Source organism: Pithys albifrons, chromosome 9, assembly GCF_047495875.1.
Source record: "Pithys albifrons albifrons isolate INPA30051 chromosome 9, PitAlb_v1, whole genome shotgun sequence".
Lineage (NCBI taxonomy): Eukaryota > Metazoa > Chordata > Aves > Passeriformes > Thamnophilidae > Pithys > Pithys albifrons.
This window is the reverse complement of record NC_092466.1, coordinates 9,303,621-9,447,799: the sequence shown is the minus strand read 5'-3', so window position 1 is coordinate 9,447,799 and position 144,179 is coordinate 9,303,621. Positions and strand designations below refer to the sequence as shown.

The window sequence follows — 144,179 nt, the reverse complement described above, 5'->3', positions numbered from 1 at the left end:
TTGGAGGTGAATTGCCTAAAGGAGGGATGTGGTGGCATGCCAACACTGCTATTGATTAATGCTAATTATCATTTAATTTAACCTCCAGTTAGTTTTAATCAATTGTCACATTTCCCTCAAGTATTATTGTGAGGATGATGTACAGTAAGGAGGATAATTGTCTTTAGCTTTTCCTTGCTTCCCATATGGCTCTTTTCTATCCCTTTCTTTTGCTTTTAATAGAGCTGGGTGAATAATTTATTTGCCAAATTTAGCTGCTTCTTCTTGTGCCTTGGAACTGTCTGTAAGCATAGTTTGAGTCTTATGCTTGGTCCAGAATTTCTCTTCACAGAATACTGGTTCTTGTTCTGTACAATGTGTTGCAGCCAGTTGATCCTGGAAAATCAAGCAGGGCAGTTTCACTTTAATCAGGCATATGGTGGAGTCACATGGCACTGGCCCCACTGTTGCTGTCAGTCGTAACTCTGGGGATCCAGTTTTGCATGAATTTTCCATGACTGTTTCCTTAAAAAATGGTCACAGTCATGTTTCAGTCACTCAGAGCATTTCCCTTCAAATGGGGAAAGCAGAGAGAAAGAGCAGTTATACCCGTCCATCTGGATCACCATCTCCAGGTCTCAAATATAGACTGTAGCAATCAGCGAACACCAATTCAACTTCTTCTCCCAAGGGACTAACTCGTCTCTGTTACAGCACCAACCCTCTTAACACTCTCCTATGTGGTCTTTGCACTGAAGCTGGAGAGTCTGGTTTTATCTGAATATCACTATGGCAGCCTGGCCTTTCCATATTGCATTTGAATGGATGGTTGCAGAATATATTCAGAGGTACTTGCTAATAATAGCTCTGTCTGTGCAAGGGAATTTCAAAAAAGTATCAATGCACTAATCACCCCTACTGTTTTTGTATACATTGTTGATGAAACATCAGGCAGTGTTCCCTGAAGGTCAATAAACTAGGGCAGTTATCCAAAATTACCTTCTGAGATCTCTCTGAAAGCTAAGGGAAAAGTGAGCAGAGCATAGTCCCATCTATTCTTGCCGAGGATCAAAAGCAGCTCAACAATACCTCAGGGCATCAAAGACAGCTGATAGATCTAACAATAACATCTTGGAGCCCTGATATTCATCTGTAACCTGGACTGCCCGTGCAGTGCAGTCTCTGTGCTCTACTCTGTCTGTACCCAGACCAACACGGGTCAAGAAAGGCTGAGACACGCAGCTACTCAGGGAATTCGCTTCCCTTCACAACTTTCTCATTAACCATGCCCACACTTGAAGAATAGAAACAACACAGCCAGATCACCAGCATCCAGTAATAGCTTGTTTGGGCACCTTCTCTGCACTCTTCAGAGGTATCCTGCACCTGCCGTCTGTCATGATGTCAGGTGGAGTGGTTTCTTTTCCCCCCAGTCCTGCCATCAGGTATTTGTGGTGCTGATTAAAAACCATGGTGAATAATGCAGGTTCAGTTCAGCTGGTGGGCAGGTCACATTGCCACCACCAGTGTCGCTGCCCAGCTTTGAGCTTTCACCACGACCTGGAGTGAGGAAGCAGTGGTGCAGGAAGGTGGATGTGGCCCTGGCTTCTGTGCTGGCTGCTGACTGCTGGCAAGGCTCTCAGCATGCGCACCTCATCTCTGGGCCATTTCCTCCCTTTCCTGTAGGAGATATGAAGAACCTCTTTGATGGAGGACTGAGAATCTCCCTTGCAATAGAAATGGGAGGGAATTCAGGTGCTTTGTAGGAAATATATAGTTCATTACAGGACTATGTCTCGATTTACTTTCTTTTTAGTTTTATTTTAGAAAATAAATGATCAGCTTATGTGTACAACTGAACTCTTCTTCTTCCTACCCAGCCTATTCTGTCCACAATGGGTCAAGTTATGTGGGCTTGCATGTCCCCGGGAGATAGTTATGACCTGGTTCAATGCTATTTTATTATAACTATTTAAGCTACAGAAGAACTTTAGTGAAAAATAAAACCATAGTAAAGCAAATCCATCACTCCATAGAAACGAAAGCTGACCCCTTGCTTGCCTTTGTGCATGGGCTGGATAACAAACCCATTGTTAAGATTAAAATGAAAAAAGAAGGAAAGCCAAAGCTTGTTTTGTTTGTAAAAACATGGGACTTTCGATTTACTTTTCACAAACTGGACAACAGAAGAAATGTGAGCTATCTCACAATGTTCCCTTGGCATAACATGGTGCTTTCAGTCTCATTATTATTGCATTATATGTAGCACATCTGTTACTGGTCAGGAGCCAAACTATTTAATTCTATTAGATACATCTATACAGCTAAGTGATAATCTGCACCAGGTTTATGGAACAAGCACTTAATTCTTGGCAGGGAGCAGCTCAAGGCTTGATACAAGAGTAACAGAATATATGCAATGTAGTTGTAGATCAGTGTCAGAAACTGGCCAGAAATAATTTCTGCATTCTTCAGCATGCAGGCATTCCAGTGTGGGAAACTATTCATTCAATTTATTGTTCAACATCTGTAAGTTATTGGGCAAGGGGGAGGGGAGATGGAGAAAAGGAAAATGCTCAGAGGGAAAAACGTTTACCTAACAAAATACTAACTCTTTCAGGGGGTTTCATGTCAGCACTCTGTAAATAATGGCAGCCTTTTAATGCACATATGGTAGTATTTACTTTGTGGAGAGGTACACAGAATCCAGTCTTGTTCGGAAAGTTTTGTGTGCTGGTGCTGCTCAGGCATATAGTTTTTGTTGAACGTATTTTGTCTTAATCCATCTTTTATCTTGCTGAACACAACTACCAAACCCAAAATCAAGTTACGTTGCCTCTGCTCACAAGCACACCCAGAGCAGACTGAACATCAGGACATGGGGTTGAAAGAAAGAGCTCAGCTGGTATTAGATGGCTCTGCTCCCCTTGCTGGGCACATAGCAGCTCCTGCATTTTCTGGCTGGCAGTTTGGATCCCGGTGCTTTTTCCTCTCCCCTCTCCACAAGACCACTCCAAACTTTGGAAGGGAGAAGCGTCAGGCCATGTGTCCTTCCCAGAAACAAGTAAACATGGTTTTAACCCAGGAGGAAGGGCACTGAGAGTTGATGGCTTGCTGAGGGTTGCACAGGATGTCTGCAGGAGAGCTGGAACAGCGGCCAACTCTCTGAACTGTCAAGAGTGCCTCTACCTTTATCCACCAGGCCATCCTTCCTTCCTCTGTGCTGAAGAATTGAAACAACTCTGAAAAGGAAAAAAAAAAAAAAAGAAAGACAAGGTCTCCACCTGCAGAGATTTCTGACCTTCCACTTGACAGGACTTTTCGTTTCCTTCCTCCTTTTCCCCCTATCATTTTTTTCATCTCTCAGTGGAAGTAATTGGATCTATTTCTCAAGGAAGTGATGTCAGGAGACCTGGGTGATCCAGGAATAGTTATTTCCATATGATTTGAACAGATTCTTACATAGTGTGACACGTACATTGTTGTAATTTAAACAGATCTGGTTCTTCAGACTGAAGACCATTTATAAGAATCTCCAGCTGGAGATGAATTATTTACTCATGCCATTTGGGAAGCAGCAGCATCCTTAATTCTGCTGTCTCCCCCAGCACATGACACCTGAAATTTCCCTCAACTATCCTATCCTAAACCTGAACCTACACAGATAAGAATATCTATTGATTTCAGAGGTCCCGTGGTTGTGCTGTGGGTGAACGTGTCCGAGCTCTACTGCATATTGCAGTCAGCAGGCTGGTAATACTAGAGAAATCATTCCCGGTCATCATGGGTGGTACTTCAGTTCTTTCAAGAAAAACAAGGTTCTTGCACCTGAATTTACAAGAGGAATTCAGGGAGATAAAAACAAGGCTCTGAATGAAGGCAAAAGGCTGTAATGTCATACTATATTTAGGCTGTGAGTTTTAGGGATGAGTGCCTTTCTTCCCATGGAGTTGTACAGCATCTAATCCAGTAGGGTTCTGGTTCATAACAGATGTCTGACATGCAACTGTAGTGCCAAAATAATAGTGTTAAATACCACTAATAACATTATGAGGTGATATATACCAATTAGACCTCAGAGGAAGGCCAACTAGAAGGATCTTCAAAGGATGCCCTGTCCCCTACTACTCTTGATCCTGAATTGTACATGGTCTAACTGAAGTGGGGAGGTGTCAAAGAAACAAGTCTCATGCTTAATGTAGGGTCACAGCACCCAGGGATGGGTTGAGGAGGGAGAAAGATCTGTGCCTTGGTTACCCCCTACATCTTCTCCTCTGCCCTGTACAATGTCCTTCTGACCATCCAGAGCAATGCCAGATCTTGTCACTGGTCTGGAGGCTTTGAGAGATCATTTTAAAATCACCTAATGATTCAGCATTATACTTGCAATTTCCAACTGCTGCCCACATCAAGGGTGCCTGAAGCAAAGCCAGTGACTGGCTTAGTCTTATTAGGTCTCAAACACATCCCTGACCTGTCTTCTACCTCCAGTCAAAGGCCTTGGGTAGAGCCAGTCAGGAGGAACTGAACACTGATGACAACAGCAATTTGCACCACATTTGTCGATGTATGGACTCTTAAAAGTTAATTTCTAAGCACATGGGTTTCTCTTTATTAAACAAATAGCTCATACCTCTGCATGGCCTGGATACATCCTTCAGGGGGGCTGACTGAAGGAAGGAGTCACCACTGGCTGAACCTCTGGCTTCCAACCAGGTTCTTCAGGGTGAGCTTTGCTCTCTGGGGAGTGGGGAGCAGGAAGCAGAGCAAGTTCATCCTTTATATTGACCAGCCTGCTCCCACCACTGACTCCTTGAGTCACTGTGGGAAGGGATTTATGAAGACTTCAGATACTTTCCTGAAAATGGGGAAAGAAAAAAGACCAAACTCACATGGCAAGAAGAGTCACATATACTTTTTACTGTTTGTTTTCTGTTAGCTTTTCTAATTGCTCCAGAATGCTGTACTCTTGTGACAGTGTCCAGTGGAGTTACTGGTGCCCTTACTGAACATATACACTATTATCCAGAGGTTTAGTTATGCAGCAGCAGCTCTGGCATCACACAAATTAGCAGTAGTAGTGAAACTCATGTTCAAAACTTTGAAGGCATTGCCAGCTATGCCAACAGAATCACTCTGTTGCTTTTTATGGCACCATTTCTCTCCTTCCTCCTCACAGCTCCTCAGCTATACCAGTGAAGTATCCTTGAAACCCTGAAAGCTGGGGTTTTGCAATTAGCAACTTTAAACTTTCAAAAATGATGTTTGTTTGTTTGTTTGTTTGTTTGTTTTGGGTTGATTTGGTTTGGGTTTTGGTTCACATAATTTCATCAAACCTTGTGCAATACCGATAGCACGGGGTTTGCTTACTAAAGTGAGGTGATTTCTGGAGTTTGGGTAAATCTTAAATTTATTACAAAAAATAATATTCACAATGTCCTAAAAGTCAGTAGCTCGCCACTTAAAAACTACTGACGTGATAATACTAATTCCTGATGCAAGCTTCAAACAAAGGACTCTTACCCACCCTTCTGTGCATCTTTCTTTTGCATGTTATTTGCATATACTCTTGATAAGCAACTGCTATCCCTAGAAAGTGCTGGCACACAAAAATATTTGGTCTACTATTTTCTTGCCATTGTCAGATCTTGCCATTGTCTGAAGAGGAGGACCCGGAACATGATATCAGAACACTACTGTTGAAAGATGAGTAACAGGCATTTAAATAATGCTGCTCTTAGATATTTTTTCTTGGTCTCTTCCCATGAGAGAGAAAATTATGTCAGTGTAACACCTCAAGGGAAGGAGTTTGTTTATAATTTAGATTAAATCTGAAAAATGGATGAGGATTCTAAGTTACAGGTACTTACCTACCAGAGCACACCAGGTCCTGGAGCCATAGATGGCATCTTGGCTGGCCTTGAAGCCTTGGCTTTGGTACCATCACAAACCCACCTCTGAGGAAGTAAGGTGTTTCTGTCATCCACTGTTGTCAGTTATAATCCACTGGGACTCCTTCATTTGTAGGAGTACATCCAGCCACTGAAAGGAAAGTTCATCTATTCATCTACAGATGCAGGATTCAATTCACCTCTACGAAATCAGCACGAGACAGTGGAGGGAGCACCAGCACTGAAAAAGCACGGCAGAATAGCCCCTGGGGCTAGTGTAGATCTGCTGACAGTTCACACTGCTTGCTGCTAGTGATAGCTCATTGGTCATGGTGTTGAGCCAGGTTTTGAGAGGTCTGAGTTTGTTTCCTGTTTTCCATAATATTTCTGTGCCCTAATTCGCCACTTCTGAAAACAAAGTTGATAGGGGAATGCACATCCTTCTTGAATGTTGTGAGGGCAATGGCCCTATAAATCCCACACAGTTACAGACTCAGTCACATTGTGCTGCTTTCTAGAGCTTTCTACAAGTTCTTTCTACAAGCTTTCTTGCTTTCTACAAGTTCTTCACATGCAGTATAAAATAAACATTAAATCATCTGTAATGAAGCCAACTTAACTGTAATTCCATAAGGTGTGAATTGAGGACATGTAACTAACAGAGCTGGTTAGAAAATGTGAGAAACTTATCAAGGGAGAATTTAAAATAATTTTTTTCCTGAATTTGCTTATTTGCTCTTAGTTAAGTGAACTTTAGTTTCTTGCTTTAAGCAGTTTTCATTATCTCCTTTTCTCTTTCTCATTCTGTCATTAGAAAAAGTGAAGGAAGGGAAGAAAGGGATAAAAATCAAAAGGGAAAAGTAAAAACCTGAAAATCTTCAAACTTTGCTAGTTATTTTTTTGAGATCATTTGGTTGCAGGGGTTTTTGTTTCAAAAATGAAAATTTATGTCAACTGCAGACATTTCTATTTTATTAAATGGGTTGTTTACCATTGGAAATTATGGCTGAATTGAAGAGGCCAAGGCTTTGTCTTCTCCATTTGCATATGGGGAAACTGAAGTGAAACACCAAAGTGATAACACTGAGGCCACATAATGGGGGTCAGTGTAAGAAAAGATACTTAGACCGCAGAAAACTCTGGGTCCTGTCCCAGGTTGAGACCACAGCTTCTCACAAGGCAGCTACATGAGGTCTTTGCTGTAACACAAACATGCTGTGCACAAGGAGAGCCCAGAGATCTTCCCTGCCCCCTCTTCACAAAAAAAGTGCAGAAGGCAGGATGCTGGTGCTGGGACAGGTGGCAGGTGGAGGGACAGGCGACCGATGCAAGACATAGCCAGGAACATGGGGAAGGGCTGTGCATATAGATCTACAGATGCCTGAATTAATTGCCTGCTGTTTACAGCTTGGGTTTATTGCTCAGCTTTTAATTAACTGTTTCCGGATTTAATCTCACAAATGTTCTGTCTTCGTCCTTGTTTAATCCAGCAGTCTAATGGCAAGCTTATTTATGCAGATCAATACTGTTTACAAACATGAAAGCCACCAGTCTGTGTTTGAACTTTAGGCGTGATGGCATTGGTTATCAATAGCTGAAGCAGCCTCAGCAGGTGGCATGTCAATATGCAGCCAGTCAATATGCATGGAGCAGCCAAGATTAAAACTTTTTTTAGCAGGAGTGGGAGGGAGCTGCCTAAACTCCTCATCGTATTCGTATACTGACGATTTACTACTCACTCCCGCCCCTGCTTTCTTTTATTTATTTGCAGCCATCTGAATGCAGCACTAATGAGAATAATCAGGTTATTTGAGAACATGCTTGGTGGTGGGGAAAATAACTGTTCCCACAATCTGCTCTGGACTTCTACTCTCCCTGAGCCAGCTCACTTGCAAAGGTGTTTTCCTCTATTAAACTATTTTAAATAGCAGCAAGGGACACTTGCTTGCTCTCTGCACCTAGTTTACCACTGATTTAAATGGAAATTACTGAAGGTATCAGATTATTTTTCCTTACTCTATTGACTTCAGTAGGCATGGGAGAACTATTCAGAAAATGTGTCCTTGAAAACAAAGAATGAAAACCCAATGGTTGGCAATTTTTGGTGAGGGGATGCATGGAGTGAGCAGCTCTTGATGTGACCCTGCTTCTGCAGCCTTGTCTCTCCTTGGATCTGTTCTTCTGCTTGTACTTTGGGTAGCTGTTGGCATAGTTATGAAGGGAAAAAAGGGTATTTTCCATCTGAGTTGCACAGGTATGAATAACACAGAGTCAAAGCCCTTCAGGGACTGACATGTGCTTCTCTTGTTGCTGTTGCCCCTGTTAAAGCCAGTGGCCCTGTTTTTAACATGCCAGGTTAATCATGTGCAAATCTCTGAAAAAGCAGAGCCGAATGTGTTTAGTCGGTCACTAGTCAGGGCTAGTGGGAGCTTTTCTTGGGAAGAATTACAAGTATAAACATGGATCACAGAGCTTTAGCCTGATTTTATGTGATACAGCCTTAACCTACCAAGGTAAATGAGATCAAGCTTACCTGTGCCTACTATTTATTTGTGCAGTACTCCCAACACCAGCTGCATTCAGGGACTAAGGCCCTGCTGTGCCAGGAATGGTAAAAGCATAGCTAATTGTATGTTTGCTATAAACGTGGCTCTTACACAGTTGTTACACCTTCCATAAATACATTTCTAATAATCAGCACACAATAGTACAGGCAAGCCAGAAGCTTAACACAAAGCATAAGAATAAATTGCATTTAATTACAAGGAAAATCTAATTAAGCCTGATTTTCTTAGACCAGTGTTAGACTGGGAGTAACTTCATGCACATTAAGTGAGTTGTAACACATGTGACCCGTGGCATAATGACAATGACTACTCAGGGGTGGATTGTCAGATTGATGCACGGCATGACATGAACGCCATTCCCTAATTTCAAAGGTATGGAGTGTATCATTTCTATGCAGAACATAAGGGCTCCGATCCTCATGTTACCTTTGTGCCTTGGCTTTATGCTTTTGGCCATTTGCAGCATTTGCCAACATTTTCCAATCTGTTCTAAAATTCACTGTCGACTGTGTACCCAGGACCAAGCCTCTTGGGACAACAGCCACAGAGTTTGCACTGGGATCCTGTGGCTGCCTCAGATCGAACACCCTCCACAGCCTCCCAGGATGGATATTTTGCTCTCTGTGTTCAGAGATAATGTCTTGATGGTTTAATTTTGACCCTTCCCAAATGATTCACAAAAGGGAGAAAATAGGACATCGGGAAGTGGGAAATGTGGGGACATCGTGGGAATGCCAGGCCTGCACCAGGCTTTGCAAATCCAAGCTGGGTTTCAAAGTGACGCACCCTTGTATACAGACGGACTGGTTAGAAGCTGCTGATCTGTTCTCTAGCAACTTGTGGCACACCGCAGGCTTTGTAAGGCTGGCAAAGTCGGAGCAGCTAATCAATTCTGCTTTATTCTCCTCGCCACAGACCTTCGCCTGCAAAGCACAGTGCCGGTTTTAATAGTGACATCTTGAGCGCCTTTCAGAGTCTGCTTGAAAGCAAATATAGGCCTTTTAATAGGTTATTTTAATGCATTAAACTATGGAGAGGAGGAAGAGAAGAGGAAAAAAAAATCCCTGGCACATACATCTCTGCAAAAGTTTCAGAGTCTGGAAGAATCTGATCCAGAAACAAAAGCCCTTTGAATCTCTCCCCTTCCCTGCTCCCCCATGCCTGGCTCCCCCTCCCCTTCCTTCCTTCACTTCTCCCTCCTCCTGCTGAGCAGTAACAGTGCCAACTTATCAGATACTTTTAGCTGCCAGCTTCCCAGATACTTTCCTTTGAATGTGACCTGGCAGCAGCTCGCTGCAACTTTTGAACTGCTATGTATGTCATATGCTAAGAAGAAGAAGAAGAAGCTGAAGTATAATGACTACTGGAATACGCGATTCAAGACAAAGTCAAAATGCTTTCAGTGGGGAGCATGAGGCAATTTATTTTAACTCGTAAGGCAACTTTGCTATCTGACAGAAAGGGGGGTGGGGAGGCAAGCAGGATAATCGTTGTATTTTATCTTCACCTGAGGGCTGCAAGTCCATTGCCAGCATTCACAAATTGCCCCTCTTGACAGTCCTAAGGTGACGGTAAGATTTTGAGGTGAGGAGAGAGAAGGTGAGTAAGGGCATGTGCCCAGCTGACCAAGGAGGCAGCCTGGGGGCACTGTGCAGCCCTGACCAAAGAGACAAAGCGGAAACTGAGGCAAACACACTCATGCTGCTGTTACAGGTCTGCACAAGAAATAAAGCAGGGATCAGCCACCTGGGTTTTCCTTTTCTGAGTCAATGGGATCTTTCTGTAATATGCAGGAAGAAAAATTCCCATAAATGCAAAATACACATGGAAACAAGCAAGCAGCTAAGCCTCCTATGTCAGTACCAGCTCAGGAAGAGACCATTGTAGGAGCTATCATCATTCAATGTTAATTGAACCTTATTTCCTTTTCTTTAGAAATGTATGGATTTTGGCATGTTGCTTTAGAATTACACAAACTGGTTGTGGGGGAAAGCATAAATTAAAACAAGACAAAATAAATACCATTAACAAAAATACCCTAATTTCTTTCAAAAGAAATAGCTTTAACTTTTGAAACAAAATAAATTTTCTATTAGGAGGTGAAAATGAATGCAGAAGTTTGCAATGCTGAGACAGTGCAAAGTGGTGTGGTTTATGAAAAAGATGTTTCAAGTAATTGGGCATTTGTTTTTCAGCTTTTGCCTGGAAAGAAATGGTTGAGTTTCCAAGCTTTTTTTCTTTCAGAACAAAGTGGATGCAGTTTTCATGGTCTGTGGGGTATTCTGCATGGTGAAAAAGCTGGTCCCTGAACAGCTCTGGCTATAATACTTTTAATGCCTTCAATGCCAGAGATCTTTCTGCCTGTAGCTGCCAGTTGAGGCTAATAAAGAAGGAGTGAGAATGCTGAGACTAGAGGAAGCTGGTTCAAGATGTTCCCTCCAGCTCCAGGTTGTATTGCTCTAGGAAGCCCCCAAGTGCTCCCTGAGCCTCTGTTTACTCCTCCCTGAAACAGGTAGACTAGTAATTATTTGTTATAAAGTTTATTAGTGTCCTTGGCACATTTCAGCAGACGCAGATTAAGACCACCTTGGCCCCAAGGAGTTTGCTGGTACACTGCCACCCTCACCGGGGCTTGGCAGGAGACTTAATACAATAATTTCACAAAGCACTTTGAGATCAGGGGATGAAAGCTGCTACAGAAGTGCAAAATATAATGATTAATTGCCTTTTCTTGGTGGGAAGTTGCTATCATCTCTTCACTTTCTATGGCTGGCAAACCAGAGGGAGTATTTAACTTTTAAAAAAACCAACATCTTTACAAAGTAACAAATTAAGATGCAAATCTGGAGGGGTTTTTTCCCTCTTCTCTATTTTTTCCCCCTCTCTCTCTCTCTTTTTCTTTTTGCTAATTGGCAGAAAATTAATGACTGTGTTTCTGACTGAGCAGATGCTCTCGTCAAAAAAGGCAGATTTGGAATTTCTCTAACCCTCCTTTTAAAAACACATCAAGAAGGCAGTAGCATGTGGCAGGTCAGAAATTAAGTGAAGGTAGCTGTACAGATTGTAAAGAACACAAAGGAGGTTTTGTGTGTGGGGGTGAGTGAGTGAGTGGGGGGTGCTATTTTTCCCCCATCACTCCCTTTTGTTTTAACTTCCTTGCATTGGATTTTATGGGGGGGTTGTTTTTTTTGTTGTTGTGGCATTTTTTTAAAACTCATATTCCACTGCAGCTCACAATTAGCAGCCAGGCCTCTGGGACCTAATTAACCAATTCAATTAACAAAAAAAGCATACAAGTCACCCTGACATTTGTCAGCCATTAGGAGGGATGTCAGGCTGGCAGGTTCTACCGACACATTAATGATGATTAGCTCATTTGCAGCTCACTTTTACCCCAGGTGTCCACCTGGAGAGACTGGCACGAAACACTCAGCAGACAGGGAGAGAGGCTGGGGCTGGAAAGAGCTTTACCACAACTATGGTGACCCTCAAAGGGAGTTTTGACCTTTCATTGAACGTATAATCAATAAGTTTTCTGCCTCAGTTAAGAGGAGCTGCTGTCCCCTCATCTGGCTCCTATGCTTGCTAACCTTCAGAGGAGCGCTCGCCCAAAGAACCAGGGGACTGGTGCTTGCCCCAGGGGCTGAAAACCCATGTTTTTCAACTCCTTTAGTGGGAGAGAGGTCTTTATAAACATTTTCCTTGTCGATAGCACTGTTTGCTTGCTTACCGCAGCAGGGCTCCTTCACTTGGCTGGGGCTGTTCCTTAGTTCAAGCCAAGCTCTTTGTTCTCAGGATTGATTAACTACAGTACTCTATATAATATAGGCAGATATTTATATAGAAGTCGCTTCCGTTCCTGCCTCTGATCTCCCTTAATTTAACTCCATTTCCCCAGCAGCTCTGATTTAATAATAAGTGGCTGGTTGTTACGGAAATGAAACCAAGAGAAGCACCAGCAAATATCACTTCCAGGATGGAGAGGTGTTTCATCCTTTCGGGTTTTTCCTTTTTTTTTAAATTTTTCTAAGCACCTGAAAACACCTTTCCTTTCCTGCCCAGGGTTGACTCTGGGTCACCTGAGAACGCATCTGGCTCTTGCCATCTAGGGGAGAGCCGGATGCAGCTCCCATCAAGGGCACTAAGATTTGCTCCTGAAAGGGACATTTATGGGGCTGGCCAAGCTTCCTGGAGTTTCCTTACCCCATGGAGGCTATTTCAGGTGTGAGGGTATTTCAGGTGAGTGAAGAAGGGCACAGTGAAATGAACACACCTCCAACATTGTGCAGAAGTCAGTCACCCCCATGATGGACCCACAGGGATTGCTGCCATCATTGTTTCACCCTGCCCAGCCCTCCTGTCTCCACCATCCTCCTCCAGCCCAGCAGGTGGGCTGAGTCCTTGTGGTGTTGTATGACATAAAAAGAGAATAAATGACATGCACAGGAGTCATCAGGAGCCTCTGTGGGGGCACTCACAGCTTCCCTCTTATTCAGACCTGTCTGACAGCGCTTTTCCTGGAGGACAGAGCATATCAGTTTCTTTCTTTTTGCCTCTTCCTCTTGTCCATAGTACTGTTGGCCAGCCTTAGCCAAGAACAAAGTGCTATCAAGGAACAGATTTCTTCCTTGATTTTGGCGTTTTGCAAGTTTCCTGCCTGCAGGGTGAACTCCTCACTTCCAGAGGCAGTGACAGCAAAGTGTGAAACCCAGGTGCACCACAACTGAGCAGGAGAGAAAGCCAAGACAGTAGTTTAAAGGCAACTGTGTGCTTTCCTTAATTTCAATTAAACTCTAACTGCCCCTTCATGTCAACTAATCACTGAGGGGCTGATTCAGCTCCTTCTGCAAAACAGGACATGTATCAGTAGCCAGAGCCAAACACTCCTTCCTGGAAATCTGCAGTGCACAATAGTAAATACAGAGAACCGGGACTATTCATGTATTAACAATGCAGCGGCAGCAGCCCTTTATTGTCACACACATTGTTAAACCCACAAAGAGCAACTGGTAGGTTAAATCTATTTTAGCTGGGAAAGCTTGACAAAAATCCTTGCCACCAAGCATTTGATACCGATCACAGTGTCACATCAGGGAACAGCAAGCTCAAAAGAACGAGTCATTTTTTTTTATTTCTGAACTTTAGAGGCAACGGCCTCTCCTCTTCGCTGGCTCCCCAGGTCTTAGTCCTCTTAGTAGGAGGTGGGCTATTTTTTTATTTTTATTTTTCTTCTTGCCACTCAATGAGAGCAAATTCACAGGGGTGGGGAGGGGAGGGGAAAAAAAGCAGGAAACATACAATGCTGTATTGAGGCAACACAGGTGGATGGGGAATGTGAACACAAGCTTCTTTCTCAAGGGAAATCAAATCCAAACCTCGGGATGGCAGCAAAGGGTGTGGCTTATGAGGCAGCAGGAGTGCTGGTGGCAAAATATCACGGCATAAATCAGCTGTCTCATACAGAGGCAGCCAACCTAGAGCATCTCTCTGAAATAAACACCTTGGAATTAACACAAAAGGCTCGACTGAGATGGACCTGTTTGAGTTACAAACATTATAACAACCTATTCATTTTTCCTAGGAGTTTCCTATGCAATGGGGCCAATTAATTTTCTGCCTGTAACAGACCCACATCTGAAATTATGCTAATTTTCATGGCCTCACAGGCAGTCTCCATAAAAGTCTCTTTAAAAACCAAAACTTTGGGTCTTGAGAAGGACAAATATCCCATAAAGAAGATGGGAAAAAATTCTTACATAGCACCCTGTGTCCCCATTGCAGGAGTCACGGAATACTGCCGGGAAAGTCCTGTGGGACTAAAGGACATTAGTGCTATCCAGCTAGTAGAGTCTATTAGTTGCCTATTAGGATATTATTCTTCTTATTTAGATGATGACAGTGAGTGTCTCCCTGAAAAAGGTAATTCAAATCTTCCACAGTAGGATCTCACATTGATTTTATAACGCATGCATTGGTTTTATAGCGAGGTTGTGGAGAGCCCTAAATGTAGATAGCTTTGATGTTAAGGTGCTCCTCTTAAAATTTACACGTGGACTTCTAACATTAATAGGAATAACAAGTCACTGAGAGGATAAGGCCCAGGACTCTCAACACAGACCTTCACCATTTTTTATAAAAGTGATTCAGAGTAGCAGAGTGAGCAGTGGATAGGTAATGCATATTCTGCATTTTTTGGGAGGAGTGGATGACCTTGAGTCCCTTAAAATCCTTCTATGTACATATGGGTGAAAAGGGATCTGGATTAAGGTCTTTGGATGTAAAAGGAACCTGGAAAATACCAATAGACAGGATATTGAACTATACATGACAAGTCATTGTGGCTGGTGTGCTGTGCAGGAAAACCTGGAATTAAGGAATTTACCAGCTAAAAGAAGCTTCTCATCCCAGAGAACTCCAAAATTTTTCATGGGCGGGGTGGGGGGGGGGAGTGGGGGGTGGATGGGGAGGAAAAAAAGGAAAGATCTGGTTCCAAACCAGGGCTACAGAAGCCCTAATACATTAGCTCCAAGACCTGCTTGAGCACCATCTTGCTAAGTAATAACACATTAAGAGTCTCAGCCGCTTCCTTTCCCATCTGCTTAATTTCTGTTCATTGATAGAAGCAAGTCAGTTGCTGAAGCAGTATCTCTCTGTCACACTGCCAGCATGGGAAGTTTGTGACAAGACCATGGCTAGTCTCTAGAATCCTCACAAAAGGGCAGTCCTGTGTGTGTGTGGCTCAGCTTCGCGAACGAAGATTTGGGAAGGGCTCTCCCCACGTGGGTGTGCCCTTCCAGCCTGTGCAGTGCATTTTTTAGGTGAGGCACAGCGTGACACACACACACACACACACACACACATACGCAGTCCTGTAGCACATGTCAAACCACGCATAGAAAGACAAATTTGTTTGCCTCTTTGCTACCTTTCCTCCTCTTGGTTCACCCTGCTGCATTTATGCTCTGAGGATTTCAGTGTCATCACCAACCTCCTAAGAAGCATCATCCACCTCAACTCAAGCACCCAGGTGCCTTACAGCTACCCCAGGGACAAGGGTAAACTGTAACTGTACCTTGATCCCACTGTCAGAGCCTGATGTGGTCCCTACGCCAAGTTTCTTTGTGGTATCGCCACTCTGCTGAGAACCTTATGGCTCAATTTTATGGATGAATTTTAAGCCATTGAAAGTCAGCCAGGCAGTGCAGAGAGGCTGTTTGCTCAGCCATAGCGGGAGTATCTGAAAACACTGACATCTTGTGACAGTTTGGAGTGAGATGACAACAGAAAAGAGCTGGAGAGCTGGCAGGGTGTCCATGCCTCTTTAAGGACTGGAGATTTTAAAGTGGCTTTTATATATTATTGCCATTTTTCACATGCCTTCTGCACCACAGCCAATTTGAGGACCCAGCTGCCGCCAGTGTGATCAGGTTCACCTGGACATTTAAGGCATTTAAACCCTGAGTTTCTGCCCACCTTACTGTTGATCCATACTCTTCAAACAAAAGTTTGAGAGCCTAAGGTTTGAGATAGTGTTTCTTGCCCTGCCATGGGGACAGTCCCACTGCCACACTCTCCTACAACCTACAGCCTCTTCTGTCCCCCACAGACCTATTTCCATCTGGAGATGACTCCCAGCAGTGCCAAGACTTTGTGGGCACACCCTGCACTCCCCAACACCCACATGAGAACATGCAGGAGCAGTGAAGGGAACCAACCTCATGCCCAAAACCTGCATGAGACCTTGGCAGCAGCCCCACATGGATAAAACATTCTGTGTCACAGAAAACTGATTTTAGCCTCTTTAAGGCCACTGGTGCAGGAAACATCTGACTGATGCTGAAGCAAATCTTTACTCCAGTGGTGCAGGAATGGGGGAAGCACCACGGTGGGTTACTGCATCCTCACCCAAATAGTCATTACAGTTCCAAGGGCCAATGGAATGGCTGCCCTCCAAACCACTACAGAGAGAAAGGTGTTGTTGGGAGAAGCCACACAAAGTCCCTGGTCTGGACCAGACCACCAGCATCTCCAAAGTTTCATCTTGTGTTCAGGTCTTTGCTTTTTCCATGAATTTTGAGTGCTTATTTTTGAAAAATAAGGATTTTTAACCCTCTACCAACATCAGTTAAACCAAGGTGGCCCTTTCTACCCCAGACAGCTTTTCCTTCTTCATGGGAGAAGTTAAGTCACTATACACCGGGGAACTGACAACCTCCAATGTTTAAATTCCAGAATCAGGGGATTTGCTTAAAAATTATAAGAAGAAAAAAGAAATGGAGGTGTTTATTTATTTAACTCTTTGCTTGGGTCTTTTGAGGAGTGACTATCACATTTTCAAACCTTACTGGCAACCACTGGATTGATTTTTTTTGGAAAAGAAATGTCCAAAATTTCTTATATTCACATGACTCCTGGACCTGGCAATTTAAGGAAAATTATCTGAGTCTCAAGATAAAACTGTGAATGCTGGTATTGTTGGGACTTGGTTTAAAAGCTGTTTCATAACTTAGCTATACAGTAGAAAAGCAATGAAAATAATATGATTATAACACATTATTTATTCCCAATTTAGCAGCTAAATACATGCTATTCAAAATAGAAATCTTACCTAATTAGTTTATTTCCTTTTCATTTGCAGGAATATGACATAGAGAGGATCAAATAAATAGATGCTTATAATTATGATAAACAATGTAAAAGGCCTTCTGTGAAAATTTAAAATAAATTTGTTATAGTTTGAAAAGAAATAGCTGTATGCTGGTTGAGAAACCAGTCTGCCGTTTCCAACTGCTTTTATTAAAGAGAACTAGACTGTTTTTAAATTTTTCTTTGAAAGAACCTGAGGTGATAGGAATACTCGTCTAAGCAGAGTCCAGGTAAGGCTGATGAACTGCTTTAACCAGCTTCTGTTTCCAAAATTAAAGTTCTGTGGGCAGAAGAGGTCGTCAGGGTGGCTTGCTTTTTCCTTATTGAAGTCGTGTTTGGGCTTCACAGATTTTAAAGCCAGAAGGGACTATTATGATTCCCTTGCCTGACCTCCTGCATAACACAGACTGCAGAACCTCACCCAATAATTTTCGCATCAAACCCATAACTTCTGTTTGATCTAGAGCATATCTTTTACATCAAGACTGGATATCTTCTTAAAGACTTCAAAAGTGATGGGGAATCTACCAAGTTCCTAGATAAGATAGTTTGAATTTGTCTAACTTCAGCTTTCAATCACTGGATCTCATTATGCCTTTTTCTGCTAGATTAAAGACTCTTCTTCCATCAGAAATCTCTTCCTCATGTAGGTACTTGAAGACCTTGAGGGGGTGATAAGAGAGGATGGTATTTCTTGAATGGGTGAAGAGAATGTGTCATCCTAACAAAGATAAAAACTTACCCATGGATATTCTTTATTTTCCCCCCAGTTTAAAGCTGGTAAAAGGTGAAAATAGTAGACTGCTCTGGTGAGTAAAGATTACTGCCAAGAATAAGGGCTAAAGCATCAGGATCTGACTTACCCCTTGTAAGGTATATTATTGTGGATTTGAACATATCTGTCAATTAAATTGCACTTATTTTTCCAAATAGAGACATCCTTATATAGCAGGATGCACCATCTGCCCATATGATCAGAGACTGTGTTTTTAACAGGCATTTACAGTTTTAATCCACTCAGGAATTACTAATTTCACAATTTTTTTATCCTTTCCTTTCTAAACATAAACACAAGAATAGCTTCACCTCAGGCTACGTCTGTTTTAAAAATGTTTACTACAGTCCCGGCAAAAACAGTCTATTTTTTTGTGTGTGAATCTACATGAAGGGCTAATTTTTGCTGTAGGCTAATTGTGAAATTACATAGACATTTCTTAAAAAAACCCAACCAAAACCACAACAAAATGCAACACCTCCATTCCCAAACAACTTCTGTCATGGCCATCTAGAACAATCTTATTGTAAGAAAATGGGAGAGGAAAAAGGAAGCAGAAGAAACAAATAGTTGTGTGAAGGTCAGCATCTCCTAATTCTCTTCATGGGAGACCTTTCTGCCCCTCTTCAGACCATTGACAAGAATCACAGTAATTATTTGGCCAAGGAGTTTACAGGAACATTACATTCCCTATTGTTTATCCAAGGTGGATATTGCCACAAAGTATATTCAGCTGGAATGTTCCACACCTTTGTGTGGATGAACAAGGCAGATTATTAATGAACAGTGGTTATTAATAAACTGTGGGTTCCTGGATTTATGTTATAAACTCTGTCCTGCATCCTTTTTTATAGGACACATCACTCATTTCCATACACACTGGCTGACTTGAACAGAGTAATGTTACCAGGCATTTAAAACACTGTCATTGACTTTTCTTGGCTTGTCCTTCTCATCTCCAGCTCTGCACATTGTTGTCTTTCTTTCTCTCCTCATTCTCATGTCAGTGGAATTCTGTGTGCTTTTAATACTGAGGAGCACACGTGGACTCATCTCTGCAACACAACTAGAAAGCTAGAGGTGGTTACACTGCTGAAGGTGCAGCTGCTCTAGGTCATGCTGGTAGTCACCAATACCAGACAGAACAGCTCAAACCACTCTGTGGCCGCCTGGGAAATGCTGCCTGTGGTGGTGCAATGTTCTCCCCTTCCCTGGCAGGGCACAAAGGCAGAGAGGTAGAACACTATGGCCATGGCCCACTGGGATTCTGGACCAGAGCTGGAGCTTCCAAGCTCATCTTGGTGCCATTCTAGTGCTATGTGTTTCCAAAGGGAATGTCTAACTGCATGTTATCAATTACTTTAAGGTTAAGGACAAATCAAAATTCTTTCTCTCCTTTAATCATATAATTTAAACTTGACAGTCAAAGGTGGAGGCAAGCATGAGCCTGGAGATGGGTGTGACAACGAGAATGAGCCTTTCCCAGCCTTTCCCATGTATTTTCTTACATCTGAAAAAAAATTCCTCTTTTAACATCACATTTCACTTCTTTTCATTGTGTGAATATTAGGGATAGGGATGGAAATAGCTAATGGTATTTTTGGCCCAGCTCTGTGATGTTTTGGGTAAAGATAAAATTCTGACTACTTCAGCAGAATTTGCTTTATCAACACCATGAGGTGCTCCAGCCTCTCCTGTGGATTTAATCACATGCTTGTTGGGCAGTGGAGGTCTGGCATCCAGCCAATGTCATCCAAAGAACTGAAAGGCTCTGAAGAAGCTGGAAGGGTTACATGCATACAGACAGGTCTGTTTTATTAAAGCAGGCAGGGCACATAGTTTACTTTTTGGAGCCACCATCTGCCAATACAAACTAAACTTTCCAGTGCTCAGCTGGGATTTAGCCCACAGAGCCCAGTTTCAAAAGCACTGCTGGATCAGGAGCTAAATGAGCCCCAGTTTAGTCTGCAAGCATGGAGCAGAAGAAGGGGCTGTTGGCTCCTTAACACACTGCCTGCTCCATGCTGGCTGGCCACGTTGTACTTTGCTCCAGTCCCAAGTATGTTTATACAGCTCTTTAGCCTGATTAAACACCACTGTCCATGGTGATACCTAGGCTCTATTAAGCAATGAATGTTAAAGTGAGAGTGGTAAATAATTTTTTTAAGTAAAGGCTCTTGTAAAGTATCCCAAGATGGTTCATCATCTACCCAGGGACACAGCAGCCCACCTTCTCACAACAGGTGACAGCTAATGTTGCTTAAAGAGATGAAAAATCTATTTGAAAACAGACTTCTTCACATCTACTAGAGGGGTGTTTTGTTGAACAAGTTCATGTATGAGTTTTCTTCCTCTCTTTTTACAAAGAAAATGTTTGCAATACACCCTCACTTCACCTGACTGAACACACCTGTTGGGGCTGCAGGGTACATATATAACATCTCCTTACATTGCCGCTACTGCCTCCATTTCTTAACAGGAAGGAAAACATTGATTTCCATCAGTAAGTAAAAGCATTCAGTGTAGCTCTCTTCCCCTTGTGCTCCACAATTTCCCAGTCTCTACATTATTAATCTTCACAGACCTTATATCATACAATACTCACCCAAAATTCAATGTGCTATTCTGTGAAGCTTAGTACCCCCAGAGCTTTATAACAAATGAGAGATCGCCAGATATTGACTCTGCTGGATAATGCTTCAGTAGCTACCAGAAATCTGCATAATGACCTCTCATCATCAGAAATACTGAACCGGAACCAGACTGAATGTTGGCTTTAGGACAGACCCATATACTGCATTAAAGAGCAGCCAATATGCACATCGTCCCCTAATTAATGCTTTTATTCAACCTTTTACTTAAGGCCATCCTGCATGTTTCCAACTCTTTATCCAGTCTCTTCCATGGTATTTATGAAGTTATTTCTCTGCTGAGGCTGTCCTCCAGTGTCATGGAAAGAGAATTCTTGAAGATAACAGAGCCGCCCTTGAGTTTGAAAATTAGATGAAAATCTTCCACACAAGAAATGGGATAATTTTTTTTCTCCCTCTAGGCTATCAGAGCTTCTGTTTGGCAATGAAATAGAAAACTGAAATATTTTAGCCAAAATTTAAAGAATTTGTAATCAGACACCATCTATCCTGCAGCCCATTATTACATTGGCATCCTGGCTCAGGCCCATGTCCTTTCCAGTGGGTGGCTCTTGACAGGAGTGCCTCACTGTGATCCCCACATCAGGTTAACACAAACCTTCTCCATTATACCACAATGGGGTTTACAGCTACAGAAATGGGTAGAGAGGAAACAATAAGCAATGCAGTGGTTTAATTTGTTCCAACTGGCATGGTAGCATCCTCAGCACAGTGAGGAAGGTGGCACATATGTGCTTCTTCACACAAAAGCCTCCCCCAAAGTGCTAGACTCCTTACCATGTCCTGATGGCCCCTTGGAGACACCTAAAGCTGTTTCTCACCTTGGTTTAGCTCTATATGAAATGTAACGAGCAGAAGTAGCAACCCACTTCACAGGCAAGCTGTGAGATCTCCTTAATGAACGTACATGAAGGACTCTGGGTGGATAAATGCAAAACAACAAATAAATAAAATCATGGAGTCTCAGAGCACTGCTAAAGGAAGCCAAGCATATGATGAAAACAGGTTTTAATAGATCCTGACCAAATCTCCCTGTGTTGCAGGCCTGTGAGCAAAATGCAGCCTGCCTCATGCCATGTGTGAGGAGACTTAGAAAGCCAATTAAAACTGTAAGCAGAGTCTGAAAATTTTAACTTTTTTTTTTTAAACATGAAGTTTTTTAGGCTGTCTAATCCTAGGCACATCTGAGCTGTACTGCTGTACACCTGTGCTGCACTGAGGCTTGGTGATCTAGTGCTGATATCCTGGGTGGTAACCTAAAATATTCACGAAGACAAATGTGAACTGAAGATGCTACAGGCTCCCTCTACCAGCTGTGTCGACCAAAAATAAATAAAAATAAATAAAGAAAACCCACCCAGTTAAACAAAATGTGGCAAGCAAGCAGAAGTACCTCCATCTGAGCCTGTGCGTATGTGAGTTATTCTGTGTCATTTAAGAGCCAGATTAGCAGGGTTTTGTGAAGAATGTTCTCCTGACAAGACAGGTGAATTTTTTTCCTTGCTTTCAGCTACTCCAGTGAATTTTATGCAGCTCTCCAGAGAGGTTCAAGCTTGGAGAGCTTCTTTCAAAACTGTCAACTTTGAATAAATTGGAAGGATGGGTCCATGGAAGGCTGGTGCTCTAGGTATCCATGGTTAAGATGTCCCTCCAGACATGTTTCCTTCACAGTGCCTCTGGTGGATGTGGCGTGATTTCCTATAATATGTAGGGTTTGAACATCAGTGGAAGAACAAGTAGCAGTGAAGAGAAGGTGTAAGGATTTTTTTGGGGGGATGGGAGGGTTCTTGTTGTTTTTGTTCCCCGTGACCCATAACATGTAGGATTTCAGCCCCAACATAGAGGCTGAAGGAGCAGGAGTCTTCTTGAAGAGTCTGTCTTTCTTTAGATGTGTAGCTGGATGTGCACCTGACCAAAGTAGGCATAGCAGTGGCTCAGTGGTCTGTCTCTCAACACACTCACCCTTCCAGGGCAGGTTTGTTTCCCACTGTTCTGGCTCCTCCAGAGAACCATGGCATTAATTGATGCCACATGTAGGGCTGGGGACACCTGCTGACCTGGTCCACAGGGGCCCAGTGTCCCTGCAGTGGCAGGAGGCGGCTGGTGAGTGCTCCAGCCCTGGAAGGATTTGGATAACTGACCCAGCAGCAAGCAGCTTAGTATCCTATTACTAATCCAGTCATCCAGCTAGATCCCCATTTCTTCTCCCTTATTTTTTTCCCCTCAAAGGGCATTTACTGCAGCAGCTGCCAGAGATCTCAATTGCATTATGTCAGCAGATCCATCTCAGCATAGTGTTTTATACTAGGAAAGGTTGGGCTTAACTCTTCTGTTAAACAATTAAAGCCATGCTCACCAAACTCAAAACAGGCTCTGCTGTAAGGGAACATGAAATATTGATGACTTGAGGCAAGTCTGGCTTTTATGACGTTTGATGACAACTGGTATCACTTACAAAAATTACATCATAAAGAAAAAGCAATGAAATTGCATGTCATCAGACAACACTAAATGTCAGAAGAAATATGTTTATCCTTTGTTTTCAGATCCAAATTCAGTTTTAACTTTTAAATGAAATCTAGAACCATTTTGATATTTATCAGGCACCATTGCAAAAGTCCTGGTGTATTTTTTTTTGCTAATTTGCTGATTGCCAAGGGTGGTTTGCTGTTTACGTTCCTGTTCTTTCAAGCCAATTTGTGCTTAGTAGAGCATTCTCTGAATTGAAACATCCCCTTCCTCTTTACCCCACCCAGTTATTTTTGTCTGTTCTCATCCTTTGGAGGTTTCATGGGCTGCCAGCTTGTTTAAAACCTCAGGGTAATCAATAGCAATACTGGGTCTGTGGATGAGATTCACAAAGATCTGGTATTAGCAATAAACCATGGGTTTATTGAAGATACTTGGTGATGTAAACACTTTGTCTCCTGTTTTTTTCCCAAGCTAAATAAAATTAGAACGGTCTACACCACTGCACCACAGTTCTGTGGTTCAAACAAAACAAACCCTCCCTCTGGACGTTAACCTCAAGATCCTATATATAACCAAGGATGTTAAAATAAATGCTATTATTAAGAATGTTAGAATTTTCAGCTATTCTGAGTGCTTCAGTATCTATTGCTACATACATTTAAAAAAAAAAGGCCACACAGATCTTAAAATACATGTCTTAGTATTAAGGTCCTTTTGCTGGTCAAGTTCTAAAAGTCCTTCCTTATCTTTGCACAAAGTGGTAGATCACATGCGAAATCTGGCTCAGGGTTCATTACAATGTTTGGCAAGTTTCACTTTTGATAATTGAGACAAAAGTAAAAAAGTTACAATTCAGGGAGGAATCAGTAGACGAAAGTAGAAGTGGCACTCAGCAAGCATCTGTGAGGGATTGTCATTTCTCTTTGAAAAAGCACACAACAGCATTCAGCACCTTTTACAGCAACCTACATCTCCACAGTGTCTGAAACAAGTGAGCTGTTTCAGCAGAAGAGCCTTGCTATTGCTTTCATTGTTAACAAAATCCCCTGATGTTGAATGTAGGGAGAAAAAAACCCACTCAAGTTTTTTGACTCAACTATACCAGGTGAATGTGTTCCCCATTCTCCTGTATCCTATACACAAAAGATGCAGCTGTCCAATGTGCATCTCCAAGGTAAATTCCACAGAACTTCAATGACTTCTCAAACATCAGCCAGAACTTTGGATTTCAGTACTTGGAAGACTGGGTAAAGCCTGTTCTGTACCTTTATTAGGCCCACAGAAGATTTCTGTTTTTCTTTTAGATATCTGCTAGAAGGGGTTGTGGGAGTTGGTTTTGACTCTGGGGGATCTAAACCCAGATAATTAAACTATGCAAAAAGTGTATCTCTGGAACAATTCTGCAGCAAAAGTTTCAGTCAGGGTTTTACTTGTTGAGTTTTTGGTTCATCCCTGATGAACCAAAAGAGGAAGGGGGAAATGTATTATTTTTTTTTTCTTCTGAATGACACACAGACTGTCAGTTCATGCAAGCTACATAATCATTGCTGGGTGTTAGGTCTCAGATTTTCTGATGATTTTAAGGCAAGACAGGGGCAGCTGCAGTTGTTTTACACTAAGGAATTTCAAAGAATCATCATATGCTTTTTCTTGTAGTTGAAATGCTTAAAATATTCCTGTTCCTAAAGTAAGCTGAATTTACACACATCTATATGTATATATAAACAAACACATACTAAGGCTCCAAGTCTGCTGGGGAAAAAATGTAGCAGTTGAAGTAGGAATACATCTAAGTTATTCTGGGAGACTATGAAAGCATCAAAAGGCAAATACAACCTATGAAGAAAAACAAACCACAAAAACAGAGAAAAAACCACCCCGAAATCAAGCATAAGGACTGGAAGATATTCCATTGGCTTTGCTTATTTGCATGTCAATGCCACAATGCCATGCCAGCACAGAGTTGCTTCATAGCAGCACTGGTGTCTGAGCCCAAGGGAACAATGTAAGAGGTCAGAGCAGCACATTTGTGGGTTCACTGATTTCTTTTCTGTGTGCTCAGGAAAACAAAATTGAAGTGGAGAGACAGGATCCATATCCTATGTTGTGATTTTTCACTGACCTTTCAGGTCTTCAGCACAAGCACAGTGGCTGGTTTTCCTTTCCACTGCACAATGTGGTGAAAGGAGAAATCCTTGAATTCCACTGTTGGCTCTGCTGTATCTTCATGGTTAGTGCAGCACCTATCTAGGTATGCTCTATCAGCTTTTCCATGCCTGAACTTAAGGTCAGAGTGTCTCCAGCTGAAATAGGAGCAGCCAGCTTTAATTACGACTCTGTCAATTTATTTAAAGCCTTTTATCTGAATGTTCCAGAGCATTTTATGAATGTTAAGGGGTATATTTGGCTCTGTTACACATGCACACCTTTCTTAAAGGATGCTGTATTTGTGACTCTGATTTGAACCAATTAATGAAATTTCATACTATCACATCAGCAAATGCTCTTAGGCGGAGCAGCCTACCACCTCTGTGTGACATGGAAAGCAAACTACACATGGGATGTGGGATAAAAATAGGAAAGGTAATGAGTCTGGGAAGGGTAAACAAGCCTGACAAGAAGTTCCTGTTTTGGTGGTTCACAGGTGAAGTATTCTCCTGAGATGCTTGCTGCACCTTATTGGTATTACACAGGACTCCTATATCTTTCCTTAGTACTTGCCCCTGGTTTGTGATCACATCCCTTGATTTTGTGTTCACTGCTTTCAGGTGGTTAGTGTTCACTGCAGGCTTAACTCTGGGCTACTGCCTTCTTTAGATGGTCAAGAATTTAGAAGTTGTAGGTCCAGGACTCAATTTTCTTTGTGGAACTAGCTCCAAGTTGTCTCACCACACTTAAGATGACTGCTTAAAGAAGTCCAGCTGTTGTCACATGATAAATACAAATAGCTACTTTGAATTAGACCTCCTGCTACAGCTACAACTATTTTATTTATTCATTTCTTAAATGCCTGGGAATTTACTCTGGGACCCCACCAGGATGTAGTAAGAAAGCAAGAACAGGAGACTGGGGGAGGAATCCAAAATCTCTAAACAAACTAAAAAAGAATTCAGCAGCTGGGGGATACCAAGAGGAAAAGGAAGAGCTGCCAATATATGCAGAATTTTTCAGCCTATCATTATGTGCCAATTTTAGCTTGTCAGCCACTTCTGGCAGTGGGCAGAGAATGTGAGTGATTTTCATTAATTACCATTTCCCTGCCAATGTAGATAACCAGAACTTTCTTCCACCTCATTGATGTGCAATGTGACTTTTCTTTCTTTTTTTATCAATTGCAAAACTTCCAATTATATTTTGAGGCAGGAACTTTCACCAGGCCTTAAGCCTGTAATTTTTTCCCTTGATTGAAGTAGTCTCATTGATGTAAGTTCTGTTCTACACTTGCAAACACCTTCTTGGACAGAGAATGCTGGACAGCCTTTGTGTAGATACATGTGTCCTTAGATGATGGTAAAATCTTCTCTTCCCTGCACAGAAATGTTTTGTTGTTGTTTGTTTGTTTGTTTGTTTGTTTTTGTGGATGGTTATTTGTTTATTTGGGGGTTTGTTGTGTGTGTGTTTGTTTGGGGTTGTTTTGGTTCTGTTGATTTGGGTTAGTTGGGTTTTTTTTGCATTTATGGACAATGATAAACCCTAAACTTTCCTTCCTTTGCTTTGGCCCTGGGACATGTGTCCAGAAAGCTGGATGGAAAGGGAGCAAAACTACCCATTTGGGGACGATTACATTGTGTTAGTAATGAGGCACATTTTGTGGGAGTAACTAAAACTTTTTAATTCACCAGCTCAAAATCAATATTGTTATTAGTCTATCTCATTTTTGGTAGACACCTGTTTAAATGGTGAACTAAATCTTCCACTCTCTGGCCACAGCTGTCTAAGCTTGTAAGGAAGGGCTACAATGACAGGCAAGGCCATTTGGCATAATATAAGGTAACTTCTGCTGTCTTGCTTGCATTTTTAGACTAGCAGGATTGCAATGATGCTGATCCTGTGTCATTAACAAGACTCTAATTATTTTGTTCATGAACTAGACAGTGATTTTGAAGGCTACAGGGTTTTTTTTCCAGATTTGCTCCAATATTCAGTGGTTGATTTCTTACTACCTAATCAGAATATTTATTCATGGTTGAACAAATAATGGATAAGCAAGTCTGAGAAAAGTGAGAGCTAATTTAAACCATTGATTCAAGACTGTTGGTATATTCAGAACACTTTGTTTAATGTTTTTGTTAACCTAAGCAATTGTATTTTCAACACAACAGCACAAATTATGTAGTCTTCCACAGAGACATGCTCAGCTAACCCATCACTTTCTGTGAGGCCAAGTTAATAGCTTTCCTCTCTTTAAAGGATAGCACCTCCTCTACCCACTGCCTTAAGGCTCACTTTCTGAAATAATCCCTGCAGTTCTGTGTCTTAGGGTCTGACTAACAATATTCCTTTCACCTTCTCTGTTGGCACAAAAGATCAACCTTTGTTTCACACCTTTCATCAATCTGTCACTGAAATCAGAAAAAATGTTCAGAACCAAACTGTGGTTTACCCTAATGGTAGGTAGACAGTGTTTAGAGAAAAAGTTTTTGATGGAAAAACAGTGCCATTATCTAACTTTCCTTCAATTATTCTAAAGATACCTAGTTTTTTCGAGGCCCAGAAGCTGTCAGTGGTCTAGTTTGATTTCTTTTCTTATCTTAATCACCTAGGCATTGGCATTTAAGAAAATAAAATCTTTCAGATTGGATGTAGTGAAAATACAATACAAAAAATGTAATAGATTTGCCATGTTTCTCATGTCTCCATGTAGTTCAAGGCAGTTCTTCAGCTTTGATTGGGTATCCTGCAGCTTTGCCCTTCTAGTTTGTTATAAGTAAAATCTGATTCATACAAGAAGTATTTATGTCTTAGTCATGACACCATGGAACATGCATGCAAGCTCCTGATTAACTTTGTACCTGATGAGATGCCCAGACTGACCATTTCAAACCTGTTGAGATCCAAAATACCATTTCCATTTTTCACTTTATACTCCTGTTTCTGAATCAAGATCTGGTCATCCCTTCAGGTCAGTTTTGTAGGCAGATTGAATCTCTGCTCTTATCCTTTCATCCTGAAGGAGCTGAATCTTTACTAGTTCTGCCATGAGACCCCAGAGCATTTTGTTTTCCTCTCCTTCAGGCTGTACTACAAAGAAATCTTGCCTGGCTTGTTCTTGTAACTCACTATTAACATTTCTGAAAGTCTATGAAGAACTCTGCTAATTGTGCCTAGGTGTTTGCTTCCTCATGATTATGTTCAGCTGTTTAGCTGAACTCTAGAACTGTCAAGCCTCATTAACTAATCATACCTTCAGTGAAGAAATTGGGTCTGACATCTTCCTGGACATAAATGCCCTCTAGTGACTGGTGATCACTGTAAGGAGCTGTACTTTGGGTACAGCCTATGTATTCTTTGGTAAACATCTCGTATGTCTGTCTTGAAGTGTAACTTAGCTGAACCATTGACCACTTATGGTACTGGTCTGTCATGAGAAACTTTAATGAAGTTTGTTTTTTCAGAAAACACTCACAGTTTATTCTTTCCTTTCAGCTCCGCACTTACACTGAAGGTACGGTATGTGAGAAACCCCTCTGACACTGCTGTGTATGCTCAGCTTTTCCTTCCCTCCTTTATTTCAGATAACAGGAGCAGATAATAGCTGTCACATTTCCCTGACAAACCCCAATGCCATGCTTTTACCTGATCTGGAGTAGCCCATTTGCAACCAGTGTTACTTGGTCTAATTGTATTTCTCCACAGCTGGAGTAACTTTGCTCTCTTTAACGATCAGGAGAACAGGGAACAAGAGGATTGGAACTGCTTGGTTGTGTTCCCAGCTCTCACTGTGAGTTCTCTTTTACAAGAAGATCTTTAAGTTATTGTTTTTTTAATCATGTGGATCCCTAATTCCTGATTTCTGTTTCTCTTATCTGGGGTTCAGAGGTCCAAGAAGCAGTCTTACAGAGAAAGTACAAGACGCCAGTTGCCTTGGGAACCCTTTGCCCTTTAGCATGATAGTGCCAAGCCCTTTGGAGAAGACCCTAAAACTGCTGCTCATTGACTCCTGCGTGCATGGGTCTACTCTCAGTCTATGCTCTCACTAGTGTACACAAAGCCCTCTGAAGATGCACTTAACCAGAGCTTTGAATCTAGACCTCATCCAAGCTGTCATCAGACCAAGAGAAGTCTTTCATCCACTCGAATGGGAGATACAGGTCTTGCCATTGGCAGAAGGTGTTAAGGCCACAGAGTGGCACAATTTGTTGCAGACTTGAACCAAGCATCCTGCATACTTGCAGTGTTGGCAGTCCTCTTCATGGCTATTGATCACTCAGGTTGGACCTGCTATGGTTGCTACAAACCCTCTCTCCTGTTCACCTGAAAGTCCTCCTTCCCCACCCCTCGGCATCCATCCTTATCTTTATGTCTTCCTGGAGCTGCTGGCTCTGTGCTGCTGGCAGCCCTGCCGAGGTCCCATGCATGCAGACGCTCCTGATTTGCATTCGTGTGCATCGCTGCCAACAAGCTGCTGCTCGGCCGCCTGCGCTGACCCTTCTTGATTTGCTTCAGATTTTGTTTCTTTTAATGCTGCTAATCCCCAAATCTTGCGTAGGACGAATACAGGACAGCTAAAGAATGACTTCTTTTTTTGGCAAGAAAGCCTTGCAAACCCCAAAGTCATCATGTGAATGCTATCTGGAGAGGGGAAAAAACAGCTGATCTTGGCTGTGTCTCAGGGTGACTGAAGGTTTCACATTAGTCTAGGCTGACTCGTTTGGAGCTATTTTGCACTCGGGTTCTTGCAATATTTGCTATACAAACATCTCCTCTGTGCTTTTATGCACGTGTATTACTTTCCATGGTGCTCTTAAAAGGATTTCCCATTGCAATTCATATGCCTGTCCCTTTTGGGTGTCATTGCCTTCTGCCATGCTAATTAAACCAAAAAGGGGGGAGGGGGCAAACAGCCATAAAAATGAAAAATACAGGCTTGTCATATTTGACAAAGGCATCAATGTTAAAACAGAGGTTTTCAACACCATGACTGCTTCCTTGTTGCATCTAGCTAAGGGAAAATGCAACTGATGTTGTGTTTTATAGTGATTAAGTGGTTAATGATTTAATGAACTAAAAAAAATCTCATTTGTTGCATCCCTTGGACTCAGAACAAACCTCAAAGAGCTGATTTTCTGTGTACCTCAGTCCAATATTGCTACCTGCTGGGATATGAACACAATCTCTAAATAAATTGCAAGTGGCCTTGGGCAAATGGAAGAGTTTCACTTTGATCTTGCTAGAGAGAATGAACTCAAATGTTCAATCAATCAAATTCATAACTTCTAGCTACAATCGGCCTGACAACAGCCTATTATTTATTTTTAAAATCATATATTTCATTATTGCAAAACACACAGTCTCTCGTGGGGGGAAAAGACTAAATTATTGATAAGCCTTGTATGTGACTGAGTTTGTTGGTTTTGACATGCTTGTCACTAACTATTGTCAGGAAGAATTTACTAAGATGTTTAGTCTGAAAAGTTGGCCAGGAATGCGTGTTGTGCCACATTTAAACTGGGTAGAGGAAACTTTAATAGCTTCTTTCTTCTTGAATTCCTAGTTGGTAAAGACAGCTGAAGGCAGACTGGGCTTTCTAGTGTGAAAACAATGCATTAGAACAAGCGCCCTTTGTTTTAATTGCTGCAAACCAAGTGATTCAGCCTCTGAAAATTACCCATGAGTTGGGGATATGAAAGTTTTACTTGATTTGTACATTTCTGAAAGTAGCAATTCTCAGTCTGCAGAATATTTATGTATATAGAAAAGGGATAACAATTAACCCCACACCTCAAGAGTCTGTTTTCACTAGCATTTGTCATAAGCCTCTTAAGAGTGAGCAAGAGAAGAAGGTATTGAAGAAGTCTGTGGGGAGATTTACTTGTTGTAGTCATCCTATTGTACAAAAACATTTATAGACATGTTACGAGTAGTTTTTCCAACCCGACTGGGGTTTGTGAGGAATCTGTGCAGACACTTGGATGCAGCTCCCATATGGTTCAGGGGACACCATGATGGGCCTATTGCCATGTGCCTGGTAATGCATAGAGTATTTTTAGGAAAGCCATGATCTTTTCACTCCCCTGTTGCTATTTATGTGATTCTTATGGGTGTTACATGTCTGTAAATAAAACAGCTACTAGTACTCGACACCTGGGTCCCTAGTGAGGTCTGAAAGCACTTGTAGCATTACCTGAGCACCACAGAAAGAAATCCTGGCCCTTTTGAAGTCAATGGATGGGGTTTTTTTATAATGGACTTCTTAAAGTCAGGATTTTGTCTGTCTGTGCCTTTTGTGGTTATTGAGCAGAGCAAGGAACCAAGGTATGCTGTAACCCCCAACCCATTTAAGATCCAGCAGCTTGTGTCTTTAATGCAGCATGAGCAACTCGTGTAGAAGAACTGAGGAATGAAGAATATAATTACTATTAAAAACATCCACATATATATTATGTGTATATACATATATATTATTGGTGCACTGCTTGTCTGTATCCAAACCCAAGTCATAATAAGTCTTAAGCATGTAAGTGATTACTATGTAAAGCATTCAAAGCCTTACAAAGATGCTGCATCTCTGTCAATACACAAGAGATGCAGCTTCCACTGTACCCTGCATAAACAATTAATGAAAATACAGATGTCTGAATTTTTTCCAAAACAGCTATTGTTATTAACTTTTGCCTTGCAGATTGCCTGAACACAGAAAAGTTTGTTTGTTCCTTCTTGCTGATACAACTCTGCGGCAGATTGAGGAAGGGAGATTAGTAATACTGCCCTGCTTTTGCTGTAGAGGAAGTCAGGAATGGCTCCTCCAACTCTTCAGCCTGAGTTCAAACCCACAATCTGATGCTCTGTTCTTTACTGTGGTGGTTTTCCATCATCCTAAGCAATGCAGGCTGAAATTGTCTCACCTGATCTCCAACAAGCATCCTTTGGATCAGATGCTTACTCTGTACTAGTTCCTCAAGTAGGAGTCTGGTACATAAAAATGGTGCAGAATACAGAGAAAAGCATAAAAATGGCAAATGAGACCTGTTGTTGTATGCCCAATTCCTGCACTCTTAAGTCCTAAATAAGTAAGTGCCAATTATTATATTCTTCTCTGTTATTATGTCTTTGTATTTATAATAATATAAATACAAAGACATAATAACAGAGAAGAATATAATAATTATATTTTTAGCTCAGTAAAATGGAGTCTGTATTTGTAACAGGACTTTTTTAAAACAAACAAACAAACAAAACAAAAAAGAGCTGATGTTAAGGTGGGCTACTGAAATACTTGCAGGTACTTCATTTTGTGTGGGACATCAGGGTTAAATTCTGATCCAGAATTGTCTAAAACTGGCATCTCACTGAGTTATAGGGCTTGATACAGAATTCTGGAGATCATTTTAATGGGAAGTTGATGCTGTTACAAAACCAAAGTGACTGGAATAAAACTTACTTTCCTTCTAAATGCTGGTCTCTCTGCAGAGTCTAAATAAGCAATTTTATTTCAGCTTAGTACAACGATCTATTTTTGTTTTGGTCTTGGCATGTCTTGATTCAAAATGAAATATTTCAGGTCACTGAAATAAGAAAAGTTAAATGTTTTCATAATCCCCAAAATGTTCTTTTAGTCAGATATTGAAATTATTATTTTAGTACTTTTGGCTGAGCTTGTTCCTAAACAATTTTTTCCATGACCTTTTGGATGATATTTCATCATTTTCTATTGATTTCACAACAGTGGAGTATTCCATGGGTTAGAAATTCCATGCAAAGGTAATAGAAAAGCTGAGCAAGAGGACTGATTTAACCAAACTTTAATGATCTGAAAGCAGAGAATCTCACCCAGGTCTTCTAGGGTGCCTCTACAGGCACTGCAAAGAGAGGCCCTTCCAGGAGATAGTTTGTCCTGTGCTGAAGCAGTTTCTCCACAGGAACTGAGATTACTATTAAAAGTGCAATTTTTATTTTTGACATCTTTCTTAATTTCCTTGTTTTAGCTGCCATTGTTTCTCAGTTTGTCAGAAGCAACAGTGCAAAAATCTCCAAGACTTTCCAGGTCCTTCTATTCACACCTACTGAAAACATCACCATAGCTGCAACAGGCAGCTCCAATAAATCTAGGTGGCTTTGGGAGCATCCCTTTCTGATGCTTGCTTGGCAACTCTGAGCATGAACTCATATTATTTGCCTGGTTTATGTCACATACGATAGTCTTACTTGCACCTAGGCTTGGGTCCAGATTGTGAGTGCCTTTTAGGCCTCAGACCAATTCAAGCTTGTTGCAAAACCTGAAAAATTAAGCCTTTCCTGAGCTTTACTCCTATGGCATCATTACACCATGTAATTATAGACTGTGATGTTATTTTATTATGAAGGTTTAGCAAGAGGAGCAGTTTGGGACACACTTAATGCCTAACGTGCAGTTCAACTTGGCTTTGATTTCTGCTATGAGATTTATTATCACAGGGAATACACATTGCACTTGACACTGCCATGTGCCTGTCTAAACTGAGTACATAGATTTTTTTTTTAAGGCTAGAAAGATTTATTTGTTCTTTTTAATGTCTGGGACTAAATTTTTTCATAGAATGGATGTGTTGCCCAAATATGCTCTGATGCTTTCAGATACAAGAGTGGGATAGAATAATTGACTTTATTTCTCTTTTTCTCAGCCATCTGAGAAATATTTCAAAGATCTCTCCTACCCAGGTTTCCACTGGGCTACAAGCAACTGTTGTCTGTTTTCAGAAGTTCACAGGTATATCAAAATGTACAAATGGTATCTCTTCCCTCTTAGAACACACTCAGGCTCAGATCATTGTGGGAGGACAGTGCCTGTGTCATATACTTTGCCAGATGCTTAGCTGCTGGGATAATGAGGGCTATTAAGGAAACAGGGATATTAGCTGCTGCAATCTATGATAGTAGGGGACTGTGCTTGATGACTCAGAAAGGTCTCCTCGGCTGCTGTGTTCCTGTGTTTAAGGGAGATGGTGTTTGTTACCTGTCAAGCAGCCTCTGATTTACAATCTCAAAGCACCAAATTAGTTTTTTGTGTGTCGTTTGTGATCTCAGACAGTCCCTTCTGATACCTGGTTGTTGTGAAAGTGTGGTAAATTCATCTCTGAAGTTGTTTTGGTGTTTTGGCTCAAGTGAATGTCAGAAGAAGCTCTTCCCTTTTTACTCAACTGCACTATTGAGAAGAGCAGGGAAATGGCCCAGCTATGTAGCAAGAGTCAGTTGGAAGTGTTTTCAAAAGAAAAATAGCACTTGTAAACTGGATTGTCCTGTGATTTCTCTTAACTGGGTATATTTTGCTGTTAACTATAACCATGTAATCCCAAGCAAGCCACATGCTGTCTGATTACCAACGTTCCCATTTGGCAATGAACAAACAGCAGGCGATTCTGGTGCTGTGGGTGGATCAGCCATGAGACATCCAGAGACGATAATTATCAATGGCTTCTGTCTGAATTAAGATACCTTCTGCATCAGTTCCCAACAAGAGCAGATGCTGAAAGTCAAGCACACATTGCTGCACAGGGGACCATCAACACAGGTTTATCACAATGGACAGGATCCTTTTGCCATTACATGTGTCACTTCAGCAGCCACAGGGTTTCAGCCATGGCTTAGAATGCGGGTAGCAAGGATTTGTTTATGATAGCACAGCATACCTACTGCCTCTGGGTTTGGGGAATGCTACAGCTGGACATTTCCAATGAACTCGTGCATGCTACTGCCTCACCTATGTTAGTTCTGCTTTCCCATTCTAATAATTTATTGCGCTATTTCATGACTTTGAAACCTGAAGTTCAAGGACATCTTTTTGCTCAGACAAGCCATTATGTACCTTACACATATATTGTATTTGGGCACTTCTGAAAGAACCAGAAGTGACATCTGGCTGGTTGCTTATGGATTTTGCATGAGAGGCTTCCCATTTGTAAGCCGGCACTTTAACATGCCAAAAAAAGTGTCTTCAGAAAGGAAAAAACGTGTAGACAACCTTACACCTTCTGTATGTGAAAAATGGAAGTAAACAAACCAGGCAGTGTAGGATGGCTCAGTTCCTTTGTCTTTAGCAATGTCCTGGCTATGAAGACTTTTCTGATCTAATTTCCTCAGGTTCTTGGAATGCTGCTTACCCACATCTTGTGTTTATCAACATGCAATTATAGGCAATTATCTGTTTCCTCAAAAATATAATTATTGCTGGAATTAATATTCACCCGTGTAAGAGGCTGGCCACAACAAACTAGAGATGTAGAGCTTTATCCCTAAAGAGAAGCTGATTCATTCTAGGACTGTAGTTGCAATGGGACTCTGTGAACAAGGGACAAAAAGGAAGCAAGAGGATAATCAGTGCACACAAGCTGGAAGAAAGTCCCATGGTTCAGGTTTGGATGCCAGTTGGCCCAGGTTGGCATGAAGCAGTGAGTGCTACAGGGTGTCCAGCTTCCCAGCAGAGCTCCAGGTATGCCTGCCAGTGACAGCAGCACTGAGTGTGCAGGTACAGGATGTACTGGCACAGGCAGTGCTGGGCTCCAGAGTCTGCCTGGTCAGAGTATTGCCAACTCTGACACTGACCCTTATTCTTGTTTTTGGTGCACACATTAATTCAGGTGTGATATCCCATGCTGGCCCATGAAGCTCCCCAGGAAACTTTATTATCCAGCACCATTGTATATGCTGGTGGGTTTCCCACTGGAAAGTGGAAGACCTTGAGTTTTGCTATGCTATGGTGTTGCTTGGATCTGTTCTGTTCCCAGGGAGAGCAGAGTCTGAGCACAGCACCACTCAGCTTAGTGTCTATCCACCAGTTTTAGATTCACTGTATTGGTGAGGGACATGATTTCACAAGGGCAGTGGAAAAGATTTAACTTCATGCTTGACTTTCCTTGAATGATACTGACAGTGGTTGATGGCCAATTTCTGTTAGTATCACTGTGTTATTTTAGTTGAACTTCTTAAATCATAAAGTGCTTATATCCCCATTTTTATCCTCATGGTAGCACAAACTGCAACTCATCTTCTGGATATAAGATGTGGTTATCTATAAATGCATGGAGAGAGTGGATTATGCAAATATGCTTGTTACTCTGTTATGGTGCTGGTAGTGGTTTGTTTATGTTTGTTTTGCTTTTTATTTTAATTTGAGCTCATTAACACTTGAGGCAACATGTATTTTTCCCTGCAGTCTGAAGACAAAATCATAGCAAAAAAAAAAAATTGTTGCCACCTCTATTTTGTCTGGGCTGAGACATAACAAAAAATAAGAGGCTGCAAATTGTTGACGAAGTGTCTCTTAAATTCCCCCAGCTTCCCCTCCTATCAATCCTTGTTTTCTCACTGCTGAGCTGAAAGTATCAACCAGGAGCAAACATACAAGGTTTTTGTAGTTGTTTCCATAGAAATTAGGCAGTTCTTCTGCTACTGCTGCACCTTAATTTCATATGTTGCAGATCACGTCATAAGTCATTCTGACAAAAAGGCCAGGGAACCTTAATATTTTTGTTTACAGTATGTTAAACAGATGTTTTTTTCAGTGTAGAGATAAGACTACATTAAATATGATTTTATAAATAGAGGCTCTCACAGCTCAGCTCCTCTAGGGACTGCTCTGATTTGCTTGTTGGATGATTATAATGGGTTTTTAATTACACCTGTTAGCCAAGGTATATATCAGAACTAAATTACAAAGCACCTTATAGTCAAGATTTTTCCAATGTACAATGAGTTGAAAAAGGCTTTTTGTCCATAAGGACAAAGAAATTATTTTTCACATTATTAAATTCTGGGCAAACATAGTGATAACATGGAAGATTAAGACAGAAAAAATTTTTATTTGTTTATTTTAAGTATTTATTTATTTTGGAGGGTGCTTAGCAATTTCTCCCAGGCAAGTTTAACTCCTTGTGAGCAGCTGACTAAGCCTCTGATGGTTTTCATATTTGGTGAAGCTTGAAGCAGGTTCTTTTGTCTTTGTTTTGTTTCTAAGATTTTTTCCTCATAAGGATGAGAAGGTCAATTGTGCTACTAAAAAACCCAAACAAAAAAACCCCACCCAAAACTAAAAGTCTTGTGTTTAGAAGAATAATTTTCATCCTTGAAGGAAAAACATTTAAAATAGTTCAGTATTTTCTGAGTCATCTGCAGCTGTTCCTCAGGTTTAAAGTTATCTCAAGCCACTGCATGGAGCTGGACAGCTCGAATGGTAAAGGAGTGGCTATTTCAGTCATATGTGGATGCTCAGTGAAGTAACAGGAGCCCAATAATTCCTTATAAACACAATTGAGGTAATATTTAGAGCAGACTCACAGCTCTCAAATACTTTATTTCAAACATAAATGCCAGCTTGATCCAAGTCCTGCTGAGGCTACTGGAAATAGGCCCAGTGTCAAAGTTTTGGTTTTGATTATGACTAGATCCAGTATCTTCTGAATTTACCCAAAACATGGGGTGAAATTCTTGAAGCTATAAATGTGAATTAGGCTTCCAGCTGCAGAAGGCTATTAAAATGTTGTTGAACATTTTATCCGTGTTATGGTGGAAAGCATATGGCCGTGCTCACCCTGCCTTGGGAGCCTTCCCTGTTGAGTTTACTGCCGTAAATGTGCACATGCACTAAGCGGGCAGTATCGCTATTCTTGCCTCATATTCTTTCAGAGAATGAATTTGCTGTGTTTCTGAAGGTATTACTTAATGGTCCAGGGGTGAATGGACCACTTGAGATAAGCCATATCTGAAGGAGCCTGTAGTTTTAGTTTTTCCCTGAATGCAACTGGAAGAGAATAAGCTCAATGTTGAAAGGCTGTGGTGGAAAAGTAACTCAAAAGCAAAGAATAGAAGGAAGAGCAGGGCATGAGAGAATAAGAAGAGATGAGTAGGTGGGAAGATGGCAGAAATGGAGATGAAGAGAGAAAGACACATAGTGAGGTAGCTGGCACTAAGTGATTGGTCTCAGGATGTGCTTCCAGAGGAGATTTTATTACCTGTTGTGCTCTAATGATGCAGAGAGCAACTGACTGTAGCTGTTGGCTTGAACGCTGTTTTCAGACACTGGTTTCACCCAACACAAGTGTTAATGCTAATTTGAATGAAGTACTTTATCATTTCATGGAGGAAAATGGAATGTGATCTCACTGGACTCTAATCTGACAGTGAACAGTGGTGTTGTCCATCATACTGACTTTGGTTCAAGTGAAATTTAGAGGATTCACTCATTGGGGGTGTCATCAGGCTTCAGTAGAAGCTCCTTTTAGTACCAGGTCAAAGGCTTACAAAGAGAGAGGCCAGCTATGTTTCCAAGGTAATCTTCTCTCTTGAAAGTTCCTAAATAGTGGCTGAATCCTCTTTGCTTTAGACGTGGCACATTAGAGCTGGCATGGTTGCAAATGTCAATCTAGTTGAGTTGGGGAGTAACACTTATCATTCATTATATACAGTTCTCAATAAGACTGTGAACTCAGAGTGTAGAAGGCCAGATCTGTAACAGGTATGCATTTCCTATCTATAGATCTTTTCTATTTCATTGAACCAAATAATTCTTTCTAACTTGGTGTCTACTACTTCTTGTTGGATGTTGACAGTCACGATTCTTCCCAAATGTTCTCCCCATTGCTCTGATGGCTTTGGCCAGTGTGTGATGGCTTAGAGAGCCTCTTTTGGGTGAACACAGCAGGACTGCCAGTTTCTGGCTTTTTTTTCTTATTTTCATAGGGGAAGCATCAGTGCAGTAACTGCATAACTTCTCTGATGTTGCTGACTGGAAACAAACCCAGGCAGCATGTTTATCACAGATAGCTTTCTTTCAGAAATCAAATTACCTTTGATCTCCAAATCCTCCATTTATTATCTTTCAAGACCAGACAGATTGATTCATAAAAACAAAGATACAACCATGTTCAAGAAGATGGCCATGGACTCTGCTTCTCCTCCCTTTCTGACATGTTTGAACCCGTATGAGGGGATTCACATGATTTAAAGGCCTCAATGACAAGACAGTGCTCTTGCAGTAAACAGAGACATACCATAGGGCTATGGCTACTGCAGTACATAGCATTATAACAAGAAACTCTCCAGTTGCTGTCAACCTTGACAAGTGCCCTGTTAAAATGCAGATGCCTCCTTCTTGCACCCAACACAAGAAATGGTTCAGCCAGAGTAGGTTCCTCTGGCTCTAATGAGAAAGGGAAAGGGATGTGCTTTTGATAATACATAATCATCTCGAGTTGTCTGTGCCTTGAAATAGGGCCACATCATGCAGGTGCTCTGCATATTATTCTGTTACAAAATTTAATATTTGGCTTATCCTACACACAGCCCAGCCAGGAAGATGCAGGGCTATTTGAGGCTAAGATTTGTTTCCTGGTTTTTGACTTTGTGGAGTTAAGTGGGAATGACCTCAGTCTTGACAGAAGATGAAATTTTATAAGCTTTTACCTGTAGGTGGAAGATGTTAATAACTATTTCTGGCATTCTAATATCCTTCCACTTAAGCATTATTAATAAAATCTCCCTTCTTGCTTTAATCACCGGAGCTAGACATTTCTGAGCTTTGTCGTCATTTGAAAAGAGACAAACACGCAACAAATCGCGCTTGACTAATTTTGTTAAATTCTACAGAAAAGCAAATGTGAAGTCAAGTCTCTAGAGGTCGAGTCTTTGGCAAGAGGAATTTATAAGCGGAGAACTATTTGTTCTCTGATTATTTGCTCCGCTGACAGTAGATGAAGAAAAGGCGAAACAGAAGATTTGTGCTAATTTAGAAAAATGTTTGAAAATGTTTGCCTTGCAAATCCAAATATATCAGCTAAATGTTATTGAATAATAATGAAAATGGGCCTTTATTGACCAAAGGACTTTGGAACTATGCAAAATTAATTTGTATTTATTTAACACTGCCTCTCAATGGATCTGTGTTCGTGTTTTGGCAGCTTGGATTTCCTTGCAAGAGCTGATCTCTTTTTATAACACTTTTTTATTTTAGTAACCAGCATAAGTGCCTTGGTTCCCTAACAAAGCTTGAACAAGAAACGAAGTAAATATACAAAGCAAGGGCTTGCTTCTCAGAGGTGCTATTGTTTGTACAATGGTAAAGCGCCGGCATCTCTGCTGAGGCCTGGGCCACCTCTTGCTGGATGTGCAGTAACCCCAAATCTTCCCAGACAAATGGCTGAAAGAAAAGAACTCTGTTATCTCTGACTTGCAAGCAGTGAGCTGAAGTGAGGAGCAAGCAGGAGACCTGTCCAAGTCTCTAGTAGCAGTGATCGGGGCTTCCCTGAGCTGCAACCCCTTACCCCGAGCATGTTTCCCTCCTCTCATCCTATAAGAAGCTCTCCACCTGACACATTTTTCTTATAAAAAGAGAAATGTTTCATCAGATTAAAATGAAGAAGGAAGAGAGTAATAGGTAAGGAGATCTGAAAAGGACTTGCCAGTAAAGAGTAGCTATTAAAAGTGAAAAATCAGGATCTCGCCAGATCTCTGTTGCAAAGATAACCTCCTTGTCCAGGCCATGCCCACGAACACCAGGCAGGAGATGAATGAGTTTGACTGCATCATCTTCCTCACTCTACCAGCACCCTGGATGCCTTCCTGGTGTTTATGCATTCCATTCAGCTGTGCCCTCAAGCACAGCAGTGGCCAGCCCTGCATGGTAACTGCTCCCTGCTGAAGGAGTGCCTGAATGTTGTTCTCCTGCAGGCCAGCATGAAGCATGGCCAGGTGTTGTTTTACAGACTGCAGAGACACCCACCTCTCCTTTTGCACCCCATATAAAGAGCAGCTGGACTTATTTCATCCCTGCACATGCTCTGGGTGCTCTTAGGAGACTGGTTAGTCCTTATCCCTCAAGGGGATGGGATCAAGCAACTCCAAGTTCCTTTCTGATCTCTTTCTTTACAGCTCCATCAAGGGCATCCTACAGCTTCCTGCTGCTCCAGGGGGCTGGTGGCCCAGACTCAACATATCTTTGCCTCTCTGCAGAATGCAGGGGATTTTTAATCATTTATCTTTCATAAAAGCTATTGACATGTGGAAGATTTTGCTCCATCTGCCTTTTTGTTTAGTGCTAGACTAACCAAACCCATGTTTTTATGCCTCTGGTGTATGTGGAGTGTCTCTGAGCTCAAGTGCTGCCACTTGCCATCCCTCCATCGCTACAGATCCAGTATGTCCTTCCTGTACCCTGCAAAGATGTTAGGAACCCCATCATCCTTCCCATTTTGGGAAATGCTCCCAAGGACCCTTGGAGTTGTCAGTGAAAATGTTTCCCAGCTGCTGCACAGTTGAAAATCAGAGATTAGACCGCATTTGTCACAATGAACAGAGAAGGTGGAATGTCATGTTCCTTTTCTTTACAGACATGGAAGCATTAAAGGCTTTTACGCTTTGCTGAGGACAACTTAAATGTTAAGTCCTCAGCATATCTGTAATGGTTGCACCATTGCCTGCAAGTACATGCATTATCTGTAGCAACTCAATACTTTTGCAGAGGGCTTTGGGAAGTGTTAGAATGAAACAGACTCTTTTTAATCTGATTTATTTCCTCAGGCCATCTGGATTTAGTAAACACTCAAGACAACTGACAGGACAAAGTTGAACCTTAGCACTAACAGGTTCATATGTGCATTAAGAGCCAGGACTGCCTGCACTCTGAGTGCTGGCTCCAGCATTGGCTCACTATGAAGCTTAATAGCTTTTCTGCAGCTTATGTATCTTAAAGTAGGGGCAGCTATGACTTCTTGCCTCATGGGGTGTTGTGAATATTTATTACTTATTGCTGAGAATGGAGAGCTTTTCTGGAAAAAAAGCTAATGATCTTATCCAAGGCTCATTAAAATCTTGCAAATTTGGCTTGTACAAAGTCATCCTCAGGAATTACCTGTTGAATTTGTTTTACACCTTCTTGTGAAAGACTGACAGAGCTATGCCTTCTAAATGCTTTCCAAATTAATCTGCTCACAATGTGGTCAGGAGAATCTTAAGACTGGCTTCAGTGGGAGCATGGGATGTGGTCCAAAGTAAAAGAATCAGCACTCTGGGAGTTTGAATGAAAACTAGTAACAAATAAATGAAAAGTACTTTTGTTTATCCATGCTGGCAAGCAGCCTGTCTGTAGTGGGAACACCAGTGCCCAAGTATGTTCTTTATCCATTTGGATTTATACGATGCTAAAATGGGAGCCTGGCCAAAGCATGAGGTGCCCCTGCCACAAAAAGCAAGCTTAGCTCTGAGAGCCGTTTGTGAAATCTATGTGAAACAGAACTCCTAACTCCATGAAATCTTTCCCTTTGCTTGTTCCTGTTCATGTCTGTCTAGCACAGACTTCCATTAAAGATGCTGCTACTTTGCTGACTTCTGTGCAATGCGGAGAGTGTGATGGGTGTATTTGGATGTAAACTGTAAAAAACATGAATTAGAGGTCTGGTTGTTTTATGCTGTCATAGTCCTTAAAGTTCTTCCACTGAGAGGACTCTCAGATGGTTTAGTCATCTTAGCCCTTTTGCAGGCTTCAAGTAGCACCTAGTGTCCAACCCAGCAGCACTTGTGTGATCCAGTGCCTGCCTCTCTACTCGTGTCAGAAAAGGGATGAGTAAAACATAAGTCATGTTTCTGGAGTTTAAAAGTAAAGGTTTTAAACCTTGATTTATTTTGATGTGAAGGTAGGAGAAGGAAGGTTAAAGTGGTATTTTTCCAGTATTGCCAAGTTATCTGATGCTTATCCTTATCTATAGCTCTGCTGTGAGTCTTCTATAGTTGTCTTAAAATTTGTGTTGATACTAAGTGTCTCTGAGAAGGGAGTACTCCTCTTTACTGTTCCTGATCCAGAAAACTAAGGATGAAAATATTCTACTTAGACTTCATAATATATTTTTACATTAGAGAGTGGAGTGGGAAATAGCTGTTTGATATTAATTGCAAACCACTCCACAGCTAAAACTTGTGTAAGACATTTTATTCCAGGCAGGAATATATTAATCAGTGAAACAGCGTAACAGAATGTAACAATGAAGCAATCTGTAGCTGCATCTTCACGGAGGGGTTTTTTAAATCCCAGACCAAATATTCCCACCTATCACAAGGCATCTTGGTCAGCTGCTTCATGTCTTCCACTGGAGAGGGAGTGTGTGGTTTCATCCAGACTGGTAAACCTGAAGCCTGGTTTGACACCACCTCACTCTGAGGTTGAGCCATTTGAATTTCACCTGTATGCAAAGTGAATGGGATGGAAGGTGTGGGGGGAAGAGTCTTTCAGCTAGTTAGAGCCTTGCACTGTTCTTGGTATGATGCCTCCTGATGGGAAGCAGTCTAATAAAGCTTCCATTTTCAAGTTGAGATAAAAGAATTACCTATCCAATAGATCTGTGTGTAGAGACTAATGCCTCTCTGCTTTGTTTTCACGTATTAGAGGTAAAACTGGCATTAATTGTTACATTTTCCTTATGTTTTTCCAGTATGTTTTTAATCTCTGCAGGCTGTATTGATTTTTTTCCTGTGTTGCTTCTACACTTGCCACCAGGACCTCCTTGTAGATAAGGTGTTTCAATTCAGTGTGTGATATTTCTTGGGAAAACACTCTAAAACACTTTTTTTTTTAATGTGTTTTTTCTTCTCATCCCCCTTTTGCGATGTATTAAAAGGAAGATGTTGGAAAAGAATTCAGAGCACAAAGCAGGGACTTGCAATGCCCTTTCTCTTTCAGCAAACTCTTTTATTCTACTGTGAGGAATGAAACGCTTCTGTTACAGCAACCACAGACTTGTGTTTTACAGCAAAAGCTGTTTAAAAGGTTATACAGACTGTACACAGAGTTGAGCTTGGTAACGAGAGTGTTTCTGTGTTGTTAATATTGAGAAGAAGAGACCACTTATTCTGAAGTCATAGTTGTTACAAACAGAACCTTCTTTTTAATGTTTCTATCATCTCTTTAAGTCAGAGCCAAGGATATTCAGGCTGGAGACCTAAGAGTTAAGGCAAAATGTTAGGCTGCCCCTGAACAGGCTTGGGGACTAAGAAGAGGGTGTCCTTGGCCATTCCTCTTGCATGATGGATGATGACAGGGAATAACAAAGTTTGATATGGGATGGGTAAATCCAGTGACCTCAGACAAATAAATTACAGTATTTTCTAGGTTAAGGTTTATGATGCATTCCTTTAAAAAACTAAATATTACATTATCTCAGCACATACACACAGCAGTCATGAAACAGTCTGAAAATACTGTGGAGGTGGACTCAGCTGCCATCTCCAGGCAAGAAGTGCTACCAGAGAAGACTTGGGGTATATCATGATCACCAGGGTTGTGCAGACGTGATTTATATCCCTGTCACGCATCTCCCACCATCCCACCCCACCAGGCAATCTGAGTGGTTCTGTCAGAAGGCAGCTTTGCTCCCCAGTATGTTGCCTGTCTGCTGCTAGGCCCCACCTATGCCCTCACCTCCCTAAGCATCAGCTGAACTGTTAAAACTTGATATGATCCCAATTCACCTTGGCACAGCACATCTAAAAAAATATGTCATAAATTCTAGCCAGCAACAACCTAGCTATGAAGGTCACACAGAAGAGCAGAGGTGTTCCTGCCCCCCATCCTGGCTTTGGCAGTCAGCTGCTGTGGCAGCCCTGGTCCAAGAGAATGGGAGCCACACTGTTCAGTGACAGGTCCTGAGGAATCTGAAGCCAAATCACTGTTGAGCCCTCTTCATTTACTCATAAACTGAGGTTTTTTACTTGGCTTGCTAAGAAGGGCCTTTTTCTGCCCTATGCGTGCCCCTGGACACACTTGCTGCCCTCTCTCTTTTCCTGGTGTGGCCTGTGTGAGTCTGTTGCCCTGCCTGCTGCCTGAACAGCATTCTGCTGGTTCCTGTATATGGTATAAACATGCCAACCCACATTTAGCGGTTATAAAACTGCTTGGAGCATCATGCTGTGCACTTCCCACAAACTGTGTGCATGATGTGCAAGCCAGCAGCTATCTGGGCCCTTCATATCCACCACTGTTCATTAGGTATCTTTCTTTAGCACAGCCGTGTCCACTTGGGCAACCCCAAAATGTCAGGGACCCTCCTGGCTGATGCTGCCATAGTGATGACAAACACACACAAAACCAGTACTCATCAGAGATGATTTTGGCAAACCACTAGCTGCTAGTTCAGCCCCAGCTTGATGCTGCTCTTGGGATTGGAGGAGAGGTAAACACAAACTCTTCATGTTACCAGGTACACTAAAGGTTCACACTTGTTTATCTCCTCTGTCCCCTCTTATGTATTGTCTGTGTTTGTGTGAGTTTGGCTTCTTCTGAACCCCCCACAATGTGTGCTGGGCATGATTGCACTGTATCCTTCACTCTTTCCAGTAGTTAAGTCACAAGACCACTATTCTGGCTCAGTTCTCAGAGCAAGATAGAGCAGAAGAAACTTCCCTTCAAAGCTCAGGTTTCAAAACCAGACCAGTATCTCCCATAGCACTTTGTCGCCTGGCAAGCCCCATCTCAGCTGTGGCTCATGTACCACCAGCCTGGGATGCTCCAGCATCCAGGCTCCAATAGGCAGAGAGAAGTAGAGGAGATGAACTTCCCGCCAAGCATCAGGACAAGGGAAAGAGCAGCAGGCTGAGCATGTCCCAGTGATGCTCATTCTTTCACATGCAGTGAAAGAAAATGCCACGAGTAGGTCAAAGAGTCTTGGCTCTGTTGTCACAGGCGATACCTCAGGCAAAACACAGCTGAAGGAAAAATCAGAAATCTTCCAACCCCATTAACTTGGATCATAAGCAGAGTGAACAGTGTTAGAGCAGAACTATCCATTTCTATCTGATGTCCCTAAATACAACAGTGATCAATTTAGAAAAGAATTTAATATTAAAAATTCAGCCACCTTAATCAGAAATAAGCCCTGATTTAACACAGATGTACAAAAAATGTTTTGAATTTTTAGGTCTACACCCCAACCCCAGAGAGCTAAACTCTGAATCATCACTGCTCTGAAATGCATTCTTGGAAAGTTCTGCAAAAGGTGAAATGTGCTGTGGTTTGTTTTGCTTCCAGACTGATTTAACTAACTGTTCAAACTTTCAAAGAAACTTTGTAGGAGTCTGACATTTAAAAGAGTGGGGGGAAAAAAGAACATGGGGGAGGAAGTCAAATCATCCTGGTGAATTTGAAAAGAGATTTTTCTGCCCCCTCCCCAAAGGAGAGTGTGTCTGGAGCACTGCTGGGCTGGTGTTTGCTCCCAGTGGGCAGAATATTGTTCAGCGTGTTTCCCAGTAGTGCAAGAGAGAAGTGTGTGTAGATGGGAGTGCTGATGTCAGGTTCGCTTTGTTGGATAATTCAGTGGAAGGAAATTGCTCCAGAGATCAACTCTACCTGCATGGCAAGATATTGCAGTTAACAATAAGAAATATTTCCAAAGATTTTATGGGCCATGTGAGATACAAAGCTGGAAAATACTGAATGTGCTACAGACCGGTCATCTGTCCAGAAGCCAGGCAAATCTTGTACTCTCCTTAATCAATGTAACCAGGAGTGTACCAGACTAAACTGGGATGCATTTCCAGTGTGTTGTTCCCCCTCCCTAGTGTGCAGAATTTCCATGCATGCATACATGTACAGTTATATAATAGAATCATATAGAATATATACTGCTCTGGTATGTGCAAGTATTTTCCCTATCTGTTTATGTATCTCCTCCATATTTTCAGACACATTGTGAAAGCAAATCAGTTGTTTGGAAGCACAATAAAAAATTTTCCAGAGCCTGTTGAAGCCACAAAAACGTGTTCCTGATGTGTTTTTACTTTGGTATGAGTTTTCTGAAATATAGCACAAGACAGGACAAAAACTGTTTTTTCCTTAGAAAACCATCACCAGCCAATACATATTCTCAAAGAAAGTTTTTTTTCCCCCTACCATACCAGCACAGACACACTCACATAAGTGATCTGGACTTAGATGTATAAAAACTCGTGAGGTCTAAAGGTTTCACAAATGAATGACAAAGTTCCCTGTAATTCTGCTGAGTGCCTGACCATGGGTTATTCAGTATTGCTTCGATACCAGAGCCCTCACAGCTGCTAATGGAAGGTGCAGGTCCACACTGAGTGCCAGAATGATGCTGTTACAACCGGCAAGAATTTAGCTCTCAGAAAATGAAATAAATGCCTCTTTCAGGCTGAATGTGGTGGATGTTACTCAGGCTCGATGTAGTGAGATGTGGAAACAAGTTATTAAGTCCTCTTTGGATGTGGACTGTTGTCCTGCAAAACCATATTCACACTAATTCTTCTCACTTATGTGATGCTTCCTACTGAAGTAAAAACAAACTCTGGTGCTTTTCCTTCCTCTGATCTTCCCTCTGTATCCCGTCTCTTTTATTTCTAACTGAGGTTAGGAGTGCCAGCTGTTCAGGATTGGTGTTTTCGGTACTAAGATTTATATTTCAATTGTAAATAGTGCCATACCAGTGAGGTGAGAGACAATGAATATCAAATAGAGATTAAAAATACATTTCCAGGAGTTTCAGTAAAAAATGCGATCCTAAGAGAGTATTAATTAATATACCTATCTGCAGAAATTATTTTTTAACAAAGTTAATATTTGGCTTTATTGGACAAATGTGACTCAAAATATTTCTTCTTCAAATATCAATTTTAACCTTTTTACTTCGTACAAGAAACATGTGCATCTCCTAGTTTCTTTTTCCTTTTTTTTCTAATACAAGATGAGCTAAGATTGCTTACAAATTTTTAAAAGGAACTTAATTTACATGAAGTAAAATAAAATGTGTTGTGTAAAAAAAAGACAGGCTGTCTTTTCATTCTTTTTTCTATGAGGTTGTCTTCTGGAAAATTTTAAGGGTATATTTTATTAAAATTATTTTAGTACTTACATCTTACATATTTGTGTTACATTTTTAAATATTTCATATTATCTTAGTGACATATATTCTGCTATCAAGAATGATAGTCATTCAGTTCTGCATGTTTTTAATGCTCTGGTTTCTTACATCTGGTTTATAGTTTTTTTTAAAAAAAAAGGTGTGAACTGATTTGCACCAAATTCCATCATAACAGCCAGAGTTCATAATAAAAAGAGATTGTGAAAGTGAGGGGGAATTAGGGAAGAATTAAAAATAATGGCAGAATAATTCTTCTAATCACTCAGGATAGGATAAGCATGAAATACAGCTATAATATGAATGATAATCTGAAGGAGGAAGTAACAGCTGAAAGACTGAAAGAATTTCAATTAAAATATACTAAGCTTAACTGATTGAGCAGATGAAGCCCACCGATACCGCGATGATGGGCACCACATATATGCCAATGCAGATTCCCAGAGCTCACGGAGCAGTTTAATTAAAAATGAATTTCGATACAATTATTATTGCAGCCTGACAAACAACCGCAACAGAAAGTCCTATTTCATCTTACGAGCTCCCAATGCACGAAGCGTTTCATTGTCAGGTATTTACCAATCCCGGTTTTGTTTCAGACCTGGTAAGGGACAGCTGAAACACTCCGCAATAAGCACATCCTGGTGTTGATCCTTTGTTCTGGAATTTTATCTAAAGATATAATGAGAGGGAAGGCGGTGGCACAGCCGGAGACCCCGCTTTGGCGCAGGAGCCGAGCGCGGTTCATCACTTGGGTTATGTTTCAGTGCCCTCTCGTGGCTCGCACGCCGCGGGAACGCGGGGACAGGCGGCCCCACGCGGGGACACTGCCACCCAGGGATGCCCCACGCAGCACCCCACGCTGGGAACCCCTCTCACCCCACGTCGCCTTCCAGTGCTTTAGGCTCCACCAGCACCCTACGGGAACCCTGCGTGGGCATTGCCGCTTCCGAGTGTCCCCGTGGGGCCACACAGGCTGAGCCGGCACCCTACGCAGGTCGATGTGCCCTGAGTCACACCCCTACGGAGCCAGCGCCACCCACGCCGGAGGGCACAAGCCTTGCCGGGAAGAAGCACAGTCCGTCATCGCTGTCGGTGAGGCTGCTCGGCGCTGACCCCTTTTCGGGACTGGATCTGCTCCGTCCAGTCTCTCGCCGCGCGATGACTCATGCTCTTGTCATGTACCTGGACATCAAAGGATGCTGCAGCCCGAGCGGTACCTGCCTGCGTGGGGTTTCTGTAACAGTCAGGGGTTATGGACTGTGTGATGGTTACTTCAATACTTAATCGTGCATTTCAAAGTTCCCCTGTGATCTATACATACATGCCATTTAAAACATCTTTCATGTCTGTTTTGTTCTTATAACAATTTTTTTTCCCACCAGCTGCTTCTGTCTGCCCGTTCTTCTCCTCCCAAACCCAGCAGTGCCTCTCACAAACCGCAGCGCCTGGAGCTGGTACAGAGACTGCAGGCTCAGGAGCAGGCAGCTGCCCAGGGAGCATCCCACACTCATCACTGTCTAAAACTTGCTTTCAGAAATTTTCTTGGTTCCCTCCTAGTCCCAAGTGTGCTGCCAGTCACACTGATTTGTACCAAACCATGCAGTACACGTGCTCTGATATAGAAAATCACACCTAATTCTAAATCGAAGTCACTTATCTAAGACTGGTTAGGAGTCAAGCTGTGACCATTACATTCAGATCGCTTATGACACAAACTAGATTTAAACATGTATCTCAAGAAGCATAAACCTGTGTCTTCTGACTTTACTACAGTTTTAGATGATGGTAAAAGTCAAAACCACCACCATAATTACCCATCTATTTCTCATTGTGTTTTCTGTAGTGCCCATCACTGTAAATCCTAGGATATGATGTTTGAAAGTTAAATAAATGATGTAGAACTTAGATCTTTGTTTCAGCTAGGCATTTTTTACAGCATCAGAGCTTGAGTGCAGGCTGTAAGCCTTGTCTGTGCACCATGTCTTTTATTGCTTCCTTGCTTGTACAGTGCAGCTTGGGAATTTAAAGACATAGGAGGGTGTATAAATTGCATAGCTCTGTACTGCAGATGGAACTGATCCCTGTTGTAATGCTGCTAAAGGTAGGAGAGCTGTAAATGAGACAGGGTTTTGCTCAATGTTTAGTATAACCATTTCACCAAGCAGTACATTGCCCAGCCCCTGAAGCCCTGTGCTGAAAAAGAGACAGCAGGCAGAGAGCACTTGTAGGCTTTTAGAAAAATTTAACTGAGCAAGAGTCATCTTTCCTTCTTCATTTTTCAGGTCTCTGTGAGACTATGTAGATATCACTTTTCATTTTGAGGGACACCGCAAATCAAAGCCATACCAGGTCTGGGTAGAGTTTTTCCTCTGTTACTGATGTCCTCCAAAGGTGTGGTAATTTCCCAGTAAGATGCTGTTCAATCACTAGTTTTATGTTCTGCTGATACTGAACTGATGTTCCTAGTGTGGGAAGGTTTCTTATAAAGGTGTTTTTGCAAAAAAGAGGAGGAGAGGCACTGAGACTCTCTATGCCTGTGTGGGTTCTTAGTGGTTAGGAACTATAACATGTCAGTGGAAGTGAGACATCCTTAGGTGATGCCCTGACAGCAGCAGTGACTTGCAGGTAGCTGCTACTTCTGCCTATTTTCCCAACTTCTCCAGCCATGTTAAAAAGAAATGTATTTGGCCTTTGAAGAGGGTGGAGGGGAGCAGAAGGGGCCACAGGAGCAGGCAAAACTTCTAATGGGACCATCCAACCAGTCTGGTCAGACAGCTCTGCTGCATTATTAATATAACAGTGTGCACACACAGTTCTCAATCCGGTATTCTGTGAATCACAAAACAGAGGTACGTACTTTCAGGTACGTACTGGGATACCTTCTTATCAGACTTCAATATTTCAAATACCTCTAGTGTTGAGTCTGAAGCAGATGTGGCTGGGGAGAGGAGTTATTCCTCTGTTTTGTGAATAAAATTCCAAAGGACTGAGACCTAAAAGATGCTGAGCACCCACTGCAGAGCAGACAAACTTGCAGTTTATGCCACCCAGCTGTCGAGTGTGTGCCCAGCAGTGGTAAGAGCTGAGGGACTTTGTGGTCACAGCCTATTCCTGTGACTGAGGTGAAGTGCAGCTCAAGCCAGTGAGATAGAATTTTTTTATTTGCCCAGATTGGGCTGAATTATGTGTTTCCATGACTTTGCTTTTCTGTCACTCCTGTCCTATCTTTTTGCTCACTGACATTTCCTTGAATGCAACTGTTTTATACAGAACAAGAGGTGAATGCTCAGAAAAGTTTTCGGAAGCCAGCTGCAAAGGCCAGGTTAATGGTTACTTGTGTGCTAACATAGACTCTGACCCACACAGCTCAGCCACAGCCAGAGCACTGCTATCAGCTGCTCACACAGCACAGGATGGCACAACACAGAGACAACCTGGAGTAGTGCTGTCTCCTCACTTTGCCTCATCTCTCATTAGCAGCAGCCTCTATAGCAAGAGGCACTTCTTTCAAAACTTAAAAAGTAAGCGTGAATGCTGTTCAAAAGCCTGCTTGTTAGAAGACTAGAAAATAGTGGCAGCCTGAGCTGTAGAGATATAGAAGACTTAAAATACATATATATGAGTCATATATGCTGATCTATACGCCAGGGTATATAGAAACTGACCTTTCTGTTTCATCACCACAGAGTAAACAAACTGTATAATTTGCTCCATCCTATGAGTACTTGACCCCTCCATGCTGTCTGTCCCACAGTCATGCACTGGAGCTGCATTTGGCAGCTTCACTCCCTCTCTCTTCCTTCTATTCCTTCTGTTGTTCTCTTTCAGCCAGTGCAGCAGGACACCCTTTCTTCTATCTTCCCTGTTTCTTCACCAAAAATATAGTCCACTTCATTCGAGTGCAGGGTTGAGCCCTGAGCAGTGGGCAAAGGCAGTGTACATGGAAAAAAATAGGAGTACCTCGTGGTAGAACAGTCAAAACAGTCCCAGTTTTCCTGTGTGTCTGTCTTAGACACAGAGGTTTACACGGCTGGTTGCTTATCTGAAAAGGCAGAGGTCCTGCTACTTGTGGAGGAGAACAAAACTGTGTCCAAGGACAGAGAGAAGAACACAAAGACCTAACATGCAAAAAGTCAGTGAGAATGGAGCTCTCAGACCTGGGCTAATACATGTTCAAGTACTAAGATTTGAGTTCAGACTCAATGTCATCATATTTTCATTGTCTTTTTTGAGGATGTATCTACTCCAGCTTTAAGAAAGTCTTCAAGAGTAGATATGGTTTTACATTTGGATTCCCCAACACTTGAGACTTTTAAGATTCAGCTGGACAGGAACCTGAGGCATGTTGCCTAGACAATGTTTTTGTGAAGCAAGGTTGGACCAGATCTTTGAGGTTCCCTTCCAACCTGGTATTTATGATTCTGTGATTTGCTAGCTAAATTGCACAAAAAGTTAATGTTCTTCAAGCTGAAGATCAACATTTAGTTTGTCCCTGAGGTAAGCAATCTCTGTCAGAAAATACATGTTCTTCATTCACAGAAGCAAACAATTATTCTACATGAAACTGATGCATAAAATAAGCTAAGAAAGCACCCTCCTATGAGTACAGCAGCCTGCTAGAAGTCCTGAGTAAGCAGAGCTAAAAATCTATTACTTCATGGAGGCCGGAAAAAATTTGCTTAATATTTTTAGCCCAGTTGACAGTTTTGCTAACCTCTCTCCCTTTTGAACATTTTTCATGTAAATATTTTTCAACAGTAAGTATATAGAAACAGTGTGGTAAAGGAGCAGGGAAATTTAAGAGGAGCACACGAAACTGACAATGCAGGAACTGAGACCTATCATAAAATACCAGCTCCGCAGCCTGATCTCCATCTGCTCTCTAGTGAGCTCCCATGCAGAAAGATTTTGAAGTTCCCCTTCTACAAATAAATTTGATCTCCTCTGGGGTGTACACACATACTTCGCATGTAATGACAACACACAGCCCATCTCAATGCATTTAGCCAGGAGCCCTGACCCCTAAACATGACTAAGAGTGGGCTTACGTGCTGCAGACACGCACATGGTGCCTCTGAGCACCAACCCCACGGTGCCTTTCGTGGTCAAACTCTGAAGGGCCCAGGTACCACTCAGGATAACTGGCTTCATTTCAATGTAACACTGAGATGTAGTGGGTTTTATTTATTCTTGACTGTACATTTCAGGCATTCACTGAGGGATAATCATCCTTATTCTTCCCACACATCCCAAAAGCTGATAGGCAGTTATTTAATCAGCCTTTTTCTCATTGTTCCAAAAGACATTTTTTCCAGATAAAGGTGAAACCACAGCCACTGAGAATTACAGATTATAGAAAGGTCAGGCTGCAGGAACGCTCCCACCTGCATGCCCTGAATCCCATGCAAAGTATTTCCTAAGCCTAAAAGGCAGGAGAAATAGTATAAATTCACCGTAATGGAAATTTCGAACATGTACTAAACCATCAGGTTTTAGGTGATGGTGATGGGACTGGGGAAAAGCATCATTTGTGAGGAAATGATATCATAGCTTGTAAAATCACTCTTGTCCCTTACTTTGTGCTGAGGTCCAGCGTTGCTGTGATATCAAAACTGGATGGGGCTGTTCCAGGAGGCTGCAATAACTCCACCATGAAAGGTCGCTGATAGCCAGTTAGAGGAAATTCCATCGGTGCAAGAGCAGGAGACAGACTGATGAAAATCATGAGAATTTTTGTGATATTGGCTGTTTTCTGAAAAACTGGGTTGTTGGATGATTCAGCTGTGTGTAAGCCTCTGACTCTTTCCCACTGTAACATCAAATTACCTTCACTTCTCCTCTCTCCCATTCTGTGCTGCTCATTTGGATGGAGGTTAGGTGACTTGGCATCCTTTATTCATGAAAGGAGCCCTGTAATATATGTACATTTGTTCTACGTTCATAGGGTTAATTTAGCCTTGAGAAAAAGTGCAGAGAAGCAGCCCTGAAGACAAAAATCTTACATTTTATTTTCCAGGAACAGACAATGTGGTCCATGCTGCAGTGGTTGTCCTGCAGGATTGTTTCCTGCCTCGTCTTGAACAGCACAGGGAATTTCAGATGCGTGTATAGTCCTAGTCCTTACTAAGATCAACATAACAGTTCCAGACCTCAGTTTACAGCTTTCCCTGCCTCCTCCTGGGGAATCACAGAGGATCACTAGTTGGTGTCTGATGTCATGCTGTTCTTGCTGCCTAGCTGTAACTCATGGGCAGAAGACTTACAGTACAATTTGTACTTCAGAACACATTAAAAGGTGGTCTAAAAATTGGTTAACTATCGTTCTTATAGCAGGAACTGTCCCCAGTTTAATTGTGAAACTTAACACCATCAGAAAACTCCTGTTTATCCCACTTGAGCTATTATGCAACTTCTCAGAAAGAAACCATATTTGTCACTGGGGAATAATAAGTTGTTTATAGAGTAGCTCATGCATGAAATCCTCTGGGTAACTAACCAAAATACAATCTGGCCTTTAAAAAAATAAAAAGTCTGAGAAAACATCTCCATGTAGTCCAATAAATGCCAAGAAGGGTGAAATAGTTTCTTAATGTTTTTAGACCAAACGTGGTCAGCAGTAAATGAGTGTCAAATGGATTTTTAACAGACATTTTCTGAACTCACATGGTTATCCTCCTCCAAACAGTTGGTAGCTGTGTGGGATGATCAGAAAAAGAAGAGAGAATACAGCTCAAAAGGTGATGATGTCTTGACCTTCAGCTCATCAGAGCACCCCTTCTGTCTCTCAGCAGCTTTCATCTAAAACTACTAATACAGAGGTGTCTCCACTGAACACTAAATGGCATTAATTTTACTCAGATGTGGAAAATTAGGAGAAAAGACCTCCTGCTTAAAATATTTCCTGATGAAGTCTTGAGGTCCCATCCCAAGGCAGGAAATTTTGGTTTGTCCCTTCCATTCATGTGAGCAGGGCAGTGCCCCCCCTGCAAATGGGTTGAAGTTGTGAGGGAGTCTGAGGGTTGCTGTGCCACCCTTGCAGGTCTGCTGGGTCCCTGTGTCAAGGGTGGGTGTCACTGAGCATTAAGCAGACACAGCAGCAGCAAAAATGTGTGAAAAAGGACAATAATATACAGACCCTTTTTACCCCTGGCTGTAATATGTGAGAAGACCCAGGGAGGAGGCTGGGGACAAGAGCCAGAGTTGGTCTCCATGCCAAGGTTCTCATCCATACTTACTTTTTAAGTAGAATAAGAGTGAATTCAGCAGGCTATTGGAATCCAGATGATAATTTATGCAGGTACAATATATCTTTTAATATCTTCCTTCCAACTACATTTCCTGAATGTTGCAGCTTTTATTTTAATTATTGCATTCCAAATGACTTGCCTTTCAGTCAGCAAGATGGAAAGATCTTGAAAGACCCCAGAAGTAATTTATGAGCAATTATCTGATTTTCATTTTTAGCAGTCTGTACTGTTCCAATTTCTGTCACCTTGGAATATTCTTCGCCACAGTCTAGATAATTTAACTAATAGGAGGGACACCCATTTAAAAGGGGGCTTTCTAATGACAGGCCCTGCTGAGCCTGCTGACACTGGTGTGGGTAGTTAGAATTATTATGGTGATTCTCAGCATTTTCATTAATCTATTCTGCATTCTCTGGGGTTTATGAGCTGAAACTTGCCAGGCAAGGTCTTAGCAAAGCAACAATTTTCTTTCTCTATCCTTAGGGTCTTTTTTCCTAGAGTAAGAGTCTATTAAATAAGTTAAAAGTATTTCACAAAACTACAAATGAAGATGGTGAACAGGCTGAAGACATATATAAGGCGAGCAGTGACTGTTTGGCTATCCCATACCCTTCATCTGAACATCAGGGTCCAGCAGGGAAAGGCAGGGTAGCTTTTGGATGCAAGCCAATCCTCACTCAGGACCGTGGGTTTGCTGAGGATTGCTCTGCTGGCTCCACAGGGAGATGATGGCCATGAGCAAGTTACTGCGAAAATGTCCCATGGCCATGTCCCCACATGTGGCTCGTGACATGGTCTGACAGCAGCCAGGCTTACCCCTGGGCTTCTCCCATGCAGAGGAAGGTGATGGCGTAGCAATGTGTGGGAAGAGGAATGAAATGCATGCAGGACCCGTCAGCTGTGGTTCCCCCATCCAACAGGACATGATGCACAGCACATGCCTTCCCTTTCCACTTGCCCAAGCACAGCTGAGGTGTCCTCCAACATGAATTGGAGAATAATGCATGACAGACTGACATGTAGGTCTGCAGTCAAATGACTATCCATTTTCCCTTCTCTCTGTCCACCAAGTGTCCACCAAGTACAGGAAACTGTCTATTTTGACTGAGTTGGACCAACCCTGGAGGACAGGCAGCTCACAGAAGAGCTGGTGGAACCAAAGCTCTTGTATTTCTGAAGCACAAGTTCTCCAAAGGGTTCCCTCTTGGGCCCAGAGCCCCATAGAGATGCCAGAACCCAAATATCTCTTGTCACCATGTTACTAGCTGGAGGGAGCATGTCCACAGCTCTTGCAAACAAAATTATCCACAGAGCAGAGATGTCCTGGCAAAATGAGCATTTGCTGATTCTGGTCACTAACAGAAATCATCTGTTTTCATCCCTCTTGGGTCCAATTTGCCTGATGAGATTGCTGATGATTCAGAAGACAAGAAAATTCCACTTTTTACCTTTACAGCATCAACTGCATGAGGCCTCATTTTTGTGTGGAGCATTTGGGAACTACCACAATCCCAATCTAAATGTAATTTTTGTGTTTATCTTGTCTTCTCTTCGATGTTTCTCCCATTCTGATTGCTGATAGATTCAGCTAGCTTGGAAACAAATATTTATTGCAGCTGTGCTCTTCCATAAATAGCAATTGTATACTTTTAATCAGAACAACTTTTTTTTTTTGAGAATGTGTCTGGAAGCTAAAGGGAAGGAAATCACAAGCACTTAGAAAGGCACAGGATGTGGGCATGTGTCCCATGTCTGCTCTACAGTGTGCAGAGCTGAGCACAAATATGATTGCTGTTCTCAGCAAACATCAGAGTCTTTAGACATTTAAACATTCAGCATGCAGAGGAAGAAAAGGCATGGCAGCTACGAGCTAGCTGAGAGGTTTTGTTTTATTTCTATCTCTGTTCCTCTTGAATGCACTTAGAAGAGATGGCTCAGAGGATTGAAACTTCCTTGCTTGCTTGTAGAGAAAAAAAATCATCCCTGCTTTGGGAACCCAACTTCTCTGCCCAAGTGGGAAGTCACAGATACAGCACATCAGTAAGTAAGAGAAATGCTTGTCTTGCCCCCACCCTGACACATCAGAAGCAAAACCTAGGTCAAATCTTTTCATGTGTTGCTCATAGTTTCTTTAAAATAGTGTTTCCACTGATGCACACCAATGTGATGAACATTTTTTCATGTATTATTAATGCATTTCTTTGTACCATGTTCCAAAAAAAAAAAGTTTTGATTTATTCCACACCTTAAACCCAATGTGACAAACTAGTGAGATGGCAGCGGGCTGTCTCTTTCTTTCTCCAAGATTTGAAAACTGAACTTAAAAGTCTGGAATTACACTCAGATGCATTCCACTCTTGTAATATTAACATTTTTTTTATTACCTGAACTATTTTCCCTGTCTCCCTTGACTCCCACAGCAGGGACTCTCATATTATTTCCTGCAGTGTTCCACCCCCACTTTCAGAGACCTGGATTTGAGGAGCTGCCCTACCGTTTATCAAAGCTTTTCCCTTGGTCATCAGAGGGAGTCTTGTCTGGTTTGGGCTCTATGAAATTGTCTGCTTCTACTTTTTTCCTTGCTTTTTCTTCCTCTTCTTTGTATCGAGTTATCTGTTCACAGCTGAGTAATCTCAGTAGAACTGCAGGGATGGAGATCTTCTTGCCTCGCGTCAAAGATACCGAACCCTTTTCAGCTGAGCCAGGGATTGGCAATATGGACAGGTATTTATAAGTGCTCACACAAAGTAGAGATGAGGTGTCCGCTGTGGCAGTTCCTGTGCAATATTGTATTGATCATATATACCTCTGACCTCTCTTTCTGCCCTCTAACCGTACAGTTCACCTCCACCAAGACTAACTACTTTCAGCCTTCTTTACTGCTCGGTGCCTCTCAAGCAGCAACCATCTTCCTGGGAAAAACAAAAGAAAAGAAAATAAAACCCAAACAACACACACACAAATCAGAAAAGAAATGGAAAATCTTCACTTCTTTTCTTCAAGATGTAGCATTTTCTCTCAAAGCAGAGTTGTAAAATATATAATATCCATTCTTAGGTGAGCTGACATGTTTAAAGCTCAATAGTAAAAACAAGTTAAATCATTACTATATTTATCCCACAGAGATTTGTGAAGCATTTGTTTGAGAAGAGAGGAAAAAAATAATTTTTAAGATTGAGGCAGGTTGTGAGATAATAGATTGTCACTTGTGTTGTGCAAAGAACAATGACAGATAATTTCTCATTGAAACCACTGCTACAAAATTTGTAGATGGACTCTATTATCAGTAAATATTTTAAGGATATGGTATTAGTTTAGGTGATTCAACTGCAAAGTGGTGTGATATGACTCTAAGCAAATGTGGTTGGACTTTCCTGGGGGTTAAATTCTTTGTGAGTTTTCAGCTGTCCTGTTGGTGTTCTTTTTCTCATAATGTAAAGCCTCTATCCTGCCTGTGCTTTACTTCTGGAACTCTTTAAAAACATTTCTTCCTGCAACCCTTTCTGTAGTGAAGTGATTTCATATAGGTAGAAATTATTGGGTTTTCCTAATCTCAGTATATTTGTGTGACGGTCCTCTGAGTAGCATCTTCTCAGAATAGAAATGAGTCTCTCCTTCCTGAGAGTTTGGAAATCTTCTGGCCCAAATCAGCATCTGTGATAAAGATGCTGACACCAGTGTTGTGGATGGCTATTATTTATTTATGTTCTTATAAGAGGGTAATGGAGGTCTCACACCTAATATTAATAGAAATATCTTTTTACAGTAATAATGTGTATATAAGAGTACAGATAATGGCAACATAATAAACTTCACTCATCAGTTCCATTACATTCACTTGACCAGAATCTAAATCTACTTTCTTTGAATTTGTTTTTCAGTTATTTGGGGGAAAAAAATTCCCCCACACACCCCATTCCCAAACATCATTGACACATTTTCCTTTAAAAAAGAAATAGTGAGAGAGAAAAGAGAGAAAAGAGAGAAAAACCTCTCTTCTGCTGTATTTCTATGTTGCAATCCTTTCCAAGCCTAGGCACTTGTGAGGAAGCTAATCACTTTCTGTGGCTAGTCTAGCTGACAGCTGTAATCACATAACATCAATGTTTGCTTGAGATCCTGACACACAGACAGAAAGCATATTGTGAATGCTAAAGAGAATGTAAGGAAACAAAATCTCATTCTAAGGGTAACACTCAACAATCTGCTAATCAGGTAGAGAAAAGGAAACCCATAAAAGCTATATACACCAAACCAAGATTTACCAGCCTTGTTTAATGTACCCCTATCTGAGGGCTGTAGGAGACTGTTTTGCTAATGGTTACAGAATACAAAAGCTGTAAGGTATTAATGCACATTCTGTAAACAGAAAAAGTGGTCAAATCTACAGAATAAATTATACATACTTTCTCCCCACTTCTTTTGCCTGCCAGCATAACTCTGCCCATACTGTGCTGAAAAAATGGTTTTCACAGATTTGTGATGTTAACTGTTGAATCTACGTTTATGGGTTTCCATGATGTTTCTGTAATAATAAGATTATGAATGTCATTTTTACTAAGTATGAGGCACTAAGGCAATCAGTGCATGAAACTCACCTGCCTGTAACAATAGCTGGTTCATTAGCCAGGCACTGGGCAAAGACTGGGATGAATATTAAGAAATATGTATTATTTTTAGCAGGTACTCAATATTCTGTGGAAATCCAGCACAAGAAGGGGGAATAGAATTCTCATTGGCAGAGAATTCTTCCCAGAATTGCATCATTCAAACATTTTATACTTTTCTGATCTAGTCCTGCACCCTAAGGTGCTGGTGAGAAAACATGAAAAGCAGAGAAGGATTTTTGGTGAAACTGGTCCTCCATTTTGAGTGCTGTCTCCTGAATGTGATTCTACCAACAGCTGTGCCCATATAACGCTTTGTTTGGTTCCCATTTTAGGGAATTAGTTCATGAGAACATCAAGTTGGGTATTTCAAAAGCCTCATACCATCTTCAGACATGCCTTGTTCTACTCTGTCCTTCATATCTCTTTTTCTTTCAAGTGAGACTGGGATAGCTATGGAGCCAGTCCTCGACATGACTGGCAAAACCTCAATTTTGCACTCCTTTGAGAATGCCCAGTTTTGGGTATACCCAGATCCTTTGGTGGGCATTGAGTGTATGGTCAAAGGTGGTGACTTCAACACTCAAATTGCACCTTCTCACTGCGAGGAATAGTTGCACACTGATGGCATGGTGCTGAATGTGTTATTTTGGCTAGGACACACTGTGAACACATTCAGTTCTTGAACTTTATTTAATCAGACTGGAAGTCTGCTTGCTCAACCAAAGAGCTTGCAACAGCATGTGAAAGTGACAGCAAGGGAAAATGCCATCATTAGGAGTATTTCCATAGTGTCTATGGCTCTCCATCAGCAGGCAGACATCCCAAAGCAACGCACATAGTATTTTTAAACTGATATAAAGTGTATATGAGTGGCCTTTGTAAGCTTGCTGTATATTCAGGGAAAGCTCAAGCTGAGGCTCTGACCTGAATTTGGAATTGAGTGGTCCTTTCAGTTAAGTAAAACCTCATTTTTCATGACAAGAATCCATTTATTAAGTGAACGAAAAACCCCATAAGCAGGCAGTTTTAGGATTTCAAAGTGCCTTCATACAGGTTCTAGGAAACAACTTGCAAAACATGCAGGAATTTATACAGAGATGTTTAATAAATCAAAGAGACACTTACAACAATGAACATCACTCAGTTTAGGTGATTAGTTCTTTACAATCATTAGGATTGGAGACCAGAGTGTGTGGACTAGTCTCTTTTTATAGATGATTGATGGGATGAGAGAGATCAGAAACAATATTGTAGACAACAGATGAACAGAGAATATTAAAAAAGCAATGGGGGGAGGATTGAAGCCCCGCTGAAAGATTAAAGAATAGAAAGAAGTACAAATGAGCAAATCAATTATTGTGTGAAGATTTCTAGGATGTTGTTTAATTCATATTGGCCTGTTCTATATTTAGTTTCCTCACAGTTTCTTTTTATATTGATGTTTCTTTTTTTATTGATGTTTCTTTTAGTTCCCTCTCTGGAATCTGATTCTAAGATGCATCATTGAATGATCCTTTGAGGGGAAATGATACAAAATGAGACCCAATCTAGCAAACATTTTCTGACATGAGCCGTCTTGCCTTAACTAAGCAAAATTCAATGATGCTGTTTCAGAGCACAAAAATCACTCAAAGAAGCAAAAAGTTTGCAAATATGGGCCATAGAGCAAGTACGTCTGCTTAGGGAGGGAGTGGGAGAGAAGAAAAAGGGAAGTGGTAACTTCAGACATGCTTTTTCCTTTCCCTGGAATTAGTTGAGAATTTATTATTTGGCAGTTTGCTGGAAGGATGGACCCAGAGATGTCCAGAGCAAAGGGGATTTATGTGCAGTGTCTGTCTGTCAGAGTCCTTGCTGGATGCAATGTCAGGAGCTGGGCAGCTGTCCCATGGGAACAGCTGCTCCAGGAGCAGTTTCAGGGGCCAGGGCAAATGGGTTTTCTAGTTCGTTCTCCTGCCTGAAGCCTTCTCTTCCAAAGCATCCTGTACATGGTGAGAAAGTTCCTTTCCTCAAGAAGGTTTTTGCTTTGATTTTTGGGGGTTCTATCAGATGCACAAGTGAGAGCACTAGCACAGGCAAGGACAATACATGACAGGTTTCCTTTGGTAGCCAGCGAGGTGAACTGAATCTGTTTCCTCCAGTTCCCTTTCTTGAGCTGGTCCAGCAAACAGGGCAGCTCTGTGTCTGCATATGGGGAGCAGCAAGAAGAGAAGAGGGACTGAGATGTAGAGCTGTGTGCTGTGTGGTGAGGGCTGTGCAATTAGGGTGTTACGGGAGAGGAGAAGAGAGGAGAGAAAGTCTGGCAATGGGTGTCACAGAGGAGAAACCTTTCTGGTACTGGCAGGCACACAGTAAAGTGAAAAGAGGAAATAAATACACATTTAAAAAATCATGCACTCCAAGAACAGACCACAGACTTCAGAACAGTGTAACCATATTGCTTTGCTGACTCCAGGATGTCACTACACAGCCAAGATCAGGCTGTTCAGGAATTAGTTTTGCTTTGAAGCACATTTGCATTAACAATAAATTATTCAGTTTTGCAATGCCTGGCTTAGGAATGATTATAACATCACTGTAATTACTTTTAATCTAAACACTGGTATATGCTGCCACTCATACCAGGACCTCCACATTGACTGCAGTGAAAGCTTGGGGGCCTGTCTAAACTTGTTGTATGAAAAGTACTGCTTTAGACGTAAAATAGGAGCTTTTTCCCAAAAAGTTATTTTCAACAACAGTCAAAAAGATTCACTGATATCCTTTCTGTGAAGCATTTCATAGGAGCATAGCGACTCTCACCTCTTTCCTTCTTTTTGAGAAACTATGATGCATCCCAGGAAGATGGTCAACCAGGATGTTACTACTAAGGAGGGAGAGGAGGAACTTGAGTACTGTTACCATGAAACATTGTGAAGGTAGGCTCATGTAAAAGTTTATCCACCTTTAAAATACTCAATTTTTGGTTTAGGACTCTGAAGCAAGAAAGCACACTGACTTTCCAGTGATCTGATACGTACAAGGCTACAAACAAAGGAAGCCTCAATGGACATTGTCTGCAATTCCCTTTATGAACCCCACCCTGTGATTTTTCATGGTGCTGGGTCTGTCCATTCTGGTGGTGTGGGCACAGAAACCCTCTGGGTTTTAAGAATCTTGCTCCCATCACTTTCACTGGGCCTATCTCTTGGTACCTTCCATCAATGTATCTTTAAAACCTGCAGGCTTGATTGCAATGAGAAGAACAGAAAGCAGAGAGTGGAAACAGGAAAAAAGAGATTTGAGAGCCACTTAGTCAAAAAAGGGCCAGTTAGATAGGATCAGAGGGAAGCAGGCAAATAGTGCTGAATGCAGTGAGCAAGGGGGAGGAATAGTGGTTGAGGCTTTCAAATGAAGTTAAGGGGGAATCCAGTGGGAATAGGACACAAAATTCCTTAGGATCTGCTCACACTTCTAGTGTCTAATTTACAAGGCACTAGTCCTGCAGTTATCAGTCTGGAGCTCACATTTAGTATTGCTGGTTAAGAGACAACTTTCTCATCCCAGACAGTCTCATAAAAACAATTTTACTTGTGGTTGGCTCTGCCACGCCTCATGGAGAGAAGTGCAAACAGTGCTGTGCTGCTTCTGTTGCAAGTTTCAGAAATATAAATTAAAAAAAACTACTTTTTTGACTCCAGCTATATAAAAAATGAACTCGAATACCGGATCAGTGTCCATAGAAAAATAGCTTTACAGAAAGAAAATACAAATCAAAGTATAAATCTGACATGACGGAACAAAAAGAGGAATTGTAACCTGGGGAAGCTGGGCTTGAAATCAACATCTTTATGCTCAACTAAACTGACACTGCTCATCACACTTGGCCAGCCAAGTTAAACACAAAGCCAAGATAAACATGACATAAGTACTAGAGCTGTTATACATGTCATCACATCCCTGTATGAGGGCAAGGAGCTAAGGCAGGGTCTACAACAGTGTGCATCCTTTCAGCTGGCCCTTCAGATGAGTACACTGTCAATACTTAGTGATGACCACTAGAAAATGAATAAAAATTTAAAATCTGTTGTATATTCTTATTCAGAGTGATGCACAAGGAAAACTAAACACTTAAAATATTTGTATAGTTCTCAGTCATGTAAGAATTGTTGGCTCTATCACAATGGCATAGCTATACTCATAACACTTAGACATAGTTGCACCTGCAGTAATTTGTCTCTGTTGTTTCAGTAATTAAGACAACTCATTGAATAGTAGAATTCCCAGATATTGAGTATATATATTACTGTATGACCTCCCCCTGGATTCCTTTCCTGAAAACAAATTATGTCCCAATGAAAAATGTGTGACTCCTCTCTAAAGTAACAAGACTAATCGAAGGATGGGAAGGGGAATAATTAAAACAATTGCAATAATTATTTTTTTTGGAGGCATGTGTTGGTTTGGGGTGTGGGGGGTTGTTGCTTGGTTGGGGTTTTTTTTTTAAATTCAAGTATTTCCTAATTTCTGCTTGCCTCTACATGCATACAAAATAGCATGGGGCTCATACTTCACTGAGGCTTTGCTTGTACAAGTTCCCTCAGATTAATGTTCCTGCTTTCCCCTTTGTCTGAAGAACAACCAATGGAGCCTGTGGAGGAGGCAGTTGGTAACTGGAGTAGAGAGACTATATTAGCTCTATCTTTGCAGTCTAAAAATATCTCTGTTTTAGGATGGTTGGACAGAATTTGGCCCTTGGGATTCACAGCCTTGGCAGGTTAAGTGAGAGCTGTGCACATTAAATGTAGACTTTGAGGTAGGCCATCACATCTTTCCTAAAATGATGTTACCCTACGGTCAGATTTTGTTTGTTTTTAATACTCTGTAAATTTACTACAGGGGCTTTGATGCATGTTTTTCAGCTTGAAAGCAAAACTGTCTTCCTTCATCCACCACTTTACAATTTTAATGTTTTTAGCAGGCAGCTCCAAGACACAGAAATGGGCTCAGAAAGCAGCACAGCTAACAAAAATATCTGGAGCCGTTATAGGAAAGATTTAAAAGAATACCCAAGAGGCCAGAGGAGGACAGAAAACCTTTCGGCCAGGTGTATGTCAGTCTTTGACTGAGGACACTGACAAAGCTCCATCGTGGCAAGTTGTTCTTCAAAGTGGTGTTTATATACCTTCAGAGGGGGAAGAGTTTGGTACCAAATCTGCATCAGAGAGAGAGAGGTTGCTGGTCTTGGTGTGGAATTGCCTCTCTCTAACTGGCTGAGCCTCTCACACCAGTTTTGAGCTTGCACAAAGCCTTTGATGAGCTACTTCTGGGTTAGAGTGGTGTGGATGAGGGAAGAGCCCCCTTGCACATCCAACAGAACTTTTTGCTGCCTGCACTTATTCTGTTTTTTGTTTGTTTGCTTGTCTTTAAATTTTTTACTGTGCTTTTGATCTGAGCCCAAGAATTGAAACCATCACTGGGAATGTGCTGCCAGAGAGAATTATGAAACAAAATGGAACCGCAACACTTTAAATGTTGATTTAAGTGATGTCTAGACCTCATGCTGGCTTTCTGTACCAAGATGAATTTCACACAGAGAATACTCCTCCTCCCCTTCCCAGATTTTATGTTAAAAGTCAATTCCCTATACCCTCACTCAATGCTGGTCCTTCTATGCAAAGAGGAATAATAGGTCTTCTGCTTTCTCATTTTCATCAGCAGTTTGAAAATGGTTTGTATTTAATGGAGGTGGACAGAACACCAAAAGGGAAGCAAAAACATATAGAGCTTTTGAGTTATTAGCTTAATTAAAGAAAGCCACAAAATAGTAGCAGTGTAAAAGACCAAAGTCAAAAGTATTGATGCATATTCCATGGGATTGCTGTTGACTCTCAAGAAAGAGGTCCTTAACCTTGAAAAATCTGGCTTATGCTTTTGTGGGCTGATGCCAGTAAGTATTTCTAAATCTTCTGCTTTTATTAAAGTCACCTAGTAGATGTTTTTATTTTGCTTTTATCTTAGGAATTTTCTGTCTTCATTCACAGCTGTGGTGATTTGTTTATTCCAGTGTTAATAACTAGATCTGCAGTTAGCATGTCTAACAGTGTAATAATCCACACACACCAGACACATGTAGGTACATCCAGCACAGAATATTCATTTGTGTTGGAGGATGGAGAAGAGTTGTCAGCCAGAAAGGGCTTGAAATGCTTTTCAGGTTCAGAATTCAAGTGTTTTGTACAGTGGCAGAAAAATATCCAAGGGAAATATTTTTTCTGTGGAAATTCCCATTTTGGGGGGGGGGGGGGGGAGTCGGGGGAAGAAAATGCCAAAGTAGTGGTTCTGCTGTTTATTCTGGCAACGAAAGCTGCTCAAACTTTATAGAGTATAATACTTAGTAGTAATTCCAAATAAATCATTTGAGACTACAGTCTTTCAGGTTATTCTTTTCCTTCTTTTATACTAGACATCACAGCCAAGACAGGGCACCTCTGTTGCCTGGAGCTGCTCATTAACACAGGAAAAAGTACTGAGCCAGAAGAGTTTATTATCTAAACAGACAGCACAGTGAAAGAAGTTACTACTCATACTCTTCTGATGGGAATGAAGGAATAAGAGTAAATGTTTTATTCAAGCCAGCATCAGTACCTATTCAGAAACCCCCTAGTCCACTCAGTTTTGATCCAGTACTTAAAACATTTGTTTTCATCTATTTATTCTCAATCATCCTTGTCTATTTTTTTCTCCACATTTATTGTTTGAAGACACCTAAACCATCATACAGAAGTTCTTCATGCCTAATGTGCAAGCCATGATCACAACAATGGGCTTTGAGATGTAGAGAATGAGTCCATTACCAAAAAAAAAAAAAAGAACACCTGTACCCAACTCCTGCACCAACATTGAAGCCTTTTGCCATGCACAGCAAGATACTTTATGCACTCCCATGCCCTGAAAGAGTTTGCTGTATCCTGATGGACAAGGAAAGCAAGATGGTGTATATAAGCGCTCACAAGTTTGAAGTATTAAAATGGCTCCAAACCTTCTTTTCGGTTTCTGGAAGCTCCCTGCTGGTGAAATATTTCCATATATAGGAAAGTGAAAGAAGCACTTTCACTTGTTTGAACTTTAGACGTTCTCACCCATGAAAATCCTCCTGGGAACAAGGAGAGACCAGCAACTTTGTTGCTTGCACCTTATTGTGTAGATTTATGTGGCACAAAAAGAGTGTTGCATTAACTTTCTGCACATGGAGAGATTTCACTCAGCAGTTTGAGAAGGTCAATTAAGTATTAAATAGCACCCAGGATTAACAGGGTAAGATCACTATGTGCCATGTAACATTTTTTTACGTATCATGAGCTGTGCACAAGGGCATATCTAAATAAAATGCATAGGAAATAGCATCACACAAATATGATCTACATTTTTTCATGATCAAAGAGGCTGAGGGAAAAAATAATTAAAAAGTAAAAGCCTTATGCAATGAGATTCAAAAGAAAACTTCGGAGGCTGACAAGACGCATCTGGCACAACTTCAAAGTCCATCAAAGTACATATAATCAATGTTTGTCAATAGCAGTTTTGCATCCTTTAATTTATCTTTCATGGATATAAAGCATGATGTTATTAGGATCCGGTCCATACCTCAATTCTGTTTGAGATTTGATGAATCAGGGCTCTATTAAAATTCAGTGCAAATCAGCTTACTCAAGGACACATTACATAAAGTCATGCGTTATCTAACTCCTTTTATCTTGCTGTCTTTCTAACTAGTTAAAGAATCTGGAATCTCATAAACTTGTATGTGTGGCTGGCCACCGGCATAATAAATCTCAAATACATATTGCTTGTAGACACCTGCTTAAAGTAGGCACATGTGGCATAATCAGCATACCTAAATTCTTTGTGGGTTTTTTGATGTATGAAATCTCCTTTAGGATTGTTCATGCTTCATGGTAAGGAATAATCAGACACAAGGTTCTCTGGCATCAGAATTTCAACACTTGTCTCAGAGTCAGTAATCAAGTTCTCACAACTGGTCTTTTTCACCAGAAAATCACATTTGGGATGGGAAAAAAAGAAGCCCTTGGGATTTCACTGTTTTCTTCCTCAAATTCCAACATGTGGACACCTCACCCATCCATTTTTTTTACTGTACTTTATTCAGGTCCTCCTGAGTGGACAGGCATATTCATTTCCCCCCTAGGATTTTGTAACGTGCTCAGCATTACCCCATTTAACTGTTTTATCATGACAGAGAAAACACATTGATAGGGACTTTCTTGTGGATTTGGGCTGTGATGTGAAAACACTGTTTCTATCACCTTCTTCCTTTTCAAACTCTAAACTGTCTGGGAGAAAGAACTGTCTTTTCACTTGTTTTCATAACACATAGCACAAATAATATCTGCTCACCTAAAGTTTTTCAGCATTTCCGCAATAGCAGGTTGTTTATTCCTGTAGTAATACTGTCATTTCCTCAGTTGCTAACTGTTGCTACAAAGGCTTCAGCCTCAGAAGACTGGGGGTTACTCAAGAATTTCAAGTTTTATTTTAAAAACATATTCCAGGTTCTCACATTAGTGGACAAATGCTTGAGAATGTGACTTGTATATGTCTGAAATTTACAATCAAATAAAAAAAGCACACTTTATATTTTTTAAAATTGCATATTATATAATTAGATCTCACTATTTTTCAGGTGGGAGAGAAGTCTGATTTATACTTTCTTTTTTTTCCCAATTGAAAATAATAGTTTAAAGATAATTCTAATACAAGGAAAATACATGTTTTCATTGTTAATTTATACCATTCCCATCTGATTCTAACTGATTTGAAATATTTGCCAGCGATCAATGCAGTGAATATCTGGACAGGATGAATTTATTTGATCAGGACAATCTGTTGAACATTAAACAATATTTGAAGCACGGTTAATTATTTGCAGTGAATTAGCTCACCCTCAATATTGTGGCTTGTCTGAAAAAAACATAGGCAAGAAGAAGAAGACAATTTCAAGAGAAAAAAAAAGAGCATAAGGATGGTTAACAGTCGTATGACACTTCAGGTTCTTCCAGTGATCATTCTCCTAGGAACGACACATGTGTGTGTGAGTATGTTTTTATACTGCTTTTCTTTCCACATGCCAGCCCTGCTCCATGCTGTGCCCTGCCCAGGCAGCTGGACCGTTTAGAGGAGTATCCACATTTCAGCACACTGAGGTGCCCAAGTACATGGAGCATAAGAGGGAAGCCCTGTGGTTTTTTTGGAGCAGACATCTACATTGTCAAGGCATAGTTCCTCTGGGGACACTCAGTGGCCCCCGCTCTGTCCCAGGGGTCTGCAGTGGGGAGTTCAACCACTCCCCCAGCCCTGGGCACTAAGAAATGCTCCAAAACAATGGGCTCAGAACATGGGCAGCTCAGTTCAGAATCATAGAATGTTTTGAGTTGGAAGGGACCTTAAAGATTATCTAGTTCCAACCTCCCCTGCTGTGGCCAGGGACATCTTCCACTAGACCAGGTTGCTCAGAGCCGCATCCAGCCTGGCCTTGAATATTTTAATGGATGAGGCATCTGCCATCCCCCTGGGCAACCTGGGCCAGCATTTCACCACCCTCATCATAAAAATTTTCTTCCTTGTATCTAGTCTTCATGCTGAAGGAACTAAATATTGGATTACTGCATTGGCAGTTTTGCAAACTCTTCCTTCAAAGGTAAAATTTCCACCAGCCATATGTTTTAGAGGACTGAATTATCACTGCCACTAACATGGGAGGAAGGTTAATGGCAAAATATTCAACACATCTAAAGATGGCCAGGGTTGTACTCTGGCAGAGCTTGATATACTTTCCAAAATCTATTAATCTCCTGTTTAAAGAAGACTGCAAGAATGACTTTTAACCAAAGCAAAGTTAAAAGCTAGTTTAAAAAAAAATTCTTTTGTTCTTCCAAGCATGGGAATCAAGTGGATTTTCTCATGAAGGAATCTGAGGTTCTTTAAAACAACTGCCTTCTTAATGACATTTCCTATGTGAGCAGGTTCATATTTACTGAAATGCATTGCAAAAATTCAGATGTTGACAGGTTAAGATTGAGTTCTCTGGGAGAAATATAGAGAGGGGGCATTTAATGAGTACAGATCTTTCTGAAGAGCTCAGTGAATTTGAGATCACTGATTTTAGTAACACAATAGAATAATTATTGATTAGTGTATCATCAGGGCTATCCATACTCTGTCAGCACTGAATATGTCACACTTGGTCCAGCAGTATGTAAAGCAGCTTACTGAGGGGATCAGCTCTAGGGTAGTTCAGTGACAGTTTTAGACATTTTTGGAACCCAATCTAATATAAATAAGCTCGTAATGAACTGGTTGTTAATTCATGCTGAGTGAGGAAGATGTAGGGACAGACTTAGACAACATGAAATCTTGCACAGATTTTTCCTAACTAGTCCTAAGTGTTAGATTGCTTCATTAGCTTTGACAATCCTAACCTAACTTTGCTCTAAATATTGCTATGGAAAATGTAGTGTATATCTCCCCCTGCCCCTGAAAATTCATTAACATTGCTAAAATGCATAAGCAATTCTGCTGTCACTGAAAAGCAGCACGACAGAATATTCAGCAGGCTAGTTTTTAATAAAACATGCTTTTTCTTCATAATTAATATAACAAGGTTTTCTGGCTTAGCACTTGGCATGGATCCCAGAAAAAAAAAAAGAGTGGAATGAGTTGCCATGATGTGACCATTGTATGACAAACAAGTTCTGAGAGGACATTTTTGCCTTAACAATTTGTCCCAAAGAAAAAGTTGCACTGAAATAGTTTGAATGAAAAAAAATAATAGACTTTCCACTTTGCTGACACTATGGGAAACACACTCATTCCTATTTCCATCCTTTCTCAGAACTATTTGTCTTCATCATTGTTATTTGAATCAGATTTTAGAAGTTTATATACATATATTATTGGTGAAATATAGCAAAAGTCAAACACAGTTTTAAGCAGCATCTCATGCTGAGCCAGTCAAAATAGAACAGTATAACGCTTGGACATTCAGGGATCTGGCAGGTTTGGAGAAGAATTTTCATTCCGTTTTTTCATATTACCTGAAGAGAAGCTGATTTCATCTGCATGAATCCCAATGATTTCCATAAAAGGCATAAAGTTGCATGGTGGGTGCAAGTTAGAATGAATTTGGTCCTTTATTTTATCATGTATGATGCATCTGCACCAAAGATTGTCTTCAGACATGGCAGGTCTTCTCTGGTTGTTGGTTTTGTTCATGCTTTTCATTTCACTTCTGCTCAGCAAGATACTGTAGTAGAAATATGCCTGCCATCAGATGTGGTATTGTGAAATATTCTTCACCTAGAAGAGAAAACCAAAAAACTGCTACAGCAGGTTCTGCAATTCAGCTGCTCACTTACCTGAGCTTGTATTGAAGCAACTCTCCTGAAATACACAGATTTAATTGGTATGCTCAAATGTTGTGCTGAGTTGGGCTAGAGAAGTCTGGACCGGGTCAAGACCAAGTAGGACCCCACATCACTCCAGTGTAAAGCAACAGGTGTTCAGATGGGGCTTTTTCCTAGTGTCAGAGTTCCTGGCAAACTCAGCAGCCCTGGTGGCAGGGAGGAAGACTTGCAAGGGGCAGAGTGGCAGAGGTGGCTCCTCCCTGACTATTTTGGAACTTCAAAAAATTGTTGTCCACTTAGTTGTGATGGAAAGTGTTTTGAAGTCACTAGCCATGCCCAGTCCAATAACCAAGTGCATTTAGTAGCAGAAAGAGATTAAAGTATCACATTAAGATCAAACAATTGCAAAAAAATATTATTACCAGTGCCTATCTCCTGCCTGGCCCACAGCAAGTAGGAAACTGTTACAGCAGTGCAGGTCCTTCCTTGCCTCAGGAGCTTGAAGACCAATATTTGAGGGTGTTTCAAAGACAACACTGCCTGACATCTTTTTGTACCCCACAACAGATCAGTTCCTGTAGTAAGCTCCCGCTTTTGCTCCCCTCATCCTCACTCCAGGGCTGCACCACTCATGCAGGGATTTCATGCTCCACTGTGGTGAGAACTGATCACTGCGAAGAGAAGTGAATTCTGTCAGGCCCGTCTCGATTTGTGCCCCATCAGGTGTGATTCCCTTCTGCAGCACTCGCCTAAATTTGCCTGATGCAGCAGGAAAGCAACAAAGCCCTGGGAGCGCCCCCAGCTAATTTTGCACCGTGCTCTCAGAGAGGGAAGCGTTCTGCGCTGACCCCCGAAGGCAATCAGCTTATGCCCTGAAGCGTGCAGGTTGATATCCCATGTAACTAAAGGGACTTAATGACTTTGCATAAGCTTTAAGTCTAGCAGTATAACCTGCATTCCCAGCACTGGCTGCAGAAGCGTTTGATAGCACAGCGCACTCATGTTAGTGTGACAAGCTGGCTCCTGTAGCCCCCTGACACAGATTTTGTGCTTCCCCTTGCTGTGGCATCCAAGGCTGACCCCATTTCCCACCCAGGTGCACGAGCACGCCTTATCCACCAGTGAGCAGCTTTAAAAACAACCCGCTGCTACCAGGCCATCTCTCACAGTGCAAAGATTAATTTGGAAACTTTGATCTCTTGGAAAACGGGAGCAGGTGACTCCTGAGCAGAGAACCAAGCTGGTTTCAGCAGCACCTCTAAGGGATTTTGCTTTTTCTTCTGGATCCCTGAGTTTTTTTGTATCAGGTGCTATCATGGGGAAGGTTCACAATTAAATCATCAGAAAAATAAAGACTATAAATGCGAACTTCTCTGGGTAACCTGGTACCAATCAATAAGGACACAACGTTTACTCTGAGGAACGCAGTGCAGTTCAGTGGTGAGGCAGGAGGTGTCTTATTAGCAGAGAGGTGAAGAATTCAGAAGTTTTGGTGGAATCCTTTCAGAGAGTGGTTTCCCAGGCTAAAACTACAACATGTGTTGCATGTGTGTTCCAGATGATAATATGCCCTGCTTTCATTATACTGCAACCATGGCCTTGGCTGAGAAACACAATGTCATTGCTGGAAAAGCCACTTTCCCTTGAAGTTCAAAGACTGTCACTACCCAAGATGGTTGCAGGCAAAAATCTGGCCGATTGTAAGAGCATCAGAACTGTAGATTCCCTCCTCCTTTGGCAAGCAGCCCAGACAAAGGTTCCTACTGAGAGCAGTCAGTAGGATCAAGAGGTTCACTACGAGAAAGCAGTAGTTGTGTCTGCCCTTGTGGCTCCTTCATGCCTTATGTCAGTTGTGGATGGAAGTTGAACAAATATCCATCTCCATTCTCCAGTTCAACCCCATCCCACCTCCTTCTTGGCTGCAAAGCTGTGACTGCACAGGTGAACATATGAAAGTGTAATCTTTGTTCTTATGCCATGGAGGCCACTTCACGACAAGTTGCAGGACTTAGTGCAATTAAGTGAATAGGCCAATTCCTACCAGTGCAGTTTAGTGTTTGGACTCCTGCAGTGCTTTGTTGCAAAGTGTCTGCATGTGCAGGGGCAGTTTTCATCTCTCTTGCTAGTCTGTCACGCCAGCTTGAGTAGCTACACTGGTTTCTCTGGAACTCCTTTTTTGCGCACATGTGAATTCACAGCCTAACCCTGCACTGTCACCTTTTTACTCTATTTCTCCACTTGCTTTTGTGTTTTAGTTATTCATTTTCATTGTAATAAGAGGTAGTGATGTATCCAAGACACAATAAACAGTTCAACTGCAGAATGCCCTTGGCAGTTGTAAATAATTTCCCTTGAATTTGGGATCTATTTTCCTTGAATCTGGGTTTATTCAGAAAGAATTGCCAGAGATTAACTGGACATTTTTGTCTGAGAAAGAGCCATAGAATTCTGTCCTGAGACGAAGAAAGCTCATGGTTCTGGCATTCCTGCTTGAAATCTATTACATTTCATTAGTTTCTCTTTCTTGAGGAGTTGAAACGGAAAAATTGAGAGTATCATATATCTGCAATGTTTAATATTGGTACAAAGTCTATTTAGCAAAATTTTGATGGTTCTTTGGAGAAATGAACTTTTAGTGAAGTGCTAATCATTACAATGACAAAAGACAACAAAGGTCAGGTGAAATTAGGATATTTTGAATTTCAGCCATTTTTCCACGATTTTTTTCTAGAAGCCCTATAAATGTAATTGGCTTCACAGTCAGCAATGCACTGGTACCCATATAAAATGACTCTCCTAGCTGTTTTTCTTTTTTCAGTGTTTCTTTTTTATGAGCCTAAAGTAATAAAATTTAAAATTGTTCTCTGCAAATTCTTTCAGCTTTGTCCCTCATCTCTGCAGACCTGCTACAAACAGGATCCAGTGATTTTATTCCCTCTTGAGAGAGCACACAAAGTATCGGTGTCGAGCTGCAGCAAGGAGACTGTTTGGTGAAACCAGCCTAATTTCTTCTCCACACCCCCCGCATCCCCCCCCTCCTTTTGTTTGAATCCTGCTCCTCGTTGGGTTCAGTCTTGCACCTCGTCAGAAGGACAAGATCCTCCTCTGCTGGCCATGAGCAATACGGCACTGCAGGCAGGAGGCCCTGCCTTCACTGCCCCTGCCTGCGCCCCCTCCTGCAGCGCTCTCCTGCCCCCGCCCCATGCACCTCCTTCTGCATGCCATATCCATCACCTCGCGCCTCTGCCACACACACCATGTCATGCTTTGTGCCAGGAGCCAAAAGGCTAAAATCTGGCCCTGCGCTGTGGAGTGAAAATGCTTGCAGACCAGTGTGGTCTGGTAAGTGGTCCACTGGATCTCAGGAAACTCTTCATGTGGAGAACTCAGCTCTGCCCAATGTTTTGTTCCCTGCGGCTCTGCTGCTGCAGCTTGTGACAGGTGCTCAAGGGGGAAAGCTGCAGCTCAAAATAAGACAGGGAGGCCTTAGAGTAAAGATCGTGTTTAACTCTTAGGCTTTCCATGCTCAGTGCTCCAGGAGCTTTTGTTCCCAGCAACACTTGAGCTGTGTCAGCAGATAGAGGCTTTAATCCACAAGCAGGAATCAAAATCTGGGACTCAGGCACCCTAGAGTCCAAGCCACTGCCTGCTCTGAAGGATGTTACTGGAAACCTGCACATTGTCTAGGGCACCAGTTTATTGCAAGAGGGAGTTTAGGGTACCTGCCCTTTTGCAGTCAGCGCTGCCAGTGCTTGAACAGGAGGGGGAGGTGGGTAACCTGGAAAAGAAAGTAATGTAGCAAAGGGTTACATCTCTTATTTTTCATATTTCCTTGGGGTGTAAGCACTGTGAGACTGTTATCTCTGCTCCAGCTGGGGAAACTGAGGCACACAAAAGTGTGATGCAGTCATGTTCTGCACATTGTTCAGTCTGGGCTGAAACTTTCTGGCATTCCCCTGGGGTGCCAAGGGCTGCCCGAGTGCAGGGGCTCACTAAAGTCAAACTCTTCAGAGCCAAACCCTTTCCAACCCCATCTGCCAAACAGCAGCACAACAGGGCAGTGCAGAGAGCTAGGGAGGGAGATGAAATGGTTTTTGGCTTTATCCTGCTCCCATTGCTGCTTTCTTGTTCTTTTTTTCATCTGTTCCTCCAAAAGAAAGAAGTACACTTGCTGGGTTTGTTTTGGTCTGTTTATGGATGAATGCTACCACTAATTGTAAATGGAGCAATTAGACCTTTGCTTTATATAGTCTCTGTCAGGGTCTGGCAAAGGATCTGAGGAATGCCCTACCTGCACTCAAGAAACATATACACCAAGGACAGAGCTTTTACAGCCTTCTCATTTACTGTCATCTCTGCACTCATTTTGGGGGGGGGAGAGGTGGGGACACACACAATTCTGTGAGGATGTGTCCTTCCAGCTGCAAAGGATTTAGTTCTGCATGTGTGTGGCTCACTTAAATGCACCTGAGAAGGGGCTCTGCTGAGTGGTTCAGGGGACATTGCTCTCATTAAAGTCAGTGGGAAAGGGAGAGCTGGAGTGTCTGTTCTCCCTGGCTCAAACACAAGAGGGATGCAAACGTGCCTGAAGCAAAATCTCATTTATATATTCCAGATAATATTCACAAGTGTGAATTCTGAGATTTTTTATTTTTTGTCCTGTTTCTTATTCATTGCTTCTCATTCATTTGTTCTTAGTCACAACCAGTGTTATCTGAGAATGTCTTTCTTCCATATATAATATACAACTAAACAGGGCATATATTTACAATTAATTGTATCTGTAGCAATGCATAGGTGCACACAATTATTGTGTGTGCATGCTGTCTTTATTATGTGTGCTAAGTTGTTTGGAAATGTGTCTTCTTCCGAAAAATCATGTGAAGGATGAAGAATAGCAGCTCCAAATCTCCTTCACACCCCCTGTTAGCATGTGTATCCTCATTGCAGGCAGGTAATCCTGTCTGCAGCTGGGATTTAAAGCAAGAAGGAAAGCAAACGGAAATCGTCGTGCTGGGGATGCATCCTGGTGTAGAGTCAGTGTGTCTCCTTTCAGACAAACCTCACTCACACTCTTCAAAGGCTGAGAGCTGTTTTCCGTCTTCTCTGTTCCCTTTTGTTCCTCGTCCTTGATCCTGAGCCAAACAGGAAAGGCTGGAGCCCCATGTCCTAGGTTGGACACATGGCATTTCCTCATGGAAAGCACCAGAAGTATTCTGCATCCCAAGGGGATGTAGACAGCCTTCCAACTCAGAGGTCCAGATCCCACCAACTGCAGCAGGCATAGGCTCCTGAGCCGTGCTGCACTGCCCGACCTCCACTCTGCTGTGCCCAGGCACATCCCAGCCTCCAGCACGGCCCCTGCTGGCATTTCAGAGAACTGGGCAAACACCATAACTTTGTACGCAAAGTGGCAATTTAACTCCTTTAGGACAGGTTTGCCCCAAAGCAGACCAGCCCAGCAGCTTGGGCTGTATGCTTAGAAAAGCCAGATCTCCTATGTGGGTCATTGATATCTTGTTAATCTTTTGAAAGAGCTATTAAAATATAGCCCAGTTAGCTCCAAAGTGGGGAACAACCTTATCTGAATGTCCAGCACCAGGGGCAAAGAGAAACTTTGTACCACAAGCAAAGCTCTGTGCTGGCCTTTGTTCTTTTGGAAAATGACTCTCTGCCCTTTATTATCTTACACAGGCTTCTCTATTTTCTCTCTGGGACAGCCTGATGGAAGGTAAGTGCTTTCAGTTTCTTCAATTTAATTTCTGCATACAAAACTGAGAGGCTGGCAACGTGGTTCATCAAGAGCCTTCAGTAGCACCTAGCCCTGAATTTTATTAACTTCGTGCACCGCCTTGCTGAGCTTAAAATAAGGCGTGTGATCAAGTAGAAAATCTATTTAACTCTGGGCAAGTAATATGGTGAGCACTTTCAGACCTCCACACATGCTCTATGTGCAGGAGACAATGCTGCATCGTGTCACAGCTAGGAATGTGTCTGGCACACTGAAGCCCAAAACAGAGGTACAGCAGCAGTACCATTGTGCATCTGATCATGGGCTTCTCCTAAGACTACACCTACAACTCTCAGTTCTGTTCCAAGCCAGGAGCTTTCTGCCACTCTGTGCCTTCATGTGCTTTGAGGATCCGTGGGTGACACTGTGGGTCATGGGCTGGAGAAGAAGTCATGGTGCTGGGATGCAAACCTCACAGAAGGATAGACAAAGAGCCTAGTTGTGGATGAAAGATGAAAGTCAAATGATTGAAAGCTGACTTTCCCCTGCAGCCTACAACTGCAAGGCTCTGTCCAAAGTGCAAGAAGGTTCAAAAAGTGTTTACAAGCCCATGCAAGTAAAAAATCATTAAAGGCTACATAGCATTAAGATGTTGATAAGAAAAAAGCTGTGATGAATACTGTGTGAGGATGTGTAGATTGGGTGAGGATTTGTACATCCTTCTGAGCCTACTTGGTCTACATGGAAGATTATGGTTTTATTGATAAGTTTAGTATTTTTGCAGGTAAGCCCTTCTCCTTTTCTTGATTTCAGTGGCTCTTACATCTGGGTTTATAATGTATATCTAATGAAGTATTATGTTGATTTTGGTCATTTTCCTGAAATAAAAAAAGACTTTTACTAGGCACACGTTATTCATCTGCATTCCTGTTCATTCCAGTGGCATTTTGGCTTTCAGGTCAAACTTGAAATTCCAGACACCTAGTAGCTCCTACAGCAGTGCTTCTTTCCCCAAATCAACATTGCCATGCTAATATCTATAGAAAACAAATTTCCAAATCTCTTGTGTGTCTGAGCTCAGTATTTGACTTCTTTGGCCTTAGAGTCATGCATTTGGGGTTCGCACACTGTTTACATACAAGTTTGCAGTCTTGTGCAAACGGGTTGGTTTGCCTTTTGATGGTAGAATATCCCTTTCACCATTTCTTCATTCATTTCCTCCCTTATGGTGTATGGTTCTTACATCTGTCTCTTCTCTATACCTACACTCTCCTACTCTCCATCTCCCTGCAACTCTTCACTCCTTCAGCCATCACAGTCCACCTTTGCCCAGTGTCCATCCCTCTGAGGGAAAGGTGCTGCAAAACTCCTTTTAAGTAACAGCCACAAAACTATTTGAAAGGCTTCCTGGCTTTGTTAATAGCTGGTCTCCCTTCCTTCTGAAGCTGCAGATACTCTCAGCCACAGCCCACTTGGAAGGGAGGAAATACTGTGAGGTCTCATCTCTGCAGAAGTAATTGGGGAATATCTCATTATTTAAAATATAGTCAGGATTTCAGCCTTGTAAAAATAACACTACAGTGATCTCAGAGCTGGAGACAAAAAGTATTTAGAAAGGTTATAGGAAAAGTCATCCTGCTTAAATTAGGACAGATTTCAGTCAGTCCCCAGAGGTTCAGAGAGCTTGAATAAATGCTGGGTACTTTCTGGCACTCTTGATGTGTGTTGGCAATAGGCTTTAACTCTGCACATCACTCATCTTGACAACTGCAGTCCAACAAAGTTACCTTGCAATTCAGGTCACCCGATGGCATCCTAATGCATCACTTTCCCACTCGGAACATTAGTCATGACTTGATCCAGTAAGGGTTTTGAAAACAGTATGACTGTCGATGTTGGGATATCTGTTCTCTCAGTAACAGAGAGCTCGTGTAAGCTAATGAACAAGGGGATATTGATCAGAAATCCATTGCTTGATTGACAGCTTTTGGCAATATGAAAACCTGCAGATGAAAGCTTGAGCAGTTTAAAAGATCACCCAGACCTCAAAGCTGATTTGAAGCTTTAAAAGTCAATCTCTGTCTATCAGTTATGGGGGGATTTTTTGTACTGCACAGAGGAAAGTTATTCTTTGAAAATTTGCATGCAGGATGTCTAATTTAATTTCATGTAATAGTCACATTTCAGTGACAAATGTCAGATCACTGCTTTTTATAATCACGTTAAGGTTTTCCAGCACTTACAGAGAATGAGCACTCTGATTTAGTAATATGTTTAAATCAATCAGTGTATCAGACTTTGTGCTTTAATTATGTGCTCAGATAAAAAAAAGTGTTGTTTTTGCTTTACTAAACTTATGGCTTGTTATGAATAATTTAAAAAATGGAATGGGAGCACTTCTTAAATAAGAGATGTGGAAGCCAAATAGTTATTTAGCGTCAAAGCAGTGATAAATATGAAGACACTTTTAGTTTGATGTCATATACCCAAGTCTGAGGTTTCTGGTCTTTGTTTTTCTCAGAGCCACCAGAAGAAGATTTCTTGCAAAACACAAATTACATCTTGGCCAGCTTGAAATTTACCACAGAGATGCACTTAAAAACTGTTTATAATGTGTCAACAAGTAATTTCGAAAGTGTTGTTAGTAAATGATTAATCCATTGATAAGAAATTATGCCAATGTAACAAAATGAAGTGTAAGTAGTCATTTCTTAACACCATACTTACACTAAGCAGTGGTTTAAAAACCAGAGTAGATGATTGTACAATGGCTTAGCAATTTGGGGCACATATTTTTCCTCTGTTGATTAAAGACAGTCCCACCAGCCTCTGTAAAGCATGCTGGTGCATTTGGAGTCCCGTTTTGACAGTCATAAGTCACTCCTAACCCTTCATAACTTCTAGCAGGTATATTTTTCCATAAAAAAGGCTACCCCATCCTTCAGAATACTTCTGTAAAGCATCTGTGGAATAAAAGCCAACACGCCCCTCTCAGATTCTGAAAATAAACAGGGGAAACAAAATCAGACTCCTTCAGAGAGTTCCCTCAAACTCAAGTTGTTTGCAAAACCTCCTCTCCAACAAAGTGAACTTGCAGGCTGCATTTCAGGCAAAACTTCCTTTTTGTTTTTCTTTCTTAACTACATCACATTAAATTTAATTTTGTTCACTGTAGACAATGTCCTTATCTTGCAGCAAGATCCTTCTGTTCCTTAGCAAGGCATATACTTCTGCAACACTTGCACATAGTCAAGACTCAGCTCCTGTGGAAATAATGAGCTGAGGAAAAGGAGTCTTGACTTGACATAGCAATAAATGAGGTGAAACTTTCCTTCGTTTTTTGGGGGGGTTTTTGTTGGTTTTTTTTGTGAGAAACGAGAGTTGGCATGTAGGAGAAAAAAAGAAGAAAAAGGTGATTCTATTTTAATATGAAATATAAAACATCCATTGTACAAACGTGGAATTTCTTTCTTTTTTTCAGAAGCAAAGAAAGAATAAAGATAAAGGCTGCAAGCGAATGAATGGGGAGAGAAAACTAAGATAATGCAGTCGATAATCAGTTCAAGGCAGAGCATTATCCATGGGGCCATCGGTCCGGCCCTAGGGGAGAACTTTTAAAAATGTCTCTGTATGTAGCATAGCTTTGCTCATTACCATACCTTGTCTTTGAAATGCTGGAGTGGCTTCCACCGACAACAGCTGTACCTGTGCAAGAAGCTGCCAGCCCACTTTAATCAAATGATCCCCCCAGTGTGGCTGGCAAAGCTGCAGGTCCCAGCAGGCTCCTGTGAGGACATTGGCTTCTGGAGGCTAGGGGCTGGTGGAGGTGAGGAGTGTCTGCTGACCCAGGTCCTTGCTCCCTGAAGGGGGTTTTGTGGGTTAGGAATCACACAGACATGCAGGTGCCTCGGGCTCTCCATCCTCCTTTATTGCTCTCAAAATGGAACTCTGTCCCCACACGCAGCAGGCACCTGCATGCTGAAGAGGGTCTTGCCTCATGATGCAGCAGCAGTGATGCTGGTGATCAAAGTGGTTGGACAAAGAAAGCCCCTTCTTCTTGTACAAATCTGAATCTCCTTTTCTTACTGTGCTGGCATCAGCCTCAGCATCTTCCCTGGCTGTAATGCCACATGGGGGCCTCCTTATGCCTATGCCTGCAGAGCCCCAGTTTGCATCCCCTCTGGGGCATCTCAGCTACCACTGCAGGAGACAGCTGAGCAGCCAGGGACCCAGTGCCCTTCAGGAGGGTCAAGAAGGGCAGCACTAGGGCCAGTGGTGCTCAAGGTGCTCATGCTGGGTGCTAGGTGAGCTCTACCTATGCCAAAAAACAGATGAATGGCACCTTTGGTCCTCAAGATGATGTAATCTCTAGACCCACTGACATTCCAAATGGGCTGAAAGAGAAGAGGACTGTCCATCTCAGGGAATAACTTTTTTCATGCCTTGTCTCTTTTCAGCAGTTTTGATCCTTCTGTTCTTTCACCCCCTTCTCACCCCTCCCTGCAGATGAGGATGATGACTATGAGTATTATGACTCCACAGAAAAGGAGCAGGACCCCAGCCTCCAATACCAGTCCTGGGAGGAAGTGACCGTTATGGAGACACCTATAGGTGACTTCAGTATCATACCAGGTACCTCTGAGGAGTGGGCAGGGAGGCAGGAAGGGGTAAAATCACAACCTTGATCTTGCAGTGTGAATGTGGCAGGCCTCGGCTGCCAACCTGCTCTCGAAATGCCTGCATCAAAGGGATAAGTTAGGAGGATTATTTGCAGTGTTCTTCTTTGTATTTCTCTTGTAAGGAGCCTGTGTTTTATCTCCAGGTTTCACAGGATGGATTCTGATCATGCAGAACATTTCTGATTGCTACTACAAAAAAAGCACAGTCTTATTTGTCTGTAGACACTGTAAGATATAATTGCTGTTTTCATGGGATATATGTTCTGTATTTATGCCAGGAACCAAATGTGGAGCAGGTTTCTTTTTTTTTTTTCCTTCTTTTATCAGTTGCAGGTTTTATTCTTTTCTTTTTCTGTTTTGCTAAACTTCAGGAAAACAGGAAAAGATCCTCGAGATTGCTCAGGGAACACAAAAGGCAAGACAAAGAAGCTACCTGTAACATTCCCTGAGTTATCCTCTGGTACAAAGCAAGCAGAGCTTATATTTGACTGTCCCAAATACTAATTGCTCCTGACAGTCAGGACTGCAGTGGAGAGGTTGAGTGTGATGTAGGGAGCAGTGTGCAAGTTACTGTCAGTAGGCACCTTCTCCCTTGAAGCAACAGCCAGCCAGGGGTATTGTAGAGTCTAATGGTGGCAGAGGGCTTTTCCAGGGGAAATTTAGCACCATGTTCCAAACAGGACAATTTCAAATCCAGATACCTCCAGACGAAATGCACAAAGGCAGACAGCCAGAGGCAAATCTACCTCTAAGCAAAGAAAGGGACTTGTGCCATTTCAGCTCCATAACAGACTCAGCTAAGAGAGTGAAGGAGCTCCAGACCCAAACCATGAGCCGTTACAGCTTGCAATAAACGCTGCAGCAATTCACACTGCTCCTGTGGCTGCTGAACTGATGCATAAGTACCGCATATGTTACATGGGGTGCTGTGCCCAAGTAGGCAGCCTTCTGCAGTCAGAAAATGCAAGAAGAAAAAGCAGATGATTCAGGCTGAAAAATTGAAAGATGTCCATCCTTACTTCTGCAGACCCTTGCCTCTCTGATCCCTGCAAGAATGGTGGTAAGTGTGCACCCAAAGGAAGCAGCTTCAGCTGTGTCTGCCCCAAGCCATATGGTGGGACCACATGTGAAAAAGGTAATGGCTCTTTGGCTAACCTGCACTCCTTATTTTGGCACTTAATGTTAATGTTACAACTTTATAAACCCACTGGTTGCTGGACTGAGGGTTCTGACAGCCCACTGCAGTCATGTTTATAGATCTTACACTTAGCACTTCATCCAGACGAAAGTATGTCTGAATAGCATCCAGTAAAATAGACTTCAGGAGTGCAGAGACTACTCCTCTATCCCCTGCTGGGTAGGCAATGGGGAGCTGCTCACTGGCACCACAGATATTTTGCCATAAATACAATGAATGAGAAGAGAAATCCCAAATCCACACTTGTCAAATGAAAGTTCCCTTGTGGCATCAGGAGAAAGCATCTTCCCGTGATCCAAGCAAGGGCACAGCTCTTGTGTACACACAAATGCTGATGAAGTGTTTTGTGTCTCTGTTTTTCACAGTGGAGAACATGTGTCTAGACACAGACTGCCACACTGGTGACTGCCTGGTTCTATTAAGCCCACCTTACTTTAAGTGCAGGTGCAAGCCTCCATACAAGGGATTCTTCTGCCAACGTGGTGAGCATTCAGCAGGACACGGAGAGAATTGTGGTGGGGCACAGCTGGTCTGCAGTGGGAAATCACTTGCTGCCACTGCAGAGGGTGGTCCTCCCCTAGTCATGCAGCCTGAGTCTGCTGCAGCTCCTGTCCATGGGGCTGACTGGTGATGAGTTATGCTTGGTTTGCCAGGTGGTGGTTCAGTCACTGGTAAAACACCTGGTGACACACATTTTTCAAGATTTCATAAGAACTCGAACACAACAGGCTAATGGGGAGCTCTGCCCAGTTTTCATTGGACATGAGACTGGCTGGATAGTGCTCAGCAGATTAACAAGGCTCTTCTGTGTTTCCCACATTGACAGCATCCAAACAGTGTCGTCCTAACCCTTGCAAAAATGGAGGTACCTGCATACGGAACAGACGCAGATCAAAATTCACCTGTGAGTGCCCTGAGCCTTTCAGGGGGAGATTCTGTGAGATTGGTACGTCACAATTCCAGGAGAGGGGTAGGGGTGGAGCCTCCAGACAGCCAGGGCCTGGCTTCACCCTGCAGCCAGACTACCTGGTGCTGTCACTGCACCAAGTGCCTGACTATACCTGGGCACTGGCCGTCCTGGGGAGAGGGTCAAGGAAGAGGCTGACTTCGGCAGCCACTGTTGGCAAAGGGGCTTGAAACAGTTCCAATAACCGGTATTTTCTTTGTGTGCTTTGACAAGGGCCCGCTGGTACATAGCAAGTGAGCACACATTTCCCAGGGGTTGTACATGTCACATGGGGAAGAAATGTCAGATTTTCTTTAAACACTCGAAATCTGATGTAGTGAAGATTCATGCCACATTGCCTGTGACTCCCCAGGCTGAGGGGGCTGCTTCTGATGGGTGGCCAAAGGTGTGGGATTACCCCAGCTTGCTGCATGGAGAGCCTTCTGCTTCTGCAACATCAGTGTGGGCACCACACCCCACACAGGTTTCCAAGGAGAAGGATCTTTTTCTTTCTCTTTTAAAAGCTGATTGCACTTCAAACTCCATTAAACCCCACATACCACTAAGTGTTCCACATTGCAGGTGCCTTGTCCTTCACCTCACCTACAGGTTAGGTTCACAACCCTGTAATCTCCTTTTGGCACATTAATTGCCCTAACATAACAGCAGTTCTATGCCCACTTCTGTAGGATCTGTCTAGTCCTACTGAAAACAGTTCTTGCACAGGCTACCAGTGGAGAGATTCTGCTTTGGAATTAAAATACCTTTTAACTTCTAGGTCTTTACCAAGCAAAGAGGTTGTAGTCATTTAAAGCCAATCAAGCTACAACATGGACAGATATGGGGACATTGCTCTTATTTCTGGTCTATGTACAACATAAAACAGCATTACATGGCCCAGTAGATTCTTCTGATCTCCATATAATGAATGCAGGACAAGGAGGTCAAGGAAGAGGAACCACTTCGGGCAAAGATGAACACAAAAGTAATTTTCATATGAGCTTTGTCTTCCTACAGAACCAGATGATTGTTATGAAGAGGACTCCTCTGAGTACAGGGGAAGAGTGAACCAAGCAGCAGATGGCAGGACCTGCCTGCACTGGAATTCCCACCATCTCTTGGACTTCCCTTTTAATGCCTTCATGGAAGATGCTGACTTTTATGGCATTGGTGATCACAACTTCTGCAGGTAATATTTTGAAGAAGCAGCAGCTGTAGGGTCTGTGTCGAAGAGACCACTGAGGACAAATTGCTGTAGAGTTTGACCAGCTGATGGTGTTAATATCTCGCATCTCTCTAGACACTACCTGTCAATAGAACACCAGAATGTTAGAGATGCCTTCTCTTTTTCTTTGAACCAGTCCCACCATTTTATTTATGGTTAAGATAGGTATGGGGATAGTCATGTGGCAGAAGCTCCTCCTTTATCTCAAGTATCTTCTTTGTCAAATCTTATGAGAGTGTCTTTGGAAGTTTGGATCTCATATGGGAGGATGTGGCTGCTCCCCTAAGCAACCTCATCTCCTTCATTGGTTTCATGGAGATTTCTCCATTTCCACTGGCTGATTCTCTAAATTGTTCCCTTCAGGAATCCTGATGACGATGAAAAACCCTGGTGCTATGTCAGAAAAAAAAAGGAAGTAGATTGGGAATTCTGTGATGTTTCACCCTGCTCAGGTAAAGAATTAGAGGTGAGCCATTTGGCAGCTTGTATGTGGTCCAGAGCAGTGATCCCTCTTGCTTAACTCCTCCAGTCTGATGTTATCTCTGCAATAGACATCTGCTGTCACTTCCAACACAGATGTAGAGCCAACAGAAAGCCAAACAGACCCACCTGAATCAGATGAAACATTCCAAACATGTGGACAACCAGAAGTTCCTGGGACACTCAAGAAGATCTATGGTGGATCCAAGGCTAGAGCTGGCAAACATCCCTGGATGGCATCTGTGCAGATGAAGACTCCAGATGGGAATGAACATTTCTGTGGTGGAGTGCTAATTAAATCATGCTGGGTTCTTACTGCTGGGCACTGCTTTGAGTAGGTGCATGTCCTACAGTTAGGGTAGATAAGTGTGTAAAAATCAGGACAGTTAGTAAAGACACCTTGGTATCCAAATTATTTGCAATCAAAATGATTGCTGGAAATCAAATTGAAAGGAAAACACATATGAGGAAAAAATGGACACGTAGATAAAAATGTTTATATAGTTGAAAATTACGCTTCCTGGAATAACTGACTTGGGCCCCACTAACCTAAAGTGAGCTAACACAGTTGTGTGAGAGGAGTAAAGCAGGAAAATAACAGATTTTTCAATGTATAAAGGAAGAAGTCTATGAAAAGAGGGTATATTAGGATACCATAAGCAACATCACATATTACATCAGAATTAAATCCTTCAAAACAACCAAAATAATGCATTTTGCTTTCACTTGTTTCTGTGTCAGCTACCTTCAAATATTACATTTCCTTTAATATTTTTATTGAATTATTGGAAAACACCAGCCTAGGAAACAGGTAAATTACAGTCTGGAGATCATTCCAGCTAATTTCAAATATGCTCAGACAATGGCAAGAAATTGTCCTCCCATGGCTCCATGAGCTACCACTCATCATCACAGCCACAGTAAGAGAGTGTGTGAATACTGCTACTCTCCCCTAAAATGGAAAGAAAACATGCAGCTTTAAATCCCTTTATTTCATGATTGTAACAAGAGGATATACATTTTCCAACACCACTCCTTTCCTAATGAACCATTCCTGTAATGATCTTAGGAAATCTTCTGGCCATGCTTGACAACAGCAAGCAATATCTTGTCTTCCTGGTACTGAAAGTGCAGGGTTTCATCACCACTGACAGATAATGTTCTGTATGTGATTTATTTTTTTCTTTTTTTTTTTTGCAGAGATATGAGAGAAAATATTCAAGTAGCCCTTGGAAAGCAAAACCTCAAGAAGAAAGAGCTTCATGAGCAAATATTTGATGTGGAGAAAATCATTATCCATGACAAATACAGCGAAAGGAATGGTGTCCCATACAACGATATTGGTAAATCCCTTTTGCTGAATACTCACATGGCTCTCCTCCAACCTCAGTTGTTTGACTCACCTGTCTCCAACTAAAACCAGTGTAAAATTCTCATTGAGACTACACTCTGGAAGTAATTAGCACAAATTGTGGTCTAGGCCCATTTGAATCTTTGGGATGTAAATTGTGGTGAGCAGGCAGAAGTCACTGTGTAGGAGGAGCAGAACAACAGGGACAGGTCTTGCATGGACAGCAAATGGCACATGGGGAACATGCAGCTTTGTGTGGGGTTGTGTCACAGGCTGGTAACAATGGTTAGGGAGTAAATTTAGCTCCAAATACTCTTTATTGTTGTTTATCTTCTCTCCAGCTCTACTTAAATTGAAGCCAGTTGATGGTTACTGTGCAGTGGAAACAAAGTATGTGAAAACAGCATGTCTCCCGAACTTCCTCTTCCCTGTTGGGACCAACTGCTTCATTTCTGGATGGGGCGAGACAGAGACAGGTACTTGTGGGCTCCCTGGATTTTGGTAGGTACTTCAGTGGCAAGATGGGCTGGTGCTTTCAGTTGCAATTGCCAGGCCCAAACATAAACTTAGGCACTAGTGAAACTAAGACATGGAATTCAAAAGTAAGGACAGCTAAAACATGCCACTGAAATTACTCATTAGCAGAAATCTCCAACTGCTACCCCAACCCAACCTGTCAGAATTCTGAAAAAAACTCCTGATGCATCCTTTTGCTTGCCATCTGACTCACTATGTCATGGTTTCATCTGAAGCCAGCAACAGAAGCAAGAAGGTATCGAGAGAGGCTATTGTATAGCTTGTGTGTTTCAAGATAGGACCAAGAAAAACAGGAACTTTCACATGGTTTCCAGGCCATTGTATCAGATAAAGCTTTTCAGAAGCAGCATCTGGATCTTTAGATGTACTGAAAAATTAAAAAAAAAAAAAAAAAGAAAGCCAAAGCTTTTCAAGTTCAACCAGCTCTATCCCAAACCTCTCTTGCCCGCAGTAAATCCTAAGGGGAGAAATTACTGCGCTTAAAAAAAGATAATGGCAATTTTCTGAAAAATGCATTTTCTCATGTTCTGATTGATGTGTTGCTGTAAAGCAGCAGAAGGAAAATGTGTCACTGAGGCTGCAGTAGGTGTCCTAGTACTTTGTGACTGATGCAGCCTGATACGATACATAGGACCAAGTTCTCCCTTCTGATGTAACACTCATTTAAGTCCACAAGAGACAAGCATGTTCCTTTGATCAGAATGCACCAACAGAATTTAATGGACTTTTTTTTTAAGTTCCAAATAAAAATTCTCTCTTAAAATGGGTACGGGGAATTTTCCCCCCCAACAAAAAATATCAAGTACCCTGTACGTGTTCAGACTAGATGTCTCCTTCTTTGAGCAGAGCTATTATTAGCATTTCAGGAAATCACTGCAGAAATGGAATATTTCCTGAAACTCAAGTAGAATCAAACTTATAAACCACCTTTAATTATCTACAGATGTAGTGCTTTGAAACTCTGGCTACTGCCTTTAGATGTCAAGTTATGTCTTTAGATTCACTGTAATTAATCATTGCCCTTAAATATTGCATGATTTTCAGTTTTCATCTGTTTCATTAGCTTGCATGTTAAAACATCTAATGACACCAGTCTGAGAACTGCTGAGCAGCTCAAAGTCCCATGGGGACTTGTGGGAGCTGCAGATAACCAGGACCTTGAAAAAGCAGGATTGTACAGATAGAGCTGATTGGAGCTAAATTCTGAATATATGACTTTGCTTTTATTCAGGCAACAAATCAGTGTCCTGAATGAAGCCTCTAACCCTTAACATTTCAGACAGATAGTTCTTCTCTTTTCAGGCATCCCCCTCCTCTTCCCCCATCCCATCTATATGGCAAGCAACTTCATATTTTGAGTAACGACAACATGTAACAGGACTGGGAGAAAAGTGACTCTGTTTTTGATGCATATCCCATAGATGAAAACTCTGATCAGCTGCTCGATACCAAGGTCAAGCTGATTTCGCAGAGGAAATGCAATGAACGTAAATTACATAATAATTTACTGGATGAAAGCATGTTTTGTGCAGGAAAACTCCGAAAACCCGGAATTGATTCTTGTCAGGTTTGTTGCTTATTCTGCATGAACACTAATTTTTTGTGTAGAGTTGGGCTATGCAGAGTAATAGCTTTGGCGAGTTGCTGCATATGTGTCTGTTTCACACATCAGTGTGTGTCAACGGCCTGTTTTCACTACACTTTGAGATGTACATCCCTAGAGCTAATATTATCACTGTTATCTACAGGCAGATCTATGGAAGATAGACACCAGCCTGGAAAGTTTGGCTTCTGAGGCATTTTGTTGTAACAGGCTGAAAAATTTCCTTTTTTCCTCGATTTTATTATGGGCTCTGCCATGAGCACCAATTCTAATCTGCTTTTCACTGTCAGAGCTGAGGCTTACTGGGAGTCAGTATTGATGTTTCTTTTCATTACAGCTACTGCAAACAGGAAGCAAGTTCATACTTATACCACTGAAAGGCAGGAAAGAATTTGAGCAACACTTCCTAATGTGCAGACTACCACTATAAAGCATACTTTACAATAGAAATCACAAACAAACCAAAAAAAATTAAACCAATCAAGTCAGAATAAGGCTATTTAAGGGGTGTGAGACATTAAGTTCTCAGGTGTGCCAGGGATCATATCTTTATCTTTCTGAGTTCAGGTTCTGAATCCCTTGTACTTTCATGCCTGGGAAATTTCATGTGACCTTGTCAGACGTACATCACAGACTGGAACAAACAGAAACTGGCATCTAAAAAGTCTGGTATCATTTGTCCTGGTTCCAGAACTGCAAGTCTACTCAGGGACTAAGCAGCATCTGATGGTACATCTGATGGCACTGCAGCTTCAAGAAAAGAGAGGGAAGTATTCTGATTTTGCTGCATGTTTTGAACATGTGCTTTCTTTCCTCAGGGAGACTCCGGCGGCCCACTGACTTGTGTGGAAAATGGCTCCTACTATGTATATGGCATTGTGAGTTGGGGTGATGGATGTGGGTTACAAAACAAGCCAGGAGTTTATACCCAGGTGACAACATTTCTCAGCTGGATTAAATCTGCAATTCAGGCTGCATCGAGGTTACATCATTAGGAGAGAATGACAAATGGTAAGCTTGACATATTTATTATTTTTATCACTTCCCCAACTGCCTTGTCTTTGACCAAATATATTTCTGATATTTTTCATGACCTACACAGGGCACTCCTCATCACTGTCTTGAAAATAGCATTGGAGTGTTTGCTAGAATGTCAGTGACAGTTTTTCTAATGTGGGCTTTGAAATAAGCCCGTATTTTGTAGCAAAACAGAGCAAAAAGTTAAACAACTCCAGTTCTTCTCTAATATCAGTGTTTCTAGCTCTGCTTTTCAAACCATGAAAATTCTACAGGCTCAGCTGCTGCCAACGATTCCTTCTTCTCCTTATGCTCCTGTCTAAGGTGTATTTTTTCTGCATTCATTGGACTCTGACACCTCAAAGCTATTGGTGTGTTCTTCAAGCCAGTACCATTTTTCACATACATAAAAATCACCATGTTCCTGAGTCTGCAAGACTGAAGTCATTGGAATTAGAATCTGAGGAGGAAGGATCAGGAAGATTAGAATCTGAGGAGGAAGGATCAGGAAGAATTCCTTTTAAAAGTACTTTTGTAGAACAAATAACCACAAATTCTGTGTAATTTTTACCCAATGATTCTGCATAGACAATTGAAAAACAAGAGATTGGTATTAATATATAAAGAATAGATACATTTTTGAAGAGCCAATTCCTTAAAATAGTAACGTCCCAGTCATCTAAATTCCAGGGTTTACAACCTTCTCTAAGCAGCTGCCTAATCTATCAATAGCTAATATCCCTATTGCAATAATTTCTAAAAGTGTAATTTCAATTGTTTGTTTGTTTGCTTGTTTGTTTTGGAAGGTTTGAAAAAGACTGAAGAACTAACTGTGATCTGAACACTTCCTGATAATCTAGAGCAAATTTCCTGATGTCTCCTAGAAGACCTGACCTTGGCTAGTCAGTGATAAGTTTGCTCCCCCTGGCCTTTGTCTCATTCATCTGTCAAGCCGCCTGGATCACACTTTTGTATTCTTCAGGTTAATGGTGCCAATAAACCAGGAACATAGAATCTCCAAAAATTACAAGTATGGAATAAGATTCATCTGATTTATTCATTACAAATTATTTCATATGCTACCATCTGTGGTACAAAGCTGAGCCTGCCAGTCACCTAGTACTAATTTCATTTACAGCTCCAAATAAATAGCATAATCTGTAATACATACAGTAATAAATCACAAAGTATCCACACAAAAAAAATCAGTTATAAATTGCAGTGTTTCAGTAGCTTTTTAAAACAGAAATTTCTTAAATACCATCTATTATGTTTCCCAGAAAACTGGAAAACCTACAGAATTTTCAGGTCAAGACGAAAATCTACTTGTGCTATGTCGTGTTTCCATTTAATTCTGATACATCTGCATTTGCCTTCTCTTGACTTGCAGAATTTCAGAAGCATCAGGGTTGACTGCAACTTGCTGAAATCTTTCTGTCTCCGACTGGTCCTGTAAAATCACACCCAAATAAATTGTGAAACCAGCCAGTGGACAGAAGAGGTTTTTAACTATTATTCTATAAAAATATTTGCATATTAAAAATTACCACAACTGGCAAACAAATGAATAAAATCTAAAACTGCTCTGCACTGAGCAAAATTTCTACAGTGGAGAAATGTAAAAACTGGACCTGTTGAAGTAAGTTAGATACTACACATACCAAAGGACTAAATGTGCTCCTAATTGCTACTTTTAGTGCTAAATAAAAAGCAAACCGGAAAACACCTGAGTTCTACATGGATTGCACACCTGTAGGTTCCCCTGGGACCATCAAATCATTATCATACCTAGGACTTAAGAAGATAAGTAGTTCCCACTGCCTGCATTACTCAACCATAGTTTTCATTTATTTCCTGAGTAACTTTTCAAATGGGAACATAAATCATGGATATTCACTGTTTCTCTTGGACTGGATTATTATTTGACTTCTTGCTAAAGTTAAAAATTAAATGTAACAAGTATTTGAAATGCAGTGCTTCTCTTTTATTGTAATTTAATGCTTCCTAACTTCAAGGGCTACAGGTCCCTGTTTGGATTTCTCCTGTCTTGTGTTGGGACACTGCAGATTGGGAGTCATCCCTGGGGAGGAGGAAAGTCTGGAAATCCCAGTTTTTAATTTCTTTAATCTTGGGCTGGGCAGATATGGAGGAGACTGGATCATTCCCCCTTTGCAAAAAGCTTCCCACAGCACACATTATGCTGTTAGGAATCTACACTCAGCCTGTGAATATGGTTGCCAGTGCAGATTATGTGGCAACACATGGTGTCCTGCTGAAATTTGGAAAAAGAATGGGAGTTGCACAAGGAGTCCCTTCCACCTCTACTTCTGCTTTCCACGGAGATATGAGGGCATTTGGAGACCTGACAACATCCACAAGTTAAGGGAAACACATCCCATCATAAAAGTAAATGCCATTCTGTGGCACTTCCTAGTCCCTACAGGAATTCCTCAGCCATGACATTGCCAAATTCCCTTGGTAGGTTCCTTCAAATTAAGATATACACTCAGCCACAAAGCTTCATGATGGAAGTGTACATATCCTGTCTCAATAATAGGGAGAACTGTAGACTCCAGGGAACATTCAGAAGTGTTAAACAGGGTGTGTGCCGATAGAGAGCAGAGCTATTGGGATTTGTGAGAATAATATTTTACTCTACTTACAACTCCAGTTCTGCACTGAGCAGCAGCACCCTGCAATCCCATTTCCCGGAGGTACGCCAGCTCAGCAGCTCTTCTTGCCATTTCGACCTTGTGAGAACCTGGGGGAGTCCAGCCAATGCCTCTGAGCCAGTTCAAGTCAGACTTGTATTTTACCTGAGAGAATGAAACATACACCAGTGTGTGTTGTTTTGTTGGGCTCTAATCAGATCCCATGCCCTGAGTATTCAAGAGAGAGCATATAAACAACTGAATCAATACCAAGCAGATTATTCATTTTAGCAAGCAGACTGTAGTTCTTCCAAGAATGTGATGTTATTGATAAGTAAGGTCTGAGAAGAACATTACCACAAACAGCCCCTAGCACATGGAAGGACCACGTCACTCAGCTGTACTTACATCACTCTGCAGCTTGTAGGCCTGCTTTGCGTGTTTCACATTCAGCTGCTCAGGATCACAAGTGTATTGGTGCAAAGGCTGCCTGTAGTTAACATTGCTTGCAAGCTGCTGGCTTCTCTTGGCATGGAGGAATCCTGGCTGGTTGAGGTAACTCTGGAACTGTGCCCTGTTTTGGGCATAATCACTCTTGTATTGGATGTCACTCTGGAGTTTCCCCACTCTGAGGACATGTCTGATTTTGGGGTCATCATTTGCAGTGAGGTATCCAATCTGCTGGCCTCTGTCTCTCAGGAAGGCTTCTCTGTATTTGTACTGCAGGAAGTGCAGAGGAAAATCTTGTTTTCACATTCACATTACTTTCAAATTCTGTTACCCTTCCCTTGCTATCAGTTATGCTGTGGTAGCACAAAGTAGTGCACAAAGACCAGGGGTTTGTTGGATATCAAACTAAATCTCCTAATTTAACAAGACACTTTAGAAGAATGACCTTTATGCTCATTTTTAAAGGAGTGGAAAGACTTAAGGGGGACAAAGTGCTCATTTCTCAAAAGCAATCAGAAATCCTCTTGTTGCACCTTTGGGCACACCCAATACACAGGTCAAGCAATGAAGGTCCTTCATCTTTTGCTTTCTTGCTCACAGTGGTCTTCTGTGTTCAAAGATGACCCACTTTAGTCTAGACCATGTTTTAACTATTCATAGCCCAGTACCTATTTTATTTGACTACATCATAGTATGGCTCCTTCCCAAGAAAAACACTTGGGTCATGTAATAGAGCAGCCTGGTATTGGACAGTATTAATGGCAGCCTTTAGATGGAAATCTTTGCACTTAATCACCACTTGGTTTCACTGAATCACCACTTTTCCACACCAGATCAAAGCTCACTTATGTCAGAATTCACCCATTTTTACAGGTTGGGATGGCATGGGAAGAGGGTTGGAAAGTGTTTGAAGCTGAATGATTCTTACATCGCTGGCAATCTCTCTTGAAGCCTTTGCTGTCTGGAATGGGATAGCATCAATCCTAAAGTCATAGCCAGATGCCCTTGTCTGTTCCCAAGATGTTTTATACAATTTCTGTGTTGAAAAGAAAAGAACGAAACAGTCATTTCCCCCTGCAGTTTCTTAAACGCAGTCCCATAACTGCAATAATAAATGTTTTATCCTACTGAGCTTATTTGTATCAAGAATCATCAGTACCATCTCCAAGGTTTTGATCCAGTTCTATAGCTATAGCACTTCAACTTCTTTTCTATTCACCATAATGATAAAATGCCTCATCTGAAAAGTGCCACCAGGGTTTCCTTTTGTACTTGAATGTGGTTGGTTTTGATGTGATTTAATTTCTATTAGAAACTGTGATGCATCAGTCACATCAATATTGCATTGATATTGCCCTTATTCTCTCTTTTGATGCATCCACTCACAGTGTCTTGGGTTTCCTGGCATCATAATTTCAATACCAGTTATTTCAAGCTTTTCAAATGATCCCTGTCTCTATTCCCAGCCACATGTGGCTTCATTAACTCATATGGAATAACAGCCAGTTCTAACATATTTAATGTGACTTTGAGGATGTGAAACACATTTACATCCTGAAGAGAAGTTGCTCTAGATTTGGTTCTTCTTCCATTAGTAGCTCTCTTAAAATAGCTCCAGGTCTGCAGGTCCTGCTCCATGGTCACGGTATCTTAGCTGACACTTTTGTCTGTCCCTTTTTGATTTTATTAACTTGCTTTCTGTAAGTCTTTGAGTCATCCTTTCTGGGTTTTGTGATCATATGAATATAAGCACAAAACCCACTCCACATTTTAAAAGATAATCTTCTGCAGTACTAGGTGGTGCTAAATTTGAAGGTACACTGAGATGTGAGAAATCCTTCAAGACAGCCTGGGTAGAAGCAATGCAAGCATCACTGCACACCCTGCTAACAGGTCTGTGGCTAATCTTTCATCTGTGTGCAATCTTTGCACACAATATTTGCCTTTTTACCTTCTCTATCACTTCAAAAAATGTAAATCCTATTTGTTTCTTTCACCTTTAGAGCACCTATCACCAAACAAGGAACTCAAAGCTTCTTACAAACTAAGGTCATTCTGACCCTACAGGTAAAGACAGCAGCTATTTAATGAGGAAATAGGATATTAGGAATAGACTGAGTTCCTCTGTATGTGATAATGTGGAAACAAATTCTCTTTAAACCAATTCCACTCATTGATTCAGTTACATCCAGACTGATGACTGTTGTTGAACTATGCCCACGTTCAACACAGTTTTGCAGCTTCAGAAAGGTAGATTATACAGTCAAGGAAAGAGGATTCTCCCTCCTCCCTCGCCTAAACATAAGAAAAATATTTTCATTTATAATTAACCATAGCCATACTGAGGGTCTGAAATCCTTAATAATAGCTTAGTGCTCTGGAATGTTAAATGAATTCTCAAAAGAAAAATTAATAGACTTTTCCTGATTCCTCCAGCCCAAAACTAGAAACATGTTGGCTGTTCACATCCTCAGACTTTCCTTAGTTTTTGTCAGGCTCAGAGAATCTGGCTTCTACATACTTGAAGGGTTTTATTCCCAAGCAAATTTACCAAGTCACCTCCCCAAAGGAAAAGGTTTACTTACATCACTGATGAGAAGTGCATTCTGGCGGGCTCGGATAAAATCAGGATGATCAGGAGGCAGAGTGTACCTGTGCCTGGCTTCGGAGCCTCCAGCCTTGTACAGTCTCTGTGGAGCCAGAAGTCATTGAATGCAATTGATACTGGAAGCAATGTTGAAATAATTCTTTTATGCATTATAGCACATCAAAAGTTAAGATAATTTATACATTAAAATGAAACCTACGTCACTGCACTGGAGGTAGCTGGTTTTGGCATGAATCAAATTTGGAGAGTCAACCACGGCAGTGAACTTCAAGCTTTCTGGCTTCTGACGATACTTTACCTGAGAGGTGAAGGAGGCAACAAAAACAAAGGAAAAAACCCCACAAGATATTTCTGTTAATGACATGTGACAATTCCAAGTGTGTGATAACTGGAGTAAAACATAAAAGACACTTTTTCGAAGCCTCTTTTCTGCTTTAGTCTCAGTTGCTTTTTCAGCTAGGGACTAGGGAAGACTCTGTATAACTGCTGTGGTGCCCAGGCACCAAACTTCTTTGTGTGTGCATATGCAAGAAGGACTTGCCACTGAAAATTCACATGGAAAAAGCTTTTGAACACTACACTTTTGATAGCTCATAATTTTTCTCCATTAATACATGATACTGAGCAGGCAAATGCCCCTTCAGTGTGTTGTCAATGCTGTAACTTTCTATATAACTTCCATAACCACCTGCTTAGAATTTCATAATAGAGTTTACTGCAATTATTTATTGCTACATGTTTTGCTTATACTCTTGTGTTTCATTTGGAATGGAAAATATTCAGCAGGTGTCACACAGTGGACTTGTGTCTCCCATACTGCTTCTTGGTAACTTACACCTTGTATAAACAGGCTCCCACATCAAAAGGAAATGATAAGCTACATTCGTAAGTGTCATGTAACGAGGAGCCTTGATGGTAAACAATTCCTACAGACTTGCTATCCCATGAAAGATTTATCAGTTACCTCGCTGATGAGCTCTCCAGCCTTCTTTACACTTTCTATCTGCGGAGATCTCAGAGCCATCCAACCAACTCCTTTCATGAAGTTCAGGTCTGATTTATAGCGATGCTGTTAAAAATGAAAATCGTTAACTATCAGTTTTGTATCCACAGCTATTAAGGTTTTTTTTAAAAACTCCCTGATTCATATTCACATTTTGAGGTTTTTCATTTGCCATGCACATATCAGATCATGAAGCCAAACTGTTTGCATTTGTTCGTTCCACCAGGAATTAAATAATGTATCATATGCAAGTTACAAGAGAAGGCCCCACGAGTGAATTAGTATGACTCAAAGCAGTAAGTAATAACCTGTTTGTACTGGGCGTAAAAGAACCTCTTTTGAAATAATTTTCTGAGGTGAGTTCAAGTCAGGAATACTAATTATTTTATCTGGTTCATGCTTCCTCATTAACCTCATTTCTAGGAGGACACATTACTCTTTCTTTGCTCAGATTAAAGGCTTGCCTTTACCTCCTAATCTAGTAAAGAAAATCAGGCAGACCCAATAAAAAGTGGAAATCGGTAAAGTATCTGCAATCCCAACAATCTGACTTCAGAGTGATGGTGGCTCACTGTGTCACTTTAATACAATCATCCATTTTTCAGTTTTTTGTTCCCCCTCTATGTGTAAAAGAACATGACAACAAACTAGCTCATGTGATGTACTTTACTAGATAGTGAGGGCATAAGACAAACCATTTTCCTCATTTCACTGGTTTGCTAACTTGGTGGCTCCAAAAGCAAAGAGCCAAGTGCTGAGATTCTCACTCATCTTCTGTTCTCTGTGGGCAAGCTCTGAAGTACATGCAGTTATGGTCCAAGGACTAATTCCCTGGAAATGCCACTTTCATATAATGATAACCACTATTACATACCAGTAAATAGTAAAAAATCCTGCCTTCCTGGATCTAACTACCTGTATGTCATCTGTCAGCCATTATAAGAGAAGGAAGGAAGGAGAGTTGGAAAAGCAAAGAACTACATTTACCAATAGCTTCTGCGCCATTCCAAGAATATCTCAAAAATCCTGGCAATGGGAAGTACATTTGGGATACCAGAGAGCAAGTACACTGAGTAAGAAAGAAGGTTACAATACTGCCAGTGCTTTGAAGGCAAATTTAGTATGGATGTGGCCCATGCTGAGATTCCATCACTTCTGTCATCAAAGTTTGTCTCAAATTACATTTTTGTGTGAGCAATTTCTGCAAACACATTGGGGAACTTGTTATATTATATGGTCTTTTCTGTTTGAAAAATTACCTTCTTAATAACTCTTCTTACATATCTCAATTCTGAGCATTTAACCTCCTGCTCAAAGGGTTCTGCATGTAGAACAGTGGCTGTCAAATCGCTGACTGGCTGTGATCCAAACAGCTGAGAGATGGTTGTGGGTATCCCTCAGCTCTAAGATAAGTAACATGGACCACTGTGGTTTTCTATCTGATTCATAACAGGAGAACCTCTGGTTCACATATACTCCATATGTGAGGAGCAATCCGAAATCTTGATGCTGCACATACATAAATATACAAATGGTCTTTCTAAAAACACCTCCAAAAGTCAATATACAATTCGCACCAGTCACTCAAAGCCTTGATATTGCTAAATTCAATTTGCTGTTAACAGAAAGAAAGACTTTACCTCACTCTGCAGCATGTGGGCTCTTTTGGCCCACTTCATTTTCATGTCTTCTGGGAGGGCTGTAAATTCATGGAGTCTCCTCCTGTAATCTTGATCACTCGCTAAGGCCTGGGCTTTCCTGGCATGGACAAGATTCACCATGTCCATGGGTAGATGATACTGAGACCATACTTCTTGGGATCCCTTCTTATACTCTTGTTCACTCTGTAATTTGGCAGCATGCAAGCAATGAAGCAACCTGGTGTCATCATGAACGCTTCTGACACCAATGTGTTTTCCTCTCTCCATCACAAAGTTGTGTTTATATTTGTACTAAAAATAAAAGAAAAAAGGTAAAAGTGAAATGTTTCAAACTTAGACTGGCTACTCTAGCAAACTAACTTAGGATAAGTCACTGAAACATCTGTTTTCTGTAAAAGCAGTCAAGTTATGTAGCACTAGAAAGTAATTGTTTGAATATCCCATTGCTCTGAAATTTAAATACCATAGTACTTGCAACATTAAAATTACGCACATCTCAATACATTTTCTAAATATGCCCGAAGCATTGATCATTTTAACCTCAAATCATGTATTTTATTATCTCTGAGAGTTTTATTCTTATCACTAGGAATGAGAACATAAAAGAAACAAACAAAAGACTGAAGAAAAAAAAATCTACACAAAAGTGAAACACTGCACTCTGTAGCCTTCAGATTTGCAAATGCCACCCAGCTATTTTAAAGAGTAAATTCAGTTTTCCTGGAAAGAATAAGAACCAGCAACCCCTCATTCTCATCGTAGCTGGGACTATGACTCTCCCTATGATCTTGCATTTATCCTCTCTGTGAAATAGTGATGATGATGATAATGCTTATTTATATAGCATCAACAGGGTGCTTAGAACTTTAAAGGGAAGGCCTGGGCCCTGAAGAGTTCATAATGTAGTTGAAATGGGATAATAACACTTATCTACCACACAAGAGAGTTGTGGGGATTAAATTACAGCAGCTAATGTTTATAAAGTGCTTCCAAGATGAAGGGCCAAATTCAGATCTGTTGTAAGTGGATGTAATTCTATTATGGACTTGTACCATCTTGAGCAGATCTGAAGCTGTAACCTAAAGCACTCTGCAAAATGTGGTTAAATATACATTATAAATAACAGCAAGAAATGGTTGCTTCATAAAACAAACACACATGAAATATATTCATATTTTATCACATTAGATATAAAATATGCAATTAATACTACAGAAAATGAAGACTTTTTAAAATATATTTAGCTTCATCATCAGTTTTGTATAGAATTTAATAAATTTCTTGTGAGGAAAGGGTGAACTTAGGCCTTCTGACAAATGGACACCACCATGTCTGAGTGTTTTGTAAACGATAATACAAATGATAGGATATTTTTTAAGAGTAAGATGATTTGTTTCCTCTGTTTCAGAAGTTAAGGGGATACATATTTACAGGAACTTCCACTGATTTTCACTTTCTAACCAGAGAGGCAACTCCTGGTTTTCAGAGATTCAAAGAACCCTCAGCTTTTTCTGACTTCATTTCAATTTGGGAGAATTAAGCACTTCTAAAAGTCAGCTCAAAACAGAGTGGATAGAGTTAGTGGGCACATTTTTAATATGAGGAGCTGAAAGCATGAAAAGGAGCAGTATCCCTGTTTTTTCTGTTTGCAAATACTTCAATTCATTATCTATTTCCCACTGGAAGATGTTTAACCTGGCTTGGTTCCCTATTAGCAGCGATTCTTCCTCTTCTTTTTTTTTCTAATTCACACAAAGAATCTCATTCATAAGTAATATATTCTGTCTCACACTTGTCTCACATGGTTATGGAGTTGCTTTAATTCAGTAAAATCTGCTTTAGACATTGTTTTACATGAAGTTAACAGAAATTAGGCAAGAAGGGAGGTTGAATCATTCAACTCACATCACTGGCAATTTCTCTGGAGGCCCTGGCAGTCTGGAACGGGAGTGCTTCCATTGTCAGCTTGTAGCCTTGAGCACGTAGATTATGCCAAGATTCTCTGTATTTTGCCTAAAGTAGGAAAGGCACATGTAGACTGCTGTTCCACTTTTAAATGCACAAAGGAACAAACAAAGGAACCCTCTTTCATTTGTTATTCTGTGTTACAGTCTCATTCTTTATAATCAAAGGATTTTTTAAATTATCTTTGGGAAATCCTACTAACTCAGACAACACATGTCTCGTTCTTTATGTAGATTTAATTTACTCACAACCATATATGTGTAATTGAGATAAATATCATTATAATCAAATCAGGGAAAGCATAAATAGAATAGACCTAAAACATCCTCTGTTTATCCATCTTCTTTGCCACTGTACAATTCATATTCTATCTTAAATAAGTATAAGAAAAGCAGGACAAATTCTTACATCACTGAGGTTGGCTGCATTTATTCTTGCCCGTGTAAACTCAGGCAGACCCAGTGTTGGTGTATAGTGATGCTGACTGTCCTCTCCTGCTGCTTTATACAGGCGCTAGGAAAGAGATCAAAAATACAATTTCAGTTAATTTTCTCTATTGTTTCAACAATATAACAGCAGTATAACTTAAGCTGTTAATGATTATGACAACTATAGTCAGGCATTATTAAAAGCAGCTGAGTTTACCATTACAGTTGCAAAGTTTTTCTCTGGGCATAAAGATGTGGGGCTTTTGCTGGGCATAAAAATTATTGACATTGATTTTAATAAATATATGATGATGATGCCAACCCACCACATATTTAGCCTTGCATTCTTATGTTCCCAGCAGGCCAAAAGTAGACCTAAGCATGTTAAGGGCATCATGAATATGTGTTAAATAAAAGGACAGGCTTTTCTGGTAGATTGGACATGATTTCTAGCTCGAGTTTTTTTCCTCATCTTTCCTCATTCCTCACTTTGATAATTTTGTCTTGCTTTTTTCAGAATTTTTAAAAAGGTGATCCTTTTTATAGGAGTCCTCAAAAGGGGACCACACTGTGCAAATGAGCTACCTCAGGAAGACCCCATAAGTCCTGATTTTTGAGTCTCTGTTTCATGCAAAAAACTTGGTAACAGGACTCTATTGTATAGATACTATTTAAGCTTTTTAAAAGAGCTTTAACTGAAAATGCTATAAAATGTTTAGAAATAATAAAATGTGATCTAACTGTGGAAAAGCATGACTAAGTAATGCTTCCTTTTTTCTGATGCATTTTGCTTTTGGAACAGGGTTGTCTTTTTCCCATTTCTCCATCCTCAGCTTGCTGCCTTTTGAAAAGCATATTTTCTGATTCACGTTAGGAGAGCCTACCTCATTAGCAATCATATTGCTGAATTTTGCATGAAGGAGGCCAGGAGAGTCTGTCACCGATGTGTACTTGAAGGAATGTGGCTGCTGACGATATTTACTCTGAGTTTATACACAAAGAAAAATGAACAGAGTAACTAAATTGTCTTGCCAGATAAGAGACTTTTTCCAGTACCAGTGGTCTAGTATTACCTCTTGTATTTAAAACTCGTTTGTCTATTAATCCTTAGATTAATTTACCTTTTACTATTTTGAATTTTGTGCATTCAAGTCTCACAAGGTAAATGAAAATTAAATAAGAAATAAGGTGTAAAAAAAAAAGTGCTGCTGTGCTAAATATGCTGAAGACAATAATGAGGTTATTTCACTCCTTGATTTCATTAACCTGGGCTGGTGAAATCACAGAAATGGCAATCCAATCTAGAGAGAGAAGGAGCTGCACAAGATCACCAGACTTTTCTGTAAGAAAACCCAGCCTGTGGTCCTGTGTCAGGATTGTGAACAAAACAACTACAAGACCACTGCAAGGAGGGATCTGTTCACTAGAACAAAACTCCTATTTTTTCTCATTTCACGTCTATGTGAATATGGGCAAAAGTTTCAAGATTTGAAACTAGGAGAGACTGTACAAAGAGAACACAACAGAGGAAATAGAAGTCCAGTTACAGAGGGAGACAAACAATAACACACAAAAGCAGCAAGTGAAAAATAGACTAAAACTGTAAGGAAGGACCAGAGCTGAGGACAGTGGAATGTACAGGGTACTCTACAGCTCAGTCTAATTTTGGAGAAACAGTACAAGGTACTTATTATAGATAGGCATAGCCTTATGTTTATTTGAAAAAGCCCATTTTAATTCTAAAATAAATAACATAAAATAACTATCTCCTGGGTCTGAAACACGGGAGGAAGATTTGCAAAAAAAGCAGGCAAAATTTGAAAAGCCTTGAACTTCATCAGGTTCACCCATTTGCAGATAGGACACAAATGGAATGATCAAAGGAAAGGGAGGGAGTCTTGCATTATCCAGTGAGTCACTTTGCCAGCCCAGTTTGATAGAAAGACATCTGGCAAACTCTTGTTCATAGTGGAGAAATCAAAACCCTCTTTTGTTACCTCACTGATGAGTTCAGAAGCTTTCTTCTTTCCTTCAATCTCTAGGGCCCCTGGAGTAATACATCCAACTCCTCGCATAAAGTTCATGTCAGAGCGGTATAAATTCTAAGGAAAACCAAGCAGAAGTAATTACAAGTTTTCATCTGAGATGCCCTATATTTATTCACAAAAAACCCACAATAACCACATTCAAATAAATCCATTAAAATTTGTATCTGCCACAGAGGATTCATATACATTACCCTATGATCTTGTGTTTGTATGTATCTGTGTACAGCCCTGACAGATCTACAGCACAGATGCAAGATTTTGAGGACTACTGAGTCTCAGGAACACCAAATGATAATTCAACTCCTAATTTCCATTTGTAACCTTGAACAAACCTTTCTAGGTACATGAATTTTCTTTATATATGTAAATCACAGCTAGATATTATTTATTTATACATATATACATGAAATAAGACCATTTTATAAAAATGTAGAAAAATATATTTAAATAAAAGCTATTAACTTTTAATTAAGAGAAACAATAATCTTGATTTTTAAAGGTTCTGAATGATCATAATATAAATAAGGAGCACTAGGAAAAAATAGCACTAAGCCACTGTACAAATTTTGTTAAAATATTTTCCAGACCACCAGACCTAGTAATGATTCACTGTAAATATTAATTTTTCTGAAGTTACCTATAGGTTTCTGATACATTACAACAATATTATTTCACTTGATAACAAGAAGGCTGAGGAGAACAATCATTTTATTTTCTGCTTCAAAAGATGTATAAAGACCAAATAACTAGTAAAGCACAGGTTTACCTACTTGAGGGATATGTGGAAGATGCTACTGCTTTCTGAGGGCAGAACTAGCTTTAGTTAATGAGGTGTTTTGGTTCAGTCAATGACTTATAATGGAAATGGACTACACCTTTATTTTATTTAGCTTCCTGGGGAAATAGAACTAGTTCCTCTTCCATCCAGGTCTGTCCAGTGCTAATCTCTTCACTCAAAGGCACCATAGTGTTGTGTATGGGAAATACCCTTTGTGAATCAGAAGAGAGGACTGAGCTAGAGCACGGTCCTTACCTCTTGTCAGCTATTAGCACCACCTGGTAAGGGAATAAATTCTGCAACTCTAAGATGTGTTGCTGCCAATTAGCACTTCACCCCTAACTCAAAGGCATGGATGGAAACTTCCTCAGAATCTCTGATTACATGTGTTTTCACCCAAGTCAGGGCAGCACAACTGGCAGCTGATGTTTACAGTGGTTTGAACGCAGTCTGCCACCTTGAAGTCTGTTGGCTGAAAGTGTTAAACTAAAATACAGTAGCATTTTGCAGCCAGAGAAGTTTTTAGGATACATCCCCTCCTGGGGTCTCCAGAGACAATGTGATCTATGAAAAGCCCTTTGCCATTGGCTGTGCCTACAAATTCTTAAGGCATTATCCAGCTAATTTTACTCAAGACTCTCTAGTGAGTTAAGCTCATACTTCTTAGAATTCCAATGAATATGTCTTAGGCCAGAGTTTCTAAGTCTCTTAGAAACAGATTTCTAACAATAGGCATCTTTCTTGTGAAAGTACACATGAATTTCACCCAGGTGAAAACCAAGTCATAGAATACCAGTTGGTAAACAGTTTGCATTGCTAACAAGATCTTAAAAAGAGTATTTCACCAACAGTGCAATCATCCTTACTTGCAAATACTGCTCTACCTAATCATCAAAGACTACTGTATTTTATCTCTCAGTATAGTGTGATCACACACATTGCACAACTGCCCAATAAGATAAATGTCTCATTCCTACATGAAATCAAGGGGGAATGGCCATTGTTTATCTCTCAGCTGCTGCTCAAACACATGTTGTCAGCTGTCATGATTTGGAACAGAACTCTCTTGCATCAGAACCAATAGGGAAATATCACTGGGATATTTTGAAATTACCTCACTCTGTAGTTTGTAGGCATTCTTGGCACACCTCAACCTCACATCATCAGTCAAAGAAGTGTACTGGTGTAGCAGCTGCCTGTATTCTTGCTCACTGATCAAGGACTGGGCTTTCTTGGCATGTACCAAGTTTATCATATCCAGTGGCAGGTGGAAGTGAGACTTTGCATTTTCAAAACCTTGCTTGTATTTCACCTATTAAATTTAAAAAAGATTATGTAGATAACACAGCAGGGTAATTAGAATTCAGGTTTTGATCGGAAGAGACATTCCCTGTATTTCTAACATTTTACCGTATAAATATTATTCTTTTTAAAAGTTAGTTCTCTAACTTGTTTAACTATATTGTAAAAATCAATGATTATTATTAGAATATATATGGAAGCCTAGTTTTCATCAAAAAGTAGTCATCTACATTACAATCAATTAAGCTGAGATATCTTTTTTTTTAAACTGAATACGTTGAATCTATAGAATTAACTAAACTCTTAATTGAAATCTTAATTCACTTAATTTCTAGAAAGCACAACAAAAAGAGGAAGTTACTGCCTGAGGATAACATTCAAACAGCCTTATTTATATTAGAAGTAGTACAAATCCTCACTCAAAGTATTTGTTGATTTGGCCAGTTTCATTTCAAAGTTTTAAATGTAATTTTTAGTGGTGAGTTGTTGAATTTTTTTCACTTCTTGTCTCTGTCCAGGAAAAGAAAGGCATAGAATTCTTCAAAGAACTTCTTTCACGTGGCATTTCCCTATCAGATTATGCAAATTTGAGATGTTCAGGCTGTTCATTGGCATAATGAACATACAGAGTTATTGATGATCATCAATCTGACTTAGAGTAACCTGACAGATGGATGAATTCTTCAGACACTTACTGTTACCTGTGTGTCTAAGCATACCCTTGCACAAAGAAAGGCTCCCAGTACAAGACCATCATTTTAAAAACTGTGAACACAGTCCCATATATTTCACTGCTTTCTAGATCAAGACAGTGTTCAAAATGCACTGAACAGTTACAATTCTTATAGGCAATGAATAAATGTTGTGACTCTTAGTGTATCTGAAGTGGTAACCATACCCTAAACAAAAAAGTCCAATTTGAAATTCAACAAACTCCTTCATCCTTTGGTCTTTCAAAAAATAAGTAAATTGAAAATAAACACTGAAAAACTTTGTATCTTTATCAGGTTTAATTTCCTTCTGTACAAAGACCACTGCTAATTCTCAATTAGACCTGCATCTGAGTGATACTTTTACAGTGTAAAATATTCTGTGCTGGGCTACAGCAGTATGCAGCAGAGAATAGTGCAAGAACACAGTCTTCTTTTATTGCCAAATTAATGTTACTGCAAATAACATAAAAGAATGGCAAGCATATCATGATTGTATTAAAATACCTGGAAAGTGGAACAGAAAACACTAAGTTTTAAATAAGTAGGCTATTCCACAGCTAGTCTACAGCTAAGTGCATCTTCCATGAGGAACTACTCACAATTAGGATACCAATTCAAAAATGCCCCCTCTCCTTTCCCATACTTACATCACTCTGCAGAGATGTTGCATGGACTGAATGCGCAATATGAATATCGCCATCAAGGCTACATGAGCCAGCCATCTGTCCCTTCATTTTCTGAAATGCCTCCTTATACTTGTGCTGAAAAGGAAATAAGGATACAAACGTAGATAGGAGTGAAGTGTTAGTCTGATTGTTAAAACCTGAATAAAAGAGCTCTGTAGGCAATACTCAATATAATAACAAATCTGAAAGAACCTTTAGCAGATGCTTGGAAGACCTCACTTAACAGTTCCTGAACAATCCCTGTGGCTGCCCAGTCACTACAGCAGGTTAAAACTGGTCAGTAAAAGTTGCTAGTAAAAGTTTATGTTCATAAAGCTTCATTTGCTGAGCTACCAATAACATATCATTATGGCTACACCTCGAAAAGCACAACTAACAAGTGTGAGGCCAGATGTCTCCCAAATGTAGAGTTGGCTGGACATGCTGCTTCCATCAAGAGTCACTCAGCAGAGCACATGCAGTCTGGAGTGACTGACAGACCCTACTGGACAATATCAGGAATAAGTTTACGTACATCACTTATGATTTCACCCGAAGCCTTTGCTGCCCGGAAGGGGATGGCATCTAATTTCAGTTGATAGCCACCATCTTTCATCTTTCCCCAGGACTCCTTGTAACGAATCTAGGAAATATGGAACAGGAATAAAGCAGAATTGCTGTTCAGAGGATTGACACTGCAGCATGATTGAGATCCTAGAAATGTTACCACATTAGTTTAATTCTATTCTAACACAAATGGCTAAAGTAAATTAAACTATCAATGCACAAGAGGAATTATCACAAGACAAATGTCGATTATAAAAATGTATTTGTTTGTTTATACTTAATCTAACATGAGAAGTTTGATAAGAAGTTTGATAAGATGTTTGATTTCCCATATTACGTCAGAAATATTTAGACCATAGAATGACCAAATACTGGGGTAAGGAAAGAAATTTAGTATGATTTCCTGTGTAGGACAAACAGGAAAGCAACATCAATATTTCCACTTTCCTTTAAAATATCAAAGGTCAGATTTATACCTCACTAATATTCATAGCATTTAATTTGGCCTGAAGGATTTCAGGAAGATCTGTTGTTGGTGTATACTGATGCTTTATACTCTCTCCATGCTCCTTGTACAGCCTCTGCAAAGAGATGAATTTCAGTAGTAAGTACTCACTGCACATTCAATACTTTACCTAAAACGTTAACAAATAGGTTTACAAAAATCAAACACTACAGAAAAGTGACAGCAGCATTAATAAATAGAGGCCATTGTATCAGTCAAAACAGATTCAAAAATCTTTGGGAGTCTGATACATCTTTCAGTTAGAGAGGAACTCCTTCTGGTTTTAAGTGTGTTAATTAAGGTCTATGAAAATTCAGATATTTGAATCATAATATCATAAGACTTCCAACATATGTGAGTAGGAAGAAAAGATGTGCAGCCATGAATGGCCCACCAACACTTTGAAATTCCACAGAATTCTTGGGAGTTGAAGTTCTCCAAACACATCTCTCCAAAGGTGTTCATTTTTAGCAGATAAATGTGATGGTAATTATCCGAGCAATTACTCCAAATTTATTTCCAGAGCTAGATGCAAGGGGGTGTTCAATAGTCAATGGCATGAGATTTTAAAAATGTCAGAAGGTGACTGATACCGTAATAAAAAAGGTGTGTGTCTCAGGCTTCTAAGGCTACTTATATCAACCCTTGGAGGAAGAATAGGGCTGGCCCAGGACAAGCTGACTTTCAGATGTCTGCATGCAGGTAAGAGAAGTTCTGTGCAATTAACTGGAACTTCCCCTGCAATGGTTGGCTATGCAGAGTTCTCCTCTTTCATATTAATTTTTTGCTAGCCTAGTTTCTTCTTACACTGACACTGTAACTTCCAGCTGAGTACAGACAGACACTGGTTTTTGGCCTTAGATATGACCTGTGTCTTGACCACCTGACTTGCCTTTTCCAGGCTATTATTTTTGTAGGAGAGTTCAAGACCCTCTAGATTAGAATGAACCCCTTCACATCACCCCGCTGCTGGGCCTACTTGCACTGCAGCTCCTTTAGAGCAAAACTAATGAGAACTCCACATGTGAAGAAGTAGAGCACCAGACTGATTTTGAGTGAGGCTCAGTGGAACAAAATGACTTATATTTATCCTGACTGAGATGTAAGCCTTTTGGATCTTATTAATTAAACCAAAGGCACAGACACTAAAAGTATTACAATAGCATATGTTTTACACAAAGTCTTTCATCTTCTCCTTCATTTTAAAAATATCTATTTTCACAATAAAACATCCTCTCATGTTTGAAACTTGTCTTTTTTGAGTGACTTTTGCTTATTATTCACTTCTGTATTATCCCAGTTAAGTCTACAATATTTTTAAATCGCTCTTCTATTAAAAATAAACATGTTTAAACACCAAACAGCTTCAATTCTTTCCTTTAAGGTTTCCTATCCTGGATTTCTCTCTCAGCAGGATGACAGCTTGAAATAATTTATTTTTTCTTCCTTGTCATGCTGCCTTACATTTTGTTTCCGAAGAATATGCAGAAAGTGAAATTTGAAAGATCTGTTTGAAAAGCGGAAAGAACCCCAAATGTGTTCTTCCTCAATGAATCTCAAAAGGCCTAAAGTCTCTATAGGTCAAAGGTCAGTCTTCCTCCTAAACTTTGCTTCTGAAAAAAAAATTGGGCAGAAAGTTCTTTGCCTTTGAAAATCCCATTCACTTCAGTGGGATGAATTCCCATTCCAAGTTAGAAACATGCTCTTTGTGGGATGCACCACACCAGAACACAGAAGTTTTATGGTTCCCAAGGATAATCTCAGAGAAAGAAAGAGAGAGAAAGCCAGTGCTTCAATCAGGTCGTTCAAAGAGGATACCACTCTTATAATCATAATGTATATACATTATAACTTACATCCACAGCCTGGTTATAACTAATTCTAGCCTGGATCATCTCAGGAGTGTCTTTAATACTGGTAAACTTCAAAGCATATGGATGCTGACGGTACTTCTTCTGTTGAGCAGAAAAAGATCAAAGCTGTGAATTTTGTGCTGCTCTTTCATGCTATTTGAAAGAGAAAAATCATAGGTTGCTGGAGATTAGAGTGAATTTGTGAACATAATTATTATTCCTCTTTCCTCATCCTTATGTCCTAGGTACTTTCAGATTAATATTTGTTTCAACCTAACAATAACCTTTTGCCAATTAATATTAAAATATTTCTGTCTAAATATAAGGAAAACATTTCAAAATCAGATTCTACTTACCTAAATACTTCAGAACCCAGGATTTTAAAATCTTTTTTAGATTACTTCAAATATAGTATCACTGATTATATTTTTCATTTATAACTTCTTGAAGCAAGAATTTATATACAATTGTAGTGTGTTAATAATGGCAACTACTTAATTTATTGTTTGGGGGTTTAGATTTCCTCCTAAGACCTACAGAAAATCCATGCAGCCATTGTCACTGTACCTAACTGTTATGGCATTTCTTCCAGATAATTATATTAATTCTGCTTGCTGTAAAGGACACATAGTAGCTTCTGAGAGCTCTTTTTATATAACCATAAATAAATGAAGGCTGTTCCATGACAGAATGACACCTTTTTCACATGTCCAGGTCACTAAAAACTTTCCTTCCTGCAGGAGTTGTCTTAACACATCAATACTCTGATCACTTCTCCAAATAGCACATACTAAATTTTCCAAATGCCTGTGATGAACTCATGGCATATCATTTTTCTTTAAACTGACCTGTGATCCACAGAATTTTGAGACAGTATTTTGACCCTCTGGGGATTCATAATACCAATGGAAAAAAACATAAACAATTTTAAGGTATTATAAGCTTATAAGAATGTTTTGGTTTCAGAAAGAAATCCCTTAAAAAAGAGCAATCTTCCTAAGTATAACTGTGGGCAAAAGTGGTTTACACTTTGTCTTGATCAGATTTAGAGACAAAACAGAGTTGATCAGAACATGTCTCTATAAAATTCCTAGAAATTATATTCTGGTAATTGCTTTTTAGGCAGTTTTAGAAGTGTGTATCCAAGAAAGGACACAGCTCATAGCAACCTAACATTATTTAGTACTCATGAAAAGGTTGAGATAAGCAACCTAGCAGGTCAAATTTCTACTCAGCAGTTTTCACTACTAGAACATCAAAATGGAATGCCTATACAGAATCATTGTTACTATTTCAGCCAGCATTACAGTACTAGCTTTTATGAAGCTGCCTTGCTTCATACTAGTTGAGTATTTCATTTACTGTGTCTGAAAGAAATCAGCCTTCTTCACTATAGATGATTACATGGGAAAAAAAGTAGTCTTAGCAATTAGTTAGCTGTGAATGGATGATTCCATTTTTCTGAGACACTGGTCCCATGGTTATGCTGTTCTTCTCGCTGAGTGAATGGACAGGTGATTCCTGCATCAAGGCTATCTAAAAATCACAGGTTTCAGTCTCCTATGGCAACAGATTTGGCCAGTAGGGCTCCCTTTGAAATAACAGAACAGAATACTATGAACCTTTCAACCATTCCCACCAGAACTTCATTTGAAGGCCTCATGGGATGGACACAAAGGATTCTAGACTTTGCCTTCCCCTGTAAGTGGTAATGGTTATAGGGAGAAATAAGGGTGAAAACTACTTGGGCTGATAGATAGCTACAGACAGGATATCTAATGAATTTCAATAGCTAACATGAATATATGTGGAAAAGGAGCAAGAAGGATCATGTATCTGTTATAAAAAAAAGGGTCTGGGTCCAATGACTCTATCTTTTCATCATCTCTTCTGTTTTGCTTCATTAAAAAGGTAGGCTAGTGGGTAGCAATTGAGCACTGTTTGATTGCCATTATTATTCATAATATCATTTGTCACCTACTTTGTTTTTGCAAAGGCTATATGGACTCCTACTGGTATGTGTTTGGTATCTGGTTTCCCTCTAATTACCAGTCCTATCCCTGGTTTTGAGGGCTTTCATGTGGTATGCCTTTTTCTTTCCCCTTTGAGTGGAAATTATTTTAATTTTATACAGACATTTTGCAGGCATTATGCAGCAAATTCTGTTACATGCTGTCATGAAATCTCACCTCACTAATGAGTTCTCCTGCCTTCTTAGCCTGCTCCACATTTAATGACCCAGTGGCTATCCATCCAGCTCCTTTCATCCAGTTCAAATCCGCTCTGTATCGGTTCTGACAAAGAAAAAAAGAAATCCTATTGTTGGTGCTCATACACTTAAAATGCCGTTAAAAGATTCAGACATCTCCGGAACAAAAAACTAAGTCAAATTAGTGCCTGCTTTTGTTTTATTTACTATTGCATAGTTGCAAGGAAAACAAAAAAAATACAGAATGAAACAGAAGTATCAGGACTCATCAGCACTTGCAAGGTAATTTTTAGGAGTGATCTATTGCAATTTTTACTCTAACTTTGGTTTTATTGTATATATACAACTACTTAAAAGATGATTCATGATTTGCAATTATAAGGAAATGATAATTAGCATTTCCCAAATGGTACCCTTTCATGTTACAGGAGGGAAAGCATTTTGTTTTGTTTGTTTTTCCATGTGTCTTTAAGGAGGAAGAGTACAGGAGTACTTCTCACATTCCTCACAAAATCTCTCCTACCAAAAGTACTGAATTTCAAAAGATTGACTGTAAGTCACATATCTCAAAGGTGCCAGAAGCGTTTCAGCAGCCATACCCAAACAACAAGACCTGTACACATTTCTATTCCCTTCTCCTTGAAAAGTTCTGACTTAAAACTTCAGAATGGAAACTGTAACTTATAGTAACTGTTTACAGCATCAGACAGTTCAGTTACACTTGAACATGTGCTCTCCATATGGAATTGTATCACCAATTTTATCACTATAGATGTGATAAAATAAGTGCACATTGGGAAGAAAAATAAATGTACATCATATATGAATCCTACTGTGTTATTAACATTTGAAGTAGGCTTTGAAGAAGTCATGCTCATAAACAGAATTACAACTCTCCTCAAAATCATTGCACAATTTAAAGACATCTCTTGAGTAAATAAGTGGTTAATGTTTATAGTTTTAATATTAACTGTTTACTAGCTGAAAAATCAAGTGCATAAATATGTCATGTCATTAAAAACATAAATGTCTGAAGAAACTCAGCCCTAAATGGTGCTGTGAATGGGCTGAATGAAAGGGCATTGACATATATAAAGCTCTGGACTTACATCACTTTGTAAACCATAGGCCCACTTGGCCCATGCCACTTTCCCATCAGTAGGCAGGACTGTGTAGTGATGGAGAGATGTCTTGTACCCTCTATCTGTGGCCAAATTCTGAGCCTTCTTGGCATGGACAAGGTTAACCATATCCATGGAGATCTGGAACTGATTCTTTGTGTCCTCAAAGGCCTTCTTGTACTCCAGATCACTCTGCAACTTTGACATTTGCAGGGAATGAGCCATCTTTGAATCTTCCTCCACAGCTTTTACTCCAATGAGCTTACCCTTCATCTTCTCATAACCTTCCTTATATTTAACCTGTGAAGAAAAAAATTGGCTGAGAGTAAATGATCTAAGCTGCCAAACTGACAGCTCTACCAGTAGTAAAGCAATGGTCTGTCACTGTTATGACATGCTGGGTCCTCAATACAACTAACTAAGATCATTTGCAAAGAAGAACTGAAATGCCTTAGAAATTAGTGTTTATAAAGAATAAACCCTTTCTCAACAATAATATGTTCACAAAAAGCTGTAATAAATCTTTTCTTTTGGTTCTTTCTAGGAAAAAAAACATTCTTCAAGCACTGAGGTCAGAAGGCTCTTGCAGGAATTTTCTGGCCAGGCATAGATGTATTAAGTTATAATGTTTCACGGGAGATTTCCATTCCATTTTGAGTTCTAAAATTCACCCTCAGGTGAAAATGAGAATAGGAAAACACAGTCAGCATGTGAGGAAAAACTCTGAATTGCTCAGAGCAAGCCTTCTGACTAATTACAGAATGCCAATCACCCAGACAACTCCTCCATTGCTCCTTAGCATGAATCAAGTGAGGGTGGCTCAGGGCACTGAGACATATGTGACACATCCCCAACAGTAGCAGCAACATGGACTGTCAGCTGTCCTATGAATAAAGAAGGCTGATGGACTCCAGACTCACATCACTTGCCAGATCCCTCTTTGCCTTCGCTGTCAAGAATGACAAAGCATCCAGACGAAGCACAAATCCTTTTTCCTTCTGCTTCTCCCAGCTAGTCTTGTAGAGTTTCTAAAACGATGACAATAACACAGGCCCTTTATTACTATCAATATTTTCTATTTGTTCTAGATTCACAGTGAAAGCTCTCAATTAACATGAGTTCCTGGTACACTCCATGCCATCAACCATATGACTATTGATCAGATCCTGGTGCCTCCACTTACTTACCATAACTGTGGATACTGTGGTTACTGCAACCCCATTATCTCACTGGTTCCAGTGAGACTGTCAAAGTGCCACTCATCTGGAAGCATGTGAAAAATGTACAGCTTCAAAGTCTAAAAGTGGCAAGTCTTCAGAACAGCAGATGTGACTGGTATTTATTAAGAGTAAGTAATTAAATTTAGCCATATCGTTCTTACATCTAAAAGATGTGGACCTTCTCAGAGAGAGAACCTAAGTTTTACCTACAGAACAAATACTTCCAACAGCAGCTGTAACTATTCACAGGAGTGAAGGAATTCAAATCTCTCTCTTACACAGTACCTCACTGATATTGGCAGCATTTGCTTTGGCCAGCATGAAGACAGGGTCATCTTTGCTGATGGTGTACTGATGAAGAAACTGCTCTTTTCCTGACCTGTAGGCAACCTGTCCACAGAAAGCAAAGCATGGTCAACAAGCAGTAGTCCACGTTTAATATTAGAGGAATACTGATTAAAACACCCCAAATATTCAAGGATTTTTTAGGGTTTGTTTGACAAGCTATTCTTTAACATCTTGAATTGTTTTTTTTCTCATCAAATATTAATTTAAAAGTTGACCTAAAGAGTCAGGTTGGCCGAACTACTCATGGTTAAATTTCAGGGAAGCTGTGAAACAACATACATAACTTAGCTGGCTATAAAGCTAACAGTAATTTATACTCTGGACAAAATGCATGCAAGAACATATTTCATCCAATGTTAAACTGCAGCTACCTTTTAGGTAAAATGGAAGTATTTAGTAGGACACAGAAACAAAGAATTTTAGGCATGAAAGGAAGAACATTAAGCAATTGAAACTGCAGAAAACATTTGTGACCTAAATGTTATTGATAACATAATACTCCAGTGAGGACTAACCTTCCAAGTTTGAATAAAAATATCAAGGACCTTTTATGATCCAAGCAGCAATCATCTCCATTTTATATCCCAGGGCTATGACAACAGAGAAATGAACTGCTCTGTTTTAGCCCATAAAGCTGTTGAAAAACTATGAAAACATGTCCCATTTCACAAAGTATTACATTTATTACATCTCACAGAAAAGGAGAAAAAAACCATCCCTACTATAAGCCTCTAAATTCATGGTTCCTATTCAGACTTCAAAATTCTCACAAGAAGGCAGCATGTCCAGTACACAATAGATAAGTAACAGGAGTTGGGAGACCACTGTTCTCTTATTCAGTCTGATGTTATGTTTGACAACATTCATCCAAGGAAGTTCCAGGTTTTTATTGCCCCAGAGGAGCCAAAAAAGGAAAACAACAGCTGAAGAATGAGTTAGAGTACTCATTGGCCTGACACAGGTTTAAGTAGTCTGACAGGGCCCTCAGTGGACAGAAACACAGAACCTGGGATGGATGTACATGAGTCCCTGTGCTAATGTCTACTGTCAGCTGGGAATACTGTGTTTTCCCTCCATCTCCCTTCCTCCCTTTTACTAGTCCATGGAGAATCAATTTTTGTGCAGATGACATTAGTGACTCAGGAATACTCAGGTATCCTGTTAAGAATGCATTTCAGACATACTTGAATTCAGTATGTACCCACAAGACTGTAGAGGCATTCCCTCCTTCTCTGGCTTTTAACTGCACCTATGAGAAGCCTTTGTTTCCATTCCCACTGGTGGGTTTTTTTGTTGTTGTTACTGTAGTTCAAAGAATTCAATGAGAGAATTAAACAAACACACAAATAAAACCCCTTAGAAACAAATCTGAAGAAATTTTATGTATTGAAATGTTTCATGACTTGGTTCTATTCCACCACCACCCCAGTGTACCTATGACATGAATGGCCACATTATGAGTAAGCTACTTGCAAAGAGACAAATTCAATCAAGGACTCACATCACTTTGAAGTTCCTGGCTTTTTTTGGCATGCTTGATCTGAGAACTGTCAGCCACACTGGTGAACTTCAGAGCATCAGCCTTCTGCCTGTACTTTTTCTGTAGCAAATTAAAGCAAGTTACACAAAATTTTCTACAGTACTTGCCCTTCCCCCAAAATGTAGCACTTTTAAAAAGTACATGAGTGATAGAGCCAGAAGTGTCCTGTAAATTCCCAAGACAATTGCAGCACAGGTGTCAACAAAATAAGTTGCCAAATATTACCCAGTGCTGATATTTTGATGTGAGGAGGGTGGTGCAAGAGTATGCCAAATGCATTGCTGCTGATACTGCAACCACAGATACTCTTTGGTGCCAGATGTGCTATCTACATACCGTACAAGACCTACATTGCACACCAAACAATGAATGGGGTTCATAAACTGTCTGTGACTTAGGCCAAGAGAGCTCATAAGCCACACAGTCAGTATTGAAATCTCATTTTCTTACTTGAAACTTCTCAAGCATATGCATGTGTGGTTCAAATCACTGAACATATGTTACTGAGGTGGGTTTTTTTTAATTATTAAGGTAACACTTAAATTAGAGCGAGACATTTCAGTGACCTGAAAGTAACTTGTATTCAAAACCTTCCCCATCATCTCATGGTTCTTTTCAAAGCAGAGCTCAGCATAGCTTTTCTGGGACCAACTGCTTTGAGAGGCCTCCACAAGGCTCAAGTCTCGGATATGGGAGAAAACATTCTCCTTTATTCATCCTCTGGTACCAGCACTTATATAAAATATATTTACATTGAAAAATGTGCATAGGGATTAACAGTTTTAGTTTGGTAAATAAGACTGATCTTCCTTTTATTCCATTTTAATTTATTTCTGAAACATAAAAAAGTGAACAGAAAACTTCACTGACTTTGTCAGGCTTTAGATCAGACTTGTTTGGAATTGACGTCTTTGCCTCAGCCTTTTACATCACTCATTTGAGAGTGAGATAAGCGCATCTTTCTATCTTTGCGATAGAACAAGGCAATACAGCACTTTATTTCAAGATCACAGTATGATAGGGGAGACCAAGAAAAAATTTCTTGTATACTTTAGCCAAATTCTTACTCTAACCATGATGTGGGGCATTTCACCCAGAAAGAGTTTAAATGCTTTTTTTTTCATTATCTGGCATTTCAGGAGAGAAATTCTTCTGTTTGAACTGATGGGTGAACAGATCAGTTTACACTGTGTGTCTGCTAGGGGAACACAAAATAGAAGTTAAAAAAGCATGCAGCACTTCAAAGAGGTGCTCATCGCTTTATTTTAAGAACCTGGAAGGGAGGGAGGCAGATTAAAACCAGCATGTTTTGTCACATCACATGGAACACAACGTAGTGACATTCTGCAAAGAAATGACAAAATGCCAGGCTTTGTATGGCAATAGACATCTCTCAAATAATATCCACCAGTCTCCAGTTTAAGTGACTGTCAGCCTTATCTTGGCCTTACATAGCATTGGAATGAAAAGGCAGATCATTATGGATTAAATATTTGTGGAAGTGATTATTACTACTGCACACCCCAGCAGCAGATGTCAGTCTGTCCCTAGCAAGGCACCAGATCTGAGAGTAGCTGCTCTTCTTTTGTTTCTAAGATGTATTTTTTCCCCCTTGCAGGAGTAGTGAGAGGATGTCAGAGACCCAAGGTATCAGAGAGTGTGATCTCCAGTAACTAACTGGCTTCTGTTTCTTCTTCCAGAACTAATAGGTATTTCATCCTTCTTGTCAAACTTCCCCTAATTTATTCTTCTATCTGTACTCTATTTTTCCTAGCACTAGTGAGACAATTCAACCACAGCCAAGCAGGTGAGGAAGTGTACTTCCATAAGGTTAATGGCAGTGCAAACCCATGAATTAATCAAGAGAATGTAATGAAAACCAGCAAAAGCTGAAGCTGGTTTTCACAGTCTTTACTTGCTAAAGAGTAAGGAAATTTTCAATCATGGCTAACAAACATCCAATATTTCCAAACTGCTCCTTAAAACCTCTGTGCACTTTGTGTAGCAGGTCCCATAGGAAATTCAATGCTGTTCTGCAAAATGGGCATGTGAATGAAAAGAGGTGGAAGCACAACTATGGGGACTTCTACCTCACCAACTTGATACAATAATCATGTAATGAAAAAACATAATCTTGATCTCTAACCCAGGATCTCCTAAACTATAGAATAACTAAATTATGTCCATCAGTTTTTTCAATTTCTCAGACATTCCTTACTAGGAATTCCTTACCTATTCCACATAATGTAGTGGAATAAGTGTGCATAAATCTTTGAACAAACAACAGAAAGAAGCCTGAGCACTGTGCTTACCTCACTGACCAAATCTCCTGCCTTTTTGGCTTGTTGTATATTAAGACTTCCTTCTGTGATACACCCAGCTCCTTTCATCCATGTCAGATCAGCCCTATATTGAAGCTGTAGAGGAAAATTACATTTATTGGCGCAGGCACCACAGGTCTAATGCTTGCATTATATATAACATGTGCACATTTTCCAGTTTCAAAGACATTGCAAAGACATTTTTAAAAGTCATAGCACAACCAGACAGCATCGATATGAAATTATGAGAATTAACATCAAATGGAAAAAGTCTATAAGATCCTTTACTGCTTGTAACATTTAAGCTGAGTTTACAGCATCTTACATCACTCTGGAGATCATAGGCCTTCTTTGCCCATTTGGTCTTCATATCTTCTGGAACCACTGTGTACTCATGGAGTCTTTTTCTATAATCTAAGTCACTAGCAAGTGCCTGAGCCTTCTTAGCATGTCTCAGGTTTATCATATCCATAGGCAGATGGAAATGGGCCTTACTCTCCTCAAAACCTTTTTTGTAGGCAATCTAGAAATAGAAGGAATGAAAATATGTTGTCTGTATCAGTATATTGCAGAGATATCTTAAATCATCACTCTTGTCTGGGTCCTTATGCAGATTAGGCAAAAACCCCCAGACATATGTAGAAATCAGGTCCTGTAAGGGACCAGTCAGATACCAGAATGAATTTTGCAGACTCTAGAGACATTTTCTCTATTATATTACATCCTGCTTTTAAAAATATTTGTTTCTTATTGAAATTTCTATATGGAGATGTTAATATTGAGGTTTTAGTATGGTTTTTTATATTGAAGTTTTAATGGGATGTTATTTTCTTGCCCCAAAATAAGGACATCATAACTCAAAATTTCCTAGGAGAACAAATATGCTGTGCAGTCATTGCAGATTAACAGAGAGAGGAAGGAAAACAATTTTCTTAAACACTTCCAAGAATTTCTTACAGTAAAAGCAGTAATAGTGGTAGATCACATATTGTTGCTGCAAGATTCATAAATATGACAAAGACCTTTTGAGTAAGAGAAATAGTTTACCTCACTACTCATCTTGGCCACCTGCAGAGAGTGTAAAAGTCTTGAATCTTTGGTTCCAATTGCTTTCCCTTTTGTTTTTTCATATTCTTCTTTATATTTAATCTGTGAAAAAAGTAGTTTAAGTCAAAGAACATTTCCAATTACCCAAGAGATAAGCAATATGTTTTTCAGTGGTGATTCGGATGGTAAAAATTTAGAAGGGTTTAGTCATTTCAAATTTCCCAGATTTTCTCAGAAATTCCAGACAGCAAGATTCGTCTCATTTATGAGGCCTTTAACCTCATTCTTTAAGGCTCAGTCCTCTGAGGTGGATATGCTTAAAAACTTTAAATCTTCTAATTAACTAAATTATCTGGTTCTTAAAAGAGATATAATAAATAAATCCAAGCAAGGAATTCAAGATTTTATTTTCTTAATGAAGTGTGATTTCAGAATCCCCATCACAGCTGAACACCTTCCAGATGCAGAAAAAGTTTCTCCCTTTTCTGACTCTCCACAGGGTAAGAATCATGATTTAAGTTGTTTAGAAAGGTTTTGCTTGGAAATTTTTTTTATGCATGTGTTTATGCTAAAGAAGCAGACTAAAGAAATATGTATTCCCTTTGTAGTGGATCCTACACTATTTTTGAGACTATAAACAATTCAAAACACTGAATTTTACTATGGGGTTATTGTGCAAATTTTGCTTCATTCTATAACCATGTGATTTAAAGAAAATAATTTTCAGAGTGTGAAATTTCATAGCAGAATCTGAGAAATGTTCCAACTGTTTATTAGCCATGGAGAAAAATGGACAGCCAAATGCAGGACTTAAAAATTTAGACAAAGCAAGCTAAGCTTTATTTCTCTGTGCTATAGAGACTTCTATAAAGAATAATTCCTAGGTAACTAAATATAACATACATCACTGGCAAGATCCCTTGAAGCTTTGGCAGCAAGTAGAGGCAGAGAATCAAGTTTCATTTCAAAGCCCCGGCCCTTACTCTTCTCCCAGCCTTCTTTGTACTTAATCTGAGAAAGGAAAGACAGGAACATGTCACTAACACATAAACACACAAGATCTTGAAACAAACAGGGAAATGACTAAGAGCAAAACAGAAGTATAAATATGCTCAGTCCACAAACTGGAATCTTCTTAAGTCACAGTTCATTATCATTTTGAGCTAAATAATTGTCCAGGATTGAGTCAAGAATTTTATTCTTGGAGTTTACAGGCACTTTAAATCCCATAACATGCACCAATAGTTCTCATTTTCAAACAGACATTAGAGAGGGAAGGTTTTCCAAAGGTGTCTCTGGTTATGACTCCTTGTGCAAGTAGTGTAGATCTGTAGGAGCTGATCCATACTGCTAAGAATCAGACATCACACTACTCATTTCAGGATTTATTTTCCCACCCCCCAAACTAGAACTGGTCAGGTCCCATGCATTGAATGTCTATTTGCAGCTGCAGTTTTTCATGTGAGCTGCTGGAGAACTCACAGTTTGGCTGCATGCAGAAGGAGCCCAGCTCATGTGCTCTGAGACCACCCCACAAAATGAAGCACAGCTCAGTGAAGAAGCCCTTATGACCAGGAGATTTTCTTCAAAAGCACATTCATGAGCCACACAAATCACAAATGCAGATGAAATGCATGAGAATCACATGCTTAACTTCCAAAAGTTAATGGAAGTTAAAGGAATAGTTTTTTAAGCTCTTTTTCAAGATTCTATTAAATTTCCATTTCCATTTCCACTTGACATTCCATTAGAGCAGGATCAAGCATGCCTTCATGCATAGTATGCATGCACCTAATAAAGTCTCCAGGAAGCCCCTGTTTCTGGAGTTGGCTTTTTGAATGTTTCTATATTACCAGTATTTAAGAATGAGCATGTATGCCAACAATTCTAGCCACAAAGGGTGATGCTCCACAACACTCTACCCCTGCAGCTCAAATAAAACTCAGGGGGTGAACACAAGATATGAAAAACTTGCAGTAATGACAACTCACATGAAAAATTATGAAACTGGTTAAAAACTAACAGTAACACCAGTAATGTCTGGAGGGTTGTGAATCACTATTCACTATCATGAGTTATGAATGGCAGCAACAGTGGATTTCTCCACGTTTTCTGAAGTTATTGTTTCTTTCCATTGACTTCAGTGGCCTTTGAGTTATTATAACTGTGCAAGTGTTGATTCTTCATACAAATATCACCTCAGAAGCAGTTACTTTTGTAGAGTGAACACTGATTTACTAAAGAAATTCAAACCAACTGGAAATACCTTGGGAAAAAAAAAGTCTAGAGGTTTCACTGTGCCTGAGACTGGATCCCTGTCTATTCTGGGTACCATATTTCAAGTTGTTAATATAAAGATGCTTCCAGAAACAGTATCATCATCTTTTTGTTCTTCTCTGTCTATTAACAGCACCATGAATGCAAATATTTCCACATGGTTTGACTTACCTCACTGTATAACTCAGCGTTGGCCTTTGCTTTCACTAACTGAGGTACATCCTGAGGTAGAGTGTAATTTGTTTTTGTCTTCTCATACTGGGCTCGGTAGTTCAACTGCATATATTGAAAAGATCAACAAGAAACTCAGTTATTTTTAACTCACTAAAAATATGACCATTAGACTGATTGATTGTTGTTAAATTTCAGGCTATTAATGTCATATGTTATAGATACTTTCATAAGTATGGTTGATGCAAATATGAGGGCAATAAGGCAATTATAACTTTTACCCAGGTACTAGGAAGCAGAATAGTTATTTTATAAATAGAAGACCTACTGATTATCTATATGTACAAAAGATATTATTAAAACCCATGTATTAAGAAATGCACAGGGGATAAATTTTTAACAAAGCATACTAATACAAATCTTAATAATGGAGACAAGTATTAAATCTACTGGTATGCTTGCTGTGTTTTTGGAAGTGATTTCATTCAATATGTATTCTTGGTTTTGCTATAAATCTGTTGATGAACTACAAATGCTCTGAAATTAAAATTCTAATAAACAATGGTTGCTAATGATGACAGAACTTACATCACTGAGCTGCTGAGCATTTATTTTGGCTTGAGCAATTTGTGGAGTGCTGGCAACAGAGCTGTACTTCAGCTTGTCTATGCTTTGCCTGTAGTTTACCTAATTTAAGACAAAATAATAAAAAAAAAGATTTAATAAAAAAGGTAATGGTCAGACTGGGAAATAGACAAAGTTTTGTTAACTAATTGTTGGGGCAGCCCCTTGGTCCCGAGCAGGGGAGCCATGAATGACGGTCAGAAGAGCTCAGGCACAGCAGGCATCAGAAGGCTTGATCAGAAGGCTTACAAGACTTTATTCAAGACAGTTAACAGACAGTTCCTCATAGACCCTAGTAGTAGTAGAAGTAGTAGATAGTTCTAGAAGTTCCTATTAGATCTAGCTCTCACTCAGTAACATCCACACCTTTAATACCCTTTCACATTCAACATACCATGACACTATTTGTTAACCCATTCACCTCACATACACCACAGCCTCTTATTGGCCACAAGCCACCACACACACTCCAGGTAGCTCTCTTCTCTTTAAGGTAGAACTCTAATGCACTTACATTCACCCCTACAACTAGTACTCTGGACAAAACATTACTTAATCCATAATAAATTGAGCTGAGGAAAAACTTCAGGATCTCTTGGGTGACATCTGAATTAATGCTCTGAAAATTTCCTAGTCTAAGGTCACAGTTTTCATCCCACTTTGAAAATGAACTTCCTTATATCCCCTCCATGTCAAACCCACATATCCATAAAAAGATCCAGTACCAGCTGGCCTCCCAAATCATTGCTATAAAACTGATTTTCTTAACCATCACTTAGTCTATTTTTATCTTTCTCAGACAAGGAACAGTGTAACTGTCTGTTAAGAGGTCTGTCCAGTGTAAGGCTGCACAGAGCAAATGACCTCTCTTATAATTTGTCTTTACTGAGTTTTAATGTAATAATTAACCATGGTATTTCCATGTGTGGTAAAAGTTTTGTGTGGATGACAAGAAAAGAAAAATATATATTTATGGTAGAAAAAAATGTCATTTAATGTCAGCCATCAATAGGATTTTAGCCCACTAAATTCCCAACACGTTAACGTGGTAGCAACAATAATAAGCTATAAAATAAATAAATTCAAGCCCAAAATATCATAGAAAAGCTTTCTTTCAAACCTGTTGCCTACAAAGAACTCTGTGCTCTACTACAGAACACAATTATTATTCTCCGTAGACCTTAATTAATATTCACTGTAGTTAATCACCACTTTGCAAACATTCCAAATCACATTGCTTAAAACTTGTTTCTCAAGAGCACTTTTTTCCAGTAAAGTGGAGTACATTTCTAGAGACTTTGAGTTACTGAAACTATTTTAATGAGAACCTTCTTATCTCAGGTATCCTCATGTAAACTTGCTCATTCTGCCAGAATGACAAAAACAAGGAAGAAAGGCCTGAATTATCTCACGGGTCCAAAGTGATCAAGGTACTTAAAACAGTTCATTTTCTTCCTCAGAGAGAATTTTAAATCCACAGAAAGGGATCATTTCTTTTTAATTGAGACTGTGTATTTATTGCTGCTTGCAATTGCTTTGTATGTGAGAGAGCTACATTCCTAAAGAAGTTCAGAGTAATAATGCTGGTTACCAGAGAGCAGGTGAGTCCCGGGACTCTTTCCAAGTGCTAGATGATGATCATGACTAGTGCAACTGAGTCTTTGTGGCAAATTGATTTACTTGTTTCAAACCCAAATGCTGAGTGTGAATTGTAGAGTCACAGGTAGTGCTGAAATGTTTTGTACATTTTGCACATGAATTCATGCTCACTTTGAACTCTTGAAGAATAAAGCTCTCACACACTGGGTAGTCAAACACTGAACTTCACTTTTTTAAGCTCTTACAAAGACAAAGCTGAAATTACTGCTGAAAAGGCAATAGTTCATCTTACAGTTGATATATATCAAATACTTCCTCAAAAACATCAGGGTTCTCAATTCTACCTCTTCATGTTACTGTCTTTTTCTTGGAAGAGGTATTTAGGCCCAGATGAAGCTCATTTAATGTTAATGACCTTTCTAAAGCACATTGCTTCTGGTTTCTTGCAATTTCAATGGAAAGACAGGTCACGTACATCTTAGGTAGTCAGAAATGCCCTGAAGAGCTGCTGCTCTCTTCCTGTTGATTTTATAAGTAATGCCTGGGGATTGTGCTCCTGACTAAGGTACAGGTTAAGTTTCCAATGGTAAATGAGATCAATCAAGCTTTTAATGCTTGTGAGAGGTGAAAATATGTTATGCTGTACAGTATGCCATCCTCCATTTATCTGTGAACTTACATAACCACACCAGTGCATGAATTTCCTCCCAGTGTTCCATCAGTAACTCAACCCCAAGCACAGAGGGCATCCCTTTTGCATGGACTGCAGGTTTAAGGTCAGTTATGTGACTGGTTCATTCCCCTTCAAATGGGAACACACATCTTTAGGGAATTTACAGAGGATGAGAAGACTATTTCAGTCTCCCTGTCCTTTCAGTGCTTGATGCTGCCATTGAAGCTGCCCAGGATGATGAGATGTTTTGCCACACAGACCAGAGACAGGGCAGAAGTCACTCTTTTCACATCACTGTGCACTCTGTGCTGAACTGAAGCCAACGACAGGAGGTGGCAGCACTTTCTACTCCTCTGAGACCTCTTGACACCACACTTTTTTCCTTTAACTTTGTTACCAATAGCTGTTTGCTCCCATGATTAAATCATCATTTGAAACATGCAATCTATCACAATCACTCCTACAGAGAGATGATGAGCTGTGCAAGTCATAGGAAAAAAACAAAACCAAAAACCAAACATAAAATTATTTACATCTTTCAAAGGGACCAACTTTCTTGTTGTCTGGTATGAAGGAGTGAGAGTAGCTGGGTAATTGTAGTCAACACCGTCATGTTTGTAATCAGATTTATAGGCTATCTGAAACACAAGGAGAACAAAAAAAAATCATTCTTTTTTTTTTCAGCTGTCATTTGTTTGAATAATAATCAGTCAAGAGAAAAGGAGAAACAATAATATTAATATTAAATGCAGGAAACAAAGTAAGTTCAATGTCATGAGTGACAAAGAAAATGAAATTATTTGCATAGTTTAGCCACTAATTGATTCTTTTTCAGCTCCTCAATTAATCCAGTGCCAACAGTGGGAGCATTAACTTAACTTCTACCTATGACACATCTCTTTTATCTTTCTGCTTAGTTCTCAAGCTTCTTACAGATTTGTAAATAATGTACTTGAAGGAATGGTATGTAATGAAATAGCTTCTTGACTAACCCAGTAAATTAAACTGGAATCCAGAAATCTTCATTAAAGACTGTTTTTTCCAGTAAAGGTCTGACCCTGGGGGTGGTGGCAAACAACCTTCAGCATCCCACTGATGTCAAAGAAAGCTGGAGGATCTCAGTATGTTGCCAGATCACTGAAATTTCTTATTTTAACTTCTTCCACACAGTGAGCTATAAATCAGTACAAAAGGGTTTCCAGAATTTCCCCTCTTCTTAACATATTTCTTCTTCAGATCCCCAGTAAAATATGACCTAAAGTTTTCTATCAGCTTAATTCTGGAAAAAACAAAACACGAGCAGGCAACAGCAAGACAGATTAAAAGGGACTTACATTGCTTGCCAAGCTGCCAACTTTCATGGCATGCAGCATTCGCTTGTCCATGCCGACACCTACATAATGACCTTTCATTTCATTCTGGTAGGTTTCTTTGTATTTCAGCTGTATTAAAAAAACAAAACAAAACAAAACAAAAAAACAAACAAACAAAAACCCAAACACACTGAGAAAATGTCTTTAGTTTTGATGTGAGTTTCCATATTTTACAGTAGGGAGACAAATTATTACAGCTCTGGTTTACTAGTGTTACACCAATACAGAAACTCAGTAGTCCAAATCAACCTTGGTACATTAAAAAATAAAAACTAAATCCCTCTGTGAGCTTTCTGTTTTAGAAGATGTCATTTACATGTTCTTCATATCACCTGGATGCCACATAAAGAAGATACCTCTGCATTCTATTGCTCTGGAAAAAATATGCCAGAGAGACAATGGCTGTACATTAACAAATCAACAAAACTGGGTTGTTTTGGTGCATCTTTCACCAAGCCACAAGGCAGGGAATTTGACAAGAAACATTAGTCACTTCACCATCTCAACTGCATGGCAAAAAATATACTTCTCTGAGATTTCAGAGAATGGTAGGAGGGAGTATGAAACAAAATAATTTCAGGATCATGAGATACAAGTGGTAAAATTATTAACACTGATTACGTTCACACAGTAATTATGTTCCTCTCTGGCATAAACTCTGGTGAAGTACCTTCTGCCAAACTTTCCAGTCAGGAAATGGACATATGCAATGAAATAAATAATAATTATGACAGATTACAGTAACAAGTGATGGCTACTTCTCTAGATTAGCAGTCCACTGCAAGTGATCTCTATTCCATATAATAGTTCTTTTCATAATCCTGTATAAATTGAGCCCCAGTTATTCATCAGGACAGACTAGGCCATGGGTTAAAAACACTTATAATCACGTTTCCAGTGCAGATTTCTCTGAAACACACACACACACACACACACACAGATGACTTGTGATTCCAGCAGCTGCCAGGTTAAGCAAGACACACACGAGATGCTGAAAACTTACATCACTGGTGAATTTTGAGACCTTGCTCACGTTCTTGAATTGTGGAGTATCACAGTAGTTCATGCTGTAGCCTTTGTTGTTTTCAAGATCCTTCTTGTACTCCACCTGAGTGACAAAAATTTACAAGGGGAAGATATGGTAAAACCTTAATCTGCTCTAGCAAGTTACTTCACACACTCTTTATTAGTCAGACCTGCTGTTCAGAGGCTTCGATACACGGTTTTTGTCAGATGACATATGTCAAAAATTAATATGAGGAGAAATTTCATATACTGAGTTCTCATTTTATAAGCAAAAGAAGTGCAAACAATTCTATCCATTTGGCCCTCTGCAAAGTGTATGAGACAGTGACATGAGGAAAATTATTAACAAAAAACAATGATATACAAACAAATTTTAAGGTGAGTGTGGAGCAAATGAAAACAGGCAAAGCAGGAAGGATTGAATGGGGGGAAGTTTACCAGCAGAATCCTTCAGAGGAAGTTTAAATACAGAACAGGTTTGATATTTTCATCAAGTACTTTTGCTCTTAAGTAGGAATGTTGGGGATGATATTAAGCGGGTTAATAGAAATGAGACTAAATTCAGCAATGTAGAATTTAATACATATAGGGAGTAATTATAACAATTTCAGCTCTAAGAGCTCACCACCTGAAAAGCATAAAAAGATAAAACTGTTCATGTGTAGTATGACCACAGAAAGAAGTTGAGATGGCAAAGAAACACAGCCATGTGGAGACATTTGAGCAGGCACTGGGAATTAAATGTGCTATGTACCAGGTTCCAGCAAGACCTCATAAAAAACTTATGTACTTTTATAACCATTCCTGTTTGAGGAACATGTACTCATCTTGTTAACAGCTGCACTGACAGACTGTGAGAGATGACAAGAATTTAACTTCCTTAGTCTCAGGAAATCAAAGGCAGAGAGAAGAAAATAAGATATATGTAAACATCTCAAAAAGGTAGTTGTGCAGGGAGAACTTTTTAAACTAACGGGCAATGTTAGCACAAAACACAATAGTAATAAAGTGGACAGGAATAAATGGAGGCGAGAAATTAGAAGAGGAGGATTATATGATACCATGTCAAAACAGCAGGAACCAGGAATCATTGGCCCACGAGGCCCCTTCCAGTCCTACTTCCAGGGGTTTTTCATTATTGAAGGTTTTATACTTTCACATCTCAAGAGTATAAGTTTTCAAACTGCCATGGGGAAGTTCTAGAAACTCACATTTATTAATAGCTTTATCGCTGATATGACACTATAAATAAATTAATAATTGTGAATCTGCTGAGAATTCTCTAGCAATCATCCCTTGCCAAGCAGAGAAAGAATCAATTATCAGTAACTCATGTTCTTTAACATGATGGAAGAAAACAGAAATCTGCATTAACAGAATGGTATAAATTTTTGCTTTGTTCCTGTTATTTTTTAATTATTAGAAAAACCTTCTTTGAAACACTCTAAGGTACACACTCAAGTCATCCTAAAGCATTTGTGATTATATTTTAATAGCATATTAAGAGCACATTTGGGTTGTTTTGTTTGTCTGGGGGTTTTTTGGTTGGTTTTTTTTTTTTTTTTGAGATTTCTATTCTTCATGTGGCCAGAATCAGAATTACTCTTGTGGGGCTCATTTCCCACACTTTCATACAGATCATTGGAAGGACCAGAAAACAGCACCTGAAAATCTTTCCTTGAACTTTTCTCTCTGGTTTCTGTGCTACACACAGATGATTTTTGTTTCACACAGTGCAGTAAGAACAACAGCTTGTTATATTTGTAGTCACTACTCATCAGACACAAATGTTTGTGTGAGCTGTCCTCAAACTTGTTAACAAATCAATTCAACCCCTTACCTCACTGACAAGCTTGTTAACACTTTGGGCTTGTTTAAGGGCTAAGTTTTCTTCAGCCGTTAGGGAGTGAAAGTGAGCAGCACCTTTCATCTTGGAAAGATCTTTCTTGTATTTTATCTGAAAAGAAGTAAGGAAAATTGTAAAACAGATGCCTATCGTTTCATTATTACTATTTAGATTGGCTTCATGAGTCAGGATAAGATTTTTCTTATTCTTGCTTTGATAAGTAAATGGAATTTACTAAGCTGAACCACTGCAAGTACTTACCTCCTGAAAGAAGCCAAATATAACCCTGCAGTCTTACTAATCCCTGTCAAGATACTTTACTAGAGGGCATTTTTTAATCCTCTTTTTATGTAGCTTGAACAGTACTGGTTGTTGCTCATAGTTTGAACAGATAACTAGCAGATTCTTGGCTAATGACTACTTGGAGCCTGGCTGTTTTTCTATTACTTAAGCTAATTCTCAGTATTTCAATTTTAGACTTCTAGTCAGAGAATTACAGATGTTCATCAAACGCCCTGCAAATTTTTCCTTTTGTAGAAACCAGTTTTTTTAAAAAGCTGCATCTCCTTGCCCTTTCAGTGTTTTTAGGGTATTTGTATTTCTCTACCAAATCAAGATTGAAATAAGGGACTTGTTAATTTAATTTATACATCAGATTATTGACTTAAATTGGGCTCGGATGGGTGAAAAGAGGTAGCACTTATATTGGTCTTTTGTCAGCAAAACCCCTGTTGGGAATATATTTCAATATTTCTTGCATATGAGGAGAAGTTTATGCTCTACATCTTATGTTACTGCTTCTAAAACTGGATTCATAATGTAAAAAATGAAAAATTGTTTTATGTGTGCTGAAATGCAAGATGTTTGGGGTTTTTATTTTCCAAGCTTGCACACAGTTTCTCAGGTTTTAAAGATATAAGGCAGCTTGATAAGAATTCTAGTGTGCAAATGTTAGTGCTGTGAATCAATCCTCCACCACACTCCAGGTATTATGAATTAATAAGGAAACTACTGACTATTAGCATTTTGGAAACCTATGAAGCTACCATCTTTATCTCCAAAGGTTAAAAATTTCATTTTTAAACAAGGGAGCACTGAGTTTGTCTTCAAAATAGGAACTGGTCATAGAAGACTTGAGGTTTTTTATATTCTCCTAGTCATAAGCTAGGGTAACAGAACATGACTGATCCTTCCACTCTAGTTTACTGCTCATGTCTAGTCCAGGCTAATACAAGCTGAAAGACTCAACCATCTGTTAGCTCCCCAGAAAACAGACTGAGCTCATCAGCTCAGACAGCCCCGTGGGGGACAGGTGTCCACACTACAAAGGTTGTCACTCACAGGAACCTTCAGAGCAGTCACAGGCTAGTGACCTACAGACTGACCCATTGTTTGTCACTGCCAGAAACAGTCTCCTAAGCCAGGACTGAGGCTCTTTAATGGATGGGCTGTGTGCAAGAATCACACACTGCCACCTTTTCACCGAGTCTCTAGTTTACCACCCAAAAGTAAAAATCCCCAGTCTAGAAATAAGCTCACTTTTGTGAAGTGACAATGTCATACTCTATGGTTTCTTTTCCTCCATATGACTTGCTTTCTGCTAGAGGCATGATACATCAAAATATCAAAACCAGTACAGTTCATTCATCTTCTATTTATTCACTACTGGGAATACCACAGTAGTCCACAGGATGATTAAGGCAGTTGAAGGTTTCATTAATAATACAGGTGAAGATTTGCCAGGAGGGTTAACCTAACAGTAGGCATCCCCATTAGTTGCTACATCCATCTCCTCTCTCATGCAACTTGGAGCTGTGCCCCCTTCTATTAATGGGTATTATTAATCCCCTGAGCCATCCAGTTCCCAGCAATGCAGGAAAATGTCATTTTTGTTTACTTCTCAAGTGTAATTTTAGCATTCTCCTCCCAGGCACTGCTCTGACAAACTGCTGTTTTTAATTGTTTATGAATTGTATTGATTCAGGTTTCATACTTACATCACTTGCCAATTCATTTGCTTTCTTGGCATTTTGATAAGCTGGAGTGATCATAGCAGGAAAGCTTCCTTTCCCTCTGCGTTCTTCAAATTCATCCATATATCCCTGAAGAAAATTCATACTGTTTACTCATCATACATGAGCAGATTCTACAAAGCCCTGTAGTCCTTGTTAGTAGGAAGGTTCATTGCTTCAATTTTTTTAATGAAAAGCATAATAAAATTATCAAATGTAAGAATAAAATGATCTTTTAAATTGGGTACACTTGTAAAATTAGCTGTGCTGCATGCAAGAGAAAGTTAAGTAGCTATTAGCTGTGGTCAAGACAGGCATTCAAGTATACAATGACATCCTTCTAATCTCACCTCATTTCTTACAGACATTATATCTATTTGCCTCTCTGTGTCAATATAAGTTTGCCTGCAATATTATAAAAACATCTAATTGTTTGGGGCAGCCAGAAGATGTGCTTAAACTCAAAAAGATTGATGTAGGGTCAGCCTTCCTCTGGAGTTTTACAGAAGTTTCTTGATCTTTACGTGGCCATTTTTCACATCATAACTGACCCAAAATAACACTTCTCTAATGCAGTGATATGTTTTGAGGAGGGATTAATTAATGGAGCAGAAATACCTAGATATTAAAATGGCAAAGTCCTTAGAAAATAAAATAACTAATCATTGTGGAATTAATACTCTTAAATCTATCTATAGATAAGTTTTTGTGTAAATGTTTGACAGTTTGAAAACCCTTTTGATAATTTAGTAAGAAAATTTTGGAGGTTTTTTCAAAATAGTAGTGCCCAATGGCCATCTCAAAGCTTTCTATGGCAAGATCTATGGGCTAAATACAGTAAATATACAAACAAGATACAGTGCCATCTCTGCAATATTTTGTAAATTCTTATAGTAAAGAGGAAATTTAAGTGAAAATAGAATGTGTAGCCTGTCAAGAATGTCCTGGAGAGCACAGATAGGAAGGACTATAAATATTTGGGATATCTGTTTTGTGAGTTCTCAGTGCAAAACAATCCATTGCAGGTCATTCTGTGCACCATCAATGTCACATGGTAAGATAGGTCATACCATAAGTTTGTGAACAATATAAGTAATAAATAACTATCACATCTAAATTATTCTGTGAACAGGCACAGAAAGTACAAAATATCTTTGACTAATCAGCTGAGTTAGTTTTTCAAAATACCATTTATGAATTTGAATTCTTCAGACTAACCTGTCTTCTTCTTACTTTCTCAAATAAATTTTTATATAATTTCTAACATTGTTCATATCACCAAACACTACTTGCAATGTTCCAGAAAATTATTTTAGCCACTTCTAAGATTTTTAAACACACACAAAACAGGTGTTCAGCACACAGGAATTTTACAGTAAAGTTCCTTGGATTGTCTCATGTTATATATACATCTCTATCTGTATGACACACACTCATGATCTCAACAGTTAGAAATCTAATCCCTTTGCCCATCATAGGTCAGGATTTACGCAGAAAGATTCATTAATTTCAGTGACTCTGTGTTATTTCACTAATAATATCAGTATCCAATCTATGAAGATTAAAACTCAAATTGAATTTGAAGTCTGTGACTGAAGTTTCAAAGACATTTTCAAAGAAAAAAAACTTAAATTAATTCTAAAGACAGAAGCATGCTAATGCTTGAAAATGTAATTAGTGCCTTCTCAAATTAACTTTATTTGTTTATTCTTATTAAAACTTGTAGTAGTTCAAAAGACAGAAACTAATTGAAGGCTTTATTGCTACAATTCTAAACTCAGATTCTTAAGGATGGTTTTCTTTTCACAGACTACTAGATGCAGATTTGGACAGATGGCAAGAAATGTAAAATTCCAAATGTTTTAGGATAATACAGTCCCTGTATTCTCCAAAGTATATGGACCTACTGAGGAGCTAGAACAAAAGAAACTAAGATAACTGTATAGTTTTCTTTATACAAGAACACTATTTAATTCCTTTCCAATTCCCTTTACTGCATTAAGTTGTATTTAGCTGTGCTATTTCACTAACTTAATTGGAATAGAACTTTGCAAGCATTTTGGGAGACTGCAAAACCAATTGTATTCCCTTAAAAATGGAACAAAAGCAAATCAAATGCCTCAGACCAAAACAGAACCAAAGCTTATTTGGTTCCACAAATACAAAACTACAGCTTGTCAGGCTCAAAATATCCTTTTTTCAGAAGAGCTGAAATATAAGAAGTTCAGTGTCACTCACACATATTTAGAGCTGCAAAGCCCTTAAGATTTGTAAAACTGCTGGCAGGGAAAAGACACTCAGCTATCTACTAATTTTCTACCATTTCATGACCCTTTCACTTTTCTCATGACCCAATTCACATTTTCTTACTCATAGAATGGGAATATTTCCCCAAGTAAACCCATTTCAGTGTGATGTTACAACACCACAGTAGAAATGTATAGTGCATACATGCACCCAGACAAAATTTGCCAAGGTAAAGCTCACCTTTTGGAATGACTCTACCACAAGGGTCATGAAGTAGCAGTGCATGCACCTTGTGGTTTCATTTTTGAGTGCCAATGCCAAATATATTACACATGAGGAGCATGGTGCTGTTGCATCCCACGCTTTCCTTTGAGACCTCATTTTCTCTTAGAGGAACCAAAGTTAAAATAGGTCTCCCTGCAGCTTCTAAAGTCTTGAGCAATCAGCTATAGAAACGATCCAGACCAGCTTGGTTATCTTTTGGATGTTGCATACCTGGCCATATTGATCTATATTTTCTCTTGCAGAAGTAACATCTGTTCCAGCTGTATGACTGGCTTTTCCCTTGATCTCTTTTTCATATCTTTGATGATACTTTACCTAACAGGAAAAAAGGAAACAAATAGTCTGGATGAGTTTAGTCTGGAACACAGATGCTGCATAATAAATGACATGCACATATTGTCAATAAAGGATTGTCAAAATTCCCATTGTCACCCATCTACACAAGTCAAATATGCCACTTGAAGATATAAAAACAAAACTAGTGGTGCCCTTTTTAATAATGCAGTAGGAACATGGGATTTGCCATTTCCACCCAGACCATTATTTCAATGTATTCAACACCACCTACTTGTCAGTGGTTAATCCCTGATGCTCCAGAAGTTTGAAAAGATAGAATTGATTGTAATGTACATTCATGGTTACCACAGAGCACTTTTTTAGCACAGGGTCACTTGAACACCATCAATAAATGGTTTTGTTTCTGAAAGATGCTGATCTTCCCAGTGATCAAGTGAATTTTAGGCCACCAACCTTTAAGTTTAGAGCAAGATTTGCACTACCTTTCCTGAAGTCAAAATAATGCCTGTAACCTGATGCTGCCCTTTAATCACCATTTGTGTGTGCTGACAAAAATGAAGGGTTTTCCACAGATCAAAGGCAACCAAAAACATTTAATTTTTTTCGACAGTTGCTTTTGCCTTCAAAATTACAGATCTCCTCTTGTTTTCCTCAATGACTTTTAATAATATTTTAAATTCACTTCCACTGAGTTAGCACAATATGTTATCTTCTCCAACAAAAAGAGTCTCTCTTTCAGTTTCCAGTAACAAAACACAATTAACTGTACATTTTGAAGCAATACTGATGTCCTTTTACAATGCTGTTTAGAGAGTACAGGAGTGTTGTGGTTTTGTTATGATTGGAAAGAAAAAGAAAGCCATTAGAGATCAGCATACCAAAGAGTTTTTTAGAAAATCAGTATGCAACCATAAGGAGATTAAATTGAGTGGAGTAGAAAGCTGTATTTTATAAATCTATAGCTACATCACATGTTTGTGTGTGTGTGTACTTATGTCATGTGCTTGTGTGAAGGTGGTATTCTTGAGTTCATCTTCAAGCCTCATCCTGCAACAGCACAAAAGCAGGAATAGGAGAATGAAAAGTAAGGATCCACTCAGAGTATAGAGAGCCCTGGCAAAGCAGAGCTCTGCAAACACAGCCCTCCTCTCATACGAGGTCACCCAGAAATATTGTGGCTGTGCAAAAGAGCTGAACTTCAGACCTTCTAACTCATACTGAGTTGGGCAGAACAAAATCAAAGAGCTCCAGCTGACTCCTTATTGTTGTTCTTTTCAGTTGCATGCAACATGAGACTGGCTGGGTAAAGGGGGTGTTTTTGCCCACAAAAATCCAGAGTGTTGATTCACAAATGCTTCATTTTCTTTGTGCATAAACCTCAACTTTGTCTCTGCAAGAAGAGACAATCACTGGAAAATCTGTGTATGAAGCACACTGCTAGCATAAGTGCTAGCAGTAATGCTCATGGATTTAATGCTTTAATCCAAAATTCGTGTGACAATTTATGATTTTATTCCCCAAAAGAGCCTTTGCTTTTGACACTTACATCACTGGCTAGTTCGTTTGCTCTCTTGGCTATTTGATAAGCTGGAGTGATCATAGCAGGAAAGCTGCCTTTCCCTTTCCGTTCTTCAAAGTCTTCTGTATATTTCAACTGCAAAAATTCAAGACAGTTCAGGGGCAATTAGATCAAATGTATCTTGATTACACACATAATCAATTCTCAGAGTTGCCAAGTCAGGCATTCAATGGCTGTCATCTGCCAAAAGGGGATGAACCATGAAGTCTGAATCTTTGCAATGTAGTCTTTTAACTACACGATCACGTATATTCTGCATGACCCCTTTGTCTCATTCAGGGTACAAGATGAATGACAGTTGTTTAAAGAAAATACTGAAGGTGTCTGCAAGATGCCTGCTCTATTTATATGAGATTCAGGCATCTTCTTTCTTTACTTTGCATGGCACCCAGTTGTTGGGAAAAGAACAGCCTAGCTCTGTGCCTTCAGTGCTGGCTGCCACCTAGTCCCTAAAATGGCCTAGAACTGAATATGGTCTTTGTAGCTGGAAGTATTAAACACTTAATGGTAAAATGACCTTGCCTTTAAAATATTAATTTTTTACTTTTCTTCATGTTCATATTTTTAAGTGATTTCTAAATATCCTAAGAACCACTTGAAGAGTCAGAAAGAGGCCAATGTATTTTGTTTCACTTACATCACTTGAAAGCTGTGATCCAGCCCTTGCATGGAGTATATCTGGAGTGTCTACAACAGATGTGAACTTTGAAACTCTCTCTTCGTGTCCACGCTTATATTCTATCTGAAGAGGAAAATACATAAATCCATGTTAAAAACAATAAGCAGTAAAAATCTATTTCCTATCAGCAAGCTTCAAGAGAAAATAAGCAACAGCACCCATGGCACTCTCCATTGTACAGTCAAGCTATCAGTATAATTAGTCCCAATTTCCTAACAGTGAATACTAGAAACAGACAGAAACGGACCCAGATAATCAAATTTTCAAAGTATACTAGATCAGTGTGAACCACACATTTGATTAAAATATCATGAGAATAATCACTAATGTCCCAAGATCATACTGCAATGACAATGCAGACACTGTTTGCAGGAAACGATGCAATACTTTAAGATCATTTCTGCAGGATTTACTTTTACTTGATCTTTTTCAGTTAAATTGTTACTTTTATGAATCAGCAATTTTCTGTGCATGCATTTAAGTGGCTTGTATATTACATCATTTCAATATTACCACTATTTAATTTCAAATAATAAAGAGGAAAAAATTCTAATGTAAATAATTAGATTCATAAAGCCATCATGTAAAAAAGTTAATTAAATTAACATTTTAGAGTGAGTCACAATATTTTTCAGGTTGTGAAAAATTACACCAAAAGTTGCCTCATTTTTTAGGAAATATCTACATGATTGTCTTCCCAGGCCCAGTAATTTTTCATGCCTGTTTTCTGCATTATGTCAAAATTTTCTCACTTTGTAGAATTAACAGGACAACAAATATTCATCATAGAACCTAATGTCTGAAGTGAATGGCCTGAACTCAGGAATGTCCAGCTTCAGAAGTCTAAAATATAATTTAAAAACCCTGTGACTTACATCGCTGCTTAGTTGGGTGGCTCTCTTAGCAACCTGATAACCTGGAGTGATCATAGCAGGAAAGCTGCCTTTGCCTCTCCGTGGCTCATATTCTTCTGTATACTGAAACTAGAAAATGAAATTGTTTTGCTTTTACAGAAAAACCCACCATACTTTAATGTGATTCCTCTTTTAATGCCTGCTTCCTAAAGGTGTATATTGCTTTATTTAAAACTAATCAAATTAAAGAATTTACCTTTTTAAGTTTTTTAGGTAAAACTATTTCCTACATACAACAGAAAATATTTCCCATTCATATCAGTTATCCACTGTTAATTGGCTGTGTTGACTGGGGCAGTAACCCATTGCATGGACATAGACAATCAGTCATAATTCAGAAGTGATTTTCATCAGTCATGAAAGGTCTAGTCTATGAAAAACAAGACTTTTTTCCATCATGAATTCTGCTTTACTGAGAGAAACAGCACTGCTTGCTGGATCAGGTCACCTCAGTTTGGTCCGTAGTTCAAATGCTTCTCAATTACATAAATATATAAATGTATGATACCTAGGATGGGCAATAGAACTGTTATGTGGCTTTAATCACTTCCATGGTTCAGTATCATTGACAAAAGTAAATGCGTCAGTCTCTCCTATGGTAACATCTTACCTAAGATTAGAGTGTAGACACTCCAGATATATCTCATGCAAAGGCTGGTGGTGAATCTTACCAACGGTTGACTTTGATGCATTTTTTAAGTCTTCGGGATATGATAGACCACGAAAACAAAGCTATTCCAAATATCAGTCCACTTACATCACTCAGAGTCTTCTGTGCCTGTGTTATCTTCACCATCTCAGGATCTGGGATGGTTCCTGAGTACCACGATTTTCCTCCCTCATAGGCAGCATAGTAAGCATTCTACAAAAACAAAATTATATAACTGCCAATCTTCACCCTTGTTTTAATACTCACACAGCTCATCTGACTGAAAAAAAAAGGAAACACAGACAATGGTGTGGAAGCAAAGATCACTTGCTGTGAAGCCCCAGCGCCAGTAGAGAGAAGGCACACAGAGTGTGGCTGTACATGCAGCAGTTAAAACAGTTACCTGTATTGATACCCTCTTCCTTCCTCCCCTTCTGATTCTTGCATCCTAAACTATAATCGAGCCATGTTGTCTTGAAAAGTTTAGCCAAATGAGAAGCAATGGGGTTTTTTAGCACTGAAATGGTGTGACTAAGCCCCTAATAATGAGGACTGCCAATCCTTGATCTCCTGCAGACTAGTGGCTTGGAGACTTGAGGGATATTTCTTACCTGGGTAGCCAGTTGCTGTGCTTTATAGACACCTTCAATTTCTCTGGACCTTACATCCCATTGAAAGACTGATTTGATTTGTTCACCCTCTTCTCGGTACTTTATCTGAAAAAAAAAAAAAAGCCTTGTATTAGTAGTTTCTCAGTACATATGAAGAGTCATCCCCTTCAGAGAACAAGAGAGACAAACAAGGTGAAGATTGCGTTTAGCCCCAAGGGCAAAACTCTGCTTTCTAGTCCACACCCAGCTTCTACCTAAGATTCCTGCTAATATTGGAAAGCTTCTGTGAATGAGCAGTGTATTGTACCTGAAATCTGGTATGACATTCTGAAAGGATAATTTGATATTTAGATAATACTTCTGGGGGAAATAATCTATGAGAATAATCCAAGAAGAGATTTTAAGGAGGACACGCCAATGTAGCATTAGATGAAAGAACTATTACCAGGTAAGCAATATTCCACTCTCCTATTTCCCTACACAGTGTTTTCAAAGTATCCTAACTGTGTATATGTAAATGACTGCTGTATTTAGTCCTGGGGCATTATTTTCCTACTGCCACTTTTATCATGATAGCATATAGAAATCCAACTAAAATCACAGCTCTGTATTAGAACTCACTCTTCAGATGTGAAAACCCAAAGAGTACAAAATTAAACTGACTGGACAGAAATATTATAGAGCATATGTACAATTATTCCCACTTATAAATAAAGCACAGAGGTACAGAGAGCTAAATGATTCATCTGCTCACACAGAAATTCTGTGTTGAGGGAGTGAGTAAAATTTTTATCTCTGCATTCGAGTTGACATCTCAACATAAGACTTAAGTGAGAACATCGTGTTAAGATTGAAGAAACGTTCTGCAGCAGAAATAACCTTACATATAAAAAACCAACAAACTCCAGTAGCTAATGAAACCTTTTCCCAAGTTATCATTATTTTATGCATTAGTGTGAAAAAGTTTTCCTGCTCACAGAATTTCTACAGCACTGCCTATAAGTAGGCACTGCAGAATCAGCGTATTTTTTTACTCTTAGCGATTTTCTTTCTGGAACAGAACCTCATGTGATTGAAAAGGACAGAAGTTGCTTTAGGTGTATAGAACAAGGGAAAGTGATCTTTGAGCTATAATTTTTCTGCCTGGTATATTCACATGCACTAGAAGTATCAGGCTCATATCACTGCCTAAAACCAGAAATAGAACCTGCAGTAATCCCAGTCTCATTCCTGACCAGATCCGTCACACACAGTTTAAAGTGTGATAGTCACTGCTGGAAGAGTTATGGCCCATGATACTGCAAAAACTGATGCTTAAGAATTGCTGTAAAAATGACAAAAGATACAGCATCTGATGAAGGCTATTAACGTGCATAAAGTTTTTACAGCTAACACAGGACATCAGAATGAATTTAGCATGCTGTAATCTAAGAAATGCAATTGAATGATGGCTAATCACACCAAAACACATTGCTTTGCCTGGTAAATACATTCACAAAATGAACAATACCATTTGAGAATATAAAAAGATGTGGCATTCAAGAAAATACCATTACACAGGAAATTGAGATATCTATCTGCTATTGGCCGTTCCTGAATTTTTAATTTCATTTAATTCTTAGAAATGCCTGTTTGAAGCTGCCGCGCCTGGAGGGAAACAATTTGGGAGATGCAGGAATGGGGTTCGGGTGGGCCCTGAGCGCCCCTGGCGGTCGGACGGGGCACAGCAGCCCAGGAAGACGGATGGGATGGATGTGGCTGAGAGGGCGCGGGAAGCGTTTCATCCAGCCAAGCACCTCCAGAAAAAAGATCCCTGGACTTCTTGTTTCCCTCCTCAGGTTTGACAGAAATCCTTCCCAAAGCATTTGTGAGAATTTTGGCCTATGTCCCATCTAAATATAATTTATTTGTTGTTTTGTATCCGTTTCTGAAGAGATCACAAAGCAAGTAGGTAGTTCTTGTTTCCAAAGGCTGTGTAGCCCCCACTAGTCACAAAGTTTACACAGTTCTGGGCAGTTTGTGCAATAGAGATTCTCAGATATGGGAGGCGAGAAGCTCCTCTCCATATTTCCTTCTGAAGGGAGAAGGACATTCAACTCTAACCTTTCTTTTCTCATGAGTAATCACATTTTAAAAAATTATGATTCAAACCCAGCTGGGATCTTACTGTTCAAAAAGAACACAGAGGGGTAAGTAAAAATCAAATATCTGTATTTATAAAGCAAGACACATTATCACAATGTAGAACAAAGACTAACACATTTGACCCTCAAGGTTCTTACCTCACTTACAATTTCCGACAGTTTTTTTGCATTCATATTTATTGGTGTGTCAAATACACTTGTGAACGCATTGTTTTTTGGGTTATGCCTAAAAAATGGAAAGTGTAAAAGGATATGAGGAATGTACCAGGCAGCCCACAAGAAAGGTTCCCTTTGAGCACTCAAAAACACAATACCAGCCTCCACCCCTCTATACATTACTTTTCCCCCACTTACACAGAGATCTCAGATTACATTCAAGTTATTATTGCATGGAGTAGGTGCCTAGAGCAAAATTAATTTTAATGATCGTCATATCAATGCTGTGTTTCTAATAACAAAAGAGAATAATAGAATAAAAAACAACTGTCATCTCTCCTTTTTCTGCTGACAAATTTGACAGGAATTGATCATTATAAAATAAAAACTTCCTAGAACAAACCAACTCAAAAATCTGCATTTTATACATTTTCTTTATGATTAGCTCAACCTTGTTAACTCTTAACCACTGATTTGGAAATCACTGAATTTTATGGTTTGATTTATTTTCTTCCCACAATAATTAAATGGAACTTAATTTGGCATCTTTTAACACTGGACAAATGAGGAAGCTTTATGTACAGTAACAAGTGTTTCCCATCATTTATGATTCACGAAAACGCAAATATATCCACCAAGGCACTAACAATACCTAATTTCACATCACACATAGGACCAGGCTGAGTCCAAATTGCGATGTTCTCTTACATGAAATGTAGTATTTTAATAAATTAAATAAATTACATTAATTAAAACTTTGTACTTAAAAAAAAAAGAAAATAAAAAGAAAAGGAAACACACTTACACTTGACAGTAAGGCTTTTTCTCATGGCTAACAAAGTTGTTTACTGTTAACATCATCTTGCATACTTCGCAGTGAAAACAGGCTTTATGCCATGTCTGGAAATACCACAAAACAGAAACCAAATAACATGATTTGTATTTCATTATTATTCTGCTAAGTTTTAAATCTCAGTTTTGATTCTTACCATTCATTTAATGAATCTGAAGAATTTTTTTCAAATATATACGTATTATTATTTCAGTTCTGAACCCAGGTATGAGTAAAGAACTTTTGGAACCGAGAGATTTACACTGTGTTTAAAGCCCCAATCTTTACATTTATTATAGTCCAAAATGATAAAGAAAGAGAACTGACCTGATCTATGCAGTTAATCTTCTCAGCAGGGTAAACCCCATAGCCACATCTAGCACACGGCTGCACATTCATCTTGAAATCCACAGAGTGAAAAATATATAGGTTTATACAAAAGGTTCAAAGAATATAAAAGTGACTTTTTGGCCTGTGCAAAGCACACTCTAGACACTCCAGTCAAGGCCTTTTGCTGTGGTCAATGGCTCCCATTAAAGCTCTGAATTGAAGTCTGTTGCTCCTTTTGCTGACCTTCTGTTTCAAAGTCAGCTGCAGGCTGGCTTTTAAAGCTGCCAGTTAGTAAGAGTGGTTATTTTGGCAACTGTGTCAGTGCGTAAGGGAGGGCAGCAATATCTTTCTCTAAATAGAAGAATGAACTCACAGAAACGAATCACAACTGTGTGAATGTTCAAGCCTGATCATTTAGTATTTCAGTTTTGTTGTCATAAGCCCAGGATGAAAAGTATAAACAGCAGTAGCAATTTATCATAGTTTCTCCTCACCCTGATATGCAAGTGACCTCACGGAGAACTACTGTGTATTTAGGAAGAGCCTCATAGTAGAAGGAGGTACCACCAGAGATACAGGCCAGAGATGGGTTTGGAGCTTCCTGGCCCTTTGGTGGATCCAGAAAAGGTACAGCACCATTGTCCCAGATGAGTCATTACTTTTTTCCCTTGGTGCCAGCTCAGTTTCACCTTGTACATTACAGGCAGCAGAGCAGAGCACACTCATTTCTCATATCTTTCTGTTTCATCAACCTGTCACTCCATCTTCAGGTGTAGGAGGATGCCCAGTGAAATGGGGAGAGCCTCTTATCTCAAATAGTTCTAAACATGATGGGTACAAATCCAAACTTCTATCTCCTACAGGAAAAACTTCAAAAAGGAACCATTTACTATTGCATAGAATGAACAAAGCAGCTGTTTAACAGTGTTCACAATGAGTAGGCTGGCACAGATCAGAATATAAAAATTCCTTCACCAAATAATGATAAGGAACGATTATGTCTGATATAACAATTCAAGCAAGCTATTAGGGTTGTGAAGTTGTTTCTCTGAGCAAAAGAAGCTATTAAATTCTACCAGCTACAAATGGTGAGGATTTGAGATTTACATCTCACCTAATCATAATACTTCCAGCTGCAGGGTTCCATAACCCTGGGACACAGCTAAGAGTTATCTCAATCAGAGTAAAAGTCTACTCCATCATCCATGCATCTGCACCACTTCCCGTGCCTGCAGCAGTCCTGGGATATTGCTAAGCACTTTCCTTTTCTATAAATTACAAACAATTCCATCAAAATAATTTCTGTCTAAACCTTCTGGGTATACTTAGAGAGCCTCCTATTCAACTCTTCATGGAGATATGCAGTTCTGCTTAACTTATTATTACTACTTTTACTGAATGCTGACAATGTACTGGCACAATGTACTGTCAGCAACTGGTGAGCTGAAAATAGAGTCTCTAATCTGAAGAGCCGTGGCACAAGGTCCTGAAAACACTTGAGGTCTTTCAAAGTAATTAATATCAGTACATAAACAGATGTATTTTCATTTTTAAAAATGCCCACAGAACACAATTTCTTGTATTAAAATGACTGCTGAGTTACCTCACATTATTCCTTTTGGGATCAAAAGTGATTTATGTTGACCAAGTTACATCACAATAATATTTATCCCACTCACACCTGTGAACCAAATTAGTTTGGAACTCTTCCAGCTCCCTTCTCACACAGCTTTGCATCTTGTCCCAGGCTGCCATTCTGTTTATGCAAGTGACCTATATTAGGGTCACAGTGGCCAGGCTGTCCCCTCTTTATTTAGTACCTGGCACACTACCAATTGTTGCCTCTTTGTGTTCATCTACTCTAAGAGTCACTATATTGTATATTTTCTAGACAGCCCCAGCTGTCTTCACACTAACTGAATCCATGCTAGAGCCCTTATCTCAGTTTAGCAAGAATAAAGATGTGTGCTCTGCTCCTGTCCCAGCATAGACAGTACATTGCTTAAGACCCTTCTGAAATGAGTTTGGAGAGGTGCTGAAAGCAAGACATCCCTGAACCAAACATAACATAAAGACTTGGCAACTACAGAACAAATACTTCATCCAGGAGTCACCTGAACAGTGATCATCTGGACAGGACTTCAGCATGGATCGTCAGTGTATACAGCCCATATGCACCCAGAGAGCATATTAGAGGTACCTGAAAGAAATAAGACCATGTGTTCCTTCCAAGAGGCCTTTCAGACAATTAGAAGCCCTTTTTTTCACAGATAAATATTATTTAATACAACAACTGTTTGTTTCTTTTCACTGTAACAGATACTATCAGCTTGACTGGGAGTCAGCAAATGAATTTTCCAAGTTCTTCTGCTTCTCCCAAGTTACAGCATATGCAACAGGAGAAGCGTGGTAAGACACAATGTCCTGTACAGCCACTGTCTTTGCCAGCCACACAGCTTCCCTCACACCCATTGTGCAGCAGCTCTCCTGGAGTCTGTTGAAGGTTTTCCTACTTCTGAGCACCTCAAAACTGTCCTGTTGCATGGTTTGTTCTTCACCACCATGGATTAAAACTGAGTTGCTAACAGAGAAGAGAGTTTATTGAAAAATAAGTATTGCATGGTCTCATTACACAGTGTGCACTGCATTTGATGATGCAAGGAATTAAATCACAAAACCAGTGCAAGTTTGTTATCTTGACAAATCTTAGCAAGACATTTTCTCTTCAGTTAAAAGCTCATTGTGGCTTTTTTCCTCCTTTAGTAAGGCCCCATAAAGGCTTTTGGATATCAATGAAAA

The 144,179-nt window shown here is 40.1% G+C and overlaps 2 protein-coding genes across 6 annotated transcripts; one reads left to right on the top strand and one right to left on the bottom strand.

The window, feature by feature from the left end:
• Positions 1-68,827: 68,827 nt before the first annotated feature.
• HABP2 (hyaluronan binding protein 2) lies at positions 68,828-92,022 on the top strand. Of its 4 annotated transcripts, XR_011698514.1 has the most exons (15): positions 68,828-68,975; positions 76,981-77,017; positions 81,524-81,649; positions 82,724-82,831; positions 83,260-83,376; positions 83,721-83,840; positions 84,858-85,029; positions 85,429-85,531; positions 85,617-85,879; positions 86,746-86,888; positions 87,238-87,372; positions 88,855-89,000; positions 89,855-90,047; positions 90,860-91,083; positions 91,444-92,022. XR_011698514.1 is itself a non-coding variant. In XM_071563601.1 (14 exons), exons 1-13 carry the CDS (start codon positions 68,907-68,909, stop codon positions 90,029-90,031), a joined length of 1,680 nt encoding a protein of 559 aa, XP_071419702.1. In that variant the 5' UTR covers positions 68,828-68,906; the 3' UTR covers positions 90,032-90,047; positions 90,860-92,022. The 4 variants fall into 4 exon arrangements, 3 of the variants coding, with proteins under 3 accessions (XP_071419702.1, XP_071419703.1, XP_071419701.1); XM_071563601.1 differs by having other exon boundaries at positions 81,560-81,649; positions 90,860-92,022; XM_071563602.1 differs by having other exon boundaries at positions 85,429-85,517; positions 85,642-85,879; positions 90,860-92,022.
• NRAP (nebulin related anchoring protein) lies at positions 91,061-141,449 on the bottom strand. 2 transcript variants are annotated; one of them, XM_071563598.1, is made up of 42 exons: positions 141,378-141,449; positions 141,024-141,118; positions 140,201-140,288; positions 137,919-138,023; positions 137,416-137,520; positions 136,620-136,727; positions 135,703-135,807; positions 135,033-135,140; positions 133,400-133,504; positions 130,643-130,747; positions 128,640-128,756; positions 126,777-126,881; positions 125,735-125,842; positions 124,934-125,038; positions 122,093-122,191; positions 121,505-121,609; positions 119,960-120,067; positions 119,057-119,158; positions 118,335-118,532; positions 118,001-118,105; positions 115,650-115,748; positions 114,086-114,190; positions 113,501-113,608; positions 112,569-112,880; positions 111,440-111,544; positions 109,254-109,352; positions 107,369-107,473; positions 106,861-106,968; positions 106,308-106,421; positions 104,760-104,957; positions 102,817-102,921; positions 101,704-101,802; positions 100,800-100,904; positions 100,332-100,439; positions 98,406-98,717; positions 96,727-96,831; positions 95,962-96,060; positions 95,740-95,844; positions 94,083-94,190; positions 93,113-93,424; positions 92,717-92,869; positions 91,061-91,503 (listed from the first exon to the last, which is right to left on the bottom strand). In XM_071563598.1, the coding sequence occupies exons 1-42, from the start codon at positions 141,447-141,449 to the stop codon at positions 91,402-91,404; spliced, it is 5,214 nt and encodes a 1,737-aa protein (XP_071419699.1). In that variant the 3' UTR covers positions 91,061-91,401. The 2 variants fall into 2 exon arrangements, with proteins under 2 accessions (XP_071419699.1, XP_071419700.1); XM_071563599.1 differs by having other exon boundaries at positions 92,720-92,869.
• Between the last annotated feature and the right edge of the window lie 2,730 nt (positions 141,450-144,179).

Bases quoted from the DNA above. Each gene is read 5' to 3' on its own strand.
- HABP2 (XM_071563600.1), top strand. From the start codon at position 68,907: ATGGTTAACAGTCGTATGACACTTCAGGTTCTTCCAGTGATCATTCTC. The intron at 68,976-76,980 runs GTGAGTATGTTT...TATCTTACACAG, and splicing joins TAGGAACGACACATGTGTGT to GCTTCTCTATTTTCTCTCTG. The intron at 85,880-86,745 runs GTAGGTGCATGT...TTTTTTTTGCAG, and splicing joins ACTGCTGGGCACTGCTTTGA to AGATATGAGAGAAAATATTC.
- NRAP (XM_071563598.1), bottom strand. From the start codon at position 141,449: ATGAATGTGCAGCCGTGTGCTAGATGTGGCTATGGGGTTTACCCTGCT. The intron at 119,159-119,959 runs GTATGTTATATT...CTTTTTTCACAG, and splicing joins CAAGGGATCTTGCCAGTGAT to ATTAAATATAAAGAAGAATA. The intron at 109,353-111,439 runs GTGAGATTTCAT...TCTGCTCAACAG, and splicing joins CAGGAGAACTCATTAGTGAG to AAGAAGTACCGTCAGCATCC.